At 40.4% G+C, this 125161-nt stretch overlaps 1 protein-coding gene and 1 long non-coding RNA gene across 7 annotated transcripts; one reads left to right on the forward strand and one right to left on the reverse strand.

The window, feature by feature from the left end:
* Positions 1-29275: 29275 nt before the first annotated feature.
* Positions 29276-117598, forward strand: LOC123962509 (A disintegrin and metalloproteinase with thrombospondin motifs 20). Of its 4 annotated transcripts, none has more exons than XM_046038678.1 (39): positions 29276-29712; positions 29909-30270; positions 36478-36643; positions 47347-47543; positions 50387-50470; positions 51940-52064; positions 52170-52210; positions 52541-52646; positions 56327-56473; positions 59589-59730; positions 60269-60373; positions 70792-70937; positions 71230-71411; positions 72254-72390; positions 72710-72827; positions 76565-76660; positions 79127-79293; positions 79528-79657; positions 80358-80484; positions 80592-80802; positions 80915-81079; positions 81583-81753; positions 82720-82839; positions 85184-85291; positions 87789-87953; positions 88754-89023; positions 91188-91349; positions 91625-91801; positions 103277-103444; positions 108590-108763; positions 109661-109831; positions 110612-110818; positions 111022-111151; positions 112037-112131; positions 112231-112325; positions 112430-112563; positions 113935-114026; positions 114210-114314; positions 114650-117598. In XM_046038678.1, exons 1-39 carry the CDS (start codon positions 29622-29624, stop codon positions 114737-114739), a joined length of 5679 nt encoding a protein of 1892 aa, XP_045894634.1. In that variant the 5' UTR covers positions 29276-29621; the 3' UTR covers positions 114740-117598. The 4 variants fall into 4 exon arrangements, with proteins under 4 accessions (XP_045894634.1, XP_045894633.1, XP_045894636.1 ...); XM_046038677.1 differs by having other exon boundaries at positions 29277-29712; positions 47347-47597; XM_046038680.1 differs by lacking the exons at positions 29276-29712; positions 29909-30270; positions 47347-47543 and having other exon boundaries at positions 36508-36643.
* LOC123962510 lies at positions 94805-101762 on the reverse strand. Of its 3 annotated transcripts, none has more exons than XR_006822961.1 (3): positions 101490-101762; positions 100568-100621; positions 94805-99922 (listed from the first exon to the last, which is right to left on the reverse strand). It is a non-coding gene; the product is annotated as an uncharacterized LOC123962510 (long non-coding RNA). The 3 variants fall into 3 exon arrangements; XR_006822962.1 differs by having other exon boundaries at positions 94805-99549; positions 99815-100621; XR_006822960.1 differs by having other exon boundaries at positions 94805-100621.
* Positions 117599-125161: the final 7563 nt, after the last annotated feature.

Raw genomic sequence — 125161 nt, forward strand, 5'->3', positions numbered from 1 at the left:
TTGCTACATGGTGTAATTGAAGAGTAGATCAAAAGCTGTTCACTGAATACGAGTATCAGGCCGCGGAGTGAGCTGAAAGTACAGACTGTGGTACTATTGGGAAACTGAGTCTTACAGATTACAGGTCTGGGATTATCATTACGATAGTCGCTGGGTGAGAAGCAAATGCTGCCCAGAGTGGACTGATCTGCAAGTGATTTTAACTAAACACAAACTGGACATCAATTACATTTGCATGACTCTTTTTTCAGTTTTTTAATTAATTGCTGTGCACATTACTGTCATACGCGTGTGACGTAACTCCATGTGGTCTCCTATTTGGCAACTTCTGGTAACCTCTTTTATTTTTCATAGTGTTATTATTAATTTACTTTTTTTTTCTTTCTAAAAAAAAGTCCCCTTAATCCAGTCTGACTAAAATTTAATTGAACTTATAGGCATCTTAAATTTGAAATTCTGGAGAAGCTGTATACATCCAATATCATTTTCAATAAAATAATTATAATATGTACAATCTATAAATGTTCTATTATATGTTGTAACAACAAGACGTAAACATGCTATGAAAGTGTCCTCCAATGCTTGTAACACACTTGAAATTCTTAAAAGCAGTGTTATGGGGTTTTGCAGTTCCTTGTAGAAGTTGTTTCAATACATGCTCAGAGAGCAACACTGGTTCCATTCACAAAAACTATAGGTGAACTAAGGTTATGTCTGATAATTTCCATTCCATTCCCGACAGATCACCTTGAGTATTTGTCCAGCAGGCCCTCTTACATCTCACCACCTCCACATCCATCAATATATACACACGTACACACACTCCCAAACCCTTGAATCTGCTGTGCCACACCCTGTCTGTCATTGATTGAGTACAGATGCTATCAGGGACGCATGCCGCCAGGTCTGGAGGAGGCTGGATAACACAGTTTGCTTTCTGTAGTGCATCGGTCACCTACTTTTCTCTGCCTCTATTACAGCCAGAAGAGGGGCAAGAGAGGGAGGGAGAGTCACATCGGACTCCAGATAACTCTATGTTTCAAGTAGACCTCCTGGACCTCCAGGACAATTGACCATCCGTTAAGCCCTGTCCACCTTAGTTATTGTTCAGTAATAACAGTGACAGATTAATCACTTAAAATTTTTTGTAATTTAAAGGGGTTTATGATTTCACACAGACAAGACAAAAGCCGGCTTCTCGTTTCTAATGGTTAGGTTAACTGTCGGTTTTGCTGTCAGAAATAAGAACTGTAACTTTCCGATTTTACCAGCTGTAGCTAACTAGCTAATTATGGCTAACCGCATTGAAACAGTTGTCTCTGGCAGACTCATTTCGAATCAAGTTCAATGTAAAAAAAGTCTTAATACGCACTTGATGGCTGCATGTCGAGCCCAACTGATTTTATCGACTGATATGGTCCTGACATGGGCCTATCATAGATATATTGGTATCGCATATGTTTTCTGATTTGCACTGATATGAAAACTTTTTTCACAAAACATATAATGCAGAAAACGATGCTTGGAGTGATTCAGAAATAGTGTCCTCAAGTAGTTTGTCCAGCAGAGCACAGTCCAACGCCATTGTTTACAATACCTTCGTTCAGCACAGTCTGCAGCACATGTAGCTGAGTGCATCACAGCTGAGCAGACTGTGTTGCGGACAGACTCAGGTGGAATCTTCACAGTAAGTTGCTAAATACTTTGTGAAATAAATTGGAAAGCTAATATTAGGTTATCCCTGTCCTTGACAACGCAATGTCAGGCATGGTGATCACATCTGCCACGTTAGCCAGCTATAGTTTGCTGCTCAGCAGACTACAATGCAGGGGTGAGACTGTTGAGTGTGATTTCACGCTACAATGTTATTTAGTTGGTGAGACACAATGCTGGAAAGTAAATAAACAAAGTCCCCATCTTTTACTCTCTGTGACAATGAGCTTCTCATACTTATAATGTTATTTATATAACAGTGAAATATTGTTAAAGATGACATGTTTTGATATGCAAGAAAGAAAGCATTTCTGATTGAAGTTCAATCCATTGAAATAATGGTTCGGAATCTGAACAAAGCTGAAGCATGAATCTCATAACTAGCTTGATAAGGGAGATTACATGGTTTAATAGAGAGCAGTGGTGGAATGTAACTAAGTATATTTACTCAGAGTATTTCCATGGCATTTTCTGCTACTATACTTCCACTCCACTACATTTCAGAGGGAAATATTGTAATTTTTACTCCACTACATTTATTATTTCACAGCTATAGTTACTTTTCAGAATATTTTATACGTAAAATATATGATCAATTAAAATGAACTGTTATCTTCACATTCAAAAAATGCAGATCTTAAAAATATCTGGTATAAATCTAATTGTTTATCATGTAAAAGAATATTTAACCTAAATATTTATAAATGAAGTTACTTGTTATGTATTTGTTTATGAAAGTAGGCTTTCGAGTACCTTTGCATAGTCATATTGGGGCACAATCCACACAGAAATGGTCTATTTTCATTCCAGCTCAAAAATTCACTGTATCGGCAGTAACATCTGTTCGGGCTCTAGCTGCATGCATGAAATAAAGCTAAAAGAGCAAGGGTAATACATATCCCCATAAAAAAGTCAGCATCGTCACCAGTTAATGAGCCATTTTGAAGTCATATAAATAAAGGAGCAGAATTGCTCTTGCATTGCAGTGTAGAGTTAGTTAGCCATTGTATTGTATGTGAGAAGGTCCGTATGATAAGTAAAATTTAAGATCCAACTTTGTAACATATTCCCTGTTTGGATGCTTAATTCACTACAGAAAAAAATACTTGGACAAGCAACAGTGTTAGATTTATGCACCATTGTTTGTATTTTTACTTTTTCAAGCAAAAGGGTGTTGAGCATAAGGACTAAATAATACGTTAAGCAAGCACATAGTAGCATTCAGGACTTGTTCCCACACAATGAAGGAATACTACACAGTGAATATGTCATTCTTGAACAGTGCTTTGGGGGATGAAACGGACAGGCTACATAGTATACTCACCTACCTGGACAACACTACCACTAAGACACTTCCACTGTTTTATCCATTCTTTACATTTTCAACTCTCCAGACTCTTTAGACACAGAGTATTACTCGTACTACAGACCAATGCACAACACTTCAACACGTGTAGAAATCCAAATCTTGACAGGCCTGCCGTGCCGAGTTATGGTTTGAGAAGTTGTGATATTTAGAGGAGGGGTTTTGTGAGCTGTCAGTTTAGAAAAGAACATGCAATGCTGTGGTGGAACAAAGTATATCTCATTAGAAGCTGCAGCTATGTCAGAATACAGTAGCAGCTTCACACCACACATTTTGCAAAGTGATTGATGAGCATCACTAAACCCAGGAATGCTCACTGGCAGTTGTAAAGCCATATTCTCTCCATAAACACATAATCACAACACAGTTCCTCAGGGATAAGGAAGACAAATTGAGGTGGTTCAGACAGATGCCAAAAGAGAGAGATACTCACCGGGGCTTTTATGGGTCATATATTTTAAGTGTGATGGAAGAGGGCATTAGCAAGTTTGCTTACTCCGTGATTCTGTAGGTAGGATGGTGGGGGGGGGGGTTTGACGACTGCTTGGTATGTGAGGAATAATGTCTGCGAGTAGCAGAGCAGGGATTTTTTGTGATGTCTGAAGTGGTGTCATTACCTTGAATGTCCTTTCAGACAGTAAGCACCAAGTCAGAGGGCAGGGCTTTGTCTCCCTCTGCGTCAGACTGGAGGTACATGGTGATCTATTGCTGCAGGAGACAAATAAAAGTTTGGACATTCTAAGCAGAAAAGGACAGGAAAAAAATGATGTTTGAAAGAAGGAGTGACCCTTTGCTTTGAGTTGTTTGAGAATCCCCCATTAACTTCACATTTATAGTACTTGTTGATCTGTATTTGTGTCATCCTGACCTAGAGGTAATTTTATAGGAACGCTAGAAAGGAAAGCTCCACCTCTGGATACTCGGCTCATTGTGAAACAGAGTACTGGCCAACAGTAGGTTAAAATGCAAAGTCAAACACATTGCGGACTGCTTGGACTAGGAGAGTAATTCACACAATTTCCAGAGCTCTCTGTATGCAGTCTGTGCATCTGCATGTTCAAACCCAGAGTTTGATTTAATAGAATTTGTATTTGTCTCCACCTGCATCTGGAAAAAAAGATCAGTGCCTCCCAGGTCATGATTACATGTTTCATTTTGCTGTAGCATTTCTAATTAGAGAACACACAGATGCAGAGGATGTGGAACAAGTTGAGTCACAGTTGGTTTAGTGTCAGGAACAGAGCATTTCACGGCTGCATATTTATTTACTTGAAATACATCAGTTTACTAACGAACATTTTTTTTACTTTTTACTTTAGACTTTTATTAATTTAATTTAATTGAAAAAAATAACAAAGTACAGAATTCTACCATTTTCCTGCACAGTAAAATCCTTCTGCCCTGATGCTGACCTGCATGGAGGCTATAAGGCTCTACAGCACTGTACCAACATGCATTTTTCCATTGTTCCATGTGTGATTACATCCATGATGTAATGTGAGTGAGCTACACCCTCCCTGAGGCTACAGTGGGACTTCTGCTGTTGGTGGAATAATTTGCAATCTCCTGTTTTGTTTGTTTTACCTCATATCGGATGGAATTCCCCTCTTATCTAAATCCAATAATTACTTAAACCTGGATGTCAAAACACTTTCCATTATTATCCAAGTCCCCTTTCCCCCCATTTTCCTTTGATGCCTGTTGTTACTGTGCAGGAACACAGTCCTCAGGTCTTTTTTAGCTCAACTGAGTTGTCAGGATCCGTAACCACAGGAGTTAAGTCTGTCCCAGGGGACAAAACAAATGTGTGTCTGATCTCAGGATATAGTGCTGACTTGTCAGGATTAAGACAACACAATACTGTATCAAACTTTAATTTATGACCAGTCTTAAGATGTTTTCCCTGTTTACACAAAACAGGTCAGGCTTTTCATATTAACAAAACAAGTTATAATTATGTTTAAAGATACCTAGGATATGGCATTTTCTTATTAACGACTAAGAGTAAATATAGTAGAAGAGCCTTACAGCATCAGAATGTAAAAAGCCACTTTATATGCATATGCTTTAAGAAAATAGATTGTTGCTTTGAACATCATTTATAGGGTATTTATATCAATATATAACTGTCTTTGTAAATGCTGGAAATGGGATTGGAAAATAAGTTACTCACTTTGTACTTTCTTGTATGTCTCATTAATGCAATCTCTGATGCACAGGGCTGCAATAATAGCATTTACAAATGGAGCACTTGCACGTTCTAAAGGGAAAGTACTTTTTTAAACTACAATGACTCCATAGGTAAATGGATTTCCACCAAATATAATGACCTATTTAGCACTCTGAGCATAATCCTTCTCATTATGCCAGTGCAGAGATGCTTTGTTAAACTTTTGGGTGTGTGGTTGGTTTGAGCTGCAGTTGATTAGGTTTAAATTTTTGGGTTGTTCCTGTTGGTGGAGGCAGGGGGGATGAATGTTTTGGGATAATTAAAGTGGGTTTAGGTGTAGCTAAAAGCACCCATGAAAACAAGTAAAGGGTTAAAGGGCATCAGTGGCTCTGCTCCAAAAGGCTTTGCAGATTCTACATGTTCTGCTGACATGAACCTTTCTGTTGTAGGAAAGAATGTATTTTGAATTTAATGATGCATTATTAACTGCAGCCTGTTTTTTTTTTTTTTTGATAGTTTGTAAACAACCCAACAGTCTAGTAAGATTATGTAAACCAGGAGCAAAACCAGGAAGTTCCAGATAAACCCAGGGATTTGTATACTAACTTTGTAACTAATGATCTGACTTTTAGTATTTTGTGTGCTGGTGAACTTGTTGGAATGGTGATAAAAAAAACAGTTAATGACCCACAGACCCAAGTTTATGAAACCAGTACTTCCCTTCATTCCTTCTCATACAAAGGTTGAATACTGCACTCACAGCATAGCACAGTAATGCAATTACATTTTTTACTGCTCTAAAGATGGACCAGATGGGGATGTGGAAAAGAAAAAATGAGGCAGGTGCAGGAAAAACCAAGCAGAAGACTACATCACCTACTCAAGGGCTTGCACTGCATGTCTCCAGATTTTGTGCTGTAAATAGCCTCACTAAAGTCATTACTTTCTTAATTGGACCAGTTCAACATGTTTCCTCAAAGTCTTAAGTAGTTTATGATTCAGAGACATAAACACTAAGACTGTCGTTTCCCCCTGGCCTTAGGGCGACAGGTCTGTTTGCCATGTGAGTAAGCAGGAAGATCTCTGTTCCCAAGATCTCTGTATACCGCAGACAGCAGCGTGCCTGCTCTAATGACCAAATTGTAGACAGCTTATTGTATCCTGGGGGTCCAATCTAAGACGAAAGTATAATGGACAGCCATGTTGTTTTCAAATCTCTCCAAAGACACCACAGGGTTTAGCGGGGAGATGGGGATGATAATTAGAGGGTGCACCAGGAGGATACTGAAAGTCACCTGAAAGAGAGTTCATTCCTCCTCACTGATTCCTATAACATTCGTGTGATTTGAAATTGCATGTGAATGAGCAAACTGGGTTGCAAACAGCTGGAGTTTTCTGTGCCTCAATAGCCTCTATGCATGAAACTTGCTGTACATTGTAATGCTATGCTTTAGACACTTTGAAGGGAGTTGGAGGCAATCTAGTTTCACTCAATAGAAACAGAGGTCCCATCTGGGGATCCATTCTTTTGATTTACTGGGACAAGAAATTCCATGTAAGTACAATGAAAAGCTTTCACTCATATAAATGCATTTCAATCCCCTCACTTGTCTTGACAAAGATGAATGGTTGGCGATAGTGGACTTTTAATCAAGGCTTAAGGATACAGAACGTATCACAGGGCGTGCCAGCAGACCACTTTGGAATATCAACATGAGGTTTGGATATTTTAATTAATGAAATTCCATCGCTTGATTTTATCACTTCACTTGAAGTTCACTGCTTTATGCACACACACACACACACAAACACACATCCTTAAATTTCCTGTAAAAGTATGTGAGATGTCTACCCAGTCCAAATAGACTATGACACTGCCTTCCAGGAACTCATCTTCTGAGGAAATTTTAATCAGAATGGACAGAGTTCCTCTGAGTCGCAGTCCCTTGGAGGAGTCCTCCTGCACACTAGGCTTGACTTTGTCACCTGCATGAGGAGAAGAAGAAGGGAGCAGATGTGTGGAAATGTGAATGTGTGACGCATTGGTATTTTTGGCAAGACCTTTCCATGCCTCTCTCTTTTTCTTTGGCAGGACCAGGAGCCTCTGCGTGGGGGCCACCCCCTCTGACATCAGCGGGGCCCTGCAACCCTGGGAAGTTGAGCATGTGAGCTTCCCCAGGTCATTAGGGAGAGGCTTGAAAAGACTGTCACCAGGAAGGAGATAAGCCGCGAGGGGCGCAGTAATAAGGCCCTGAATAATAGCCCCTCTGTAGAGAGCCACTGAGGACACAGACCCAGGGATTAAAAGGAGACTGAAAAGGAGAAAGTCAATGGACCTCCACAAAAATATGAACCAGAGGGCCAGTGAATGGGGGGGGGTAGTTATCAGCATTCTGGGGGCTCCTTCTCTGGGCCCCATCAAGCTCAAGGAGAAGGGAGGTGTTCTGTGTTGCGGGTGTCCTCTGGGATAAGATTGGCTATTTTAAAAAAGGTATTTCTGCTGTGTTGGCATCTAGCATTAAAGACACCACATATAACCTAATTTCACATGCACTCACTGACCCAGTTCATGTAAGTCATGCTCAAATCTATAAGTTGCTGTGCAGCATCTTATATATATATGTATATATATATATATATATTGCATTTCTACTGTACAAGAATGTATTGTAAGAATGTAAGAAGAATGTATTGTATAGACTATGCATGTGTGTGTAAGAATTTTAGTTTAAAACATAAAGGTAATCAATGTGTTGCAAGTGGCGATAGTCTGATAGTATAGCTCAGGCCTCCCCCTGTAGTTTGTAAGATTTGTGCATGCAGCAAGTTCGCTACACAAGCTCTTTTAGCTTTGTTAGTCTAATATCAATATATATAATAAATGAACAAAATAAATTCCCAAGTTATGAAGAAAGGAAATCACACCTCTTTTCCATATCAAACAGAAAAATACAACTGTACACCTTCTGAACTGAAGTTTCTCTTCACCAATGTAACTGCCCTGTTAACTCATTGTAAAACACATTTCATTTAAACTCATCACAAACAAAATAAAACTCGCCAAAACCATTGGTCTTTCCAAAGTTATATTCTGGCTTTATGCGCTGTCTCTGCCTCTCTTGAACCCATAAGATTCCAAGTCAGAGCCACTTTAAATCATCTTAGTATTGTATTCCTTGCTGTCAAACTGGCCTCTGTTGTGTCTCTAAGGTGTTCGGTCTGATAGTGATCACTTGGGGGCTACTGAGCCCGGTTCCATTGCCCACTTGCAACAGCTCTGGTTCTGGTGCCTATTCCTGACTAAGTTAGCTGCGCGACTAGCTGAAATAATTACCTACTGGCAGTTAGCAGCAGTTATAGATATGATATGTCATATGCTGCCTTGGAGTATGGATTCGACAGATGGCAAGTTCTTACACATTGTACCTTTAATCTTATGGAAAATGTCATCGCCATCCACAGGGGTTTGTTCCCTCTTGTTGGTTAGTCCCCCTAAAATCTCTGTCACCCTTCTTGTCCACATTCTGTCCACATACTGTGAAAGGAGAAATGTTTCTTTCTAGCATAGGACATTAAAACAGCTAATCGATATTAGCAACAGTAACAGTCCTGGAAACTTGACCTTTATCTACATGTTTATAGTGCACCATATTGTAGAACATGCAAAGCTCTAGAAAAGTATGTCTACCTGCAGAGTGTAATATAAATAAAAGGAAAAAAGGGATTCGCTATTGGACTACCTCTGTCAGACACAATTATAACCCAGCTATATATACTGCCTGTCTCCAAGGTTTCCTGGAGAGTTGTTGCAGGTGCAAGGCAATATAAATCCACACTTCTACATGTCTTTTTAAGATGAAAATTGCTTTACTACCTTGGGACCTGATTCTAGTGCCGCATTGATCACCATACAGTTTGGCCTACTGCAGCTGCATGGGTTGTAACACAAACCTACAGGGTAATTCAGCTTCATGGCAGGTTGTGAAGGGAAGAAAACCTCACAAAGCTCGCTAATCTGTCGAAGGGAATTAAATTTTTGGGGACACCCAATAAAATGTACTAAAACAGTCGGGGGATCTATTTGTGAGTCGCTGTCGGGGAGGTTGCTGCAACAGATGAATTGCCAAGTAATTAGGTCATTCCCTTCAATGCACACTATCTGAATCAATTTCCGATCTCGCCACAGTGTTGTGCAGCTTCCCATAATGTGAGCCACATTGTCAGATGCTGGGAACAGTAATATGAAGCAGACACGTGAGACTGAACTCAGGTGGCTTTGTGATTCCTGCGTCATACACACTATGTTCCACAGCCTACAAACACAAACAGAGCTTAAACCCTACAAATACCCCAGAATTTCAACACACAATTTCTATGGTTACACAAGTGAAGGTTGGCCCACAAATGAAGCCTGCCTCTTTCACTTCAACACTCCAATCCAAGAAGTCTGCTAGCAGAGCCCCTCGATACTCAACCTCTCACCTTACTGTCACCTCCCACACAGCTGCTTGCCGCCACATTGTCCCCCCATCATTGTCAAAGTCACTGTCACCACCATGCACAACATGCACCCACCCTACTGCTAACCTTTCCTCTCACCAAGCCTGGCCCCTGGGGTTTTAGCTGTCAGTTGTTCTGGGACACGGCTGTGTAGCTGAGTGGCGAATCAAAGGCCTGCTCTCCTGCAGCAGAAGACACCCCTTGACTCTGGCTTGCTCTAGCCCATTCGGCAGCCCACGGCAACTAGACTTCAGTCCCCAGATCTCTGCTTTTAGGAACCCTGCCACTCCCCCACTCCCAAGCCACAATCCCTGGCCAGTAGCAAGCCCAGAGAGACAGGCAGGTCTGTGAATAGGTGCCGAGACTGAATGGGCATTTCTTCAGGCAAGGCTAATGGGTGGTCCCTTTACCTCGGGATTGGACTGCATGGAAGCAGCCTAGCCAAAAGAGCTCTCATGCAATGTCACCTCGAACAATAATCAGCAAAAATGCTCCAGAGTTTGGACTTCCTGCAAAGACATTTACTTTGCCCCGTTTCTTTTTTGTGAAAGGGATTTTCAAAGGCAGCTCTTGCTGAGCAGGGAAGCTGTCTTTAACTCAACCCCCACAGCTTTTCTCTCTTTCACCCTTCCGCTTTCTTTTCTCCCTTTCTTTGTTTGCTCAAGAGGTGTCGAGGATAATGGTCTCTTTAACTCACAAAGCTTTTACCTGTGAATTTGTCCATCACTCACATGCCACTTGTTCAGTTAGCTGAAGCAGAGTAATTTGTCTATTCTCTGTCCCTATTGATTTGTTTCAAGTGTTTATTTAAAATGTCAGCATTAGGTAAGTTTTTTTTACACTTATTTGAGCATGTATGGCGGCCTCAGTCCGACTTTAGGAGTCCACGTGAGATATTGTGTGAGCTTTGGTGCAGGTGAGCATGTTTTCCACGGCTTGTGTTGTGCAAACAGAGGCTGTCGAAATGCAACAGAGCCTCTGAAGGAACCACACCAGACAGATCTATGTCTGTCATCTCATTGTGGGACATAAACACACACAAATGCACAGCACTGACACCGGCTGCATGTAAAGGTGCCTTTGATCAGAGTTTCTCTCAGATCTCCAGCAGCTTCCCTACCATTTACACCTGTTTACACAACTTCAAACTCTAACTAGCAGAGGGACAATACCTGTAACACCTATTTAAGGAGTTGGGGAAGATGGATAGTGGAGGACATATTTGGATATGTTTGACCTGAGTTTGTCCAGTTGTCAGTTCATCATTATCATAGCTGTCATTACAATTAGATAGATAGGTAGGTACATTTATTTATCACAATATAACAAGTTCTATAGTGAAATTGAGTTTTGTATCTCCTTTCTGCTACATAGCAGACAATATACATTAAAACAGAAGCAATTATAAAAATGGTAAACATAAATAAACTATAATCAGTGGAGCAGTGCTGAGGATGAATTTGAGCTTAAAAATTTGAAAGCTTGGGGGGAGGAGCTGCTCTGCAGTCTGGTGGTGCGGCAGCTGAAACTTCTATATCTCTTCTCAGAAGGCAGCAGGGTGAACAGACTGTGCCTGGGGTGGGTATTGTCCTTTAGTATCCTTTGGGCTCTGCGTAGGCACCTCACCTCACCGATATCACTGATCGGTGATCACTCGGGAGATGGGTATCAATGACCCATCTACCAATGTGTCCCTGATCAAGATACTCAACTCCTAGATGCTCCAGAGGTGTGTGACTTCTGACATGTATAGCAATTGTAAGTTGCTTTTGATAAAAGTGTCAGCTAAAATTAAATGAGCACTTTTAATCACCCACTGCAAAGCCCTCCGGTCCAGTTGTCATGTTCTTCTTTTCCTTCCTTGACATTTCCTTTTCCATCTTCTTATTACTCTTTTTTTCCCGACATGCTCTTTATTTCTACATACCACTCTTGTTAGCTCTGGAACACCTGATTGTAGTAGCCTCCAACAACAGATGCAAGCATGTCAGTTTACATGGCAAGTAACTGTACTATGTGTGCCTCCACTTCTGCTTTGCTTTTATACATCAATCATCATAATTTTGCAAAATAATCTTTTTCCACTGCTGCAAAACAGATGCAACATGAGGAGAGATGCAATCCATCATGGACCCTATCATGCTTAATAGAGATACAACAGTGTTGCATAGCTCAGATGGATTCGACTGAAATGTGCATAAGAAACATAGCCTAGGTGGATGGATGGGAGATCGGAACCGGGTGGAAACTGTGATGACCGCGTGCTGAGCTCTTACAGCAGCTCACAGCCCCCTGATGGGGGTAGGGGGCTAAATGAAGACCACCTGGACTGGGGCTAATCCCCCTAACACTATCCTCCTCCCCAGGAACGCTTCATGGACTCATGCCACAGGATTTACACTATTTTGGATTTGAAACAGGCCTATGAGTTTTTTTTCTTTTGGTTGAAGAGTGGATGCGCCCGTTGTCAGCTGGGATTGGCTCCAGCCCCCCCGCGACCCTGTACGCAGGATAAGCGGTTGACGATGGATGGATGGATGGATGGATGGATGGATGGTTGAAGAGTGGATTGGAGGATGAAGAGAAGACACTGAACCTTTTCTTGTGAGTCTGATGCCATGAACCTGCTCAAGGTCATAAACCTCATGTACACTGCAGAACAATGTGTCCTATTGGAGGTTGTTATAAGTGAAGGATTTCTCATAATAAAATGTTTTCATTTTCAAACTTTCAATTCCCAGTGTCTGTTATGGATTAAGTATTTGTGATCTGGAAAGTTTGTTCAATAAACGTGACAAATGGTTCTTATTATAAAACTGTGCATCTACTTTCTTTCGCACATTTGCACAAGTTTCATGTTTATATCTGTGTGTTTTTTGCCTAATCATGTGTTATCAAAACACAGGACTACTTGATACAGTTTTGACTCTAACTGTAGTGCTGTTTAATCAAGATTAGACCCTGGATACGGGATCTTTTGAAGTTGTGTAGATAGTAGCATCAAAAAATTATCTGGCGTCAGATTTGACTTAAATCCCTGCACTGAGACAGCACAGATACACAGATACAACACACACACACACACACGTTTGCACATACAGAGACAAACAAACACACACAGATAACATGATTAAATAAGCTATGGAGACTGGTTGTCTACATATATCTCAAGATAAGGTGAAAGTGGACCGCTGATTACCATGTGTTGCACCCTTTTCTTCTTGGCTGCAGTTAGTATCAGTATTGAGGAGAGGAAATAAAAAAGTAAAAAAGACCCCAATTGATCATGTTGGCTCACTGTCACACTGCCATGGTTTATTGGGACACTTGGATAGAACAAAGCCATTATTATTAGTTCCACCTGTGCTTTTCCTTTTACAAAGACAAGTGCTGCTGTATGAGAGTCCTACCTAAAGAGACGCTATTATATGTAGTCTTCATGTTGCCGAGAACCACATACAACATTATTTATGAAATTGGGTCAGACTTGATGAATTTAGCGCGAGGATATACATGTAACGTCCAGTTTCCAAAATAAGGTGTCTATACAGAATGGAAATAAGATTAATTGCATTATATTCACAGAAAGTATAAAACATTACATGTGTCCATTAAAAGTAAATGGACACATGTAATTTACTTTACCTGACCCTCATGGGCCTGGGGCCCACCTCCCATAGTCTCTCCAAATCCTATGGGAAACACTGAGTAAAAACCACACTTTCACTATTTAATTTATGCAATGGTTAAAAAAGGCAAAATAAATTGGAATGGAGTGGAAAACTGTACTTGATTGGTATTCGGCAAATTTTTTCATTATATTCGGCTTCGGACAAGAATTTTCATTTCGATGCATCCCATGTCTCCTATTTAGTAGCATTACAAGGCACCATTAGTGACACATCCATTTACAATAGATACAAAGTGAAATTTGTTCAGCCTTGCAAAATAGCTGCTGCCCGAAGGTAGGTGATGTAGTGACTACTCACAGGGCTAGTTGGTAGACTGCTGTAGCAAGTGAGCTAGCCCAGCCAGGCAGGCTACTTTCTCTCTTCGTGCTATTGTCCCCAGGCACGTAGCTTAGCTCGGTTGCTAAAGGGACAATACGTTCACAATTTATGCAAAAGGCGTATTGGTGCCATCTACTCCTGTCTCATTACTGTCTGCAAACCACTGGTCTGCAGTTTTAACTCACTAAAAGATGGGGTCCAAGTCTCATGGAATCTGATTTTTTCAGTTGAGATATGGGACACTTTCATATGTGGTCAAAATCAGATACAGGTCAGATTTTTTGAAAAGACCGCAATTATAATTCTGCGCTAGCGGGAGCCATGATGAACACAAACATGGAGGACCAGCGGAGGAACAGTGATGGGGGTAAAAAGAATTTGCTGTCTTTTCCTTGTACTCATAATCATTTGCTTACGAATTCCCTTTCTTCCACCTGAAATCCACTTAAAAACATAACTGTAGACGTTAACCACAGTGGCCTCTATGTTTACATTGTTTACTTTAAAAATTTCATTATAATGCCTTTTTTCCAAAATGGTGGAATCGTGCAGTAGAGTATTTTTTATTTTTCCAGTCTTGTAAGGATTTTGATTGTGTGAGTCTGGTGTGTTTAATAGTGTCTGTAAAAGGCTCCATTGGCATGTGCATGTTTTTATTGGTGTGTATGCAAGTGTGAGTGCTTTATTGATGCTTCTTTGTTGTTCCTCAAATGTAAGTTGCTTTGGATAAAAGTGCCAAATGAGACATTGTAAATGTAAAAGTTCTATATGAACCCTCATCCTTATAGAGCACCCTGCTTGTTTACAAATTCAGCCTCATGTGCACAGTTACCCTGGTTTATACATGCTATAGAAAAAAAACAGCAACACACACATACACATAGAGACACACACACATAAGTAATCTTGCTCTCAATTAATTTGCCGTATTCTGTTCTCTCTATCCTGCTCACTCACAGACACGCACACTGTCCTCGGAGCAGCAGGAGGACTTGAACATAGTGACGGCCAATGTGCAGTGTGAAATCTCAAGCTTTCTTATCATGGAGCATTCTGACAACACTAATTTTAGATGTCCTAGTATCTCTGAAGTCAGGTTATTTGTGGCTGAAAGTTCCCTGGGCCCTCTGAGAGCTACCATCTTTCAGTACGGGAGAACCAGGTCTTCATCAAGGGACACCTTGGCACACTGAACCCCTCCTTTGACAGAGTCAGTTCAAGCAGAGATTGAACACAGTGCGATTATGTGTGGGCTTTTGTGTGTGTGTATTTTTGTAAGGACCAAAATACTCACAACAAAAGTGGGAGGAGCAGTTAGATATCAGAAATGGAGAGGACAGCAAAAATGTTGCTCTAAACTTTGACAAGTTGATGCTGAATTTCTTCTAGGTCATTTTTATGCCAAGGATTTTAATTGGGATAATGATTGTGGTTTAATATTAGGGTTAGGCTCCGAGTTAGGGAATGGAGGTACTGTTAGGCTTAATGTTACGGGAATAGTTCCAACTTACTTGGTTTTTGCACGAACAAAACAAACATGTAACAGCAATTATTGAGCTGAGAGGGGGGCTGGTAGGCTTTTGTTACTTTTGGACAGAGCCAAGCTAGCTGTCTCTAGCAGTATTTATGCTAAGATAAGATAATCGACTGATGGCTATTGCTTCATATTTGACAGATAAATGAATAGTACATATCAATCTTCTCATCTAACTCTCGGAAAGAAAGCGAATAAGTATTTTTCCCAAAATGTCTAACTATTGCTTTATGGCCTTAGGTTATAGAAACAGTATGTGATTCTAAAATACAGTTTTGGTCTTTGTGTGTGTGTGCACAACACCTTTGTGCTACAAGGTGCTAATCCTGCTGTGAGGGAATGAAATGAGGCGAAAAGCAAAGGAATCCTCTGTGAGAGTGTGGAACTGGAGTGAGCTCAGTGGGTGTGTAAAAGGATGAGCACTGCTTTAGACAGACTGACACTGTTAAAGCCTACAAATGATCTGCTATGCTTTATACAGTACAGCTGGTGGTCTCAGTTAATCCTGATCATTATACATTTTGAAAAGCTACACTATTTCTGAAATTGATGACTGCAGTCATCAACAATACAATACAATTTTTAAAATGAGAATATTATTTCATTTTTCATGATAGTAATCATAGGAGATGCTATATGTTGTAATTCATCCATATGTTATTTTGTTGTAGAAAATAAAAGCTACCTGTCTCTACCTGGGGTTCAGTTTACAAATGAAAAACTAAAACAATTCATTCAGTTAATCTCAGTTAGGGAGGATTTTAATTTTGGCTGTAGTGACTGTGTAGCCATTTTTTTTTTTTTTTTTTTACTGCACCTCAAACCTTTTGTGCATATCCCTGGTGCCATCATGTGATCTGACAGGAAGTTATTCATTGTTAAATTTCACATGTCTAAAAAACTGATTCACCCATTATTTTTACACTATCTAGAACTGTCTTTTAATTATTTCTTTGCACAAAACTACCTCTAAAGTTGAATGCAAAAACCACCCTAGTGACTTCACTACCTGGGCAATGTCAAAGTAATGTACAGGTATACTCTTATGTATTTCACACTAGACACTTGTGTTTGTGACGAATCAGACAATAAAGACTGCTCTTTGTTAATATGATGGGGGTTTTTTGCCTCATATTACAATGCAATATTTATTTACTGTGTTCCTCCCTTCATACATGCTACTTGAAAACCCAATGCAATATTCAAACTGTCCAGAATTTTAATAACATACACAGACTGAATTTGCAGGGGATAAAAACAAATACATAAATATACTTTCATATCTTTAATCTTAAGTTTTCTGATTTACTATAGAGCTCAAAATGCTTCCAACTAAAAATATGTCTAATGTGTAATGGCTGACCCTGTCCAAAAAATAATGCATTTATAAAAAATGTACTGGTTACTCAAATGTTTTATAATACAAAATCTGAATTTTAAGACACACTTCTAATAAGTGAAAGGGTAACCAAAGTATGACATGCATTATTCATCTGGGTTGTGGAAAAACATTATATTCTTGCTCAACATCAGCCTTGTTCAGCATGCATCTTCATCTCTTCACAAATTTTCTTCCTTTTCTTCTGCAAATTCAGAAAAAAACCTTAATTGAAAGAGCTTTTGGAATATAATATAATTGTCCTTTTTCAGATTATAAACTTGTTCTGACAATTCGTGTTTGATATATTTATTTGTTTGGTTAGTTGTTGATTAGGGTTCACATTCAGGGTACTTTTACGTTATTACCATTTGTAAGTGCAGATGATCAAGGTGGTGAGGAGGACCAAGTTCAGACTGAAAGACACAGCTGTTATGTAGGGAAGGGCTGCATCAAACATCTGCCTCCCATTCGACCAGTCAATGGGAATTGATTCCTGTTTAAAACATTTTTCAACCCACTGAACCTATCCAGAATCAATCCAGATTCAAAACAAGATAATGTTTAAGGCTACAAGATAAAGATAAGGCTGACATGCACTGATGTCAGCCTTAAGTTCTCAGCCAAGTTGACAGCATTTGACTGCTGTTCTGGTAGTCAGCTGCAGGCATGGTGATGGTGCTGTTCACTGTCTGGATGAGAAGTTTGTGAAAGAGGCAAAAAGTTAGGTGAGCGGTGGCAGGGGATTTCCCCGACTGATGCAGCCAAAGACCAGGAGCTTTCCTTCAACCATGCACAGTGAACCATTTAGGTTTTTAGCTGGAACTGAAAGAAAGAAACATTAAAATGAATTAATGAAAATAACTGAGCAAAAATGTGGCTGTCAATGTGACAGTGGAATGTAAGCACTGTTGTCTTGACAACACTGTAACCATAATCTGCCACACGTGATTTTTTTGTTGTGGTCATCTGCTGTAGGGCGGCGCGGTGGTGCAGTGGTCAGCACTGATTGGTGACCCTAAATTGTCCTTAGGTGTGAATGTGAGTGTGACTGGTCGTTTGTCTATGTGTGGCACTGCGATGGACTGGCGACCTGTCCAGGGTGTACCCCGCCTTTCACCCTATGTCAGCTGGGATTGGCTCCAGCCCCCTGTGACCCTGTACGCAGGATAAGCGGTTGATGATGGATCGATGGTTGGATGGTCATCTGCTGCATCACTACATTTTCAAATATCTTAACAAAGCACCATATACTGTCCATCGTGCTTTGCCTATTCCCAGTGGACATTCGGATCAAAGCAGAATGATACACTGTGTTAGCACATAGCAAAAGATAGATATTTTTACCCCCTATTGAAGAGATATTTTTCTCTCTGCCACCAAAATCTTTATGTTATCTGTATTTACTGTATGGGTGCGCAAAAACAATCTGGCTATGACAGTAAATCTCATATGAAATACTAATATAAATGAAATAGTATATATATATATATGTACTGTCAATTGAACAACAACAAATCTTAAATTATTGTCCTGGTTTAATGTTTCTGGAGGGTCTTTTACGTGTTTGCACATTCATAATGAATTGTTCCTGTCTATGAGATAATTTTTACATTCGTGGAATATAATTGAATTGCCTAGTTTCTGTTTCTGTCCTGCATGTTAAAATGTACATTAGCCAACCAGTACTTGCTCCCTCCTCATTTCTGAGTCACAGGATGGGGTAATGTGGCATCATACACAGAGAGATTACCAGAGTGAACTGACTTTTAAATGGAGAATCACCATTTAAAATTCTGTGTAATGCAAAACTAAAATGTAATCTGTGTCCTGAAAACTAGATTGAGATAGTTTAAATGTACCCCGATGTTCCGAGTGATTTTCTCCAGCTGATTTTGTCTACTGGTCATCCATGATGGAAGTAGAACCCCCTCACGCCAAACTCTCATTGGGTGGTGTTATCTATTTCCACCCCATGTGACCTCACTGTTATATTTGGTTGTTGGTCACAAATAGTGCAGCAGTTGTCCTGCCTGTGGCCTGTGGGGATTTATTACTTTATCCTGTAATTTCTCCTCCTCTTTTCAAACACATGGGAATCACAAGTCAATTATTAAATCATATGATCTGTCTGAGCACTTAAGGATAAAAGCTTGTTTATATGCAAAAAGTGTGCACATGAAAACTAAATTTAGTGCTGGTTTGAAAACTGACCTTCTCCATAGTTGATGCCAAACCTCATGAGAGCACTAATAAAGCCAGGGGAACAGGATATTTAAGGATGTGTATGTGTGTGTGTGTGTGTGTGGAGGGGGGGCGGTGTTTGTAAACAAGATGAATGTCATCTAGAAGCATGAAGCCATCAAATTAGCAGCTAATGGGGAAGTAATTTCCCCCCTGAGCTCTGTGATATGTAAACATCACCTGTTAACCCTAACCTATGCAAAGTAATTGAAATGAGAGGTTGGTGGGGTGGGAGAAAGAACTAGTATGTTTGTATATCTCTGTGTATGCGAGATCTCGAGAGGGAGAAAAGAGAGAGAACATATGGCATTGTATGTATTTGCTGTCTTTCCAAGAGTTATATGCAAAGATCAATACTACTCTAATGCCTGTGTGTTAAGTACAGAGCCAGGAGGCGATTGGCTAACTTGGCAAAAATACAACATGTTGTGTCTCTTTTGTTTAATCCGTACACAAACAGTAATGTACAAACATCAATTTGTGAATTAAGGCAGAGTTATGGGCTGTAACTTTTTTTTTCTGCCAACAATTGCCGGGTAAAGTGACTGCACAGAAAAGCTGGGTGGATGAATATACTGTTGTTCATCAAGAAATTGTTACACAGAGTCACTCCCCTTTAATCTACAAATTGTATTTATTACATTTGTCTCAAATATCTCTAGCAAAGATAATAGTTCTAGATTTCTTGGTAGCTAATGGGTTTCCATTTATTTGTGAAAAACCAATGAGCCGACATAACTTTCTTGAGTTGTGTAGTCCACCACAGTGAACAAATTTTGTTACCATTGTGTATTAAAAGTAACTTTTGTAAAAGTCTACGAATACATTTTCATATTGTATAGGAATGAATGGAAGCCAACGGATGCCTAGAATGCTAAAAAAAATACATACAATTTTACAAATACAAACTGTATAAATACAAAAACTGTAGAAATGGTAGCATGGTTCGCATAACAAGTTTATTTGCTTTGGTAGTATGTACATGCCCACTGGTGTGGTGTGTCATGGGCATTTATGTTTAAGTAACATAACAAGTAATAAGTAACATCCACCATGCATTTCGGAGGTCATACCAGTTTTAGCTCCTTGACTACTCAACAGCAATGCACAAGTTACTTAAAATGTGCAATCAGTTACTAATTACATGCTAACTGAAAAAGTAATTTTGTTACTTACTAATTACTGAACTCCAAAGTGTATTACTAATTACTTATTTATAAATTACTAATTTTGTTAGATTACCTTTGTTACTCAACAAAGTTGTCAAAGGTGTCTCTAAACAGCTCCAAATCCTCAACATCCAGGTTTAACAAGCAACCAGCCAACAGTGTGGAGGTTCAGTATTTACTGATCGTCAAAAGCCAGCTCAGCCCTGGTGAGCGCACGCAGCAATCCTGAATCCTGACGTATTAACAGTGAAGCTGCGTGGTTCACACACTCTCAAACTCTGAACAAAGCAAGCTGACTCCTGAATGTAGCCAGTTAAGGAGATGCAACATGTATATAAGAGTCTGGAGTTACCGGGACACACATTTCTTCTCCTTTAGTAGACGTTTAGTAGAAGAAGCAGCACCAAGCTAACACGTCTCAACCAGTCTGTTCACCGAGCGAAGAGGGACAAAACAAATATCAACCGCCTATTAAAGTCCACCAAGTCAACCCCAAATTCTCGAAAAAACAAAGTACTGGTAGTAACTGTAATGTAATTAGTGTATTTCAAATTGTAATCCCTTAGACTCCTCTTACAAAAGCAATCACATATGTAACACATTATTAAGTAATGTGTTATGCCATTTATAAAACAAACAGAGAAAATGAGCTCAGACCAAGGCCATCTTTACCCATGACTTCACATAAATGGCTCAGCCTCCAGGATGTGTGTACTACACTATAAGTGGACCAGAAGAAAGATCCAAGGACCCCCTATTGAATTGTCACCAAATCTCATGAGTCACTGTCCATTTAAAGTTCACAGCTGTTAATATCTCAAATACTGGTCAGCTGTCTCTGGCAAGGCTTATGCCACTTATCGCTACTGGATTAGTCCACTATGTGACACAAGAACACGCAAAGCCCTGCAAAGTGAAATGGTCAGCATTTTGCCTTCTGGTCATGCTATGAGTAAACCAGACTCAGTGCTGGTGAGTTGAGTGGCGTTGTGTCACGGTGTGGAAACATATTAGGTGGCAGAGTAGTCTGTTGCATAGGATGTTCTGGCATTTGATGTCAAAATGTTTCATCTTGTCAACTGGACCAAGCAAAGTGAAAAGCTGAACCTGCTGGAGAAAAGAAAGACATTTGTCAGGAAAAGATATCAACACCTGCTGGTGAGGAATGTGAGAAAAACGTCAGAAGAAATCAGCACCCACTATTTCCATCATGGCAATGGATGCATGGATTTCCTGCAGACAACTGCAGATCGGGAATACATCTCTCAGTGAAACCTAATCACTCAGCTCAGACAGTCACGACTTGTGTAGCAGGCGTCATGTTGTGAGGGGAGTCATGGTGGGTACATCCTGGGTGTGAAACGCTTGCATAGCTTCTGTTTAGATCATCGTCCACTCTGCGTAACATTTATGAGTGTGATGTCTTATTACAGTTTATGACTCCCCTCCTGGTGATCTTTTTAAAGTCAATTTCAGCATTAAACATGATCTCACTGCACTTACATCACATCTCACATATGTCTCCCCATTTTAGAGTAACTGATACAATCATGTGATGCATTAAATTTGGTCTTTATGTCACCAGACATTTCCCCTTCACACTCTTCCTCTAACCCAAATATATGCAGTCCAAGCCCCACTTTTCCTCTCACCTCTGTGTCCCTATGGTCCCTATTAGCAATGGAAATGTATACAGTTCCTGGTATGGAAAACGGAGCCAAGCAAGTTTGTGGCCCTCGAAGGGATCAGCTGAGAAGTCACAAATTCTAGATGAGGGAGTTTGTAACTGTGCATATTTGGAATCAGGCTGTTGCTTTCAAGGTTAAACCTATTTACTGACTGGCGAGCTCACATATGGCGCAAAGCTGGCCTGGAAAAAGACAGACAGAACAGAAAGGGGAAGAAAGCAGGATATATGAGATAATATTTTCCAATTGTAGAAAACACAACAAAGATGACTTAACATTACGGTATACAAAATGTTGAGTACAGGAACAAATTGATAATTAACAAAAAAGTAGCTCCTCAGTAACTCTGAATAATGACTACATAGATGATTACTTCAGAACAAACTTCTTCAACACACTATGTAAATGAAACATAATAATTTGTGCCTAGATATCTAACTATATTTTCTTTTAATGAGTCATTCCTGATTAAACCTGAAACAGCTGCTCAGTGACACAGAAGTAATAATAACTATTAGTGCAACCTCAATTCCTTACCATTTTTGTGTAATGTGAAATTAGTCAGTCATTGTGACTGTAGTTTCCTTGTAGCATTTCTTTTCTTTGTGTACTTTGTGTCTCAGTTTTTTATGGTTTTGCGGGTCCAACTTTACTATTTCAGGCTTTCATTACTCTCACAGTGTTGTTTTCAGCTGTTTTAACAAATAAATAGGCTCTGATAAACTGACTGTGCACAACCTGCCCAGCACCAAACAGCAGAGAGACAAAGTTAGCATTTAGCTGCTAAAGAGCCTGATATTTATGTCAGGAAACTGTGAAGACCAGAAATAGCTAAAAGAAAGTGAATATTGCAATTACATTTGCTAAGTGGCCAGAAATTCTTTTTTTTGTACATTCGGCAGACTGACAATGTTATCAACTAGCTGGTGAATATAGTAAAGAAGCATCTAGCAAAGACCCAGATGTATTTCTCAGAAAATGGTGACCACCAAAACACAATTAAAGAGGCGTGAATATTGGACTCGTGTTTGTCAGGTGGCCAGAAACAGGCCTTCAAATGAATACTAATGTCGGTACGTGTCTGCTGGATCTATAAATGAGCAATCACTTTCTAACATGTAAGCAACAACAACTTTAAAAGTGTCAAAACTGTGTGTGGTGTTCTGCTTATGGAGTTCTGCCCTTAAGTGCAAAACCCCCCAAATGATTAATGATGCCTCAGCTCAGAATAATTACAGAATAAATAGCAGCTATAAGGAGTAACTAAAATGTAAGTAATTACAATTACAATTAATAAATGAATGAGTTTGTGCCTCTCAGCATCGGATTCAGAATCAGTCAGGAACAACTCATAAAGAAAGTGTTTATTTAGATACACAGATATCTAAGATGTAACAATTTGTTTCATTAACATAGTATTTTAAGTCTGTTCTCATGTAACGTGCAATACAGTACTCAAGTTCAGAATTATTTAGTTACTTGGTGATGCATTAATTATCATTTAGTTCACAGTTTGTTCTTCACTTATTCAGACTTCTGTGTTCTATATTGTACAATGTAACTGATAATTGCTTTGAACAATCCTTCCTACTTAGATCACTCAGCAGGCTTTTGCTTGTGGTGAAATGACCTCAGCAGTACGATAATAAACATTGACTCTGCCATGAAAAGAGGATGTCAAAATACAAGATCCGTATTTGTGAAAGACCTCATCATTTATTTACACAACCGTCTTTACTACAGTCATCACAATGTAAAATTCTATTTTTTTTGTCTCTTTCGACAACAGGAGCTTTTTTTGTTATGTTGCTATAATATGATGATTCATCAATGAGACAGTACTCGGTAGAGTGGTGAGAGAGTGCTGCTTTGACTTTGTTTTACAGCTGTCTGCAGGGCTAAAACAGACAATGCCTCACTCAATGGGAGCAGGAAAGAGGTTGACAGACCACTGTGTTTAAAGGGCACTAGGAATTCAGCGGCTTATGAAGCTTCGTAGCGGCAATGGGGGGGCGGAAGCCTCTTGAGGGGTGGGGTGGGGGGGGGGCTTAATCTGCAGTACAAGCCAACACAAGTCTCAGGTGGCCAAGCTCCTTGATCACTACACCATGAGAACCACCTGAACGGTCAGAGAAGGGGGAGGGTGAGAGCAGAGATAGGATAGAAAGGGGAGTGACCAGTATGTTATGGTAATTTCTTTAGTGACACAGTGACCTGACTTTTTAATTTATCTCAGATGATTCAGTCAGGGCACCATGCAGCTTATACAACAAGGAGAGTTCAACACAAGTATTTATCTTGTTGCAACACAATATCTGCTATGTACAGCTATAGAGTATTTCTCTAAACTCTGTGGATTTTGGTTATCCTCTGTGGTCATGTTACAATCTCTGCACAGGATACAGCTTACACATGTAAATATGAGTCAAAGAAAGAAGAAGTTGCAACACTGCAAGGAGTGGCTGGTAAATGCAAGGCCCTGGTGTGTATGTGGAGGTATAGATCACTGTTATGACTGGGGAGTTCAAACCCACTGAACCATGAGAGGGAGAGTGGCTCTGGAGCTGTTTGAGCTGTCAGGCCTGCGCTTTGCTCAAGTTTGGGGAAAATCAGAAGGGGGGGGGGATCAAATGCTGGATGATAAATCACCTGACATGTCAGTGAAAGAGCAACTACTGCTGCCTTTAGTTAGAGTGTACAGTAGGAGTAATTGTACAGTGATTCTTGGAGGGCTATAAATGTATCTGGCAGGAATCTCTGGTGTTAATGTAATGATGTCATGTTTTGATTCAGTTGTAATCATATCAGTCACCTTTTTTCCAATCCTCTGTCAAGTTCCAATGCATCTCCCTGAATTAAAATAACAAAGAAAGAAAATTGTATGCAGAAATGGGATAACACCACCGCATTGCTCTCGAAGCATACATCAATGTGAAAAAAAGTTAGTAGAGTAAATGACTGACCAAGTACAGAAAGGTCAAACAACAAAGTTAGAAGGAAAATAACAAAAAAAAATGCTTTATTGTACGGATGTCATCCAAACAGAATGCCAAAGAAATGAGCCACATGGGACATAATAAAAAATATTAATAGAGAAAATGGTTACACGTCATTAAATGTTTTGTGTTCAGCATCACAAACCATCAAAAGCCATACAATCAAATGTACCATACTTGATACATGATTTCTAATGATGTGTGGTGGTTCACCACAATTGATCCCATAAGGAGATAAACACGTGGCCACATCTTTCACATGCACACATCGCTCTAGTGTTCTTCCAGTACAGGTCTTTCCCTTAGCTAGTTGTCAGTCTAAAAAACAACATGTGCATGCAGATAAAATGCATTTACATCAAAACATATACTGTAGTGGATTCTTTAATCTAGAATGTTGGCAATGAGGTGCAATATTATGCTAAACTACAAAATACAACGCAAGGATTCTAAATAATCTGAAGCCAGATAAGAATTGCTAGTAACAATGAAAGCAAAAAATCGTTTTCATGTTCTTCTATTTCAGAACCTTTGAAATAGCCGTCGGGAAATGTGTGACTGGATTTCCCTGAATCTCTTCATAATAACTTTGTTGAAGAGAATGATTAAAAACACAAAGAAGAATAAAGAAGAATAAAAACTTTTCTGAGAGCAGGATTCGAACCTGCAGTCCTTGGGATGCAAGGTACCATGAAATTATCATAAAGAAAGGAACCAGCCAACCCCTGTATTCAGTTATGGTTCATTATCTTGAGAACACGAGATAATTATCCCGTTATCACGGGAAAACTCCAAATTTCCACGATCATCTTCCACGATATACTGAGGCCCAAGGCAGAAAATGGCTCGTGCAGAGACCTGACTCTGTACATCTGGGAGAAATTGGGGATGTTTCTTCCATTCTTCAACTCTGGCATCTGTGGAGAATTAATGAGTATGTGGGTAGCTGCACTAACCCTAAATAAGCTATCCAGTTCAGTCATTTGGCTTTAAAATGTGCCATAGGTTATAAAAACTAGTTAGTGGCTTGGTGGGTGAAGTGAAGTGAAGTGAAGCTAAAGCGATAACTAGCCTTGGCCCCTGTGTGCCATGTAGTACAGGATGCAAACATTTGTTACAGTATGAGAAAGTTGCACATCTGGGGCTTATCATTATTTTCACCGTAAAAATGTACTAGCTTTGTAGGGCCCTTTTAACCCAACCCTTTTTTAGATAAAGGAAAACATAGCTTTGAGATCATCCTTTTTTTAAAGATATAATGGAAATGTCACTTGAGGTTTAGTGGTGAAATCAAACACACTGAAACCAAGTATACGACCTCATCTAGGATTGACAACAATATACTTATAATAAGGGTAATATAAGTAATAATAACCAGAAACTATCTTGGAACAGTACTTGTTTTTTACACAAAACTTTTTCCCTTCCACTATTTCTATGAGTCCCACACAAATATGGCTTTTTGTCACAACTGGTTTCTGTTTTTCATATTCAACATTTTTTGCACATTCTCACTTGGCCTTTTATGATGAAATAACAGTGACAGTAGTTTAGTTGAATGAATAGCCTCACAGGAGGCTTTGAGAGTGGATGAATAACACACCAGGGAGGCATCAGAAGAGTTACAGTGGAGAGATTTTGCTCAAAATAACAATAACTTCCACTCTGGAGCTTTGTTATCCAGATGCAGCTTAGCCAGCCTGACTTGAACACTGAGTCTTACAGTACATTTGAATGGACTCTATCCATTCTTTAATGAAAGCGTACTTACTTGTCTTAAAGTGGATGTGTGAATCTTGTTTGTTTATTAGCAAGTCTGAACTGTTTCCAGATGTGCTTTTCCTTAATTCTTTTTTTTTTGTTTCAGTGTGAGTTCACTTCATAGGGGCTTATTATAGCAGATGTTTTCACATTTAAAATTGATTGTAATGAGGAAACTCTGAAATGCATAGATCTCACTACATAATAATTAACCCATGTTATAAAATGCTGCATGAAATATTAAAAGAAACAAAATATTAGTCAGTTTTATAGTTTGTCTCATATTGTGGCTATAACAGCCATACCAACAGGTCCACTTTTGATATTCAACAAAAACACAATAAAAAAGTTAATGTGGCAAACCAGTGTTCGGTCTACCACTGACCACTCTGTGAATTTAGCTGAAATGTTACCATGAAACCACTGAAGAGAGAGAGAGAAAGAGAGAAAAGAGATAAGCGAGAGACTTTTAAAAAGTAATAGCCATGACTTGGAGACTAGATGTTTTGTGTAAGAAAGAGCTTACAGGATCCAAAAGTGTTTCCGGTGAGCCAACCGAGTCTAATTACTCACAATGCTGTGACATTAGTCTTCAAAGGACATGAAAAACAAGACTCCTTTCACACGTCCATCAACTTTGTGTAAGACTTTATGTGCCCAAATGATTAACGAGAAAGCTGACCACATCATGACCAAAGAAGTCTACTTCCTCCAATGGGTGACAGTGAAGAATGGCTCATAATGCGCTCTGTGCTAATTATTTTGTGCTTTGATTGCCTAATATTTTCCCACGAGTTGTGGATACATCTATAGCAGCCAAAATAATACATTAAATTGACTTTTGATTAAATTATTGTTTAATTTATTAAATTGAATTGATCTGGTAAGTGTACATTATATAAACGCAATTAAATTCAGGCCTGCAATCACAGACTTGCACTGATGATATTGCCGGAACAAAATGTACATAGTGTACAATTACACTTGCATCATAGTATTGTCTGTGTGGCCAATATTGAGGATATCACACCACTGGAGATGAGGATCTAAGAGGCTGCAACACAGTTTGTTAGGTTCTCCTACAAAGCTGCATGCAGTGCAATTCAATACATTAACCCTCCAATAAATCTTTCCTTTATTCTACCCTTCCAGATTTCTTTTACACAAACAGTACCAACAATAACACAGTCACTAAACCCATGCTGTAATCTGAAAGATGTTTATTTATCCACCCACTGACTGGACAAGTTTCTTTTTGAGATATTTTGTTCTGTCCATGGACAAAATTATCATCCCCCTTAAATAAATACTTCTCTTGCAGTTTCAACAAAACCTGATCATGGTGAAAACGTCAGTCTCAAAAAAAAAAGAAGAAGTTGTAATATACCGTCTATAGTAGCCCGACTGATACTAGAATTGTGAACTGATCCTGATAGTAATGTTTGAGAGTTAGCTGATAGGAAATGGAAAGCCCTGAGTGTTTCATTGAAAAATACACTTGTCAGCAACAGTGTTCAGCAAGTTGTGTGATCATTTAGGCTACATATTACTAATTGAAAAAGTAATCACATTACTTTACAAATTACTCATTAGCAAAAGTAATTTGTTACATTACTTGTTACTTTTGTTGCTCAACCCAGCTCAGTCAAAGGTGCCAAGTCAAAATCCTCCATATCCACGTGTCACATCTGTATGTAACCCTTCTAGAAATAGAAAAGACATTTACGGTTTAACAAGCATTCTAGCCTACATCCTTGGTATTTAGTGATCATCAACAGCTAGCTTAATGTTAACCCCAGTAAAGTGAAGTCAGACTGAAGCCGCAGGGTTCACACATTCTCGGACTCAGAACAAAATTCTTGAAGATATATTAACTAATCAGCTTGTTAAAGTTTAAAAACTAGCTAAGAAAACACTTACCGGACTTACCAGAGTTGTATTTCTCTGCCTCCCCACACCTCCAGTCCCTGTACCAATCTTCTCAACCAGTCCTTCCACTGAACAAAGAGTGACAAAACTGATATCCCTCAGGCAAACTCCAGCAGCAAACAAACTGACCCCCAAAATGTCGAAGTAACATCACTGGGATTAGTTAATGTAATATAATTATTAAATCTCTTAAACTACACTACTTGATACTGAAAAACGTAATTACATAATTGTAACGCGTTGCTAAATAATGTGCTCAATGCTGCTTGTCAGTGCTCTCTAGTGGACAAATTATAGCCTATAATGGAGACACTATTTCTTAATGTATGACCGTAACCATAACATTCAGCATTTCTGTGCTGCAATTTCTTGTTACTTCCCTGCTGCCATTTAGTCCATACAGATATTATTAATGACAAGCTAATATCGGCCAATATATCAGGCTAGCTCTACAGTGTAAATCAAACTCACTATTTACCGCACATCACAAGTCTCTATCTTAGTATACCAATGTGATTATTTTTACCATAGAAATAAAATAAGGTCAATTTAGTATTGCAGAATGGATAGTTTATTTAAAGGTTTGTGTGTCTTTCACTTTTTTTATTAGCAATAATAAATACTGAGGACAGACCTAAGAAAAAACTGAATTCAAGATGATTTTGTTGTTTTGGTTAATTTTGACACAATGAGTGGTACATTTAATTTCCAGGATTTCTAACAATGCAGCACTCAATCCTGCCCCATGTGTAGTGGTCGAGGCGCACTCACCATTGGCTCGGGAGCCCGTAGGGGCGTTGCTTCGTGGTTGGTGAGCGCTCAGGGTGCACGGGGTGTTTTAGGGATGGCTAAGGGAAAGCGTACTTGGCACTGATCCCTCCTTTCAGTATAGACTGCAGTTTACATTAGGCAGCAATTTTTTTTTGTCAGGGGGATGAATGTGTCATAAATAGTTGTCGTTTATATAGGGGTAGTGGATGCATGTTTAGCAATGCGATGAGGCCAGTGCACTTTGCAAGACTTGCGCTGCAGAGAGCCTCCGCGGACCCCACGACCTGTTGCTGACAAGCCGCGGAAAAGGAGAGGGAGAGGGGGAACCGCTCGGGAGAGACATAGGGTACTGCCTTGGAGACGACAGCCCGAGTTTCTTCGCGGAGGAAATCATGCAGTTTGCAATCTGGCTGGTTGGACTAATGTGTCATCTGTCAGCACTTGTCCGTGACACTTTGCAACAACGATTGCATCCGAAACAAGGTAGTGTTTTGATTTGATTTATGAGTACGGTTACGTGATACTGCTGAAGGTGTTTTAACGGTAAATCTGTGGTGATTGAGAATGGTAGGCTACTGTAAGGTTGTCAGGCTGCAGATCCTTATTACACTGGCACATTGCTCAGTACTTTGTCTCTGAATTACAACTTTATGTGAAAACTTTTTTGTTGTTGTTGCAGAAAGCTTCATCAAGCAGCTGTCATCGTATGAAATCATCACCCCGCTCCGTGTGAATGACTTCGGAGAATCATTCCCTCACAAATTGCACTACAGAAGGAGACGGAGAAGTTTAAATGATGACCTGTCGGGCTTACGGGTTCACTACAGGATTGATGCATTCGGGGAACGCTTTCATCTCAATTTGACCGCACACTCCGACTTCATCGCCCCGTCTTACACAGTGACACACTTGGGAGCGGAACATAGCAACGCCACGGACTCCAACTTCTATGACCCGAGCGACATGCGCCACTGCTTTTTCCGCGGACACGTCAACGCCAAGAGCGAGTACCCTGCTATCTTCAGCGTGTGCACTGGCCTTGTGAGTATTGACTTTTTTTAGACGCTTTAATCAAGCGACGCTGACAGGCCTCCACACTTTCTCCCATTTCAACGGTTTTCATCCATGCATGTCCCCCATAACCCGCAGCTCAAGTGAAGTGTGTAGGAGTGTAACAAGAGCAAGTGTTACTGGACTAATGTCTCTGAGGTGGAGAGCATGCAGACTTGCATCTCAGTGCCTGTGCCTGGTGATGCTGTGATTGCATAGTGCAGTCTGGGCACCAGGGTGGTGTATGGTGCCTCTGCCTAAGTGCTCTTGAGCAAGACACATTGTAACCTCTGATCAGCTCTAGCTGAGGTTGGTGCTCTTTGGCTGACCCTGCTGTGCAACCTAAAAAGGCAAATTATCCCTACAAAGATCAACAAGGTATCAGTGCAATTTATACAGGGTAAGGCATGTGCAGCGTGCCTGTGCTTTTACTTTATTATACACTACTTTGCTACAAGTCTTTGCAAAACAAAGTGTAATAACAGCAGACTTGCTAAAACTAGTGGTAAGTTAATTGGTAAATAATTTAAGTAATTTATCAATCACAAATGCCAAACATTTGCTCCTTCCAGCTACTCAAATGTGCTGACTTGTTGAAATCATTGTAAATTGAATACTACTGTATGTGGGACTGCTGGTTGGACAAAACAAGCCATTTGAAGATATCTCCTTAGGGTTCTGGGAACTCATGGTCGCAGCCCCAAACAAAAGATATTATCTTTCAGGTTAAAGCAGCGGTTTGCGTTTTGATTGCCCGTAAGAATTGTTAGATCTTATGGGGCTGTAATGGAGATACTGGGTAATAATGAGTTTACAGCCCTTTTATACGTTTATATGGGGATCCTGATGACCTAGTTCTTTTGTTTGCTGACTCCTGTGTGAGAGAATCTGATAACTGTTAAAGGGAATGACTTCATGGGTCACATAAGGTTACCCGTCTGGGGGCAGGGGGTTGACCTCAGTCGCGTCAGCCGGATTCAGGCATGGACTCTGCGTAGTGGGGGTGTTTGGCTGGCCACAGCAACACAGACAGAAGGACCATAGCCTTGGAGTCTACCTCCCCATCCCAACCCCTACCAGTGACATAATCCTTATTTTAGATAGGTGCACTGTGTACAGTACCAGGATAGTGTGTCACAGAATAGGTATCAGCAGCATTTTGAGGCTTTTTGAACAAGTACATTCACAATGATTGTAGTCCTATTGAATCCTGACATAATGATTAAAAATCATTGTGTATTAACGCTTTGTGGGGATTAACTTCCCTTCTAAGAGACCACGTAATAAAGTGTTTTTTCATGTTTGTATAGCAATTTAAGTAAGATATGATGAATGCTGGAATTACCAGAGTAATAAGCCTTTAATTGCCCCTCTGCCCAACTTTGATGTATGACTTGCTTATCCAAACATGTTTGCATCCTTTTTCAAGCAATCTTTGTTGCTTATCCGCATCATCACTCATTGAGAATGACAGAACAATGGAAACAGCACCACACGCTATTGGGTCATAAATGTGTCCGCATCCGATCACTGGGGCTTAATGGCCAGGCACATTTTGTTGGGATGAGGTCATTAAGGAATAGTTAAGCCCTAAAACAAAGGGGTCATTCTACAAAAAGCAGGTTCCCCTTTCGTCCAGAGTTGCTCAAAGCCGTCCCCAGGGGGGAATTGGGGGGGTGGGGTTGAGGAGCTTTTGGCCTTTTCAAAGTGAGCTGTGATGGGCAGAAAAGAAGAGAAATGCTGTGAAGAGACAACTGCCAATGAAGTTTGTGTGGAACTTAAGGATTGCTCACACCGTGGGAAATCTTAGTTCCTGATCGAACTTGCTCTTTCACTTCACTCACATAATAGAAGTGTGTGGTGAGTCAGCCTGGCCTGAGAAATGAGGCTAGCACCAAGTGATGTACCTCTGTGTAAAGATCAGGCTCATGACACCTTTATGTCCTATTTAACTTTAGAGCTTGACTGCAACTGTACGTCACTTTCAGATGACTCAGCACCCCACAGGGTTTGAAACTGTCTTTGTAGGATTTAATAATACAGATGTGTGCCAACAGTCATTCCTTCCATGTCATGAGTGTGACCTCGCTTCAAATAGGAGTGCCTCAGTGGTCAGGTCCAGTTCAGCACCCACTTCTGAACAGCAACCATTGTGTCAGTCCAAACGGTTGCCAGATTTGCTGCTGAGCTAATGCTGGGAAACCCTGAAACTCTGCACCCTCCATTGACTAAACAGAGCATTTGTCTGTTCAGCCTTCCCTTAACACCAGAACTTTAGAAAGGCTCTACCATAATCATCTAATTAAAGTTAAATCACCATAGATAGTGATTTACAAGATACAGGTAAACATCTACCAGTTGTTATATTGCATAAATCATTCATTACATTTAGATCACTACAACAGCAGTTGTAGTAAGGCTGCAACATTCTCATATTTAGGACACCTATATCATTGTGCAGGGATAATTAGACAAATGTTTTAAGTTATGGGAGTTCTCCACAAAAAATCTCTATGACAACTAGGCAATCTCCATCCGCTGAAGTTAAGGTGATATTAGAAGATCAGAACAGTTACTAAAGGAACCTTGTGGTGAAATTATTATGAGATTATTCAACTGCTGTTTCCAAGGTCAAGAATTAGCTTTTAAACTCAAACCAAAATGTTGTTTTTACAAATAAGATGGTTCATATTACTACATTTATGCTGCCAAGTCACTGTCAGTGATTGATTATTAACTTCTTTTACTTCTCCCCTCCCTACCTTAGACCCATCTTTCTGTTATTTAAGGGCTGGACAGTGGATCTTTAGGGAGAGATCACCAGGTTACCATAGAAGTGGTATACATCTAAAAGCTGGGAACCATAAATCTGTCATAAACATGAATTGGTTAGGCGCCTATTCACATTTTGAAAGAGTGTATAAAGACTTAAAACATTCTAATGGAAGTATATGATTGCCATTCCCGCGATCAATTATGTCTCATAAGTAGTTGTTAGCAATTTTTTGGGTTGACACCATTTGGTACACAGATTTGGTGCAAAATGTAACTATTTTTAACCTCACCAAAATTGATAAAAAAGGTCAAAAGTCCCTCTAAAATACCACATTGAGACACTTAGTCGTTGATGAACACCATAGAAAAATTTATGCTGTGATTTGGTATCAAAGACTTCACATGTTGAGAAAATTGTATTTTTAGGCGATTGAATGGCGAGCACTTGTGGTAAAGAAATGACTCAGAAACCCTCTTATTGTCAATACGCCTAGAAAAGCCATACCTCCTCTGAATGGGGATCTAGTTTGTGGTTGTAAAGTTTCATGAGGATGTGATTGTTCTACAGGTTACATAGGTCATTTTATACAATGAGGTCAAGTTTCAAAAAATGGTCTCACTAAATGAAATGGCTGCTATGAGGACTAACATCATCACACATAAATACAGTTGGGCTCAATGAAGCCACAATAGTCTCAGCTTTCCAGTCACAGTTTATGCAATTGACCCTTCGCTAAGCCACGCCCCGAATACACAGCTGGCCAATCACAGCGCAGTATAGGACTCGCTCTAACTGAAGTCTGACACTTTCATGGATGCGCTCCATTGACTCTAATGTAAAAAGAGTCATTTTCTAGCTTTTTTTGGCTTTATTTTTCTAAGATATGGTCAAACACTGTTCCTGGGGCACTTGTAATAATTATAGTCACTGCCCAGAGAGGCTGATAGGAGAAGTACGATTTATTCTCTTTCCAAAACCTAAAATAAATCCAGAAAAATGTCGGCTGTGGATCGTTCCTAATGTAATGTTAGTTAGCTAACGCTAGCTAACTTCGTACTCAATGGAACGTAATAAAGCCCTACTCTTCTGCTTTTTAACGATTGTAATAATGAATAGAGGCTTACCTAGCTTTACAGGAACAGTGTTGATCGTTCATATCGTTGTCTTTTGTCTCAATCATCGTGGGATGCGGTGGTTCACTTGTATTGTGTGATCGGTAGGCTTTAGCTTCTATCTTTCATTTTTTTCACGTCTGTTTGAGTCAGTTTGACAGCCTGAATACAACTTTCAAATCTATAATGCAACTGCAAAACTGTCTGCTTTTTCCAACTAATTTGACAATATTTCTCCGGAGTGTGCAGTAATAGACAGTGGCAGCGCCGACAGTTTGTCGGACTTAGCGACAGTAATTAAGGGGGGCGGGGCTTAGTGAAGGGTCAATTCCAATGCTGTTTAAGGACCCCAGTATGTAGAAATATTTAAATACACCATTTTTAGAATTGGCGAAAATAACATTTATACTGCATGCTGCATCTACCAGTTCTTTATTCGATTAGTCGATTAATCTAATGACAAATTTATCAATTATTCTAGATAATTTTTTTACTTGATTAATATAACAATGAAATTATCCAACATAATAAAAAAAAAAACTTGTCTCATTAGCATTTAAATATTTTATTCAATCATCATCCAATACATGGCCGTTAAATTAAACAAAATATAGAACAGTCGAACGTTAACGTTAACACGTTCCTAATATATCATGCTTGGGTGGGGACAAAAAGTAAACAGGATTTGTGGTACTGTCTGGCTTCTGCTGCTGCTGCTGCTGCTGCCGTCTTGACGATGCACTTGGAAGTCTTCATGTATAGCAGTTGTACTGCTGAGAGAAGCCCCCTTCCCGACAAGCTTGCACGACATGGTTGGTAGCAATGGATGCCTTAAGTTGTCTAGTTTCATATGATACCAGTAACTTCACTCTAACTTTGACCTCCATACAGCCTTTGAACACTCTCTTTGGGAATGTGAGAATTTTGACGAGCCAAACTCATTTGTAGTTTCATTTTGGTGTTTTTGTCCTAACATATAGAATTTGAGGCAGTCTCTGTTACTCATAGAACATTAGTGTAAATGTATATTTCAGTGAAACTTCAATCTCCTTTTTGATCTGTGCTGGGATGGCCTACATAATAGGATCATAAACAGGAAAATAAAGTAATGAAAGAATGAATTTCAGTTTCTACTGAAGAGATAGTTTAGTGAACATTTCCATTTCAGTTTAAGCTTTGCCAGGAAATCATTTGTCACAGCATGCTTTGTGTCTGTGAACTGAGACTGAGTCCGATACTAAGGTGTAGGATGTACAACGTTGTCACTGCATATAATGCTGCATTTTTGTCTTTGGTAGAAGACACATCTTGATGGGTTTGCACAAAAACTCCATGCCTCACAGCTCCACACTGTGACCAGATTCTGTCAATACTTTGGGTAATTCCTTGCAGAAGCAGTTTAACAATAGGGGGAGATGACAATGAGAAACATTGAGGCTCTTTTACAGTGATGTGTTTTTTTTTCTATTCTTTGTCATGTTTTCACAAGCTCATTACACTGCTGCACTGAACATACATAGGACTCAATGCCTGTACCACTTTCGAGGAAGTATGATGCATACGTGCAAGCCAGCTAATCCTTCATCCTTTGAAAGGTGGAGAGGAAAGGTACACATACAGTTGGTACGCATTTTCCATATCCGATTTGTATGTTTTCCATTGGCAAATGTCCATCACCTGTGGGGATGGTTATGGAATAATGCTGCCTTAAAGATAACATTCCAGTGTCCAATATCCTGTTTAAGTGTGCGCATGAAATTACCATACAAACACCATTGTGCCTCATAGCTGAGTGAGCTAAGAAGTTTTGTGAGGGACTGAGCTGCCAAATCAATATTGGCATTCCTCTGTCAGCAGCTCTGTCCATGTATGATGATGTCACTCCTCCCAATGTCAGGTTTTGAGGGGAAATGCATTTTCACAGTCAGAACAGCATGAACATAAAGGAGTGAAACGGTTTATCGAATCATGATGAATTGTGCATCAATAAATGTATAAAAGGCTCAAATTGAAATTATATGTTCTCAATTCTCAAGTTCAACGGTGACTGACAGTGTGTTTTCTCTGACCTTTCTAATTCAGCATGTCCTTTCCATGGGCACCTAAAAACTGAGCTTGTTCAAATGCATGGAAATAATGCGCACAGTGGTGCCCATGGCAACACAGAATGACTGCAATTAGATCACCTCTTTAAATGAAACTGTGCCCTAATCTGTAAATTAAACCTACTGACATGCAGTAGAGTATGAACACATGCAAGTGCATGCTTCATACCAAAGCCATCAATGACATCTCTTTTTTCTGCTCTAGATTGGAACTTTTACAACACAACATGGCGAATACTTCTTGGAGCCTCTTTTAAATGCTGCGGGGGAGGAATATGAGGATGAGCACAACAAACCTCATCTTGTATATCGACATGAGAGGAATATGAACATCTCGAATACTGACAACACAGAGCCCTGTGCTGCCTCAGGTAACAGACTACAGACTGCCTAACTATACTGCCTGGAACCACTGTCTGACTCTTGCTCACAAACACTTACTGTCTGATGGCCTGCATTCACTTTCTGAGCCATGGCAATAAACACTGTTCTAAAATGTAAATTATGCTCAGTCACGATCTTTGGCTTGCAGGATACCCAAAATATTTCAACCTTGATTAAGGGGTGTTACTGAAAACTCCTCAACGTAATTAAGCAAAAAGCGCGCTCCAGCATAGCCTGGTGTTTTCACTCATGTTCGGCTGGAGCATTCAATCTCAGGTTAGTGGCAGGAGCTCAGAGTGAAGGAATAATTACTTTTTAGTTTTCAGTTGCAATGAAAAGGACTGGTGAGGTTTTCCGCTTGGGAGGTTGCTTGAAAGTTCCCTCACTATCATTTGATTTTTATGGTTGAGGCATTTGGGTGGTGGAGAGGCCCTCAAAAGAAAGCGGGGTAACTGAGTGGAGTTCACCAAGATGGAAGGCCTTAAAGTCGTCCCCACAGGGAGCTCCGTGGGCGGCCTTTGTTTAGTGATGCAATAAATCTTTTATGTGCAGACCACTGATTTGCTTGTTGTCCGAACCCGGCCATTGTCCACTCGTAGTGGCCATTGTGTGCGGTGGTGGTTTAAAGAACTTGGACTGACTGACCTGGGCCAGGCCAATACCTCCTTAATATGCTTTGCCCTCTCACTCTCTCAGTCTGTGTGTGGCAAAGAGAGACTGAGAACTCTGGAGGATCTCTTAGCCCCCACTCTGAGGCAATTTTAAATATACTCTCCTTTAAAAACCGGGTGCGTGAAAGCTAAGTGAATGACCCCTGACTTCTGATGTCCCAGGAACGTCCATTGTCATCATTCTGTTATCCATTATGTCTTAACCAGTTATCCTTTCATATCTACTTAACTCTAAATGAGATACATCTTAACTTTTCATCTCATGACCTCAATTATGAACCGACATTCTTCTAGTAGAAATTAAGCAGGAGATAGTAGGAAGGAAGATGTGTAAATGGATGAGAAACCTGAAGGGCTTCATCAAAGGGCAGCAGGTAAACAATGAGCAGCAGGATTAAAAGAGGCAGTGGGGCTGGTTAGGACTGTGAGGTGTCCCAGGCTGTGTCTCCTCAGCTTTATCAGATAGGCCCCACTCCAGATGCTGCGATAAATGGGCTCTTTGAAGGCCTTACTGAGCCAAGACTAACAGGCCTGCCGTGACTTTTATGGGAAGGAGTGTAGTACACGCTGTTACTCGCAGGTTAGATATAAACATTGGCTTGGCGCGTGTTGTTCTGCTTGCAAAACACTCGTAGTAGCTGCTCCTGGTCTTGGGTTTGGACATATGCCTCTTGGCTTTGAACTTTTAAATGTGTTCTTTGAGGAAACACACATCCAGCTCTGTGTACCATGGTCTTGTCCCTGCAGCTTTTCCCTTGTCTTTACCTCACTCTGCACCGTGTCTGTCTTTCTTTTCTCTTTCTATGTTCCTCATCAGACGAAATCTAAATATGGGGCTCCTAACAACAGCCTAATTGCTGAGAGAGAAAAGACGTTTTGAGAAACAGTGGAGCATTGAATAGAATGGTTATTAGCTGGGGAATTAAGAGCTGGATCTCTTAGCAGCAGTATTTTTTGGACTGTGTCCTTAAAACTGATTTTGTACTTTTCTGTATGCTGTAGCAAAGTTGTAATGCGTTTTATTTTATTATTGGATTGCAGTAAAAATCTAACCGGCTACCCAAAGCTGATCAATTTTTCTCTGAGATTATTAACAGTGGCTATAACCCAGCAAATGTACTGTTTGGATACATATATACAAGTGTTTAAACATTTGGTCCAAATGCACTACATGATAACTCAATACATTTACACAGCACCATAAGCTACAGCCTACAAAATGACCACTGAAGCTGAATCACTACCTCTCAGACATAGTCTGTGCAAAAACCAAACATTGTAACCTTCCTAAAGATATAATCCATTGTGGGGCTGTTATATTGGATTGCATTTGATTTTGCTGTACCTAATAAACTGGTAATACAGGGGTTAACAGATTATTTAATTTGATCAGTTTAGTACATTTTTGTATTCAGGATAACCCTACAAAGCAACTGATTCATAGCAAGTTAATAAAGGGTTTTTGATTTATCTCATCACATAAATGATGGACTGGAAAACCTGCGGTGTCAACAGGGGGGCAGATACCTTTCCCAGTATTTGCTCTTTTTTAAGAGCTATAAAAGCACTCTTTGTCAGGTCAGTCATCTTATGGCCCTCTTTTGTCTTAAATTATAATTGGGAGCCAGAGTTTGAGCGTTGAGGGGTTTGGCAGGTTTGGGACTTTGAAGAGGTTTGAAGCTTGCCAACTATCTCAAACACATGGAAAAGCCAAATGGCCAACAATGCCTCCAGTCTGCTAGCCAGGCAGCCCTCTTCCCTCTGTCAACACATTGCTTTTGCAAGACCTACAGTATTTACCGCTGTGGTGATTATTAATATTATTATTCATCTGCCTTTCTCCTTGCTGTGCAAGAAAACATCTTTTTGAAAATCACAAAGATGAAACAAGCTGCAGACCTCCAGGAAACAAAATGTGTATCAGCAGACTGATACCTCTGGTGAGATAAGATTTGTCCTCAGATATGATGTCTCAGTTCTGCTTTAGTGCGCCAGAGACAGTGCCAGAACAACAACTGGGACTTCTGACTCCAACGTGGCAGTAATAGTTTCCATAGTCCATGCACACTTCTGCAAAAATGTGTTGAAAGGAGAGGAAGGCTTTGTTTTCCTCATGGATTTAACAAAGATGATCTTTTGTTTTTAACTTTGCGCTTGTCATCACTGACATGTACAAACACTTTTTGTACATGTCTACAAACACTGACTTTTTCATACATGTGCCGTCACTACCTGTGAAGTGTTCGAAATAAAAGGGCATTTGTAAGGGCTTTTAAAGTGATACCTTGATGGAAAATTACATTTTGTTTTTTCAGCAGTCATGAAATGGCTATATACCTGTCTTCAGCTGCATTTTTTCACTGTGTGTGTACATGTGCTGTTGATAAAGCACCACAGCATCATTCTACAGTATGTGCTGTTGAATGGAGGTGCTTTAAAAAGTGCAAGGTTTCCGAAGAGTGACTACACTAGAAACTGCAACAGAGATGTAAGAGTGAATTAAAGAATCTAATCAACATGACCATGAATTATGGTCACACTGACTGACATTTTTAGCAAGTGTATCAGTCTTCTGTCTCTGTCAGCCAACCTGGGTGGCTTCCCTGTTGTTTAGAATACCTCTAGTGTAGGTAGCTGTTGAGTGGGTGATTAATGTTTTAAAGTCACAGAGTGCCTTGTTGTGCCTGGTTCTGGCTTTTAAAAGCCTCTGGGGAAGAAGCTTACTGGGCTCAAATCACAACACTGCTCCGGCCTGTAATGACACATGTACGAGGGTCTACGGGGTATCTGTCTCTGAGCTTGCATGTGAATCCCAGCATCGTCCTTCAATAGAGATAGCCACAAGGATGAGGGTGGCTACAGATAGGGGCAGACTGTTCTTTCCTTCTCTTCCATTTTCTCTCTAAAATCCATATGAAAATAAGCCGGAGACAGAGGGAAGAGGAGCTGTGCAGTATCTCTTTCTCACAGTTGTCGGCTGTATTTCTAAAGCTGTGGGGTGTCATATTTTGTCTGAATTAGAATCAGTGAATTGAAAACAGACAGCTTGACAGCAAACATTACCAGCTGTAAACCCAAACACCAACGTTCTAGTGTTGGCTCCCCAGCGTTTCACCCGTTTTTTTGACGGCTAACTGGGGGCAGCTGGGACAGCCAAGTGACTGGCTTTGATGTGGCAATACTTGGCACACATAGCATCTGTGCCCCCTGACCCTCAACACAATCATTGTATAGGATTCCCCTCTCGGTGCCCACTGTGTATACATGGTAGTTCAAATGCTAGCATCAGGTTTTTGGTCAATGGGTTCATTTACATGGAAAAATGCCCTCCCCTGCCTGGAGTTTGAACTAGCCGACTTGAATCGCTGCCTGCTCTCCCTTTGCGCTTTCATGTATGTGAATGAAGCACTTGTTGATTGTGACCTCACTTCCTTCTTTGTTTGGAGTCACTCACTGGACGGGTGGATCTGACCTTGAGTTTTTCCTCTCCTAGAGGTGCGTGGCTACTGGAATTGCTGGCTTGTTTGCTGGGTCTCAGTTGGAACTATGTATAGATTAAGTTCAGTGTTTCCCTTTTAACTCAGAGGTTGACAGGGGTCAGGAAAAGTGGCCAGCCAGGGTGTGATGCACGTTCACTGATCACTCAGACCCTAAAGGTGAGAGAGGTTCACCTTAGGGTATGGCTTTATGTAGTGTGGAGCTTCGGAATGTCAGATGGCTCCAAAACGCTTACTTACTTAGGCTTGCTCTGTGCCCTCATGCCCCCGGAACGGACTGAATCTCCCCATTCCAGGAAATACCTATTGTTGCTAGGCAAAAAAGTTTGTTTTGGCTTTTTGTGTGCATGCATAGATGGTGGTTTGATTTTGAGTGTGTGTTTGTATCCATCACGATTGCTTGTCCCCTCCCCGGACTGTCACTGTCCGGCTGAGTATTTAGAATTGCTGAGCAAGCAGTGCTGGGGAATGGAGAAAAGAGCTTCTTTCTTCATGTGTTTGAGCAGTCCTGGCCTACGCTGCATGTGCCTCTGTCAGTTTTGCTCCAGAGCTTGGCAGAGGCCCCAGCCTTTTCCCAAGCTCCAACTGCCTTCCTTTCTTCTTTAACACCTGCTTCTCTAAAGTAGCTTTCTCACCCACTGCCTTGCTATTGTTCTATGTAGAAAAAGAATCAGAATTTCTTTTGCGTTTTGATTTTCCTTTCGAATGGACATCGAGATATTTTCTTTGGAACGCCAAGATGATAATGGTAGTCTTAATTGTCAAATGAGTTGACAAATGTGTTTTGCCATGCACTGACTGCGAGTCTTGAGCCAACATGTATATTAGATTTGCATAAAGTTTTCCCTTCAAGTTTTCCCTTGAGGCTTGATGCTTTGTCCCATCTTTGCCTCAAATTTCACAACTCTGCATGACAGATAACAAGGTCAATTGCAGTCACTGTTATATGATTTTAAGATAACAGATACTCTGCTGGGCCGAACAGGGCTGGGCAGCTACAGACAGTCTATAACTTTAATAGCTACCATGTGTCTGCCAGCCCTGAGGCCTCGCCTATTGAACCCAATGTGTTGTGTTTTCCCGGGAGTTCCCGTGACAGATTCCAGCTGGGGCTATTTTCTACCACTGTCTACTGTCTGGGCATTCTTAACAGATGGGGGCTGATTGGAATGGTTAGAGCAACTTGAATGACAGTGACTGACTGCATGGTGGCATGGATGATAGTCAGAGGTGAGAGGGGGTGACAGGTGAGCGACAGTTTCCACTGAGGTGGGCTGCTGAGAGCTGGCCAGTGAAACATCAGTGTCATCGCCTGCGGCTCTGGCTGTTTATCAACTAGGAGGCCATACGTCTTTCCAAACTGCAGACCTACTTTGTTTATGTCAAGGCAAAACAATTTGTTTTAGGATCTTAAAGAGTTTTTTTTATGTTTGAAAATATGGGAGCTGTAATGACTTCATCGATACTGTGCGTGTGCATTACTTCTATTAAGTTATTGACCTCTACAGATTTATTTAAAAAGTTGTTTACTGAACTATAGTCACGTTTGGTTTCCTTTTTGTGTTTGTTTACAAAATGCATTCACAATTGTGGTATTCGTGAGTTCTTCATGTACAGTATGGATTCTGCTTTACTGGTATTTTTGAGTCTTATTTTTGAAGTGTTGTCCATCCATTCTATGACAGCACACTAACCAAAGTCATTTCTGAAATTTGGTAGCATGTCGATATTGTTACAGTACCACAAAGTGTAAAAACTAGTTACGTTGTTTGAATAAAATTTGATGGAAAGTATAGCCATGATCCAAGAAGGTCCTGATTATTTATTGATGTGAGTCTGGACACCTAATGGCACTTCTACAGGCCAAAAAGATTTTATATATAGCTGGTATTCTACAAAAATTGCCAATTACCCATTAAGATAATGTCCAATTACGTGTATTTTGATAAAGACCCAGATACAGTTGTGAACATTTGCTATTATTGAAACAACAAATGTTTTGCTTTCTAGTTTAAATAGCTTAGTTATCCATCTATAATTTACATTATATATTAATCTGCATTCTTTAAATCTGATAATTAGAAACTCTCAGTTTGATTGTGACAAAAGAAAACAATCCAGGCCTCTGTCAATCATTAGGGGTCCAGGTCCATAATTAGTGTTTTTTTTCTCCTCAGAGGAGGTCTGCTACTCCAAACACATTCTTCAGCTGACCACCACGCTGTCTTTAGCATGCGTCTCAAATGAAAATAACAACTGAACTCTGGGAGCACTGTAAGTGTACAAAGCACAGTCTTCCAGTGAGGTCAAAAGCCATGCCACTTCACTTTTAAAAGCTTTCTGCAGCAGCAACAATTAGCTGTCTTTGCTTCTCTCTGTCTAGCCACAGAATTGCACTTAATTGTGCCTCTGTCTGCAGGAGTTTCAACATTTTTCCCCTCTTGAGTTGTACTGTCACTTAAACTGCAGTAATCAGAGTGTCTGACCTCGTATAGAACCAAGGCACTACCTATTCTCAATGTAAAGTATACTGTCTATTTAATTGGCACCCAGGGAATAGGGTGCATTAACTCTCAGCAGGCCGTTGTAAAAGAATGTTGATTAGTTCAACAATGAAATGTGTGTTCCCCATGACAAAGAACTGAAGGAGAGTCAGAACAACTCTTTAATCTATATTGAGATCTCAGTGAGATCCTTTTGAACAGGCTGGATAAACATGAATGGGCTCAAAAAGAAAGTGCATGTACAAATAGAGGTGTAAATCTTCATTGGCCTCAAGATTCGATTTTGATTCACCTGTCAATGATTTGAATGCACGATGATTTAAGATTTATTAATCCCGCGAGTGGAAATAGAATGTTTTCACTCTGTTATTATTATGTTAGTATTTTACACACAAGTCCAAAAGGTTTGTGCACATGCACAAACCGGACCCATGGAGAGATGTCAGAGTGAGGGGGCTGCCCCTCAGTGCGGTGCCCCGAGCAGTTGGGGGTTCAGTGGCTCAAGGCCTCCTTCGGCAGTGGCCAGGAGGTAAACCGGCACCTCTCCAGCCACCAGTCCACACTCCGCAACTCTGTTCCGAGCTGGATTCAAACCGGCGACCCTCCAGTTCCCAGCCTAATCCTGAGTAGCAGCCCATCCCATTTAGGAGCAGTGGGCTGCCAAGTCCGAAAAGACTGAGCTAATGCCGGCCATTTTTGGTGCATCTCAATGTATAACATCTTCAATTTTCTAGATTACTGCACAAGGCCATTTTTATATCAATTAATACAAACAGTCAGATAAATCTGAACTCCCTTTTTATTTATAAAGTGTGTTCAAAAATCAGACTACAACAGGCTATAATATAAAAAGCTGCATCTGTATAATGTCACTATTTGCGTGACCCACCTCAGAGGCAGCAAAGACCATCCACAATTCTTGACTGATTAGCTTATAAAAGTAACACTCACTGTTGATTTCTACCTCCCTCCTACAGTTAGCCTAATGTTCACCGATTATTCAATGCAAGAGGAAAGTTGCAACGTAACAATGTAACTTAACATCTTCATTGTCCAGTTATTGTTTTTATGAATGATTCACGGTTATATTCTGTCACTGCATCAACGCAGAGTTTTCTACATCTGCATTGCCATGCTTTTTATAACTGAGAAATTTCCACACCTCCATATACAAGCATCTTCTATACTTTAATCTATATGAATAAATGTAAACAAATGCTGAAATGCTAACATGTTCACATTCAGACCCAATTTTAATCTTGAATGATGTTAAGTCATAATGTGTGTGGGATACTTGGTATGAAATTAAACATGTTATTGAGTGAAAAGAAAAACATTATTTATTGTGTTTGATTATCTTTTGGCGCAGTGATAAAAAAGATTTTTGCAAGTTTACAAGTCAAGATGGCGTTAGAGCAGAAAAGTGGTCTGTATCAACTATGTGCATACTGGAGCCAAACAAACTTATAAATATAAAAAATTATAACATTTACAGATGCTCATGCCGTGCAGGGCTCATTTTATTGTTCTCTGTCATGACGAACCGCTGGAGGTCGTTTTTTTTAGGCTCAAGGTCATGAAATTTATGCTAGCATAAAAAATGTTAAATCCAGAGATGCAGATGTGAAGGCTGACTTGATGCCCAATGCCCAGAGGGTGATATCATGTCTCTGTGTGTCCGGCGGGTCAGGAAAGTCACGCCTGTCTTGTCATGGTGTGAGCAGCAGCTCAATACCTAGTGAGAGGGGGATTTGAACCTAGGGAGATTTGTGAAATGGTTTGTGTGGTTAATCTGCACTGATTCAAAGGCTGTTACAACAGATACCATATTTTCACCTCCTTCTCCTCTTCTTCTCTTTCTCTTCTCCTCACACTCGCTTGCACTGAGACTTAACACCAATTTCTGTATATGAACTGTAGATCCTCTTCTGTGCTTTGATAATCCCTTTGATGTCAGACTGTCTGCAGTGATGAGTCTGTTTAAGGGGTTTAGTGTAGTGGCTTTGGCCTCGGAGAGATTTTTCCTGGAAAATACAAAGCACTGTTCTGGCTCAGCTGCCCGGGCTGTGTGTGCGGGCACAGATGGGCTTGGTGCTGATTTGGATGGAGGCGCTGGCATGGGGCTGGGCATCACGGCGGCAAGAGCTATTGTGCCAGCAAGTCACGTTCCACGTCGCGTGCCCGCTGGGGGCATCGCTTGAATAATCTTGGAGGGCTCATTGAGTTTTCTTTCCTGTTTTTTTTTTGCTTTTCTCTGACCTAACAGTTAGACACAATCTCTCTCTGTTTGACTGTCTGGAAAGATTGAGTGTTTAGAAGACAATGGAACTCTTCACTATAATCATGTAATCCAAAGTTGAGGAGGTTGCATAGGATGACGGACTCCAAACTATGCTTGGCTCATAAACTAATGTTCATTGAATGTCATTTCATGTTTAATTTATGTCACTAGATCTGGTTCATTTTTTTGTTCATTTGTGCCTATGTCCTTAAAAGCTGCAGAAAACATGACATAAAAAGGTGCATTTTAATTCCTAAATATTATCTTTCATACAAGTATTGAGACCACATGGATAACATAAAAAATAAAAGGTTTTGCTTTGCATTGAGTTATGTCATTTGGCATGTTTGCAAACAGTGGAGCAAAATGCTTTAGAGTTATGATTGTATAAGAAATTTCAGATTGTGTATTTGCATGATTTACGTTTCTCTCTTGCTACATTTCTGTGGCACTTTGTGGCTCTTGTCCTAGCTGAGAGATTGCAGAAACTACTGCAAGCAATCTTTCTTAAAAGGCATCACGTGTGGCTATGCATCACATACAGCATAATGGCCTGTGCACATATACTTTGTCCTCAGACCGCCTGTTTCAATAGAAAAGAAATCCATCCAATGCTGATAGATTCTTCATCATGGCTGAAACATTTTGACATTAAGACTATACAGACAATGTTTGATGTGTTCATCATTAACTTGATTGATGGGGTTGAATAGATTTCTCTTGACAAAGATCCATCACTTAGCTTTAAGTACAGTGGTTTGCTGGTCAGCAACAGGAATATACTTCAGCTGTGTGTCCCAAACTTGAAAGCTTCCCCCCCCCCGGTTACCTTCTCTACCTTTGGCTCTTCCCAACTCTCTTTCCAAAGTCTGCAGGCAAGTCTTAGGAAACATATCTGTGGACATGGACATGGTCATGTATGTATGTGTAACCGTTGCAGACTTTTCTTTTCCTTTCCTACAATGAAACACGCTTTTTTCTGTGTCTCTGCCTCTGTCTCCCTCCTTTAACCCCACTGTCATGGTGAAAGAATCTATCGCTCATAGCCAGTTCAACACGTGCAGTTCAGCTGAGAGAATGCCAGTATGCACCGTATATGGCTCCTGCCCTGGTTCTTTATTTCTCATCTGAGACTGCTGTTGAAAGCGTTAGCCTATAAATGGAATTGTTTCAGTCTGGCATGTATATTTGATTTGTTGCTTTTCAGCATGATTGTCAATATCTTACTTAATGTTCAGAATAGTGGCCAGGAGCAGAGAGGTGAGATAATTTGAGGACTTTTATATCCCCTTGCAGATTGCATACTGATGCTAGTCTGCCTGTGAGTCGGTAAAATGTTGTCATGGGATTTTCTCTTTTTGTGTGGCTTACACTCATGCAGAGGGAGTGCCATTTCCTCCACATTTATTGTCAAAGCTCACCAGTGACCCAGTGTCTCTTGGTACAACTGTTTTCCCTGGCACTAGAATTTATGGTGGGTTTTTGCAATAGAAGTCCAGCTACCTTCTGTTATGTCATTGGAATTCAGCTAAGCTGAAACCCTTGGCTCTTAACTGTAGATGTATCATGCTCTCTTATGAAATGCCTATATGACATAAAGCGGTGGATGTCGAGTGTGGAAGAATTTGAATGTTTGATAGTCCAGTTCTCCCATATGATCAGGATTTTAAATCCAATGAATAAGTTCCAGTTTTTCCTCTCCACGTCATCACTTATCATTTTTCTCTCTTAAAACAGAGGACTCCAAGAGGCCCGTTGCTTTTGAGAGCAGAGGGAATATGGGAGAGGAGCTGGACTCTCTCAGAGCCACGATAGATGATCAACACATTTATGACAACTCCACCAGCACACACCACAGATCCCCCCGCAGACACAAGCGTTTCCTTTCCTACCCTCGCTACGTTGAGCTGATGGTGACAGCAGATGCCAAAATGGTGCGTCACCATGGACGCAACCTAGAGCACTATATCCTAACAATCATGTCAGTAGTAAGTAAAATAATGTTCCTAAAAATTATTATTTTGTCTCTATGTTTTTGTCGTGATTTAAAAAAAATGTTGTTTGTGCAGTATTATTAAATCATTTGGTGTGAGTTTGACGATGTGTTATCATTTTAGGTGAATAAATACATGTGTACGCATACAGTTCATCATTTTTTTTTTAAACAGTTGATTCACCCAAATTACAAAATTAAACATGTTTTTCTATCTACATGTACTGGTATGTAGCCATGCAGATAGTCTGGTTTCAAAGTATCTGTCCAGGTTTTGAGATCCATCTCTGAGATTTCTGCCCCCACCTCAGTACTAACAGAAAGTGACACTTTCTAACGCTAGCCTGTCACGATAGCTTTCTGAGCTAGTTAGCTTGCTAACTATCAGTTAACTTCCAGTTGGAGAAAGCTTTGATGCTAATAGGAAAATATGGTCACATTCCCCGTAGTTCAGCACTGTCAGCACCACAAATTCCAATTTCAAAGCTCACCAATTTTAGCCTGGCGTAAAATATTTGCTGGACTCTTGCCACGAAATTTAGTGCAACAGAGGCTAAATACAATGGAAGTGAAAATAATTTTGGAGTTCACACAGAATTTGAAAAATTGGAATTTACTAATTGTCCTATTACTTTACATAATCAAACCCTGTTGTGAGCAGTTTTCATTAGACTGTGAGGACTGAATTTTAAGAAATGCTGTGAACAGCATCACATACAAAATCCAGAAATCTTTGATTGTATTTGGTTAGTAGCAGAAATCTCAGAAATTGACACCTCAAAACTTGGGGCAAATAAAACCCAAATCTCCATGAAATAAAGGAGGCAAGAAAGGTTGTTTTGTAATTTGGTGAACCAAGCCTTTTAAAATGTAAACCAAAACCCCCCAGTCCAGGTCTATGTGTTTCTAGCCTCAGATGTTACTGTTTGACATTTTGGTTGTAAACCCTGGTGTGACCCTAGCATGCTGCTGCTTCAACGAAAGTGGGCCAGTTAATTGGTAAAATCCTGACTCAGCACCTTGACCTCTTTATGAGTCCCATATCTGACTGCGAGAGCTCGCCGGTAATAAAGTCAGTTACACTGTGATTGACTGCCTGTCCGGACTGTTAGAGTTAAAGTGTTGGGGGAGTCTGTGTGTCAAAGCAGGATAGGTTATCAATTGTACTGAGCTGTGTGTACCTTGTGCTGGCTCCTCCCAGTATGGCAGACACAATGTTCAAAACACTCTAATGATTGTCAGTGATGTGTCATCCTTGAGCAAGACTGAGAGGGTACAGTCAATGTTAAATGTGCCAGGCCACCTTTTTTACCAGGTTTGAAGACAAAACATTAGTTCTGCCATGCTTGTGTCTACAGACCAGGGGAGCAGACACACTCAAAGCTGTTCCTTTCCTCTTTCACAGTCTCCCAGCCACAATTTAGCCAAACCAGCCAAAATATAAGTTTGTATTTACCAGCTAGTAGCTGGTAGTTTTTCACATGTTTAAACTGGACATGTACATTTGTGGTCCCTGACAAATACATTTGATAAAATGCAAATGAGCCCAAATTCCCCCTGAAAGACACCACCCCCACGTAAGACGTGTTTGATGAACCACCAAATTTTTTTAAAATTTCAAAAAATTCCTTATTATTTAGTGTTTTATGTTTTTTTTGCCTAACATCATTCAATTTTAAGATATTTTGTGTAGAAAATATCAGAATCTGTCTTACATAAACAATGAGTGAATGAGGTAGACCTTTCTCTGAGCGTAATTTTTTATATAAGTAATATTCATTTTAGTTTAAATAAACAATTTGAGTAACGTATTTCCGGGGAAAGGAATTGAAGGCCTGTCCCATATAGACACCTGTTCCAAATATAGGCAGGTTGACTTTTGACTTTTTTGATTAAAGCAAATAAAAACCCTGGCTATTAATTGAAGTTTTACAGTATGTGGGTAATCAAACATTGTAAACCCTTCTTTATGTCATTTAACACCAGAGATTTCCAGAACTATGACAGAGAATATGACCTCAGTGTCTTCAGTGGTAGCTATGACCCTGCTGATATTTCTTTAGTACCCTCAGATCTTGTTTTTAGTTAACTGACCGTGTGGGATACTGCAGTGATGGTCCAGTGTAGGCTGAAATCCCCTTCACTTCTGATTCTGCCACTAATCATACAACAACATACATTGGGGCGAGAGCATACAGAACAAGGGCATGTGTTACAGTTGGACTTAGAGCATTTAAAGACAGGCTCCCATTGCTCATTTTGGACAGGCCTGGGCCATGGCTGCCTCCCCCCAGGCTCAGACAAGCTAAATGTTTATAGTGGACTAATGAGTTCCTGTCAGGAGGCCGTACACGGCCCCAGGAGACTGCTGGCCGACCGTGACAGGGGTGCACGAGAAAAGCAAGAGAAGCGGAGACGAAATACTAGAGAGGGAATGTTTTGTTGTCCTCACAGAGTGGCTCTGAGCTTCAGCTTTGTTAAAGTTTCACATTTGTTGCCGGGTCCAGGTTTTCTTTGCCATGGTCTGTGGGGGGAATTGTAATTGGTTTTAATACCCTGTTGATTAAACTTACCCTGAAAAAGACATTTTTTATTTCTTTTGACTTCAATAAACTGTTACTACTTTCATTAAACCCCATGAAGCTTAACTAGAAAAAAAGCAAGAGCTATATTTTCTAATTCCAAGTAAGAAGTATACTAGCCTGTTTACTTTCCCTATCTGTGCTCTGGTTCAGGTTAGTGGAGGTTTGCATTTTTTGTCTGTGTGTTTTGTCTTTGTTACAGGTAGCAGCAGTGTACAGGGACCCCAGCGTAGGAAACCTCATCAACATCATGATTGTCAAGCTAGTCGTCGTCCACAATGAACAGGTGAGTGCGGGGGTCTTAAATGCAACCTGTATCCAGCTCTCCAATATGGCTGATGTCAGTGCAGGTGTCCTTGGCCTGGCCTTTTCTCTGTGGGCCTGTTTGAAAGGACACTGCCTGCCTTGTCAGACTCAAGTCTCAAGAGAGGTTGCCATGGAAAACAAACTATACTATAGTGAGGCAGCTAGCCACCTGCAAATGAAAGGTGGCTAAAGTGACTCGCTGTGCTTTGACATAGTAACTGATAGTTGAATTCATTTATATAGTATTTGTCAACCTGGGTATAATTCACATTGTTGTCCATTATGACTATTGGTCATAATACACCTGTTATGGAACCGTTGGTCCCAATGCATTTTTCCAAAAAACACATTAAACAGGAACCTTAAACTAAAAAAAACAATCAAATCAAATCTCAAAATACAGAAAGATATCACCTGGAAACCCCTTTAGCTGTTAGCTGTAGTGAACTTAATAGTACAGCTGATCCATTTCTGGGTCAACAGGCAGGCCAACTTAATGGCATTAATGTGATCATTGCATGCTAGATGCAGTAGTCATAGCTGTTTCTGTCAGTTTTAACAAAGTGGACTGAAATGTAGGACTCTGACTCAGAATGATAACGATAAGGTTTTTATTAAGAACAAGGAAATGGTGATGGAATGAAAGCCTGGGTTGGAAATCCAGAGCTGGCTGGGAGTGATGGCATGGCAAGTGGAGAATGAAGGGAGGCTGGCAGGACGCAAACGGGAAGCAGGCGAGGCATAAAGAACACAGACTAATGCAAAGCAAAACACACAAAGAGCAAAGTCGGACAAAAAAAATTAAGAATCACTGAGTTTTGGCTGAGAATAACCACCACAGAGGTGGAAATAACAATCTGCCGATGAGTGGTGAAAGAGCCGGTGCACATACACTGCGGGCTGATGGTGTGATGGTAGGCAGGTGAGTAGACTGGGTGGGATGATTAATTGATAGAGACCAGGTGTGAAGCTTCAGCGGAGACAGGAGAGAGAGAGAGAGACAAGAATCCAATGGACTCACAGGCAGACAAACACACAGGGAAAACAGGAAACACTGAAGGAAGGAACATCTGGGGACAATGGGAAACACGGACATACTGTCACATCTGTAACAGGAATACTGTATAGCAGACTTTGTTGAATGTAGCAAATGTTTCAAAATGGATGACTACCTGCACCTCAGATCAAAAAGACTACCTGACATATACAGCTGTTCCTAGAAGTTGGGGATTCTGGGCAAGAGGGATGCTATGCATTTCCCTTGGATTTCTAGGGGTCTATTTTCTGTTTTTACTTTCAGTCTAACTAAAACACAAGTATTTGACATGATTTGTTTGGAAAACAGTAGGGGGCTCCTGATCTTTGCCCCAGTCTGTCATACTACTTACTACACTGCAATACCTACCCAGTTTCATGGTCACATCCCCAATGATGTTTCCTCCAAAACAGGAAGGGCCCACAGTAAGCTTCAATGCTGCCACGACTCTGCACAACTTCTGTGTGTGGCAGCAGGGCCAAAACGTCCAGGATGACAGCCATCCTTCTCACCATGACACAGCACTTCTCATCACCAGGTACATATTCCTCTCCCATCCTCACTTTGAAAGCAAAGCCAATTTGCGTTTCAAAAAGAGGTTTTGTTTAATTTTGTATGCATTGTATGTTTTTTTTTTTTGCAGGGAAGACATCTGCCGTGCGAAAGATAAATGTGACACGTTAGGTAAACTTTTGCATCTCTCTTTGCAAAAATATCCCCACCTCAAGTCCGTTTCAGTTAACTTTCCACTCTGTTAACTACAGCTCATAAACTGTGAAGTAATGAGTTTAGGGCAAGCTGTCAGCTAATAATATTATAGTGACAGAACAGAGTGGTAGAAAGGGGAGGAGGGAGGGAGTCGGTGGCGGTGCTAATCTGTCTTACGGAGCAGAAGTTTTGATGGTTTAATCGCCTTTAACACTCAAGCAGCAGGGCTTTTTTTCAAATAACTGTGTGTCTGTATGTGTTTAAATGCATCTGTGTGGTTTTCTGTGTGTGTACGTGACCCTGTAGGGCTCGCAGAGCTGGGGACCATGTGCGACCAGTACCGGAGCTGCTCCATCAGTGAGGAAAATGGAATTAGTGCCTCCTTCACCATCGCTCATGAGCTGGGCCATGTGTAAGTTCAGAAACAGAATAAAACACACACACACACACACACACACACACACACACACACACACACACACACACACACACACACACACACCCACACACACACACACATGCTTTACACGCATACACCCTATCTCACCCCTCACAGCCAGCTTTGACCAACAAAAGCCCCTCTTATCAAGAGACATAGGGCGCAGCAGACACAGGTGCAAAACATAATAAAGTGAAAAACTTGACTTTTAATAACATGGCAGACTATAATACCTTACTATACAGCTCAAGAAATTAACCCTGTAAGTGTCAGAGCTTAGTTTTGTGAGGACAACAAGCTCAGATTAAATTCAGTATAGACAATGTGGAAATCATAGTGTTCTCTGTTCTTTAAATAGTTTTAAAGATTTTTTGAAAGTGCAAGGCTGAATAGTCTGCTTAGCATTTGGGAGCTCGCTTGTTCCCTCGCCACCTATCAGCCCCAGACTGATTGATCAGCCTGAAGATGTGACAGTGGCGTCATATTTAACTCTTCTGTTAGCAAATAATGGCAGTGTTACAACACGCCTGTCTGCCAGAGAATGTTATCACAACAAGAAAATATTGCCACATGTGTAAAATGAAAAAACAAAACAAAACAAAAACTCAAGTCAAAAAATGTGACTTAATCTTTCACATCGGGGCTGGGTTATTCCAAACATCTGTCAGGCAAAATTATGGTAAGTCACTCATTACTGCCTCTTTTTTTGAAACCAGGTTCAGTTAATTGAAATGTGGCGCAATTTAAGAAGCACGATCAGCTAAGCTGTGATGTTTAACACATCACAAGCTCACTTTTGGGCCTCCCTGGCAGAGTATAAAAGTAAAACGAGTGAGAGATTTTCTTTTCGGTCTGCCTGTCCATGTGCATAAGATAGTAGAAAGCACCAGTGTCGTGTGAGCCATTGTTTAAGAATGGAAGATATTCTTCTGCCTTCTCTGTCCCGCTCATACATTCTTCCAGTGGAGAGATCGGACCATAGCAGCTAGATGGACAAGTCTGCGGGCCCCCCCTCTTCCCCTTTGCATCTTGTGTAGATCTGTTTATGCTAAAGTTCAAGCAGCTGGAGGCCCAGTTGGCTCTGCCTCTTGGCGTGGTTAATCGCCGCGTTCACAGGCGTGAGCTCTCAAGAGTGTTTAGCGCTCTGGGAAAGCCAGTGTCAGTAGTGGGAGCCACTCAAGAGCATTGCAGATTAAAGAAAGATTTAGACTAATGGATAGGAAGCCTTTCTCAGATGACTGCAAGGACGTGTGATTACTAATAGCCATCATGGGGGATTTTCAGGGGAGGCACTGTCACTCGATAGCCATTCAAAGGTGACACACATAATCGAGTTTGTCATGAGACACTGCCAAGGCTTCACATGTCTCAGATCACAAATACATCTTTGACGTTTTGATATGACTATTAAAGTCATTAGAGTTTCTTTTTTCTTGAAAAATATGAAAGGCTACAGCACAAAACTTCACTGGCATTATCCTGATCACACATGACCTTAGCAAGCTGGCTAAGTGGATAAAATTACTGGTGTTGCCAAAGGTTTATTGCCAAAGGTTTATTTTGTGGAGCACAACATTTTGAGGAGCTAAAATTTGTAATCCACTGAGAATGTAGCAATCCATTTTTCCCTCTGGTGTCACTGAGCTCTGTCTCAGTTGAAGTGCTGATAAAGGCTGTTCCTGCAGACTGTGCTGTTTGCTGTGCCAATCTGCAGGAATTCCCAACCAAGTCGTGATCACTCCGGCGGTATGTCTTACACTCACAGTTATTTATGGGCATTTCAACACAGAAATCAGTTTTTGTCTTGCTGGAAATGGCGGCAAGAGCAAAGCAGTTTGTTTTGTTGAGAGCTCTGACTTAAAGTGAGTGGAAATAATCACATTTTAGTCTAGATGCTATTAATTAAGTGCTGGGGTTGGTTCTCTCCCACTGGAATTGACTTCTCTATAATTGATCTGTCCCTCAAGGTTGCCAAACAGAGAGCCACAAAACTTCCTGATTTACGACCTAATTACGCTAAAAGGCTCACGTCTCAAGATTTCAAGCCAGTATCCTCATTTTTGCCCTTCAGATCTGGGTCATCTAAATCATCATAATGTGTTAACAGTGCAAATTGTTTGGAGCTTGCCACAAATCCCAAACAATAAGAAAGTGTACATGGTCGCGGGCAAAGTATTGAACATATTTCAAACTTGCATCACCCAGACGCACCTGTGCACAATTATAAGTGACAAAAGACTAGTTGGCAAATACGATTTGAGCCAGATTTGATGTTGTCTGCATCAGCCACTGCTTGGTTTGTGTGTGGGGAGCTCATTACTGTGCCAGAGGCTTAATTATTCCCTGGACGTTTGCCCTTAGCCCCTGTAGGGTGGGCCTCATGCCAGCCATGCTATGTCTTGTTTTTGTGGAGGTATGTATTGACCCTCAGCCACAGTCCAGAGCTCAGCACTGGCCCACATTGAAAACATCAAGACATCATACAGCTGTATGGTTTTCTGTGTGTGTGTGTGTGTGTGTGTGTGTGTGTGTGTGTGTGCGCACGCATGTGTGCACGCACTACATGTATATTGGACATCCATATTGGACTACATTATTTCGGACATGATCAAGAGCTTTATGAGACTGCAGACAGCTTGGATGAATTTATTAATTTGCAGACGCCATGAAATGTGTACTTCACTTTGTCCGTTTTCCTGTGAAGACCAGTGTTTGATTTATTATTATGACTGATGCTGAAAAAATTAGTCGATTTAATGGATCAACAGAAAATTTATTACCAACTATTTTGATAATCTTTTAAGCTTTTAAGTCATTTACTTACAAAAATACCAAACATTTACTGGTTCCAGCTTCACAAATGTGAGGATTTGTCACTGTTCTCTATTTTACATGCACTTTGTATGCACATTGAATGTCTTTTCAGTTTCACACTACTGGTCAAACAAGGGATTTGAAGATGTCACATTGTGCACTGGGAACTTGTGATGGGCATTTTTCACAATTTTGTGACACAAAAGACATCAAAAATCAAAATGGTCAGATGAAGAGATCATGAATATAATCATTACTCTGGTAAGAATAAATCTATACTCTTACATGTTAACACAGGAGCAACCTACACATGTGTGCTGATGTGCTTGCATGTTACTGCCCTTACCTTTTCCTCTGCATTAAGCCCTTTGAGAATGTGAGATGGTGACCTTTGACTTTTTCTCAGGGGTGAGCTGGAGGTGGTTCTCACTAGCATGTTGGCCATGGGAAGGGATAGATACAAATAGATAAAAAATTATGTTTTGCAGAAAATGTCACACCACCTACTGGCCATTTTGAAGTTTTATGGATGGGATTTAACTGTATAATCATATGGTACCTAATGCAAAGAGAGAGGTGTATGTAAAAAGAGACACAAACAAGAAACAGACTAGGTAGGAGAAAGGTGCAGAGTGTGTGGTATTACTCATACTCTGGCTGGCTGCATCTGTGTGTGGTGGCGTGGGGGTGTTCCCCTGTCAAAAATGACTGAATGTAAATTTTGTGACATTTATCCTCCTTGCTACGACTGAGCCATTAAGCAGCTCATAATAACTTTGTGTGTGTTCCTTATATCCCTCACTCCATCTCTAACCCACCCCACCCCCTCTTTGCACCAGGTTCAACATGCCTCATGATGACAATCCAAAGTGTCGGGAGGCAGGCATGAAGCACCAGTATCATGTCATGGCTCCCACGCTCAACTATGACACCAATCCCTGGTCGTGGTCCAAGTGCAGCCGCAAGTACATCACAGAGTTTCTAGAGTAGGTACCAGCTCTCCTTTCCAGTTTTAAACAGATTTATTATCACAACAAATCTCAAGAAAGAGACAATTATGCAATTTTTTTCCCCAATCTGATATTATCACATCCACATTTTAAGTGTGCCATTAACTTTTACTTGTTGTGACGTGGCCAGCTAAACAAACTGCTTCTACGTCTCTCACAGTGCTCTGTAGACAGGTCGGAGCAATGTAAACTGTGCGGAATTGTTATTGCCTGGTGTTGAAAGAGTATTTCCTGTTTGAATCTGGGGGTCTTCCTCGGCTGACCTGAGCAATGGATATTCTGCAACCCCTAAGCTGTCTCTCCACTCAGTCAGTCCTGCTCTCAAGATGCTGTGCAAACAGTAATCTTGTCACTAGCCTGCTTTCCACGCCAAAACCTGTAACGTGGGGCAACGGCTCATTCGGCAACTCCTACCCGCACCGTGGTCCCTGATCCTGGTGAAAGGCTTCCCTTTAAGATGGGAAATGTCAGTTATAATTAGATCTTCCCTGGACATGACCCTTTAATCCTTGCCTCCTTTCCTCTGTTAATTGTAGAGGTCTTCACAAAGGACGGCCTTGTTGACCAGATGCATCTCGAGAGCTCAGTGTTAAGCGACGCCTTGTATGGAGTTTTAAGGTTGTGCCTCACATAGTTTCCAGCCAGCGATGACCACAACATGGAGTGATCGGAACGTCCAGCTAAAGATGAGGAGAATCTCCATGAATCTCTTTATTATTTGTCCTTTTGTGTTGGTTTTCTGTGAGTGCACAAAAACCATGGGGAGTTTGATGCATTTGGAGAAACTTTCGTTAACCATATGGTATATATAACAAACAACGCAGGTATGAAGAGAGTAAAGCAGCATTTCAGTGTGGGAGCCGCAGCGGTGGGAAAGGTCCTTGAGAATGAAGTCCAAGTGCTTTTGAAATTCGTCTCCAGCCAACAATGAGGAGCATTGATTCAATCTAGCACTTCTACAGTACCTCTTCTACTCACTCGGCTGATCTGGTCAAGTACGTCAGTGTTTTGACTGCCCGTTCTCCCTGAAGAGCAAATTCAATCTGCACCACTCTCGTACCAGTTTAAAAAACGAAAGGCCGCGCCACCTCTCAAACATCGCTCTTCAAAAGGAAAATGATTCCCCTCCTTCTCCCCCTTATCTCACTGCTGCGGTAATAATGTGCACTGAACTCCTGCACCTGAAAGCTGATGAAAAGCGCCCTGCTGTTGGGCAGTGTTATTATGTGTCAGCCGCTACATAAAGCAACCATTCATTCCTTTTCTGGCACTGTGCCGTTTGATTTAAGCCTCAAAATCCAAATATAAAAGTAAAATGCTAATTTTTAACGGTTGCCACCCCCTAATTGTTGCGTTCACTGGGTGTTTAAACCACATTGTCGTTATTAGTGGGTAAGCCCTATCATTTACATTTATACACCTCAAAAATTTGCCTAACCCCTCAAACAGCAACCCCTCCCGTGTGAAATCATTTACTTTAGTACTTTTTAGTACTGTCATTTTCTTAATAAAATCAAGATGGATATTTATGTTCCGTATGTTGCTCTAAATTCAAGTAAACCTCTGTCATTATCTTGTTCTATATCTCCATATACAATAATCGGTACATGCTTTCAAAGACAAAACTCTGACATGACAGAAATGCTGCAGTTTACTTGGCACTGTTTGATCAAACGTTGTACAGTGATGCTCTGTGTTGTTCAACCCTCTACAAAGACCATCAATCTGACATATGAGTAGACTATTTGCTGAGGGACACCCAGTATGGTGAACATGGAAACTATTATTGTTTAGTCTCTTATGACAAGCACACAACAGTCAGCTAAGTCATCAGTTGTTGCAGTTGTAGAATCCCCTCTGGTGCCAGAGGAGGAATTGTCTCACTGTCTCAAATCCACACTGCTGATATTCTTTAAAAAATGTAAAAAAAAGTAGGCGTTGCATTTAAAAAACGACCACACTGACCCCTGTACCCTCTGTCTGTCTGTCTTGGTCTTAAATAATAATCATCTGATTAGACAGATGACCAACTGCTGAAAGATGCTGTAATATGGGACTGTTTGTATGATTCCTTGACAGGCTGCTCTATAGTTTTCACTCACAGTGTGTTCCACTGCTCCTTATGCAATCATTCCCCTGCCAACCAGCGCTGTTTGCTGCATTTTCTGACATTATGGAAATGAAAGGGGAAAGAAACAAAGTGACGGTAACTCAGGATAATCCTGTGTTATTATTGGCCTGTCACATCAGCTGGTGCTGTATGGAGCAGGTGTTTAAGCAGCTCAATTCCGGATTAAATTTGTCAGTGCGATGCAGACATGTTGTGTAATTACACATCTGTACATGTCTCGTCCGCCGGTTTCCTTTTTCAAAAGTAAACAAAAAAAAGAAGAGATCCTTTGAGGCTTGGCTTACTCTGCTAACATGTTTGACTTGTGCTTTTTCATAACCGTAAAGACTGATTTTATATGCAGGCTGTTGGTGCATACATTCAGTCCAGCTGGGCTTTTGTTGTCTCTGTTACCGTATCATGGCTCAGGGTGTGGCTGATATACAGCACAATCTGTCATTTTACTTTAATGCCGGTGTTGGCATTGATTTATGTAACTTAATCGTGGTGCTTTATGATTCAAAATTCTCTTGTTTTCAACAGCACATTGCAATACACCTCAGATAAAAATGTGGTCAGGATGCAGATCCTTTTCAGGCCTGTATCAGAATGCTGTTTTATTCAGTCTGTGGCGCCTGACTCCAGTTTCATAATGACAGCATTTACTAACAGGCCATTGAGTGGAAGTGGTATCAGTCTCTTCGTTAGGTAACTTTACAGACCACCCACAGGGGAAAACACATCTAAGGATGATCACAGACAATGACATAGTAATGTTTACTTTACTTTTATGAAATATGATGATACATGTTGATGCATGTTGGTCAGAAAATACTGGACTATCCTGAAAGTGTTCATAACATAAAGGTTTGTCTTGAGCATATGTCTGGTTGTGTACGCACTTGTATGGGTTTGTTCTTTTCTTTGCATTTACAGTACACACATTCTTACTCTATTTTTTTTCTCTTTTTGTTTTTTAAGCACTGGCTATGGGGAGTGCCTTCTTGATGAGCCTGTAGGCAGGACATATGAGCTGCCCACCCTCCTCCCTGGTCAAATCTACAATGCCAACCGGCAGTGTGAACTGATGTTTGGACCCGGTTCCCAAATTTGCCCATACATGGTAAATTAGCTTGATATCAAAGCAAGCAAGCCAAACTGCACTGAAAAAGTGAAGAAATAAGACTTCAGGTGGAAACCTTAAACGTTTTAAGCAGATCAGATATTCATATAGGCCAACAGATATGAAACTGTAGTCAGTTAATTATGTGTAGTCATTCTGATTCTTTTGTTTTTATTTACAGTGGAATACATTTAATCTGTCACTTCCGATGCAGAATATATAACGTGCATTTTACCAAAATATAAAGCCCCATTTCTGAATGCTCATCCACCAAGTAAAATCTGATGCTGTGCCGCTTAAAATGCATCTTGCACATATCACACACTCATCCTCCCAAAAGAAGTAAGGAGATATGGGAGGAAATAGCTGTTAGATTGTGCTTCAGCTCTACAAGTTAAAATGTCATTAAATAAATTAAACATTTCTAGTCATAAGTGTATTTTGCATGTGTCTGAAAATTATCTATAATGTTCTCACATTCAGCTGTTTTATTGAGCCAAAATGATTAATTGCTAGTGCTCAATTTTTTCTGCCACAGAAACAGTGCAAGAGGCTGTGGTGTACAAGTGCAGAGGGGGACCATAAAGGATGTCGCACACAGCACATGCCACTGGCTGATGGGACTGACTGTGGACATGGAATGGTAAGTCAGTCCACGTGTGGATCTGTGTTGCTTTATGAAAAGAACATCAGAGTTGGCTTCTCTTTAATAAAAATGCATATACTTTTTAAGTTACTCACAGATGTTTTAGTAAGTAGTGTTACACTTTTTGAGCTACAGTCATAGGCTACAGTTCATGTTCAAGGCCTGTCGATTTAGGGTGTATATGTGTAGGTCGCAATACAGCCGTAGTCAAGTTGTTGGAATCAGTATTGTAGCGCTGTGTAACAACACCTATGATGAATGAGGATGTGAATTTTATTGAATGATATACAGTTGATTCCTTTTGCGAGGTGAAAAGTGCAACAGAAAGAGACAAACCTTCTGTATATTATATTATGTTTAGGTCAGTCACTGTATTGTTAGTTAATCAGTCACTTTATTGTACAACGTACAGAATTCCTTAACTCTACTGTCTCCTGAAATCATACCAAAATGTTTTCTTCACTGCGTGTGGTGGGATAAAATGCATCTGTATCTCACAAGAAATGCCTTATCCTCTTTTTATGGGGTAGTTTGCCAATGCATTGTTGTTAAAGCTGGCCTCATTGCATTTTAGACAAAATACATTACTGACACCAAGCCAAAACTCCCATGCAGTGCCGCTTTCAATCCTGAATCATTTCCCTTCTAGTTCACTTCCTCTACCAAGGAAAAGGAATAATTTATCATCCATTACTGTCCTGCCTGCTTTCTGGTTACACAAACCCATGTAAATGTGGTCAGGTGATGGCCCTAGTAGAAACTTGAAGCTTTACCCTCAGTGTTGTTACGGGGCCCCAACCCCCATTAGCCTTCATGTTCTCCTCACTCTGGGATGCTATGCTAATTAGGGCTGAGACGGCGGGTCAGTCACTGAGGATACATGGAAAGGAGGGCTGCAGGGGAGGGGGGCAGAAAGAGAAAGAAAGAATAAGGAAAGAAAAGAGACAGAGTGGGGCGAAAAAGAGGGAGAGAGAGTCTTGAGAGGGAAAGGTGAAGACGTGGGCCCTTTGAAAGAGGATGCTGCCCGCCGTTCACAGTTGAGTCACCTTGTTGTGAACCCATGACCCTAAAACCTCTTTAAAAGGCGGGTGAGTGGGTCAGTGGTCAGGCCGTAACAGAGCCCAGGCTGAGGCCAGCCAGTGTTTTCACAAAAGATCTCACATCAGTGATTCTGCAGACCAGGAGGCGGGAGGAGAACAGGGAAAGAGAGTGAGGAGGAGGTGAGGGGGGGATGAGGATGTGGTCGGCTGGTGTTTAGCATTCGTAACACGCATGTGAGGGAGAAAGAGAGGGAGAGAGAGAAGGAGGGTTCTCTTCACTCCTTAACCTTCTGCCCTCCAGGAGTCTTTTGCAGTGTGGGCCCATGTAAGTCTCATATCCCTTATATCCTTTCATTTGGCACCATCTCCCTCTTTGCCATGTTAGGTCGTGGATCAGCCCTGTCTAGTGAGGAGAGGTTAACAGGGAATAGCTAACATCTTAATCCAACTACAACAACCGGACTAAACAGTAATGGTCCTGGGATAGCAACTCCCATACTGCTCTCAGCCTGTATGTGGGAGAAACAGTTGAGGACTCATGGTGTTAATCAAGTGGTTTGCTTTAATAAGCTACAAACCCTAAACCCAATTTGAGCTGACTTAGCTAGATAACAATAGATGTCTGGTCTTCATTGAAACCCTATAAATGTGGCAATTTGCAGGTCCAAGATGCCTAGATATCAGGGTTAAAACCAGGTTAAATTAGTTTGAAAGGTGAACTTTTTTGAGACATGTAAGTTACATATAATCATTTGTAGTTAAGACCTACTTCACACTGAAATATAGTCAGATAAACGCTGCTAGCTGCTTTTGGTCACTGCATGTTGAGATGAAAAGTTAAGACAAATTCATCCTGAGGGGAACACGAATGTCTGTACCATATTTTATGGAAATCCATCCAACAGTTGTCGAAAGATTTCACTAAAGAACCAAAGATCTTTATCTCATGGTGGTGCTTGATGAAAGATGAGGGGATCACCAAAGCCACTAGGATACATCCTCTGGGGACAATCAATGTCTGTACAAAAAATTTCATGTCGGTCCATCCAATAGTTGTTGAGATATTTCAGTTTTAACCAAAGTGGTGGACCAACTGACAGACCAACAGTGTCATTTGAGTTTGAGTAGAGGCACCACCTTTGTTTGTAGTGCAGAGGGCCCAGTTTCATCTTCATGCAGGGTGCTTTTTGAAGTAGCGTGAGTTGAAAGGGGGGAGGGCTGTACCAACACTCACCTGCCCACACAAGAGCTCTTTTATGTGGTATTTTGGAATGTGTGTTTGTGTGTGCACGAGTATGTTTGTGTTCATCCTTAGGCCAGCCTCAAAAGTCTGATAAGCTGCTAACCCAGGTGATTCTTTATGATTCTCTTGCGTCAGTATTGTATTGTTCTATCTTTGTATCTCTTTTTGCCTCTCTTGCATCCGTCCACTGCGTGTCTCTCTTTTCCTAGATATCCTTAATGTACGCCATTTATCACACCTTCTCATCTCTTCCCCAGACTCATTTCTCATTCTTTCTACAAAGAAGTCATGAGGATCAGGTCTAAAGCTTTACAGGGTCTTAGGTCGAGCTGGGAGGTGGGGGAGGACTAGAGGATTACAGCTATGGCCTCAATGGGGGTAGACTATCAGCAGGCATTGTCTTAGCAACCATAGCTCCCCTTTGAACATCTCTTTTGTAGCATCATTAGACCAAATCCTGCTGTCATTCTATACGATTACACAGGAAATGTCATCTCTCGTGAAAACTAGATTTTCTGAGTGGCTAGCTGTCACTGCTTGTGCCTGTGTTGTCTGGGGAGAGTTTTTGTTCTATCAGGTTACGAAACAGAGTAGTGACCGCATCGGGTAATTCAGGTCAATGCCCAAAAAGTGGGAGGCACGTAAATACAGGGTAAAAAAAAACGTTTGTTTGTATACAGCTTAGTTGAAATAGGGCAGTGGGCGCTACAGGGTTCATGGGTAGTTTTCTCCCCCTCTGTTCCCTTCTCCTCTGACTTTCTCTGTTTCTTCTCTTCTGTCTCTTTCCCTTCCCTCCTCCCTTGCTCCCTCTCTGTTATAACGGGCCCTCTTACAGGGCACCGGAGTGAGTAATGTGGTCACATGACCTCTTGGCGGCGCGTCTGTCATCTGGCTCAGTGGGCCATGCACTAACGAGGGCATCCCATCACTTGTTGTCTATAAATACTGCCACCACCCTCCCTCTTCTCCATCCACTAGTCTCTTGCTCTTTCTCCCTTTTCGGCCCCTCTCACGCAAAAGGATCCTGCCTGTGTGTCTGTTTGTGTATGAGTTTTGATTATGTGTGTGCATATATGCATGTGTGTTGTATTTATAGAATGATCTACATTTAATGTAAGTGTAAGCGTGTGTGTGTGTGTGTGTGTGTGTGTGTGTGTGTGTGTGTGTAGATTAGGGGCCAGCCAGCATGGTCAATAAGCGACTATCAAGCCACAGCCAGGGGCCGCTTGGTCCTGTATGCACATCACCACCGTTTGAAGATGCCTGCGCTGCCTCTCACCATGTCGTCGCTCAGTGGGTGGCAGAGGGAAAAAAAAGTGGTGACGGAGCTTGAATAAACTGTGGCGTTTTGTTGCTAAACTTCGTATTGTTCTCGTGTTTTTCTCATTTTATTGTCGACTGAAAGCTCCAAATTTTGGGGGGTTGAATTTCTTGCAAAATGAACAAAATACTTCAGTGTTTTTGAGTTCATTCAATACAATGACTACTTGCTGAGCTTTTCTTGAAGTTAGTGTAAAACCCAAAATGCTTTCCCAGCTACTCTTAATAGGGGCTTAATTGAGTGGTTAGTGTAAGTGAATAAATGGGAAGTTGTTTTTGATTTCCAGAACATTCCTCAGAAAAGAATGACGACCTGCTCTGGTTTCAGCCAATTAGACTGAGATAGTGAGGTCCTGAAAAGTGAAGCCAGGGCAGAATGGAGCCTGTTGGCGGAGGCGGTGAGTGTTGGCTGGAGCTTCCTGGCAGTCTGACAGACTTGTCGTACGATGCACGGACACAGGGTGGGTGGGTGTGTGTGTGTGTGTGTGTGTGTGCCTGTGCTTGTACTGGAGCTTGGGATTGTGAGACTGGTATCAGTGTCACTCTCAGCTAATCTCTGGATATTGCAGGATGTTGCCACTTTGATTTGCCATCAACACAGACATATCTGTGGATTTGGACTAACAGGGGGATTGTTGTTTTAGCATTCATGAAGTTTGCTGATGGAATTATTGTGTCCGGTAGCCAGTGAGTGGAGCTTTCATTGCTGGCTGTGTAGAAGGAAGAAGATGTACTGTATTTGCATGATTATAGTGTGGTGTGTTAAATGTGGCAAAAATGAATGCCCTAATACATAGTTATTAAAATCAGATGACTGTGTGAAGTGATATATTCATCGTAAATTGGCAAAAGTTGTAAATAATGACAAAATGACAGGAAGTCCACAAGAAGCTAAATAAAGAAAACTTCTGACATTACCAAATCTAGCCATGGGTACAAATAAAGTAACCTGAACCTACCTTATAAAGTTGTTAGCAAATAATTGCTTATTTACACATCTAGCAGCCGTAGAGCAAGATTAGCATTTATTTTGAATCTGACACTTGACAAATGTAACCCCAGTATTTCTAAGCTTATAGCGCTATTGTTCGGGTTTTAGGGACCACAGGTTTACTGTTTTTATTCACTCTCATTGCAAAGCCTACTATGTACTACCAGCCCAGCATAAACATGGTTAGCGATTAGCAGGTGAACATAGGTGAACATTTAGCAGAGCTAAAAGGAGAGTGAATATTAGACATACATTCATCAGGTGGAGATATACAAAACCCCAAATAAATGCCAATGTTGCTGTGTGTCTGCTTGTTGTGTAAAAAAGCCACGCTAACATGTCTTCATATCAACTTTATACGGTGACCTACTGTATGTCAAAGTGCTGTTTACAGGTTATTGTGCTGCCCCCAAGTGAACCAAAAAATCAATGCTGGTTTAAAAACAAAACAAATGAGCCAAAAGAGGCTAAAATCTCTAGAGAGCTGTTGAGTTGGATGATAACTCTGTGGGTTTATCACTACTAAGGGACACTTTTCACATTACACACAATCTTTTAGTCCATTGTTTTTACAAAACATATTGATTAAGGCAGGTTTTAGAAGACGTATGTCTTATCATCATCTCTGTACAACTGCTAAGTGAGAAAGACCAACAGTAAAAGTGCATGTGCAATGAACAGCTGATAGGGCCAAACTACTTATTCACTTTAATGACAACCTTTACACTTCTTGGAAAGATGTGCAGGAAGGAGGGATCACAGAGAGTGGACAAACAGTATAGGAAACAGGTTGGTTGGGTTTAGTTGCATCTTGCTGTCTCTCTTGCTGTCTCTTGTTGCCCTTCCCCTGCTTCTCGTTATTTCTCTTCCTCCTGTCCTGTTTTTATGCCCTTTCAACACAAAGGAAAGAGGAAATATGGAACTAACAGGGTAAAAATGTAAAGTAAATCCAGTCTATAATAACAACTGTCATTTTATTTATTTACAGTCCTCTGCCACCCAAAGAGAGCTCACTAATGTATAGCTTCATTGTCTCTCTGACGGCTCTCATCTCAAAGTCAAATTATTAGACATGTAATATTGAATGATGCCTTATTGAAAATAAACAGCAGTGGTCTGTGCCATTTTGACCAGTGACTCTAGATGTTTATTTGTTTTCGGATTGCAGTCTGTCTTAATTCATTGCATTGGAAAGGACTGAGGGCTCATAAGAGACAAAGACACAAACCCTCAACAGGCCAAGGCCAAAGTGAACTCTGAGCCAAGTGTGAGACATGTAAAAGACACCCCAACATGAAAGATGTGCCTTTTGGAAATGGCCGCGTTAAAATGAAAGAGCTGAGGGCTTTTTAAATCTCTGCCTTCTCATTCCTGCAGTGATGTATGGCTTGGGTTCAGAAATGAGGTGCTCTCTGCAGTTTCCTGGCAATTACAGGGCGCTAACTTCCAAACCAGCCAGCTGAGGAGCTCAGAGCAGATGCCTTAGATACTATTCCCACTGTGAGGTTATCATGCTGTTGGTGACTCTCTGTGGCTGTGTGGCTGAGTTGGTTAAACTTTTTTTTGTTTTTGGTGTGTTATTTGGGAGCATAGATGTAAAGGTATTGTGTGTGTCTCCCTGTGTATACATTATTGGCAAAATGCATGGATGTGATATATGTGTATGAGTTGGTGAGTCAGCGTGTGTCTTTGTGAAATTCCTAATTTGAAACACATGTTAGTCACAGCTGGACAGGTTTCTCAGTTTCTCTCACAAGACCTTCAAATGTCTCACCACATTCCCAATTGTGGGCAAATTTTGAAATACTTTCTAGGAAAGGGTCTGCCAGTGTCCTTAATGCTTGTTGAGCTTTGCCAAGCACTGCCTTTCACCTATGCGTTTTCCAAGGGTGTGTGTTTGTGCACTTCGGAAAGAGAGGCTAATTAGAATTGAGCGTGGCCCCCAGATGCCTCCAGACTCTGAGCAATCACTCTCACCACATATGTGCGCACGCACACACACAGACACAGTCGTGTGCATGCTTGCATTTGCAGACGTATACACACATACATCATCTCGCACAGATGTATTTTCCCTTCCACTACCCCCTTTCCGTCTTTCTTCTTTTTACCCACATCACCTTTTCAAGCCAAACAAAACGGTTGTAAACACACAGTGGGGGGAGTGGAATGCCTCAGAGGCTTACACAAGCTTTGGTCCTCCTGACAGACAGTCCGCCTTGTATTTGACAGTTCCTTGGGTCCTGCTGCCTGGTTGCACTGTGGTGATCCCTGCATTGCCCTTGCAGTTTCTCATAAGGGGATAAGGGGGATGGGTGTTTGTGGAGAGGAGGTATAGAGGGGATGCTCACGTCCGGGTTAGGGGTCTCTAAGCCTAGGTGGGGGAAGGGGATGTGAGGGAAGGGAAACTATTTGTTGTGACAAAGGAAAACTCTTAAAAAAATATCTTTGACAATTCTATGAACTCCAATTGTTTAGCTCTTGTTATTCTTAAAGACGTTGCTCAACCAACAAATACCAGCACCTGTTTGCCTTTTTGTAGTGTGGAAACCAATTCCACTCGTGGATGTTTTATCACATTCCTTTCAGTGCATTTTATTTTAATTGTTCTCTAAATCTGTTGTTTGTGCTCCAACAACATTATCAGTGCCTTCAGTTTACATTACAGTGGAGTCAGACAGGAAGAAGGCCCTGGTCATTACTCAAATCAGGTCTGGATTATGGAAATGTTTGTGGCTTGTTTAGTCCATACCCTGCAGCTGTTAACACCTGTATGTCATTGTGCACAGACTTTACACTCCATCATTAAACCCGCAAGTGCGTAAAACACACATGCAAACTAGGCCAGGAGAGTAGAGGCAGCTGTGCCAAATTCTCTGTATGTTTACATGTGTTTGTATGTATGACTTTTCACTTTTGTAGGTGTTCCCCTAAGGTGAATTTTAAAGCAGAAACTGGCCAGAATAGCCGGTATCCAGGGGATGACTTTTTGATTGATATCCTCCCTGGTTTATAAGCGTGATTATGAAAATCCACTGAAGCGGATCTCACATGGTTCTATTCTCACTTTTTAAAAGTATTCAGAACAGGCGGTCTTAGTTTATTATCAGGAGTAGGGGATTGAATGTCTTTTAGTGGAATGGGCATGTGGCCAGTTGAAATGATAGTAGTTGCATTTCTAATCTGGAAATAGCTAGCAATGGAAGTAACAACTTGTGCATCAACCTCACAGACCAAACAGTGAAAAGTAACAAACTTAAGTGTCTGCAAAGAGCATCCTTCTTTTCACGTTACAGGTTAAAAGCTGTGTACCCGAGTAGTTAAACAGCTAAACAAGAGAAGAGAGTTTCTGATGTCAAGCCAGTAATGAACTTTGTTCCTCTTGTTATCACAACTCTAGAGTTTCCTTATCATGGTGCCACTGCTCCCCGTGCTTGTGTGCCTGGACGGCAGGCTACGTACCCAGACAGACGCCGTCTTGTCCTGCATTCTTTCAGTGAACAGGACCCTTCGATATCTTAGTCACTGAGAAGGGGATTTGGTTGCATACAAAGGGGAATAGGCCTGCCGTGCTATGCTTATGAAAGCAATGTTAGCACTTCTTGGCAAAGGTTGGTTAGTGGGCACATACTGATACCAGGCGCCTTATTTTCCACGTCAAAGTGGATCTACTGTATGAAAGATCTGTATTATGTAATGTATTGTGTGTGTGTGTGTGTGTGTGTGTGTATTTATATATATATATATATATATATATATATATATATATATATATGTATGTATATAGTTATCTATTTACAACCCAAGCTAAAAATGATAAACAATTATACTTTTTTTACTGCATTTTCTCCATTGTCTGTGCCATTGCCAATGGTTTTCCTTTCACTGTGTTTTTGTAGCTAAATTAATGTTGTGTTTAATAATGCCATTTCTATTGATGAGTTGCATCCGACAGTCAGAAATGTACCCTTTATGGAAAACAGGAAGACCAAAACTGTGATGTTGTGCAAAGCGGCTGTGAAACAGTAATTTTTTAATGTTGCGAGTCTCGAACTGCCATTGTTTGCATTAAATGGTCTATCTTTGTGATAAGGACAGAGCACGAACTGAACTGTTATACATATATATTTTATTGTTTATAAATTACCTTTTTTACCTATGTATTTTAATCTATGTGAAGTGTCTTTTAGTACCGCAGTGTTTCCTCTATATGCATTCAGCAGCGGCGGAATCACGACCGCCACTACTAAAATTTCCCAGGATCATTAAACTATGCGCTACAAATGTTTTCCAATCGCCCGCACTCAATGCTCGGCTCGCTTCCTCTCCTCGTTCTATGCAGAACATACGTGACAGATGGTTTTATAAGAGCAGAATCGGGAGGTGCTAGCGAGTGTTTGATTGTCCGAGCGGCAGAAAGTGACGGTGAACGCGAGCGGAGGAAAATATTCTGGCAATAAATGTACGGTGTCTGCAACAGTGTGTTAGCTTCTCAAGACCAAGAAAAGTCTGTTGTTTTCCACTTGCTGGAAAAGTGAAGCCGGTTAGCGCTAACTTTGCTAACATCTCCCCTCCTCTTCAGACTGCGCAGCTGAGCAGGAAAGCTTCAACAGCAGCTACATAGCTGCTATGTAAACCTTAACATTAGCTTTATAGAAAGTAACTGGAAGCTGTATTTTATTACTGCCTACTGCAAATAAAATGCATCTTAGAAGGGAGGTTTCTCATGTTGCCTATTTTTTATAGTAATGTCTACAGATAAATGTCAGAAGCTGTAAAATGAAGACACAAAAGGCAAACATGAACTGTCGTATCTATAATGATTCTGAGGTCATATTAACAGTGTTTTCCTACCGTTAAGGCTTAGGGGTGATGCACAAAACATGCTGTGCCATCACTGTAAAATCACTGTGGAGCAACAGAACCAACCAAATTGCTTTCTCTAGATCTAAAGGTTGTAGTTCCTCCATTAGACTGATCTTTAGGTGTTGTTTCTTTATTATCTGTTCTAGCTTTTCCAACTATTTGTTCAGAGATATGGTGAAAATAATGTCCCAGTATGTTGTGAATTTACATATTTGTCATTGGAAAACATAAAATTTCTTGGGGGAGGACCCCCAAACCCCCCGACCATTACCGAAACATTCATCTAAAGCTCACATTAAACTGAGGAAATACTGCAGTTTTAAGCTATTCTAAGGTGCATCGCATGCTCATGGACACAAGAGCAACGTTGCTGAGACATGTTGTGTTGGGGTTTTATATTCAGACAAAAATTTTGCTTCACCTCCGCTGCTACAACTCCATCCTAGGGGAAACACTGTACCGTTATTATTATTATTATTATTGTGCATCAGGAACAGTTAGGCAGCCAGGTTTGGGTGACAGAAGCACTACAGTAACATAGCAGCTAGGACAAACTGACAAAGGAATAAAGGATCTGGACTGGTATACGTAGTGGTTGACACGAAAACGTGCATGTGGTGGACAGGTAGGGAATGGCCACAAAATGGAGTGAAAGTACAGAGTATCTGGTGGATGGATGGAAAATGACAATGTAGCTGGGCTTGGAGAATAGGGAATGTGGCTAGAGTGAGGGACTGGGAGACAGAGTGTGACAGCGAGTTCGATGCCATTGCCTTTAGTGAGGGTAAACAATAGCTGAATTACGATTTATTTTAAGAAATACCTTGTAAACGATGAAGATGGTAAAAAAGAATACTACTCCAAGCTCCAACACTACTGGTTCTGCAATGTGATGAGTTGCAGTCATTGTGTTTTAACAGGATCTATATGTGTGTTTGTGTCTATTCACACGCAGTACTGCAGACACGGGATGTGTGTAAACAAGGAGTTGGACCTGCAACCTGTTCACGGGGAGTGGGGACCCTGGGGGCCCTACAGTGTTTGCTCCAGGTCCTGTGGTGGAGGAACCCGGAGCACCAGCAGAGACTGCAACAAGCCTGAGTAAGAAATAATCTGACAGTTATGACAGTCAAAGCCATTACATACTATAAATATGTGTAAGACTGAACCAATAAGAAAAGTAGTTTAAAAGAGAGCAGTCATGCCTGAAAAAGAGTTGTATACAAGCTAAAGTGAGAAACAAACCTGCATGTCAGATTCAGTAGGTCTCAGCCTAATTTTAAGCAGTCCTGTTTCCTTTGTGTGGATTGAAATGTAAACTGCTTTATGTGTGTCACAAAGCACCAGTCAAATAAGTGTAGTGCTCCTTATCATCCGTCTTGACTTACTCTAGACCCAGAAATGGCGGGAAGTTCTGTGTGGGTCGCAGGATGAAGTTTCGCTCTTGCAACACTGAGCCATGCCCACGAGGATGGAGAGATTTCCGTGAAGAGCAGTGCTCTCAGTTTGATGGCAAGCACTTCAACATCAATGGTCTACCTCCCACCGTCCGCTGGATCCCCAAGTACAGTGGCAGTGAGTATGCCAATGTAATCCTAAAGCATGTAATTTAAATATCTTGTGGTAACTTCAGCTGCAACATCAAAGATGGATACTATTTACATCCAGCTATATAATGTAGTCTGAAGCCAGTGATACATACATTGCATAGCTTGGTGCATTTAACTTAAATACTGCATGTCTCCAGTTTTTGCCTGAACTCAGTTAGTCACTATGTGAATGATAACTTGGGCTTGTGTAAACTTCTCAAGCAAGTCCACATTGTGTGTAGGAGGGATGTGGAGGCCAAGACATGCAACTCTGTGATCTCTATGTGTCTACTGCATTTGTATCTAACGCACTGCATGATAAAAGCTGCCTGGCGTAAACCTTTCGTTGACACAAAGCAACAGCAGCATTATAGCACACAGCCCTTCCATATGAACCACCTGGCAGCTTTCTCTCTTGCAGCCGCATCTCATTCCTTGCCAAGATGGACTGCCCAGCTACATGAGATTACCATCTGGCGAAGACCACCATGTCTAAGTTACTGCAAGTGATTCATTCATTTAATTGATGCTGTACAAGCAAACAGGCCAAGCCCCGGAGCCAGCACGCTGTCAGTCACAAAGTGATTTTCCCAAACAACTGATAAAAATTTGGCAGTTTCAGCGAGAGTCTGCTGAACTTTTCAAAAAATGTAACTGGGTATGAAATTAAAAATGTGAAGTGTTAATGTTTTGTTTTATTTCATCAGGATGGGCAAGTCATTTCTAGGCTTTTTCTGTTATTGTCCAGGATTTTTATTTTATTAGTCTCATTAAATTAATGAGCTATAGTTCAACTTTTTCCATTATTTGTTTTCTTTCTCCATCCAGTACTCATGAAGGATCGCTGTAAGCTCTTCTGCCGGGCTGCTGGTACTACGGTGTACTATCAGCTGAAGGATCGCGTCATCGACGGCACGCCATGTGGGATGGATACTTTCGACATCTGTGTTCAAGGCCTCTGCAGGGTATATCTGTCTGTTAATAATAATGAGCTTATGCATACTCACACACACACACATGCACGCGCGCACACACACACACATCAAAGTCAATTTAACTTATTCTCATGATGATTTATCTGTGCCAAAGTTACATTTTGGCTTTTGCAGAAAAACAAACTTAACACGCTCAGCCTACTCATACTTTTACATGATTCACGTTTTGTAATTACTGGAAAGCAAATGTGTAGTTCAAAACATTCAAACTAATAATTTTAAGTACAGCATAATATTACATCGCTCTAAATCACAACATTCTATCTTCTCTTAATCTGTGCCTCCTCAGCAAGCAGGCTGTGACCATGTTCTTAACTCGAAGGCCAGGAATGACAAGTGCGGAGTATGTGGCGGGGACAACTCGTCGTGTAAAACCCTGGCAGGGACCTTCAATGATGCTCAGTATGGTAAGTCCGGCTGCTTATATTACATGTAAGGTACACTAATAACTGACTGTTAACAAAAAAGGTGTTGCTATTACACATACTGTGTGTCAGCAGCTCTTGCAGATGATCTATGATATATCTGATATGCTGTAAGAAAGACTTAATTTCCATGTGGCTGCCACAACTGCTGTACGCTCATATTAGGTGCTGATGTCATGTCTGGTTATGTTTAAACATATTAAGCTTGATTTTCAGCAACAATGCGTGCTTCTGCCAAATTTGGATAAATGCAGAACACCAGTCTTCTCTAAAGCTTCAGAAACTGATTTACACAGAGATCTCACTCTTTCAGGTCTTTCGATTGCAAACACAAACCTGACATCACCCCTTTGAACTGTCCTCCTTAATGCGGCGCTTCACCGTGGGCCAACTGCTGATTGCATCCAATTCTTTTTAGGTCTGGGCAGCAAAACGGCAGAGACATTAGCATAAAAGCTCTGGGTGTGGCCTCTGTCATGTTTACTTCGCATTAGTTTGGCGCTGAACTTTAGCATCTCTATCCATCTGCTTTCTCTCTGTACTTTGTTGGCTGGGGGTAGAGGGTTTTAGGACTGGATTGAACCAATCCAGGCACTGTGCTCAGCCCTGGAAATTTGGCTTGACCTTAACAAAGAGAACATGAGTGGGAGTGCAGCCCAGGCAGGAAATCTCTCTGCTCCTGAGTCTAGGCTTGTCTTTCTGTCTTTCACCCTTTTGTCCTTTCCTGTTTGATGTCTCTCTATTTCTTATTTGCTACTGTTGTCTCTTTCCTTTGCTTTCTCTGTGGCAATCTTTGTCTTTCTTCACCTTTTTTTTGTCTTTTGGGGAAGGTCCAAATTAAGTTACATCTTCATAAGCAAGGAAAAACAAATTGCGAGGCAAGATGTGAGATGAATTGGCGCATCAATTTATTTTTTTATAGTTTAATTCTGCAGATGTGTAAGACCTGACTGTTGCTGTGTATTTTTTTAATTTTCCAGTATTACAACAGATAGAAACTTGACACTTGGATGTTTTTGCTGGTCTCGATCCAAGTCTTTAGATTGTAAAGTTTAAAGTAAGTTAAGTGTAACCCATCAAACAAATGTTGAAATTATTACCAAGCACTTGGATTTGTAAACGTTGGGGCCAGATGGTGGTGCATATATGAAAGAAATCCTTAAAATCCTTGGTATTACAATTCATTGTTCAGAAAAAATCTCCCCTTACTCATGCGGCTCCGTTACTCCAACTCTCCGACAGTTCAAAAGAATCCCCAGGCTGGTAGATGATGCAGAAGAATGATGAGGTGCAGTAAGTAGATGTCTGTGCGGCGATGCAATGCATGGGTGGGGTCCCTCAGCAGGCTAGCTCCCACGGTTCCACGTTCTCTCGAGTCCCTCAGGAAAAACGCCGCTCGGGAAAAACGGCTGACCGAGCTACACTTATCACTTTCACTGGAAAAAAACAAACGACTGAGCCCGCAACGACGCAGAAATTAACTGCAAGGTAATATTTGTGGCCACACATGTGCTTAAGTCTACAAATATTTATTCTCTCCGAGTTCAACTTAAAGTTTTCCACAAATCGATACACAACCGTTTTCCCCACATTGGCTAAGTTATCATGACACTGGCAATCACAAAGAGCAAAGTTTTTCCCATTAGGATCTCACATGTAAAGAAACAGTCTTTTCATTTAACCATGTTGACTTAAAACAGTCCGGTCTAATGCCTAATTCAGACTACACTATATATGAAAGTGTAATGAGACCTTTGGCCTCTACAATTGCTTGTTTTATTTCATTTAGTGTGTCATAGTGAAAGTTAACTGACGCAGCATCTGGGCTCTCACAATGTCTCAAAAAAAGTTAGAATGTATGGTTCCAAGTTCACATTGAATCATAAACTTGTGATTGCATATATCAACATTTGTTTTTAGTGTCGGGTCCGCCACCAGACTTTTTGGCAAAGTCACAGAAAGAATTTATGATTCTATGACAACGAGCTCAGTGATTTCAAGAAGACAAAAATATTGTATTATCATCTCATCTTGACACTAGTCTCAAGAATACCATTCTGAATAAAGATAGAAAGTTAACTTTTCAATTAAACTGCTTTACAAGACCCAAGACATTGTACCTGAGATTTATGAGTATACTTGATACTGGCTTAGTTTTTCTATGTTTTCTGGTTTCTTGGAGGTTAAATGCCAGAATGGAAAAATAATCCAATCTCAGTAACAACAAAAGAAATGTTTGTCATCAGCTCAGTCAGTATCCTCATCCATCAGGGTGAACTTGTGACACCCTCTAATTTTCCTCTGCAGGCTATTAATACATCGTCTTCTTTCTTACTAGTGGCTGAGAGAAGCATGTTTGTGGTAAACTCTAGCGTTCCCTAAGTGCAGCATGGTTGTGTTTTTTTTCCGCTAGGGTGGTGTATTTACTGTTCATCCCTGTGTCACTTTGTGGTGGCGGATGATTGTGTGTGTGGTCAGTTGCTAAGCTGGGGGATCTCGATGGCCTCAGATGGCTTGTGATACCATTTTTCCTCAGAGGGGGGCCACGTTGGTGTTTTCTGAAGTTCATATGTCCTGTCTTTTTATGAGCTTATCCTGTCCCCAGTGTTTAGGGAGGGAATTTGACATTACACAGTGAACTCCAAGGGAGACTGTATAACTATATATTGTTTTTTGTGTTGTGGTGACAATATTTGGGTTTTATTGTGAAGGATTTTTTAAAAGTAAGTTTCTATATATCTTCTAATAGTGGTGCTTATGAAAGTAAAGTAGCTTCCTGTGCAGTGTGTGGCATCAAGTGAAAACATTTTTCAATCATGATGACTTTATAGCTTATGATGATGTTCTACATGGCTGATGAGAGTAAGATATGTAAACCAAGTGCTGCCCCCGAGTGGCTCAAGGTGTCAGGCTAACCATCAGATAACACCACACCTCTTCAGTTTAGTTCTGTTCAGGGGTTTTTTAAGGCAGCAGTAAGTAGTTGAAAGGCCAGATAGCACCTGACCAAAAGGGTTCAAATTCTCAAGCTGAAATGCTGACCTGAAAATATTGTGAATATTGGCTAGTCTTCTACAGTATGGAACAGCCACATTTAGCCTTTATTACATGATTTTACTCTGTAATCCTTAAATTGTTGCTATAAACAATAATATGTCGTTGAATGCTGTCCAAACACGAGCAGCTGCACAAAAGCCTTGCCTAGAGAAAGTACAGTATTTTTCTTTATATTTTGCTTATTTCATACCGTGCTCCCTATTCAGTCTCCATCCCTACATTTGTTGTTGCATCTTGGCTTTGACATGCTCTGTCTCCCTCATGCACACTTGTTTTATGTGTTAGTTTATCATGGGACAACAGGGCTGGTGTTGTAATTACAGGCCAAAAGTAGGTCCAGGGAATAATTACATATCATTTCACGGTCGGGCCTCTGAGACTAAAACAAGGCCTCCTGCAGGTTATTTGAGAGGACTAGACCTTTTTCTTGTATTTTTTCAAGTGTAACATTCAAATCCCTGGTGGTTAGAAGCGGACTTCCCTGACTGGGGTTGGGTGTAGCATAGTGAAGCTATTATGAAAATCAAGGTGGGACCGCTCATTGCTGTTATGGCTGCTTTGCTCCCTTTAGAGACTTATTTCAAAATTGTGTAACTTTCTGTGCTCTCTGTCTCACTCTCTTGTTCTGTCTGTCTGTCTCTCCTTCTTTTCTTCTGCTTCAGGTTACAACACAGTGGTGAGGATCCCAGCCGGAGCCACCAACATTGATATCAAACAGGTCAGCTACTCTGGAAAGCCAGAAGACGACAGCTACCTCGGTGAGTGTGTGTGTGTGTGTGTCAGTGCCACAATGTGGTTTTAAACAACACTTTATCAAATTGTGTTTTTTCTTGGGAGAATCAACCAAAAATGGAAGCAGTCCAGCCTAAAAAGATGTGTATATATTACATCCTTTCAGTTCTCGTCTCATAAATACCATTATCCCCTAACCATAAACCACCTAGACTTGGTGAGCCAGAGCTGTAAAGGCAAGCTTTTAGTGAATGAGGGCAAGGAGACATGGGCAAAACTGTTGTCTAACCATTTATATGAAGGAAAGGAAACTGTCATTTATACTAAGTGTATATGGAGAAAACATGAAGGGGCGTTGGTCCATCTGGTCATGGCAAAGAGGGTTGGTTGGGAAAGCAAATGGAGTGTCAGTCCCTGAGAAAGATAAATGAGGCAGCAATAGGTGCTAATTAGAGGCATGTGGAGCCCAGGCCGCATGAAAGTAGATATAGGGGTATAGGGTTAGATGGACCCACCAGGCTCTGTGTGTGTGTGTGTGTGTGAGAGAGAGAGCGAGACAACAGAGTTTTGCCTATGTTGTAAGGACGGGTGCCTATTTTCAGATGGTTCAAGTCAGGTTCAAGATGTTTTAAGTGAAATTGTCAGAGAACACATCTGGCAGGGATTTGTTGCCATGCTGAGGTGAAAAGCTTGACTCCCGCTGTTGCTGAGTGCATCAACTGCACATTGAGTGAGTGGTGTCTGTATTAAACGTGGTTAGTATTTGCTACACCCTGTCAATTTTGCCACTCCGGCTGGTACTGTATGTAGAAAAATGGCATGACATATAAAGGAGACATGCATTTGAAGTTGTGGCTCCTCAACTTTAAAACTTTCTCCCGTCGGACTTGGACACCTGTTGACACAATTAGAAAGCAGCTTTTAGATTTGCTTAGTTTTATATTATTTTTTTTAATCTCTATTTTATATTACTTATGTATTGTGTCGCTATTTCATGTCTTTCTTCTGTTTTTCATTGCAAAACACTTTGTGAGGTCTGATGTAGAAAGGTGCCGTATGAATATATTTTACTCAATTTTACAATGCTATGGGGCAAAAAGTGTGTGCACACTTTGGGTCCAGTGCAAGTATTTGATGATCAAGGTAAGTTTTCGCTCAGTAGACCTTCATCAAGGAAAATGGTTCACAAAGGGGAGTCCTTGAGCTTACAGTGACATCAAAGGAAGCCCAGCTGTGCTTCGTCTAGTACACACGAGAAATGCAGTTCACAACTGCTGTTCCCAAAGTTAATGTAAAACAACAACAACGAAAAAGTGACCGTAATGTGTTCACAGTACCTTAGCACTGTGTCATGAGTGTGGTGACCTTCTCCTAAACAGCCTCCCCAGGCCATGAGTGTGCTCTGATGCTATTGTTAATTTAGTAAATAAACAGAATTGCATTCTCATTTGAACACTGTTATGTGCATTATCTGTCCCTCTCTCTCTCTTTTTTAACTGATCCATCAAATTGAATAGAGCTCACGGTAGCTCAGCACCTTTTTAAGTTGATGTTGGTTTCTCCTTTTATTTTTGGTATTTAGAACAGCTTGTGTACCTGAAAACAATATTTGAGGTGTAAATTTTTCTGGAGAACAGGCTTCAGAAGAAGCATCTTCTGGTCAGCGTCATGCACAAGAAAACTTTAAGATGTGTGTATATTGTTAAGTGTGTGTGTGTGTGTGTGGCTGTAGGTCTGCACATTCTAAGATTTGTTGTTTGTTTTATTTTTATTTTTCTATTTCTGCAATCATCATTGACGCTTTTTGTAATGGCAACAAAAGTCTGTAGATCATTGCCAAAACCCCACAGACCTCACAGTCGTCTTTGGGCTAAAGATGACTAGCTGGCATTCAACAATGTGCAGAATGATATGTAAACACTGTGGCATCTAGAGACTTAATCACATACATTGTTTCGGCATGCACTCTCAGATTGTAATTAACTGCATGTTTCTTGGAAGTGTTGGAGGTAGAGAAAGAGGTGGTTGGTGTTCATTATGGCATTATGTGGTTGTTTGCCAAGTGTGAGTGTCTATCCATGTGTTCCTGTGTGTTATTTGTGTGCATATGTGTATTTGTTTGTATTTGCAGTCAGGGGAGATCCTTTGTTTGCATTGCAATGTCATTCATTAAGAAGAGTCACGCAGTCTAACTCCAAATAACTGCAATTTAGTGCCACCAGTGTTTCAACATACCTCCCCTGTAACAATGGCGTTGTAGAACAAAAGTTTGGCAACTCAAGAGACTTTAGAGAGAGGAAAGAGTTTCCTTAACATATAGCCTGAAATGATAAATGCCATGTCTCGTAAACATTCCCAAAACCAAGAGCAAAACTTATTTTAGGAACCAAACATTCCTTCACTTACACTGAACTCTTTCACATTTGGATTTCCGTGTTGTTTATGGTTCGTGGTCAGATTTGTTATTCTTATCTGCCCTTTTCTTATTCCAGCATTGTCTGATAGCCAGTCCAACTCCCTCCTGAATGGGAACTTTGTGGTGGCCATGTTCAAAAGGGAAATCACCTTCAAGGGAACCATCATTGACTACAGCGGCTCGGACACAAAAGTGGAGCGCATCAACTGCACTGAGCGCATTGAGGAGGAGCTCATTCTGCAGGTATTAGGAGGACGCTTTCTCCTCTTTGTTTTTCATTACTGTGTTTTCTTTGTCAGTCACTCCTACATTAGTTATACTGTATTTCCCTCAGCCTCCCCTCACTCTCCTTTAGTCTCGATCTCTACATCTCCTCCTGTAAACGTTTGCTTCCTTCTCACCCACCGACATATGGAGCCAGCTAGAAAATCAGTGTTAAGTCTTTCGACCTTGTCTTCCCCACCATCGTTTCCACAGGTCTTGTGTGTGGGAAACCTCCACAACCCAGACGTCCGCTACTCCTTCAACATACCCATCGAGGAACACAGGGAGCAGTTTGTGTGGGATCCCTCAGGCTCCTGGCTCGAGTGCACCCGCATCTGTCAGGGTAAGATCTCAGCTTGGCTTCCAAATCTCCACACATGAATAACAGGATCAATTCTCTTATAATACACGCATAAGTACATATTTAATATAAATTTAGGCCCATAGTTATTTCAAAAATTGTGAGTGATTGTGAACAAAAGTGTATTGCTGAAGAGGCTTGTGATCCAACTGACATGCACATTTCACAGCTACTCTTAATGTAAACCGAAAATATATACCACCAACAAATCTGTAAAAAGTGTGAAATTTATAGGCACCATAATGTGTCTTTATTACATGAAATCATATTACATGGACATGGATCTTTGCATCACTTACACACCTCTGGATACACCTCTGGACTCATCCCCTCTTTCGATAAACCCCCCTCCCGGCAACCCCAGTGTGACCCCGGCCAATCACATCGCCTGACACCTTCCCCTTAGCTTGGCCCTTAACCCGTCTTAGCCCCTCAAATTTTTGTTTTAGAAAAAGTCTAGTCAGGCTCCCAGTGGGTCAAAGTGCACAGCGGATCCAGTAAATAGATGTATTTGTGGGGTCTGAGACCGACATGGACCCATAAGGCTGTATGATGAAGGACTGGATGTCAGAAAGCTGGTCAGACTTGTTAAAGATGAAGAAATGTGATATTTTGGCAAGTGACCTGTCTGCCAGATGTTGTCTGATTTGAACCCTGCTTTTCGTCTTGCGTGTGTGTGCAGGTGAGCGAAGACGAAAGGCGGTATGTGTGCGTAAGAGTGATCACCTTGAGGTATCGGACCAACGCTGTGAACATTTACCTCGTCCTGTTGCTGTTACTGAGCCCTGCAACACTGACTGTGAAGTCAGGTGTGCATTAATGCACAAAAACACACACATACACCCACCAAAAACAAACAAGAAAAATCTACCGAGTACACACAGGCAACCATTTGTCTACCTCCCCTCTCACACAGGTGGCATGTTGCTGGAAAGAGCGAATGTTCTGCTAAATGTGGGCCAGGCTACCGCAGCCTGGATGTTCAGTGTATGAAGTACAGCCTGATGAAGAGACAGAGTGAGAGGATGGAGGCCAGCGCCTGTGGAGACACTGCCAAACCTCAGACCAGAGAGCCCTGCCACGGGGACTGTCTGCTTAAGAGCTGGCAGTACAGCGCATGGTCACAGGTACAATTTCACTAATAATAATTTCATAATCATTTCATTATTGGAGAAATTACAGCATAGATTAACACATGTGTAAGTGGGCTGAACATGTTTAAACTATTCTTGTAAACAGTGCTCTAAGACATGTGGACGTGGAAGCCGTAGCAGAGAGTCTTACTGTATAAACAACCTGGGTAGACGGCTGGTGGACAGAGAGTGCAACGATTACCAGAGGGTGGTCACTGAAACCTGCAACGACCAGCCTTGTCCGAAGTGGACTGTTAGCGAGTGGAGTGAGGTGGGGACATCTCACACGCATGCGCACACACACAGCAACACTTTCAAAAGCAGCAAGAAGGTTGAAAAACATATTTGTTAAGCCCGAGAAGGGGACTAGAAAGCATAAATCTACAAACTTTGATACAATTACTGTCAGAAAACCATCCTTCAGCACAGCTCACCACTGACATAGGTTAATAGTAAAGCCTGGGGTGTGTAATTTTATACAGGAGGTGGACCAGATTGCCATGAAATAATAATGACATAATACAGTTATTAAGTTATACCTAGCCACATCCAGTGCAACACAACAAGACAGTCCTTCCTATAAATCCTACCTTGAAAGGTCAAATGATGATTTTAAAGTTTGTATTAAAGGTTGTAAATGTATTTTCTAACAGGTGAATGTCTGATTTTGAATGCCCAAATGTACACACTCACACACAATTTCTTGTTGATTACATTTTCTCTACCTTTTCCACCATCATCTCACACCCTGCCACACTCACCATCCTCACCCAGTGCCTGGTGACTTGTGGGAAGGGAATGAGGCACAGACAAGTGTCCTGCAGCATGGGAGCTGGGGAGGAGAAGCTGAGCGAGCACTTCTGCGACCCATCTAGCAAACCTCCTGCTGTGGGGAGCTGCAAGCTGCCTGAGTGTGCGTCCTGGCAGGTCGGCGTCTGGGGAGCGGTGAGTCCTGCAGACACACACTTGCACACACACACATTCACACAGCTACGACATAGACACAAGGGCGAGGTGACTTGACGCAGTGTTTGACTGTGGAAATGGCTTTCACGTGTGGCTTGCCGTCTAACAGTGTGACTCGTATCTGTTACACTGTGTGTGTGTGTGTGTGTGTGTGTGTGTGTGTGTATGTGTGTGTGGTCACAGAGAGAGAATGTAATGTGTAGGAGTGATGGTGTATATTTCAAGTTAGTGTGTGTGTGTGTGTCTGTGTTTGTGTGTAACCTGATATAACGGCAAGTTACGATGGAGTGCGCTCTGACTCCAGCTGCCATTTCCTCCACGGTGCTTTCACTTTGCCCTCATATCCTGTCAGACTAAACCTGACCCACAGTACACACACACACACACATACACATGTTCCTATACATTAAAATGTCTTTCCAACTGTTTCTGTATAGTCGTAGCCCTGTTAGGATAAAGCACAAATTGAATGAAACATGTATGAATGGGTGTCTTTGGCCATTCATAGTCTAGTTTATACATGTAGATCTAATACCGCCACACGTGTTTGTTTGAAGTCAGATAGTGGTATTTACAGAGCTGGAATATATTGGCTGGTTAATGCCTATGTAATTATAATTTGCTGGTCAAATAAACCTATCCTGTGGCACTACCTCTGCACTCTTGTTGTACATGAATGTGGTCGAATCACCTCGTATGTGAGTTAAGAATTGGGTAAAGGGTCGAGTTGAGACTGTGGGTATGTGTGTGAACGCATGTGTCCAAATGTGTGCGTGCATGTCAGAGTCTTACCCAGGCTCTGCTGAGCTGAACCTTGACGGAAGCCCCATCTAAGATTACAACCTTGACATACTTAGATAGAGATTGAGATAACTTGTGGTTGACTGGGATTCTCTCTTCTTGTGTTTGTGTGTGTGTATGTGTCTGTGTGATTTTGTCTTTCAGTGTGCGGTGACCTGTGGCCATGGCTACCAGATGAGAGCCGTTAGGTGTGTTTCGGGGGACTATGGGGACACAGTAGATGACAGAGAGTGCAATGCTGCGGCGAGGCCGAGAGACAGTCAGGTAAAAAAAAAATAATTACACACTCATAACCAAAAGTTCAACAGTCAAATTTCAGTCTTAGTTCCCAGAGTCACTGGTTTTCTCTTGGGGAAATAAATAAAATGCAAGTCAAAAAAGACCTACAGCATTAAATCGTGCATACGTGATTGAATGAAGATGCCATATATTATGCATATCTGAGGTCAGGACACAAACAAGGCACAAAGCTCAATTGTTTTTTGGAAATTTCACTTCCAGGATTTTTTACAAGTACGAGTATGTTGGCTAACATTTATTTTCACCCTGATTTTATGTTTACAATAAGTTTGAAAGTTTAGTAGGGCCCTCTTGGACAATTCAGAATATGCTTCCGCTAACATAAAATAACTGCTGATTACTGTAAATTAGGGGTACACAATATATTGACTCAATATCTTTATTGCAATATCATGTTGCAATACGATATGTTGCAGATACTATGCATGCTTTTGTGGAGAGATGCGTCCATAGCTGTGTGGCTTAGTTGTGTTAGATTAAGAGCCCGCTTTAAAACGGATGGGTCCACTACACAAAACATACAGAGAGAGAGAGAGAGAGGGGAAAAAAAGAAAAGTGAAGCGAGTCAGAGGTGTGAAAGAAAAAGAAATGACAAAAGTAAGATGTGTGGCTCAGGGAGACAACAAAACAACAGAGATTAAAGGTGAAACGTATCAGAAACAGGGCCCATCAACTTGCTTTCCCCCCCCCCCCTATGTTTAAGACTATCAAAATCAATATCATTATCGCAATATTCATGACCAACATTGCAATATCACATTTTGGTAATATTGCGCAACTTTACTGTGAATCTTGCAACCAGACATTCCAGATTTAGATCACTGTTGAGCCAAGGAATAGGTTACCTGGCTACCTGGGTTGTTTTAACCTTTAATCCTACAAGATAGTATCACTACTAAGCCAATTTACCACAGGATTAAGTGATTTTTGTGGGCCACTTTGGAAGCTACAGGGCAAGCTGTAAACACAACATTGGCCTGTTATCACTTTGGCAAACAATTATCTATTTAAACATCCAGCAGAGAACATGAGTATTTATTTGGATTCATTTTTCTATCCACAACTACAACTGATTGCCATACTGGCTGGAAGTCCAAAACTCACATTCCTTTTAGCTAGAAATATATTTTAGATAGAAATATCTGGCACTTACTCTGCAAAGTATACCTTATGTTTACTAGCTAGTTTCTAAGTTTGCCAGTCTGCCGTTGCCGTGCTGGGCAGGGAGATTATAGTAGGTTGATAAGAACCTTTTCAGTGAAAACAGCAGCAGGTTAATGAGAGCGGTAGTAATGAACCAAACACTAAAGTTATGGGCCGGAAAACCAAAACATCAAACAAACAAAAATCCTTCGTAGAGCTAACTGTAGAGTGAAGTGATAATAATTCGCAGTTTGTCACTGTGAATGATCCCTTCTACATTACTCATAGTTATTTGATCCATTGTTACTATAAAAAAATTAAATAGTGCAGCTTTAAATCTCACTGGCTTAATTTGTACAGTAAGATTTGAACCTAAAAATATCTACTGATGTTCTCTGATTCTGATTCCAGCTCAGTGAGTGACCACGTTCATTCAGTTATTTTGATGTTGTAGCCAGGCAGAGCTCTTGTCAATCTTTTTTTTTTTAGTTAAGAGCATCTCCACTCACCTGCAAAGTATCCTTGATCACCACTCTTCGACGATGCTGTTAAATCAAGCGTATGACCTATGAACTACAAACTTCAGTGAAGCAAACATTGCAACCTAGTTAACGTCTGCAGTCTCTTTAAATGTTGGCTTGTCCTGCTTTGCTTTGACCAAAAGTCCAAGCCAGTGTCAATGTGGACAAAGACTACAAGGCTGCAGCACACTTTACCTGAGTGGTTCAAGTATATACCATAAGGGCTCTTAGACGCTGATGGACAGAGAGTGTTGAACTGATGACCTTTCAGTCTCTGGATGGGTGATCTGTCTCAGATCAGGTCACTACAATATGGACAGACATTGTATTAGGTGGATATACAAGCTTTGAAATGGTACTAAACTAACAGCTTGAGACATCCTTAACCACAATAATGTACATAAATAACCTTATGTTTCAAGCATTTTTTATTTTGTGTGGTTATTTGTCTATAACCGTTAACCCTGTTCCTTTTGGACAATTTTAGTCATTAGAGCACATGTTCTAGATCTTTGCATCCAACGGAGTCTCTGAAATGTATTTAGAAATATTCTTGGCATATTTACTCCCGCCACTGCAATGTAGTGATATATGACTCTCGATAATTACTAATTTTACTCTATTTGCATGATTGTTTTTTGTAGGACTGTGAGATGCATGCGTGCCCATGGTCCTCTCTGCCACAGAGCACACCACTTCCTGACAACTCTGCTCAGCTCCTGACTCAGTGGAGATACGGCTCCTGGACTGCGGTAAGGAACAAGTAGGGTTTATTAAGTCTTTCAGAACACGTTACAGTCGGTAGGTTAACCTTATACAGTCCAAAAGAATATACAAAAGCAATGCGGTTTTTGTTGAATGATATACAAACCTGTGTGCTGTTTCATTCATCTTTCTGTGTGTGTATAGCTTGAGGGGCATGATCTACTGGGCTTTGGAATCAGACCCTGTCTTAAACAAAGAATTAAAAATGAGAAAACTGATGAAAAAGGTTGTTTATCTGTGTGTACGTGTGTTTCTGTGTATTTAATAGAGGAAAACCACACTAGTAATGATGAGTCTCATGCATGTGTGTTTTCAAATATAAGGTTGACATAATCAACTTTATTGTAAATCCCAACATTCTTTCAGTACGTACTGTACAGGACCACGATCCTGTTTGGCATTGACTCTTTTACCCCCTGCTGCATCTACACACACACATACACACACACACAGGCTCCACTGTCTGGGCTGAGAGGCCCCTCTGTCTCTGTGATACTTTGCATTGTTACTCGTCGCAAATGAAAACCAGATTTCATCTAAACACAAGTCTATGGTTTCTAAGATTGAACCCCGTCTGTCAATCTGAAAGTTGGTGTGAGCTCACATGTCAAAGAGGCCAGCGCCAGTGTGGTCTAACAGACACACACAATATATGCACAGATACACATTCCCCCAAACAGCGGACCTGCCATCCTATTTGGAGTGTCACTGATATGAGAGGAATAATAACATGCCTATTTGAGCTGGAGCCATTTGATTGCATTAGGTATTCATCCCCTGAAAAATGTTGACCGTGATGTCCCATTGAGATGGCAGGGGTACAGCTTTAAATTATAAGCAGGTGAAAATTGATTAGGGAGTCATTTCAGGACACAAGTAATAGTAGAGAAAATCATTAACACATTTTTTTGTGACACCAGGTAAAGAATCCACAATATGATTTTCATCCAAAAATGTTGCTGTTACATTTAGAAATGTCTGTTACTTCTTATAACATGGACACATGATGATCGGAGATGTTACTGAACTGCAAAAAATCCTTCTCTAGACAACAACAAAATATTGTACAAGTCTTGAAAAACCTACTAGCATCAAAAAAAACAACAACAAAACAAACGTGAATGCAGGTTTGTTTGTCAGCTCCGGTAAAAAAAACAGGAGCAGAAAAGACAGATCAAGACTATTTATGCTGAAACAAATTTAAAGAGGTGGTATTATGCTTTTTGGCACTTCCCCTCTCCTTTATTGAGTTATATATCTTTTTTGTGCATGTAATAGGTTTGCAAAGTGAAAAAGCCCAAAGTCCAGCCCAAAGGGAGTTTCCACCTCCCACAGAAAACTCTGCTCTGAACTGCTGGAAAACAGCTCGTTTATAGTCCAGCCGTTTCCCTTAAGCAAAATGCGCATCATATAACGCTCGCCAAGCGGCTTGTCCGACACGCCCTCAAAAACACCAGTGGAAAAACACTGAGCTGCAGCACACACCTCTCCTCTCCCTTCCAAACACTAGCTACCCTCCAGTCAGTGGACATAAAGTTGTTACTGTGATGTAGAGACAGAGCTCAGTTAAAACTTTATGGATGAAAGATACATTTGTTACAGATTAATAACTCACCACTCTGAAACTCTTTCTCCAGTCTATGTTGCCAAGCTGGTCGTCAACATATACAGCTGAATCGAAGCTGTGTTTACCGGCTTCTCACTGACCCGCCCTTCTCTGCTTCTCATTGGCTAGTAGTCCTTAACTAGGAACGGCGCATGTGGAACTCCCAACAAAGATCATGTAGAGGCAAGATGTATCACTCTATAGCTAAAACGAAGAGTTCAAAGAGTACAGGGTGAAAAGAGGAGCTGCAGCAATGTGCAGTATGACAAAAATATGGTGTGTTTTGAAAATTAAACCATGTAAACCTGTTCTGGTACAACCCCTAAATAAGATTTTGAACCTGAAAATGAGCATAATACCACTTCTTTAATAACCGAATGCAAATTGTGCTCAACAACATAACATATATGATATAAATCATCCTCAAACAAGATATTACAACTTTTTTGAAGTGTGCTATTTGCATTGTGGTGGGAATCTTCTCAAGGAAGTGATCAAAAATGTATTTTTTAAGAAACAAGGGGGCGCTGGGTAACTTTCAGGGAAATATTGTTGCAGCTCACCAATGTCACTTACTATAAAATATCGAGTATATGTCTTCTACAGATACTATAAACCTATAGATACATGATATATATTACATACAGTATATATCTCATTACCATTTTGGTCTGCCACTTTGCAAAAATAGTATGGCACAGCTTACATGGCAACATTGTGGTGCATTTTCTAAACTGTCGCACTCTACCTTGTAATAATTTTGAAAACTAGAATGCATTTAATGGCATCACTTAAAAACCGCATGATACAAACATTTTTAAAATTCCACATAAGACAAATATTTATCTCCGATCTGCTTGTATCCGCATGTTCTCCAGTGCTCGGTGTCCTGTGGCAGGGGAAAACAGGCACGTTATGTCAGCTGCAGAGATGCCCAGGGAGGAGTGGCTGACGAATCACACTGTGCCCACCTGCCCCGCCCCCCGGAGTCCTCCGCCTGCTTCAGCCCCTGTGGCCAATGGCGTGCCGGGGAGTGGTCTCCTGTGAGTTAAACATCCAACACTGTGTCCAGTCAATGCAGATGTTTTCCACTCTGGAGACTTTCAGTAATCACTCACAGTTCATTTTTCCAACAATGTGAAAATCACCCTGAAACAAGATGGCCATTTGGTTCTGTCGTGATCTTGGACAGTTAAGTATTGATTTGTGAATGTCGACATGGCAAGAGAGCCAAATCTTTTGATGATGTCTCTAAAAGACCAGGGCTGGGGATTGTCTAACTGGCAGTTAAATAGCCAGGGATGATTTACAGTGATACTGTCGCAATCTTTTAATCATGTGTTCGTGTGAAATTAAGTCCTCTTTAAATCTAAGAGCCTAAATGAAATATGTGAGGTCTTAAGTTCGTGAAATTCATGCCATGTTAAGCTAATTTCTACTGCTGTTGAATTCCCATTCACGGGATGTGGTGTATCACATCACATCAGGAAGCAATATATGGGACAATACATGTATATGGGAGCAATCAATGAAAACAACACTCCCAAAACTTAGGGCTGTTTTAGAACCTGGAAAATCTTCCATAAAAATCTCATTCAAGAAATGAATGGAAGAGGCCTTGGGAAAAGGAATGCAGAGATTAAATGTCAAGATACTGTCACATTTAGAAAGTATAGAATAAATACATCACATCATCACGTCAGACCACATCAGTCTAGAACACAATTCTTATGGCATTGCAGACCATGTAGCTGAGTCTGAATTAATTCAAGATAAAATTACTGTTTAGTTTTTTACATTATTGGACCTCCATGTTTAACACCTCTCTCCTCCATGTCCGAAGTGTTCAGTGACTTGTGGCATAGGAAGGAACAGCAGGCAGGTGGTCTGCTCTAACTACCACCAGCCAGTGGACGAGTCTTTCTGTGATCCGGATGATAAGCCTGCAACAGAACAGGATTGTACGGCGGCGCCCTGCTCCTCTATCTACCACCGTCAGCGCATCAATGACCAACCCTACGGATATCCCCAGGACCCGGGACGCCATCCTGGCCACAGCAGCTGGAATGTGCCGTCAGCAGACAACCAGTGGAGGACTGGACCCTGGGGCGCAGTATGTTCAGCATGTGATTTTGGAGAAATTGCACTGAGCAGAAGTATTTTGTCTTGTGGTAGATTCACTTTTGAAATTTCAGTCATAATTTGCATCATTTACTTCTCCATTAGTTACGTTTCTCAAGAGCTTCTCATGGAGCCTGATTAATATTCGTTATTGGCACACAAAATGTAAATTTCGTAAGAAAGCCCATGAAGAATTAAATGTTTTTTTATGCATGGTCAGCATGGTACATGCTGTAGTATGCATAATGTTTTGTCCTGAGGGCCTGTGCGTGTCCGTAAACACATTCTTGTGAACACATTAACACATTGGCAGATGTTTTCATTTCCTCAGGCAGAGGGCCATACATGGTAAAGAACTTGACAAACAGCACCAGGGGACAGTTTTCAATGCATGTTTGGGACTTTAGAGTGTATATATGATGTGTCAGTGTATGTATAGACATTTAGGGCTCTATAGCTGTGTAACCAAGAAAAACTCTCGGTTACTTCAAGGTTCATTGGACATGTACAAACCCAAATGGTTCAGGGCTGTTCCTGGTCCTAATTCTCTTAATGTCCTTGGCCTTGAATCAAATTGTCAAAAAAGCAGGTACAATGTTTTCTTTGTTTGTTTTTTGGTCAGGCTCAATTTAATTTTTAACATTTTTTGCATTTACCGAATCTGCTATTTTCACATCTGCAAGAAGACAGATGAGCCTTATTGCAAGCACAAGCCCCTTGAGCTGTATTTTGGCTTTACATGGTGGTGGTGCAATGTAGACCTTTACTGCAGTTCTTAGGTACTGTATGTGCTACACATGAGTAATGGGTGATTCTTAATAATAGTATAATCTTCCACCAATTGTAGGATGCATGATGGCCTTAACTTTTAGTTGATTAAATCCCTGCAGCCATTATATGTTATGTGCTCTTTCACCCCAAATTTGTGCTTTCACTTGAGCGTAAGCCTAGTCTCATGAATACAGAGCCCAGTGTGTTGTTTTAAAGAGAGGACCTGCTCCCTGCCAAAGGATAATTGACAGAAGTGAAAGGCTAAGATTTAACACCTAATTTCCATTTCTAATAAGCACAAGTCAGTTAACAGATGGCTGTTACTCCATCAAAAGACCTGGTTATTTTACTATGAAACTCTATTTGAGAGATCAATTTAATGTTTGTTAGGAGTTAAATGTTTTGTGGGGTTTTATCTTCTTTTCCCTTTTTCTGAAAGGCATGAGAAGAACATTGTTCTATTCCACCACCACCCCATCCCCCAGCAGAGGCATTCATCCTTGCACACTTTTCAGTCTCACATGATGAACTTGACTGTAATCACTGCTGTTCAGGCTCACTCTGTGCTGTCCTCCCTCACATATATATAAAGAGCACTGAATGTACTCACTCCCATTGACAGTGGGGATGTGTAATTTTAATTGGATGCAGAGTGTACCTACTGCTCTGTTCAAGGCTGTGTTGTTCAGTGTTTGAGGCTGTCATTCATGGACTGATGTTTTTCATCTTTGGAAAAACATTTTGAACATTGCAGCTGGGTTTGGTCTTGGTTGCACTCATGTTTCATCAAACAGGTTGTGTATTGTGTATGTATTTGGGTGTGTCTGTACATGAGTGCCTGTATTTTTCTGGTTTCTAAAAACTAAAAAGACCAATTTCAGTGGAATCTATGAAATCCGCTACATTATGTTTTGTAATGTATGTTTTTTTTAAGTGTAAAAAAGAAGGGCTAAATGCTTTTAATATGTTTAAACTTAGCAGGTGTGTAAAAAATGTTGCATAAGAGCTTGAGTTGTTGAAACAAACCATAGCATGAGCTTGTTTTTGTTATTTATGTACGAAAATTAAACAGCAGTGAAGTGTAGAATTAGGTACAAATGTATCTACTGGTGCTAGTATAGTATAATAATATATAAATGGAAAAACTTAAAGACATGTATGTATCCCACCTATCCCAATCATCTAACTAAGAAATGTACACATCATGCTAGGCCTTACAGTATGAGTACATACAAGTACTTAAAAAAGCTTCCTTTAAATACATAAATCAACAGTTAAATCAACAGCCAGTAAGATCAGCTAAACCCAACCAATTATGGCTTGTGAGGCATATTTGTGTGTGCATTTGTCATAGTCCTCATTGACACACTTTGTTTGCTCTGCAGTGTTCCAGTACCTGTGCAGGAGGCTTCCAGAGGCGAGTGGTGGTCTGTCAGGATGCTGATGGACGCAGCAACAGCTACTGTGATGAGAGGGTCAAACCTACAGAGTCTAAGAGCTGTGATTCTGGGCCCTGCCCTCTGTGGAACTACGGTGTCTGGGGAGAGGTGAGGTTATGTTGGGTTTTTGTCCATACTCTTACACTTACACCACTTGCTCATTGTGAACTTTGTTACATTTCCCACACACCTTTGTTTTTCACAATTATCATCTGTTTTGTCTAAATTGTCTGTATGTCTGTCTCTCTCTTATCACTTTTTATACAAAAAACAGTATTTGTCCAATCTCAGTCTGAAAGAGTCCAGAGATGCCCCACTGAAGCACATTATAAGACACATTCTTATATAATAGTGTAACATGAATTTCTGTTTGTTAATTTCAGTGCACCCAGACCTGTGGTGGAGGAAGGAGGACTCGCCTGGTGGTTTGTCAAAGGCCCAACGGCCAGAGGCTCAATGACTACAACTGTGATGTCCTTGACAAGCCGACCGACATGGAGCAATGCAACCTGCAGGCCTGCCCAGGCTCTGCCTCCTGGCACCGCCGACCATGGAAGCCGGTACGATAGTACTATTCGTTTTCCTCCATCACTTATCTTCCTCTCTGAGGGCGCGTCACTGTGAGTAGACATAGTTTGTGCTAAAATGACTTCAGGCCTGTGCACTGAGTGTGTTTTTAGCCTTAAACTGTAGGAGTTTCTAACGTGAGCGCTGGGTTTCTTGCGCCAGTATTGGCTAACCAGCGCCAGCCCACCCATATGGGCCCTGCAGTGGCATGGTGCTGATTAGAATCATGAAAAAAAGAAACAATAAACAAAAACACAATGCTGCTCCACTTAGGGATCATTAAAAACACATGGATCCCATTTTGCACCAAGGCTCCAAATTAAAACCTATAAATCAGGACATTGTTGTCCAACAATGCCATATATTTGTAGAGGCTTAACTCTAGAAAATATTTATTTCATATATGAGGCGTGAAGTAAATGTTCTTTGTTGTTATTGCTGTCTTCACCATGTATACGATGTACACAAGTGTATATTTGTGTATAAGAGTTAATATTATGATCTTTATTGAACAGCAACAAATGACTGTCAGTGTATTTTGTATATGTATCTCTGTACAGTATGATTTTTGTTTTTCAAGTAGCTAGTTTCGTTACCGAATATTATATTTAATATTTTTGCTGTTATTCTTGGTAAGGCCTCTCATATCTCTCTATGAGTAAATACAATTTGTACAGAGGAAAATATTTTCAAAACATGTTTCATTTGTATTTTTGATAATGTGTTTTTTTTACTTACGTTGAAATGCAATTCGGAATGGCTTCATATTCATACAAATTAACCTTAAACAATATTCAAAAACTAAATTAAAAGTGCCTTGAAATCATTGAAATTAGGCATAATAATAATATTATTTCTAAAAATATGAATAGTTTTTTATATTTCAATAAAGTATATTGTCCAATATATGATGTATTCTATATCACAGAGGAAAACGGGCGGAAGCGCTGATAAAGTACACTGTAATTACCATTCAAACATATTTCTTTACCTGCTTCTTACTTTACATACAGTCCATTGGGCACAAGATTTTGTGCTATGTCACAAAAAACAATGGCTTGTCAAAATGAATCATTTTAAGTGTTAATGGAAATGGTGGACACTTTGGACTTAATCCTAATGTCATATCTGTGAAAGGATGTCAGTCTGAGGTTTAATCCAGTTTCTTTGTTATGGTAAGGTGCTATTAAATTTTACATTATATAATGGTGCATTGTCGGTATCATGAAGATAAAGTTTTTATCATATTTCCAGGCTTAGAATGAATTTATTTATTCTGTTAATGGTAGGCATCATCAGTGCAGCTTATTGAACATAAACGTGTCACTGCAGTACATCGAGGAGATCATTGAGCCGTTCTTTTTCAGCTTTCATCAATGTCTATAATACAAACTAAAGCACACAGATACCTCTCTTATAAAGTTATAGTCATTTGTTGCTGTGTCTGTTTAGTCCTTTGGCCAGTTTTTGTATTTCTGAAGGATTTTGTTTTTCAAATGAAACTTATTTATTTGTTTACAATAGCTTATTAATTGTTGCAGCTTTAATGTTTTGTTCCAGTTAAGATTGATGTAACACTTTACTTGAATTATTTGTCATTAGACACAGGTCACCTAAACACTACTGGTTGGGGCCTTTTACAGTAAGGAGAAGCAATGCCACTTCAGTCAGTGTCTGCAGTCACATGACATGGTCAGTGATGTAAATATATAGGCTTATGGGTAACAATCCCGCATGGCTTTGGCCCTGTTGTCTTGAAAAGCAAAAATGTCCACTTGAAATGAGTCACATAGATTTTCAGAGTCTAGGGCTGACTTTGTTTCAAATCCATACTTAAAACATGATGTTACTGGGAGCAGGTAGAAACTATTCATTCTTGGCAAGTTACAGCATCACAACATCACATTCATCTGAATCTCTCTGGCTGATTAGCCAGTACAAAGCAGGAAGAGCAGGTTTTTGCTTAACAATGTGGCCAAATGAAGCTGCTCTTATTGCTTTTACTTGTTGTAGCCTTAAAGAGCAACTAATCACCAGGTTTAACCCTTCACTTTGCTGCAGTCCTGTAGAGGTGTACTCAAGATTGTGTCAATACACCATGACATCACTGATAGGTATGGTTACAGGTGCAACTAGGCACACTTCTGAACACCAAACCTTAAAAGTGTTTGAAGAACCTAGAGCGGGAAGTGAAATGCTGCTTTTCAGCCTAGTATTAAGTTACTCTTTAAGGACAGTTTTACGTATCCAGCCAGACTCTCACTCAGTGCAGGATCCACAGTGCTTTTGCCTTTTACAGTCTGATTATATGTCTCTCAGGTGCTCTTTGACACTGGTTGTGTAGCTTTAGAGACTCAGGCAATTTGTGACCATTTTAACAATGTGACATGTAAGCACCATGAATAACATTTTGGTTAAGGCTACATAAAATGATTATGACACATATTTCAGGTGAAGTGTTGCAGTTGGGTCTATATTCATGTCCGTGTCCTCTCAGTGAGGATGTCTGCAGTCTTCTTCTTTGTTTTTTTGCTTCTCTCACTCTGTGTCATTCTCAACCAAGACTTCCACTACAAACAGGACTCCACAGCCATGGCAGTTTTCATTCCTAATCTATTTTTTTTTAACCTTGTGTTTGCCAAACTCAAGGGAGCAACTCTTCTTTATTTTGCATATTTTGGTTCGTTGTTGTTCTTTTTGCTATTTATTTCATTCACGTGCAAAAATACATAAACATGTTGAATTAGCTTTTCCCATTGTACAGATTATTAAAGAAACATACCTGTGAAATTTGTGTTGTTTCTCAATGCAATATTTTACTGACAAACAAATTACAGGGCTGTTTAACAACTTTAGCAGTTACTTTGTACTCTAAAGGAAGAGCGTAATGTACAGTCTACGTGTTATGTAGGTTATTAACACATATAAATCCTACAGACATGTCTCTAGGGAACCACATCACAAGATCAGAAAATAAGACACAATACACTAAATAGTAAAACTTGGGATAAATAGTTTATTGGTTTAATAGGGGAAGAGTTTTTGTTTAGATACATTGGGTATTCTTTCATATACAGCACCTTCGTAGTACACTAATTTGCTCAGATAAACCATGTGTATGCAATACTTTTACATAATGTTCATGTACTATGTAGTGTTACTGTAACCAGCTCAAAGGAAAGACTTAAGTTATAGGTCATTATGTGGTATTTTGGCATTTGACCCTCATTTGACTTTGACTCATTTCAGGGCATTCTGTGTAGTGGCCTTTTTCAGTAATCCTTATAATAATTAAGTCAGTGGGGGTTTCTATACTTCACGTACCTCTGCAGAATGTAGTGTAAAAACACTACAGCTCTTTTCCTTTTATGCGTTTTAACATTTTATTTTGTAATCTCCCTGGGGAAAACATACACAGTCCAAATCAAAGGCGCTGTGTGGCACATCTGTTTACCATTGCAATAATGGAACTCTCTGTAATGCATTTGGCAGGAGCCGGACAGAGTATTATTTTTTCTACAACAATAATTGATATTAATTCATGCTGGCAAGGTTTTTTTAGTTCATGAGATTTTTGGATCTGCCCTAGAAAGCCATTTACAGAAAACTTTAATTGAATTATGTATTTTTTAAATTAAAATAGTGTTTCAAAGCACATGTGTGAGAAGTAATATCAGGCACTCATTCAATGAATTTAGTAATTCAAGTAAATATAGGGGTATCATTATATTAATACATTTACAATAAGAAACCTCTAATTTACCAACTGCAGTAAAGCATTCATTTAATGTAGCTCTTTATGATGCAACACGGTCGCCTACATGCAGCATCCAGTGTTGATCAAAATGATTAAACGTAAATCTTAAGTTTCGATAACATCAGTTATCAAATTACCTTCACACAATCTTAGACTCAGACTTCTATCATGTACACAAGGAAGCGTTCAGACGGTCTTTAAATTTTTTTATCATTTCATAGAACCAAAATTGTAATATTGTCCTAGTGATCAAGCAAATGTTTAGGAGCTGATTCTCTTTTAAATGTCAGAGGAGGATAAAATGGTCTAGGATATCTTGTATTACATAATATTGTCAAAATATTTCTTATGTCTTGTCATGGCCTCTTTGGTTGGTAGCATCCCCAAAATATTTTTTTATGCTAAATAAAAACACTTTTGCGCCACAAACATCAGTCACATCAATTTGCAACAAGACTAAAATGCTTTTTTTGTAAATATATTTCACACATGCTCTATATTCTCCCAAAAGGTATTATATTATTGTATACTGTTTAATCCGTTCTTGGGAATGTAATTCATACATTGATTATTCCACAGATAGTATTACTTGTAAGGGATTTTAGCCAAGCCACTTCTTCAATATTTTTTTTTCTTATGTTTAAAATGTAGGCTACATTCCTAGAAATAAACCTAAAGACCTGGGAAATGGCTTTATTAATGATGATGTAGTACCATCTTAACAATATTATTGAGTAATATGTTATTCAATTACTCAGTAATATAATATTGAGTAATCTTTTATGTTGGCATTCAATTATAGAAGGACAATAATGCCCAAAAGCAAGTTTACAAATTTAATTAAATCTTTTCTTAAATTTGTCTCCAAAATAATCTGCCTCCATTTTTCTCCCTGGACCCTTAATCATTTTTAATCTTGTACATGTGACAGCTTCAGAAACTCTAAAAAACACCTTCATTTTCCAAATACAGGCTATCAAAACACATTTGTGATATATACAAACAAAAAGACACGAAGCAATTATCACATTTATTGCACAAATATAGGATTGCAGACACAGTTCAACATAAACTCATCAGCAATGTAAATATCATTATCTAATGGAAATTACCCTAAAAACAATGTTGATGTCAAATGTGTGCAAGCAGCATCTATGTGATAAAAAAACCAAGGCACCATTTTAGTAATTTATGCCTGTTTGTTGCTAAGAAAAACATACTGTTTCCTGTCAAGAGTGGGTTTCCCATGGTAGGGGATCGCAGCTGTGCGTCTGTGAACTAATCATGCTGCTTTAAATGAAATCCACATGCACAACATTGACATACTTTGGCCTGAGGGCAGTGGGCAAGTACATTCTCCAAACCTGTCACCCTTGGGTCAGTTGGTTGTGACATCATTGGGCTTGTGTTTCCTGATCCTGCCCATATGCCAGTTGAGTGTAAGCAATTGAAGCAGCGGCTGGAAGAATCCGCCCTGGTCCTCACAAGCATGGTTCTTGTCATGGCTTTAATTTAAATCTGAGTCGGGATATAATGTTTCATTTTGGCCTTTGAGAGAAAGCAAAATAGTTCAGTTGATGATTTGCTGGTTAAAAGTCAAGCACTATGGCCTACAGATTTTGGCAAACCATTAAGACTTGGGAGGCAGAAAACCAGATGCTGTGAGATGTTATCTGAAGATTCAAAATATTTGGATTACAGCAAGGCCTTCACATTAGGAATGGAAGTCTTTTATAGGTCAATCAGTTGGATAGCTTGAAGATAAGTTGTAACATATTGCACAAAATAGATTTACTTTGCATAAACATCACCACAATTTAATGTAGCTTAGAGCGCAGTTAAAAGATTATCCTAATGTAGACGCAAAACCCAATCTGAAGGAATAAGAGTTGAGTCCAAACCACAATGAGTTTGTGCAGGGCATTGGAAAAAAATGAAGAGAGGAGCCCATCTAGTAAGGATAGAAGTTATTTTGTGGGTGATCCAAGTTGGGAGCAGATGCAATGAGATGAAATAAGAGGAAACAGGGCGTGAAAGTCTGGAAGCATTTAGGTTGGCCTCCCTTTGACACAGGTAGAGAGCGCCCGCTTTTCCTCAACCTGTCGGTCAAGTATTATAAAGTGGTTTTAAGCCGCTAGGAGTTACTTCTTAGACACCACTTAAATGTATATTCTTCTCACATGAGGCTACCACGTCAGACTTGGTGGGGCCTGGCCCTGTTTGGGCCTGTCTATGCTGTCAAGTTGATAGAGTGAAATGGAGTTTGAGGGACTCGACATCTCTGTCAAAGAGCTTTTTCCCCACTTAGCGGAGAGACCGTGAGAGATGGGTGTTCTAGCCCACTTTCAGGGCACTGATAGTACTTCATTTCAACTCTAATGTAAAAGGCTGATGTTTTAGCTACACCTTAGAGGGTTAGAGATTTAGCTGTACTGTTTAGCCTGAACCTATTATTTAAGTGCGTGTGCTGTACCACGCGAGTTACCTACCTGTTTCTAATGGTTCATTGTTCTATGTTAGCAGAGCCACTGGTCCACAGATGTGAGGAAATTCCAATATGTCAGTCAGTGCCTGATGCTCTATTCATTGAAGTTATTTCTTCGGTCCCTTCTCCTCTTGCTGCTAAAAGACACCAACATTCAAAGGAAAAACAACTGCAACCAACAATTATTTTCATCAACAAATAATTATTATTTCCCTGATTAATCGATAAATTGATGGGTCAATATAACATTGGAAAATAGTGAAAAATGTCCCCTCCAGTTCCCCCAAGTCCAAGGTAAAATCTTATTTTGTCCAACAGTTCAAGAATTTACTATGATATAAGACAAAGACAAGCAGGACATCCTTACCTTTGAGAAAATTTAAACAATCAGTAGATTCATTTCCTGTTGATCGACTAAATGATTTATTGACTGAGACAAACTCCCTGTTGAGAATTTCCGCTGTACTGGAAAAAATTCTTCTAATGGAGGCATTAGTGTTATGTCAAGACCTGAAATAAAATAACAATTTTGATAAACACTAAGATTTGCACTTAAATAAAAAAGGAATATTGTCAATTCAGTTCTGCCTGTGGATGTGGTTATGAGACACACGCCTAGCAGGTGTCCTGTGTCAAAGGTCACAACTTTAAAACTTCATGGCTGGTCTGCTTTTTGTATTTTTCATGTTCTGTCATCAAGAATTTGAATTTTTTGTATTTGTATCTTTTCATATAGTTATTCCTCATTTTCCCCATCTTCAGTACTGATTCGAGCAGTGCTAGATGTTTCAGTATAACGTAGTAATGGAAAAAGCTCTCAGAGGAATGTTTGGACAGATGGAAAAACTGTTTTGTCATTTCGTTTTGACTTATGGTTGCTTGGTGTATCTTTGCTGAGTGGTGTTGACTTAAAAAGGAAGCCGTTTTGAAGAAACTATATATGCCTACTCAACTGGTTGTTTATTTAAAGCTTTAAAGATGACAAAGTCATACATTGGCATGGAGTGCAAATATGCTGTTTAGTTTTAGGGCAGTCAGAAGTACGCTGCAGCTCCTGCAGCTGAACGTCTGTCAGGAACTGCACTGACAGAGACAGAAAATTATTTCCGCATCTTACAATTAGTCCCATTTTGGGATTAATAATGTGGCAAAATCATTGTACTTTACGTTAGCAAAACATATCTATATTTTTCATGTGGATATGTGTGTGTCTACTTTGTTTGACTTCATCACTCATGATTTCTCTAGTTTGAAGCATCTTGTGAGATTGGTCACCAGAAAGGCGTTGGTAAAGGTTAGCATGAGGTGAGTTGGATATGTACATGTTAGGATTTCACACTGCTCCTGTGCGTGGTTTCAAGCATGTCCGGGTAACTATTTTGGCCTGATGGATAAAAGATCTATGACTCTTGACATTCCTCTGCCCCATGACGCCGCTCTTACCAGCTGTTACCATGTTGACAACATGTGTTGTTTTGACTTCTGTCTTTGAAACCCCCCTGCAAAACAAGAGCATGAACAGAAAAGCAGCCTGAAGTTTCCGTGACCTTTTATCTTCCACCCTCTTGTCTCCTTCTTTCTGTGATTTGCAGTTTTATCTATGCACCAGAGAACATAGTTATACTGAAGAAGCTCTAACAAAAGACATGATGCTATCTTAAAGTGCATTAAGTTCACAACTATTACTACTTGGTCATTGCTTGATTTGGTGTACAGAAAAATTAAGATTTTGCATGAGCATGGTTAAGCATATAGAGCAGTTACCTTCTCCATCTCGCAAACTTGACAACACGTAGCCCAGGGTATAATTCTGCACTGCCTTCACAGTCTACTCTTGCATGTTTGTTCTTGATCCAGGTCAGCACTGAGCTCCTTTGAAGAGTCCATGTAACTATAGTTACCATATGCTTGGTATTACCATCCTCTTGCATTGTGAACGTGCTGCAATGTGATAGGAATTTGACTTTGGCTCTCAATTTTTAAGATATGGTCTCACTTATAACTAATAAATATAGGAAACATATAACAAAAAACTCTCATTTGTAGCCTAAATTGCCTTTAAGTAGCCTTTAATAGTGCATAATTTCTTCTAAATCTTTAAGGTATATTAGTAACTAGTTGTAATCCTATTAGCAGAAATTGTTAGTTGGCATGGTGGAAGACCAGCTGAAATGTAGGAATAAACCAACATGTCAAACATAACGCAGATATCATTATCACTGATCTGACAAAATCTGACATTTGGCAAAACTTGCATTATGATGTTTGTGAGGGTCTTTTTGATTTCTAAGCCCCAACATAAATCATTGTTTACCAAACAAAAATAATTTTATGGCGTAATTACAGTTCAAATAAATTCACATTCACACACAAAGAAGTTTTGATCTGTTTTGATCTTTCGTGGAATTTACCTTCTCTTGGTGGAATACTGTACAGTATTTGATTGCCATATTGGCTGAGTGGCAGATATTTAATCTCTTGGATACCTAACAGTTTCCATGTGTCCTTTCGGCTCACCTGCTCACAGCGAGGCAGTGGGTGGGGTCATCTTCAAGTTGCTGCCTGCCAGTCCTAGACAAAGACATTAATGCTCAAAAAGTATCTGATATCAGGCCGCTTATACTGTTAGAATGTATCTGTAAGAAATCTGTTTGTATGAAATAATATTTTGTTCATTTAACCAAAATCAGACATCTTTGTTCAGAACTCACAATGCTGTTTCATGGTTTTATTGTACGGAGAAAAGGCACGAATTAGCTGGGTCTGGTTTAGCACTCAATTATGTGATTTGTTCCAGAACTGTGAAACACTATCAAGTCAAGAATGCTGCTTTGGAGCCACAAGGTGGAATGCTTAAGAGCTGCCTCTTCGTTACTTGTGGCTTTAAATATCAATTATGTCTTTTTTCTGTTCTGCTTAGAAAACAACTTGTTTCCCAAAAGCTTTTTGACTTGACTGACTTTCAACTTTGTGCCAAATCTAGAGTGAGTCATTCCATTTTATAGTAATCCACATTATACCTGGATCAACATCACCGGATTATACTAGATTTAACCCACCTAATCATGTGAAATTAATTGCTGGGACAACGTGGGAGGGTAAATCTGTCTCGAGTGTTTCATTTCCCATGAGACCCATTGCTCTCTGTTTTTCTCAAGGGGTACTTTTAGAAAGGGTACCTCTTCATGTTGAAGTTACCTTGAGAATTTTTCCATATATTCAAAACACACCTTAGCAATTAACACTAGAGCACCAACATGACCTGTTTGTAATGATTATGACATACATAGAAGTTCAGATAAAGTACATGTAATGTTTCATCAGTGCAAACCACCAAATGCTATAATTTTACAAAGAATGCTTTTCAATAATCAGGCACCAATTTTCAAAAGACATGCAAACATCCATTTAAAGTTTGACACTTGTGGATTAGTCGTACCTGAGTGGGTGCTGGTGAGTGAAGCAGCCCAGCTATAGATTGGTAAAGCAGAGGTCCCTGAGTCCTTGCCCTCTTTTTGCTCTCAGAGGTGAAGCTGTCCTCTGGTCCCACGAGCTGTGCCAGCTCTCTGTGCTCTGTGTTACCAGCCCTGATTAACTAATGGCTGACAGATGAGGTTGGCAGGGTAGAAGGAGGAGCACATTGCCATATAGCGTCTTTTCTCCCACCGTTAAAATGCAGATATAGTTCAGCTGGGGGAGCATATCCCGTATGGCTGCGATTTCCTTTCTTCCTCCCTTTTTATTTTTTTTCTCTCTCTTTTTTCCTCCTGCTTTTACAGCAATAAGGAGGGGCTAGCCCTCCTCCTCATCCCCCCCACCCGACCCAACATGTTTGCCTGTCTCTGCTCTTGTCTGAGGTAGAGGGAGTTCTGTTATCATTTTTGAATGAGTGTGCAGCGGCTACGTGAATCTGCTACACTCAGGACTAGTCACTCAGCTTTGGCCTCGGCTTTGATGTTCTCCGTCAGCTGAGCCAGCCCTATGTTTAAAATGCCTCTGTAATTACGACGTGTATGATGCATGTGTGTGCAGGGTTAACCACAGCCTGCACCACGCTTAGGAAGAAAACCCTGGAGGTGGCTTTATTTAAGGGTTCAAATGGACACTCAAACCTTTATCAGTAGATTCTTTAACAGGGAAAAATGTCTTTTAGCTCTTAGGAACTTGAGCAAGGAAAGAAAATTAGCAAATTTAGGTTATTTTTTTTCATGGTCCATCATCTGTAGTATGATCAGCAGTATGAGCACACAGGGAAAAAAATCATGTGTTTGGTGTTATGCAACATTTTGAGATCATAATTAGAGGACAATGCAATATTATGTTTATTATCTGGACTGGAAAATATGCTAAGACAAAATGTATCTCTCCTTGTCTTATGTATTCGATTCCAGCACCCCATTTTTAGAATGGCTTTGTATGGGAGCGCTCACTCGTCAAGCAGAAATAGCAGGCACGCTAATTGCTGTCTGGCCTCACAGGGACTGAAGACTAGAATATTTTCATCTACAATCTCAAGCCTTTTTCAGAGCTTTCATCGGGGTGTCTGGCTTTTATTCATGTTTTTTTTTTCTCCTTCGTCATCGTCTCGCTAGCTTTTCTGAAGTATTTCTGAGTTCCTTATTCATACCAGATGAATGTCTCACCATGCGCATGCATTCGTGTTTCGCTCTGCATCTTTTCTTCTGCTTGGCTCGGCCTCTGCCTTTCACGGCCGCTCTAAAAGTAATTCCTCTGTTTACAGGGTCAACAGTTGGCTGCATTCCATCAATGTGTGAGTGTTTGAAAAAAGGTTTTGGCAAAATCCATTTAAGTTGTTTGGTCAAACGTGTTTGTAGTGCGTTCACCTGGCCATGAAATGGCAACCAGTAAGCTGTTGGATGCACTGAGTGCTCTTGTGATGAGGTCTAAATGCTGTATATGTAGTACTGAGAGAAACATTTTGTTAAACACCAATGTTTACATTGTTGACTCTGTTGATTTCTTTGGGTCTACATTCTCAACCTTCTATTCACTTAACTCAAATAATTACGCTGAAAAATACTTCACTGTGAAAATACATTACAGCATTATACAACTTTACAGTGTTTATACTTTTGTAATATCTTTTTGATTATGATCACTGTCAGTACAGATTGAGAAATATCCAACAGGACCTTGCTAATATACTCTTTTTTTTCTCATTCTCCACCCTACACCCATCCCCCTTCTTTCCCTTTCCCTCTCTAGTGTTCGGTGAGTTGTGGTCGGGGCACCAAGCAGCGAGAGATAGCCTGTGTTGTTCAGAACCAAACAAAAATAGTGGAGGAGCACTGCAGTCATCTGCCTCGGCCACGGACACAGAAGGCCTGTCGGGTGCGAGGATGCCCCAGTTGGAAGGCCAACAGATGGAGGGAGGTATGTTTGCTCTTCTCGCCATCTCCTCTGACTCACAGAACAGCCCAGGCCTCACACGGATCATACTAACGGTAACTGTTGCTAGCAGCTAATACACAAGCACAAACATAGCCGAAGGCTTCCCAGAGGCTGCAGATGTAGGACAATTACACACAGAGCACCTGGCCAATCACCACTCAGTTTATTCTTGTTTACTGTAAAATGTTTACGTAGTGTACTTCACATTTAGATGTCAGGTTTAAAATCAGACAAAATGTTGAAACAGTTGTGTAGTGTTATCTATCTAACAGCCTGATGCCAAATGAGTTCTTCTTTAGAAACTTCTTGTCAGACAACACACTGACTTGCGTGTCTGAAGATGTTGCATGACACACAAAAGCATGTTCATGCAAAAACACATTCCATTTACTAAATCTATCGAGAATTTTTGGTTGCATTAGACATCCAGTGGCGATCCAGTGTTGCGGCTGATGCAGCTGAGCTTGGCCTCACATAGGGATGAAAGCTTGATGTTAAGAATGACGTATGTCCTGAAGCACAGCAGGTTTCTGTACTGTTGTACACTAGTGTCAATTGCAGGGCAAAGTCCGTGCATAGAGGAGTCACTAGGGGAGTGATGTCACAGTCATTGCGGAGCCCACTACAAATTTATCACAAGTTGCAGAGCAGACTGAAAGGAGGAATGCTCAGTCATGCTCTAACAGATTACCCTATAACTAGGGTAACAACATACTGTGTGCTCAAAAACAATAAAAACAAACAGCTTGCATCGGTTGTCTTTTAAAACTTCAAATTCAGATTTTTTTGATTTTGTCTCTTGGGAGCATGGGAAACATCTGCCCAACACTGACATATTTATCGGCTTTTAAGTTGAGATTGCTAAGTGAGAGTGAACCAAAACAATAAAGTTGTGTGCTGGAAAACCAAAACAATGAGTAAAAACATGCCATAAAGCTCTGAAGAGGGGAGGGGAAAAGTCGGATGATGATTATTTGTGGGTTCATCACTATGAGCAACCCCTTTCACATACAGTAGTCATGTGAGCCATTCTTAAGATAAAAATATTGATTATAGCTGCTTTGTGTATTTATTTTCTTGTACCACACATTTTCTGTCACCCCTGCGATGAACAATGTTCTCAAAAATCGTTCCAGCTCCTCTCTGAAAATCTAACATACCTCCTCATTTCCAAGTGACCGTTAAATCCCCAAAGGTCCATAAAGACCCATGCCTGCCTCCCGCCACTCCCCACTCTTTGAGGGTGTCCTCCTCCCCCCTCTCACTCTCTCTCGCTGGTGTCTGGAAGCAATCATCTTCCTCCACATACCACTAGCAACCATGAAATCCTCAACTAGAGCATAAAGACATGTTTTATATCTTAATATCCATGCATGTGACAACTTTGAAACCTCAGCACCCACTGTTTGAGTTATTCCACAGCTACCCGGCCCTCTCAGTCACCTCTGACTGGTGTAATGGGCAACATGTAGGAATTTTACTCTTTTCACTGGTTCTTTGTAATGCTGTGCACCTACATTTTCAGTGTAATATTTTAAACTGCTGTTAGAGAGTTGGTTCATTGAAATTTAAGTAAAATATATTTTCTCATTTTAGAAGTTTAGATTTTGTTTCATTTGCATGTTTTTAATCAGATATCCATATCTGAAATGTCTGCATCCAGCCTAATACAATGGAGCTGTTTGTAGGGCATGCAGCATTGAAAATACACCCCATAATTCACCAGCAAAAGCTGTTTCCAGAAACAGTGTTCCTGTTTCACTGGATAATCCTCAGATCAGTCTGTCAACAGTTTTTATGGGGACTATATCTTCGGTACAAAGAAAACAGTTTATTGTGTGTTTTGTGGGTGCACTGTAAAAATTATCTAGGTGGTTCAACTTAAAAACTCAAGTTCAATTGCTGCCTTAAAAATGTGAGTAAACTCAACTTTAAGAAAAGCTTTGTTTCAACTCATGATGTTACGTTATACAATTTGTTTAATTAATGATAATTTGTTGTTTGAACTTAATACTGTGAGTTAAATCAACTATCTATATTACATTGTCTATTCAAGGAAATTTGCTTTCACTTGTCTAACAAACATACAATTCTACACCCCTTCAACTCACATTTTTAAGTTCAGATAACTCAACTTGAAGATTGCCTTTGTTTCAACTCATAAATTTAGGTTCATAAAGTGGATATAACTACAGTGTTCTAGTTGTCCCAATGTTAGTTAAATGAACAAGTTTGAGTCATTCTAACTCATAGTTTCAAGTTAAAGCAACTTAACCAAATTAATACTACTTTCCTTTCAAGTTAAGGGATTTAAATTCCAAATTTGTTTTAGTTTACATCTATAAAGGACCACAACAACAGCACCACTGTGCTATTATCTTCAATGACTTGTGACGGGGCAGGGTAGGTTGCTGGTGCGCCTGTGCACGCCGCAGTCAAAGTTCAAAATAGCAGCAGATGTCACCTCCTTTCAGAAAGGGCCTTAAGGCCGTTGTCTGGAACCCTTTCCACTGGTGGCACTAGTCTTGTTTACCACAGATATTTTATTGATATTCTATATAGTCTATATTTCGGTTGGAATTTGAATATATGACTTATCTGCAGTGTATAATTAGCAGGGGTGAGCAAGAGCACCAAATTTTCTGTATCTGTACTCAGAATTTGCGGGGCTTAATCTATAAATGGATGGTATTAACTGGAAGTTCAGAACTTGCTATATTTATTAGAAAACCATTTACAGAACAGCCTCAGAATTGAGCTTCAGAAAATAGTAATTGATTTTTTTATATTCATATATTTATAGTTTATAACAAAACAGATATTGACACGTTTTACTCTGATGATACTCATAAAAAGTATCTGTACCGGATACTCGTTTTAACCAAGTACTTGCTAAACCCTAATAATTAGTCGATTATGTATATGTTTTTCTTATTCCCAAAAGACGCAGCACCTAGGCAATCCTCATACTCTCGCCTTTTTTTTCAACTGATAACTTACATACGTAAGTTCAATCAACACGACAAAAGTGTCAAATAGTCAACACAATGAATTAATGCAAGTTTAACTTTCTAAAACTCATACAGTTGAGTTCAAAATCCAAAACTTGTCAGAGCTATTTGAGTTAAAAAGAAGAAGTAAGTTGACATGACTAAATGGGTCTATGATTCTTTTCAGTGTTATCCAGAATACAAGGGACAGGACAGTGTTTTTGAAAAAACATGTTGTATTTGTTGGAGTTGTCAAATTTCATCTTTGAGCAGCACAGATAAATTCAATTACTTTAATTCAATTATATCCATTGTATTGAGGTGGCAGCAGAAATCTAAAAGGTGGATGCCTCACTAACTGGGTGAAACCAAAGTTATTTGCATGGCTAGATAAATGAGAAAAAGTTTTTGTAATTTGGGAGAACTGACCCTTTAAAGTCTGGCAAGGCTCTGATAAAAGCACTACACGTCTTTTGCAGGAGTATAGAATCAGGTTTATTGTAGCTGTAGCAGTTAACAGTGACTATAACCACTTTAACGGCTGGCTCTATTTTCATTCTTTGTAAGATAAAAAGAAAAAAAACTTTTTTTGATTGGAAGGTCAGATTTCCTATGGTGCTTTTTGTTCTCTTTCCAAACTCAAGGACTTGACCCTTCACATTCAACCACACACTCTGCATTGATAACTCACAACTGCAGAGAGAAACTAACAACACAAATACATGTGTATTTGTCTGTATCTGTGTGAAATCGCTGAGGCCTGACCCTGTTCTTTGAGGTCTGTAGGAGAGTTAAAGAGAAATCAGGCTGATCAGCTCGAGCCTTAGTGCCTTCTCAGTATGCAGGTATGTTTCTCAAAGCACATAAAAGAGATGTTTGAGATAGAACCTTTTGTGACCCCAGATATACGTCTCACAAAGAAATGACAAACTGGCTTTGGGTTTATTAAGTACAGTGTTGGGGAGCATCAAAGCAGAAACTCTGACACTGCACACCAAATTAACATTTTAAAACATTGTCACATTAAAGTGAGTCTGTAAAAGTTTTCAAAGAATAAATAACACAATCCTTCTCTTGCAGTTGGCAACTTGAGTTCGTGAGCAATAAAACACACCCTTACTTCATTAAATACACTCACAGCCCTTCTTTGTGCGTTATGACCAGTAGCCTATGGTGGCACATAAACAGTAACCAATATTATTGAGTCAATTCACTGACTTCATTACCCGACTTCTTGTGGCATAATGTTTCAGTGTATCACCAATAAACATTTCAAAGATTCACCAGAAGACATGTTTGTTGTTTTCTGCATGCTGTCTCATTTCCCCATGAATATACAGAGAGAGCTTATACCAGATGTGTTAAGATGTCGCCCATTCATTGCAATAAATGTTGCTCAACCATAGAATATGACAAAAACATTTTCTCTCTTGGTTTGCTTCCACATTGTGCAGTCCAGCTGAAATTGATTGATTCATGTCTCTTTCCCTGAGCCCTTAAAACCGTGTCATAGACTTTACATTGAGAAGACAACTAACTATAGCTTTACTCGCCTTAAGGAAAGTTTAGGAAAATTTAAACCATCATGGGATGGAAATTTAAAATACAAAAAAGTCATATTTGAACTTGTTAGCTGTTCAAGGTGCCCTGCGTTCCACTCTCTCTCTGCCAGGTCCTCTAATACTGATGTCTTAAAAGAAACTGATTCAAGAGAATCTTGGGAAATGAAGGGGAATTCAACGTGCAAAGTCTCACTTTAAAGGAGTACTCCAGTGTTTAGTATTGCACTTCCATAAACGTGGGAACTCAAAATGGTCTGATAAATGACTGATGATGTCACCAGGGTTAATTGTTCAATCTTCGGAACACTCCCTCCAAAGCCACAAAAGACATTCTACAACTGTTTGCACAGGCTGAGTAGCCTCCTCCTAACAAGGAAACTGGACTTGTGAAAAATCAGTGGAGTGCTCCTTTTTAGATCAGCTCTAGTGACGCTGGAGTGGCATGAAAATATTATATTACTGGCAATATACTCTTCAGTATGAAAAACACAAGAACACATGTTTTTGCCATAAATTAAGTTTCCATTTTCTGCCCTTTTCTCAATCAGATGTGTGTTCTGTGTCTGTTTTACTAGTGTTCTGTCACCTGTGGAGCTGGAGTTCAGAACCGTGAGGTTTACTGCAGACTAAAAGGCACTGGACGTGTCAGACAGGATCTATGTGATGCTCACCAGCGTCCTGCCATGGTCCGGCCATGCCAAACTGCAGAATGCACACATTACACTTGGGTTGCTGGCGAGTGGGAAGAAGTAAGTACAGACTCATTCTTTCGCTCTCTTCCTACGTACACCCCCACCCCCACCACTCTCAGTCTCCCATGAGAAAGATGAACAGATGGTTTACCATCTTATTAAGGTTTTTATTGGCTGAGATCTCTGCTCTTCCTCTCTTTCTCTGCACCATTAAATGGACGACCTGCAGGTACCCTTGCACTCTTGTCAATCGTGAGGGCTTTGGTGATTACCATCAGTCGGTAAATTATAACAAACTTTGAAGTACCGATGGCCATCATCCGTTTTGTCCTGCTGAATATCGCTGTTCCGTGTCACGCTAGCGGACTGTTTTTTTTCTTTGCTCATCTTTCTTTAATGTCCCGCTCATTGTCCTCAAAAGTGAGGCATAAAAGAGGGGCACCATGTAGGGACAATGCGCTGTATCTTCCTGCTGCAGGAATGTTTGCAGTGTTCAGATTCCTGGCTGTGTTGCCTCGAGAACTTACAGCCTCATTTCTTTCACAGTTTGGCCTTGAAACCTTTTCTGTTCTCATGAAAAACAAAAACAACAAATATTGTCATAAAATCCACACACAGCAGACTTTTTTACACAAATTAATTTTAAGATTCTGGTTCATATCATTACTTTAAAATGATCCTATAAACCATTACTGGGTCTGAGGGAAACCAGCTTAACCTTTTTAATCTTTTATGGTAAATTATTTGCCAGAGCACATGTTTGGAATTGTATTTCTTGAGATCTAATGTTGCCACACAGCACTCAATTTTCTCTACTTTACCTGTACATAATAAGGAGGCAAGCATGAGTCTGCGACGTCAGTGATGTTGTTGCTGAAAGTACAACACTGCCCCCCCTCTGCCAACTCTTCTTCACTCTTACGGATTTCTTCCCATGTTACATTTTCCTTGTAGTGCAATGCAACTTGTGGAGAGGGCATGAGACTCCGGAAGGTGGGGTGCATAAACCCCAGGATGACACCTGTCCAGGATGATTACTGTGAGCCGTCATCCCAGCCACCATCATACCAACCTTGCAAAGGAGCTCCCTGCCACTACATGTGGATTACAGGCGAATGGTCACAGGTAGGAATAGGAAGAAATAAAGACTGAGCTTTGTTTTACTGTAAGAATACAACAGTTCAAAACCCCAAAACATAAAATGTAAAAGTATGTTAAACAAAGAATCAGAATCAACTTTGTTTGCCAGGTATGTGTTCATGATGTGCTTACTCATACAATGATACAATAACACAATCATAAAATCAGACACAGGCTACAGTATAGAGAACACAAATATATACACTATAACAAGAACAAAACAATATAGACAGACTGACAATAGTGCAGTGAGCAGGGTGCAAAGGATGCGGGAGTAAAATTATTATCATTATGTACATATCGCAGGTGGATGTGATATACAGAAAAGTAACAAATCCTCACATTTGTTTGAATTTTTCAGATAAATTTGAAGAAGATTTTTTCTAATAAACTTGAAGAATTAAGTGTTACTTTTTAAGTAGAGAAAATTCTCCAACTTTTTAATCTAAATTAGCTAAAAAAAAATACAACATTGCGAAGCTGAAAACAGGGCTCTCGTGAAAAGACATTTTGGAGAAATGTGTTTTAAAGGACAGTGATAAGAATTTTTGTTACATACATACATTTTCTCAAAGTTTGTCATCTAACTACCACTAATTTACTTAATCAACTTGTCAAAGGGAAGGTGTGGTCAATGAGTCAGACAGTAGATTCTCATTAATAGAACATTAGCCACTTCTGTATTTGATATTACTGCTCTGAGCAAACATTTAGTCATGCCAGTATTTGTAACTATCAGTGTATGTGTATCTGTGTGTGGCTCAGTGCTCTGCCAGCTGCGGTGTGGGCTATCAGCAGCGTATAGTCTCCTGCTCCGTGACGCCCTCCTCTCAGGCTCTGAGCCCATATGCTGCTGCCCAGTCCTTCTCTGCCAGCACCCAATGCCCTGAGCCCCACCCTCCTGGCACCCGGCCGTGCCTCCTCAGGCACTGCCCGCACACAACCTACTGGAAAGTTGGCCCATGGAGCAAGGTGAAACAGAAAAGGCTTGTTAGGCATTGAGAAATCCTCTCTAGCTAATCACCATTTTCACAAAACATTTTGATGACTCGTGCATTTTACGGTTCTGCTGATAAATCTCATTTGTGGATTTGGATCTGGTTGCAGCTTATTTGTTAATTGTTGTGTGTAGCTGTGTAGATGACTGCCATTGTGTGTGTTTGTTTGTACACCAGTGCTCGCAGACCTGCGGGGCAGGAGTGATGGAGCGCAGAGTGGAGTGTGTGACCTCCAAAGGCCAACCGTCCAAACACTGCCGTCCTTCAGAAAGACCTGAGTCTCAAGCTGCATGTCAAGACAGAGAATGTAAGTCAAACTCCTTCTCTTCTCTTCTCTTCTCTTAGTTCCAATACCCAGAGGTGTTTGGCTGTAAAGTACATATCTCAAAAAGCCTACCACCTTGTGCAACTCATCTGATCCATGTAGTGCTTATTGCCAACCAGGAATGTGTAGAGTGATGGTATTAAATTGACTGTGCTGTATATGTAGCCAACACCGTATCTGATTGTGTTTATAGAAGCTCAACTTTTTGCTTTGGTTTAACACATTAGGCAGAACAGCGACCTCCCCTTAGAGTGATTACTTTGTGGAACAATAAATAGACAATCAGCAGTTTTCCACAAATTATGAAATGGACAGTCTGTCAGAACGCCTCAGGGGTGTCTGCTGGGGCTGAGGCAGCCATTATTGTGAACTTGCAGGCGCTGTAAAATTCGGCTGCGAGCCAAAGTTTGTAGGTTCGCTCCTCCACATTTCAGATGTTTCAGTACTGGCGCATTGCGCTGTTCATTCCCGACTTCTGCCAAGTCAGGCACTGCCGAAATTAAAATGACATGCTCGGGTGACAGCCAGTTCTGTGGTGAAGTATTAATGCTAATCTGCTAATCAGCTAATCAGCGTCATATGAGCCCTGCAGCGCTCTGGGAAAACAGGGGAGACAACACAAATAATGAGACATTTACAACAGCTCTCATTTAAGAAGACTAGAGCCAGGTTTCAACCCTTTTAATTTATTAGCTTTTGTAATGTTTCTGGCATTTGCTGATGGCAGATTTACTGTATTAACTGGCTTACACAAGTAGAGTGACTAAAGATCATGGCTTTCAAAGGTGGTGGCAGGCATCAGTGTCAGAGTTTCCTTGCTGGTGCACTAAAACATCTCCTTCCCCCCGTTGACATTTCTTCTCCCAGGTCGGTTGTTCACGTCCTGCCGAGAGGTCCAGATGACACAGGGTGTGAAGACAGATGGGGAATACTATCTCAAAGTCAAATCCCGGATACTACAGGTGTGTTTGTCCTGTCAGAATTGCTTCCACACACATCATGACTCAACCTGCAGCTTCCCTACAGGCTTTAATCTGTTTTCTCAATGTGTTTGGCCTCAGATTTACTGTGCTGAGATGCACACTGATTTCCCCAAGGAGTATTTGACCTTGCGCAGCGGTCAGACAGACAACTACTCAGAAGTGTATGGGCACAGGTGTGAATAACATCATGTGTATTAAAGACAGTGTTTTCAAGGATTGTTAAGATTCCTGTGTTTGTCTTAAATAAATCCTAATACTCATTGTTCTTAACACAAAGGTTGCTGAACCCCTTTGAATGTCCGTATAATGGCAGCCGAAGACAGGACTGTGACTGTAGGAACGACTACTCCGCAGCAGGATACACACTCTTCCACAAAGTTCGTCTGGACCTGAGCTCCCTGAGGATAACGAGTGTGTAATTACTGTGCAATTGCCTTACACTATCTGCAGTAATGAGACCACACATTAGTGTTGTTTTAACCCTCAGATGTCTGTCCCGTAGTGCTTAATACTGCCTTGTCCAAAAAGCCCAGGCTGTCCGACTGATGTGTTTCTTTCCCCACACACTCTCCTCTGAAATCAAAATAATGACCTTTCAGCACTCCGTGTTCACATCACTAGGCGAGGACTTGAAACCTTGACTCTCAGCGCAATAAAGGAATGCGTGCGTGCACGTGCAGACACGCGTGCCTGCTCGCAAGCGCAGACAGACAATGTGTGACCTGAAGACACAAGCGCGCACACCCATGCGTGCAGCCGCATCAATATCAAACACTCATATACACTCATGCGAGCAATCACATTCACAGACATACATACACTAATACACACACACATCTTCAGGCCATATTCCTCCGCTCATTATTAGAGTCAGCTCCACCTTCCCTGTTGTGTCCAAGTGTGCCTTTGATTAGAGTATGTGTGTGTACAGTGTTTGTGTGTGTGTGTGTGTGTGTGTGTGTGTGTGTGTCTGTGTGTGCGCGCGTGCGTGCGTGCTGAGGGGTAGTTGGATTACGCAGACATCCTCCCATCCTTTTCATCTGGTCTGGGCCGTGACAGCACATGTTCCTACCCCTCTGCATGGTACTAATTTGGCTTTTAGGCGGCTTCAGGAGGGCTGAGGGGGGGATAATGAGTTCAAGATGAAGGGAAGCATCGCATGAACTTTATCATCAGTTTATACAGGCAAAGTGAAGGGAGGGCAGGAAAAGGTACTGGTCATGGTCATCATGTGTGACAATGCAGGGTAAATGGGAATGAACAGGAGAGTCAGGGAAGCAAGGTACAGTCACTGACTTCAACAAGTATTTGATTTACACCAGGATACTCACAAATCTATTGTAATTGGGGTGGTAAACTGTATGTACGGGTGGTTCCACTTTGGTAAAATCCCGGGATTCATAAGCTCCAAGTAAAATAAATCTCTTATCAAATCTTGTATGTTCTCTTTTTGTAAGAACAATGAAAGTCATTCTTTGATTGTAACCCTTAGAATTTTAAGATATTCATAACTTTTTTAGGTAAATAATTAAATCAATTTGATTGGGGATTTTAAAGGTTTAGAGAAGAGCTTGCATGAACTTTTTTTGTTGAAACGTCTTTTAGAAATCGTAAAAAAACAGCTGGTGACATTGAAGTAACCCTACAATGAAATGTAATTGCACAAACTGTAGTTGACGATGCTCTGTGTGGTTATTTGCCTTAGAGCAGCTGTCTTCAGTCTATGTTTACTTCTGCTGTTACACATTGTGACTTTAGATTGGTATCTTTGCTGTTTACCAGTAACAGACCTCCAGTTTTCCCAGACTCTTCTTGGTCGACCTGTGCCTTTTGCTACAGCGGGAGATTGTTATAGTGCAGCCAAGTGTCCACAGGTTGGTGAAATACTGTACTGTACAAGTCAGACTATTGCTCCATACTCAAGTGCTCACCACATTGTAGTATAAGCCCCTCCTTCTGCGGTTATTGCCACAGACCTTTTCTACAAATATGAATGAGCTTGACCTTCCTGGTTAAATAACTGCCCAGAAATGACTTAATCTGATGTATGTTTTCAGGGCCAGTTCAGTATTAATCTGATTGGCACTGGCCTCAAAGTGGCTGAGGCAACCAAGTGGACATCTCAAGGCAACTATGTTTCTGTCAAAGTCCACAGATCTGAGGTAAGAAAAAAACAGTAGATTTATAAAACGGTTATCTTTTGTTTGACCAATGTGATTTGGTTCCTAAGGAATGTAGTATGTTGTAAATGTATAGATGTCAATTTGCTGGGATGTAATTGTGCTTCATGTTGGGTCTTGACTCTTGTTGTTGACTTGTCTGTGTTGAGTATTTGAAGGAGTTTGTTGCTCTGAAATGTCATCTGAATTGCCATGTTGTGTTTCTGTCTGATTCACTGAAGAGGAATCCCTAGTGACATTTATGAAGCTTTCATTCTCTGCGTAAAAAGCTGCCCTTTGCCCACTCTTTCCTCTTTCTCATTGGTCTTTGTCTGTAGGACGGAACAAGAATCTACGGTCGCTGTGGTGGTTTCTGTGGGAAGTGCATTCCCCAAGCTCACAACGGCCTACTCCTTCAAGTCCACTGAGGGCCATGTAGAGACCAAACCTTTAAATCTATCCTGAAGACAGTAGCCCAGGAATATGCAATAATAATGATTTGTTGGACCCCGTAGTCATCTGTGAGTGTGGTGGAGGAGCATTTAACAGTAATCATCCAACAGTAACATCCCCAGTTCCCAAATGGCAGCTAAAACATACACTACATACGCAGTGCTACAGGGCCGCTGTCAGGTCCAAACTGCTAACTTAAGAAGAGACAGCTATATTTGCTTGCCAACAGTGTTGTAATGGCATGTCTTCGCTTTGGAACCTGAAACGCTTTTTCTCTGACCCTGTTATGCATTCTCAGCATCATACAAAGGGATACAATACTTCAAAGTACTTCAAAGCAACTACATAAACAGTAGAAAAAAATCTTCAAGAAAGAAATTCTCATCTTTGAAACACAACGTTTTCTAATGGTGCTCTGTGAAGTGAAGGGTATTCTGAATTTTCTGGGGGGGGGGGATCCATAATTTAAAGTACTTGGAACTATTCTTGTTATATGTCACCTTCCACAGTACATATATATTTATATTTAAAGCTCCGCTTTTCTGACTGACTTGCAGTCAATGAGACTGTATAATAGTCAATATACTGTATGTATGTAATCATCATGTCATCATGTAATGCAATTCTCTGGTGACAAAGAAGTGCTATAGACAGACATTGAAATAGTATGTTGAGTATGTTAATGTTTTATAGTATGGCAGCCATTAGCATGATATCAAAAAGAAGTAATAACAACACTAAAAAAGTATTATTTTTGCAACTACTAAATGAGTAAGGGAATGGTTTGATATTTATGCTTATTTCTTGTTGAGAGTCAGATGAGTAGGTCGAGTAAATATGAAGCTACCACCAGCAACTGTTTAGCTTAGCTTAGCACAAAGACTGAAAACAGGGGAAACGTCTTGCCTGGCTCTGTCTGATGGTAGCAAAATTCACCTACAAGCAGCTCTAAAGCTCCCTAATTAACATGTTGTACCCCATTTGTTTAATCTGCACAAAAAAGTATAAAACAAACAAACATGGTTTTATGGGAGCTAGGTGTGAGACTATTTTTCTGTACGGGCGCAGTAACTTCCTGGAGTCTTGACATCACTTGTGAGGCTAACAGTGGAGACTCCAGGAAATGACTGCAACATTAGTCTGGTATCTTTATCTCTGGACAGAGCCAGACTACCTGGCTGCTGGCTGACTATCATCATATTTATCATACAGACATGAAAGTGGTATCAAATTTCTCATCTGACACTACAAGAAAGTGAATAATTGTATTTCCCAAAATGTCAAACTATTCCTTTGGGGCTCAAGACTTATAGAAAGAGTAAGCTAGCAACTAACTACTGATATCCTTCCAGACCTGCCTTATGTCAGAGGTCAAATGTTAGGAGAATGTGAGGAGCCTTTAGAACAACGACACACAAGATTTTAGTTTTCATCGCTTTGTATTTCTAAAGTCTGTCTGCTCTCACCTGCTGCCAGGTATTTCACAAAACTGCTCAAACCTGCATAGATAGTACACTGACTGACGTAGAGACATAATAAACAGTAGCGCTGTGAGGAAATAGCAGAAATGTTTCAATGTTTCCTAGTGTTTCAGTACAGTTTAAACGTTTTCTGCAGCTTTTTTTAAACCATGAGGATTCATTTATTTTTAAATTTTTATAGGTATTTAATTACGTCACACAGACAAGTTCTCATCTGTTACACTGTGACACAGTATCAGGTGATTTCTCACCTCACACCCTCCATTGGGCCTACTGTAGGTACCTGCAACCCCTACCTCTCACAACCATCCATACTCTACTGAGATATGTGTTGTAATATATTTATGTTTGACCATATTTATTCTGTAATGACTGTAGAAATGTTCTGTGTTTTACAGTACTACTACCAATGGATAAGCCATTGTCTGATGTTTTTTGTCCTTTGTCTGCTTTGCTGAAAAAGGTATTAGCCTACTATTATTTGTAGTGTATAACCACTAACCTTAAATGAGGATCTTTTGAATGGTGCTTTTGAACTACTGGAATTACCTCTCTTGAGAAGGAAAACACAGGCTTTTGGCTCTTTAGCAAATCTAGGATCTGCTTATAATGCACGTAATGGTCCTCTCAATAATGTAGCCGAAGATCTAGCTGCAAGGTTGCCAGATCTATCAGATATGTAAGCGATAAAACACTGCATGAGGAAATCTGCCCTTGAGTAGTACTTAACTCATCATAAATTACATTGGCCATGATGCAACTATCAAGCAGCCTAACATGCTGGTACTCTTGTTAAGCTTTAACCAAAGTTAGAATATAGATGCAGCTTTTTTTTTTCTTCTCAGACAACGCAGCTTCTTTTGATTTAAAGAACGGCTGAAAAATAAATATAAAAAACATCAATGAGCAGCTAGAAAATATTTGGCCATCATTCATGTTTATGATGGTCAATTGTTCTATGAGGTCTGTATCAGAAAGTTAAAGAATACTTGATGCACTATGTGCCATACATTTTGTAGAAATGTAATCCTGTTTGGGGTTTTTTGTAATAACCGTTAAGATTTGTAACTTATGATATATGTGTATTTTTAATATTCATACTTGAATTGTAAACAGTGTGCTAAATATTGAATGGGCATTGGTACTGAATAGAGAATCAGTGTGCTTGTTTGCCATGCTTTATCCAAAGAAGTTTTTAAGAATCATATGTACCTACAGTATGTATGTAGCCTGTATGAGAAATGAATGATTGATTCTGGTGCTACGATAACTAATCAAACCAATACTGTATGTCTTGCTACTATACTAACACTGTAAAGTCATAATAATAAATGGTTTTCAGCTGACTCATAAGTTGATTCATGTTTTTTTTATTTGCATAATACATTTACCAAAACATGTTATTAACATTTTTAAATCCCCAGAGGATGAATCATAATCAGAAATCAGAAATACTTTATTGATCCCTGAGGGGAAATTCTTGATTCAGCCATGATTTTTCCTCTTGCGCCAGCATGAGGTTGACATTTTAGTATTTTGTGAAATCTCTTAACTTCTGGCTGGATTGCATTTAAATTTGGTATAAACACTAATGTTCCCCATCAGGGTAATTTATTAACACTTTGGTGACCGCCTGACATCTCAGCTAGCGCCATCATCAGGTCAAACTTTTAATTTGTCCCATACTTAAGTCTCAGATCTATTGTGTTTTACACTAATTAGCGAATGTTAGCATTTAACATGCTAACTAAGATGGTAAACATTAAACCTGCTAAATAAACATCAGCATGTTAGCATTTTCATTTTGAGCGTGTTAGCATGCTGTTGTTAGCGTTAAGCTCTAATCACCGCTTTGTCTAAGTACTCCCTTACAGAACCGCTAGTATAGCTGTAGACTTAGTCTTGTCCCAATTAAAGATCCCCTCAAGACATGTTTTAAAAATTATCTGCTTTGAATTTATAATTTGTGGCTGATATAGTTTTTCATATATTTTTAATTTCCTTAAAAATTCTTAAAATGACATCTCCTCCTCTTCTCTCATTTAAAAACAAAATCCAGAATCTATGAACATGCAAATATTGTTTTTTTCAAAAATTTAACTACTTGTATACAAGATTTCTCCTACTTCACAGAAAAGACCATTCTCACTGTCTCACTGGAGGCTTCAAGTCTCCACATCACACTTGTTTATGATGCATATTGGACCACATCTGGCTTCCAAACTAGCTGTGATGTCATAAAATCATACTTGTACGTATAAGTCTTAAACTATAAGCATACTCTTAGGACAACCACCAAGAAAGTTTCTCCCTTCAGCAGATGAAAAAAGTAGCCTTCTAGTGTCAAAGTCAGCATACATATTTCTGCCCAGTCAAGTTGAAACATCCAAGTTACAGAACAAAAAGGAGGGGGACATATTACACAAGAGACAAGTCTTACTCAAGTCTTTGTTATCGCCAGGTTTCTCTGCACTACAGGGAGGCCAATTGGTTAATAAAAAAGGGCAGCAGGTCAGCGCTGGCTGGGTGCTTGCGAATGCCAGATTGTGGCTTCATGTGGATTCACTTAGTGTTGCAGGTTGCATTTCCACAACAAGACTTTCTAGAGTTCAGCTTCACTTAAGAGACACATAAACAGAGCAAATATCTTTAAGTCCATTTCTCACTGAAGTGCACATATCCTTGAGTCCTGGAAACAGCTAAAGCTGTCAACTGTCTGATGACTCATCAAATTGTTAAGTCAAATCAAAGAATAAGCTACGTTCCCTATAAGCTTTGAAAAGAGGAATTATGTCAGAAAAATGAGTCAGTAATAAAGGTGCAAGTACTTCAGCAAAAGGCAAACTGTTTATGTACAAGCCGCTTTCCTAGGGCTCATTGCACAGAGATGGCTTTGCACATTAAATGAAAACAGATACTGTGGTCCCTCAAGAACTGCTTTGATTTATTGCCAGAAGCCTGCCTTGGTTCCTAAAAGCTAATCTAAGGATTTGGAAGAGTCCTGGAGTACGACAACAACTCCCCTCAAAAGCAGTTTTCCACTGAAACCAAGCTGTGTTGAGGCTCTTTCAGACTCTCCAGGCTATGCACACGTTAGGAAAAAGCTTCCCTGGCCTGCTTGCTTTGAGCATAAACCAGACATGTTTAATGACGGAGCCACAAAAATACAAACCTGCACCGAGAATCCTCATAAAAGACGCTAATGATTGATGTTTACCATGAGGCACAGTCTGCTTTGAGGTAAAAGCATAGACTTTCTAGTGCAAGATGCAGCTGCCACCTGCTCTAAAGACCATGTATCCAGAAACCACCATTCAACTGGTTTGCACTGACACACCAAAGTGACACAGTGAATCTCTCAGGCAAATAACTGTGGCCTTACATTTTATGAAATGTTTAAGTTTAATGTGTTTTTTCAAAATTTAACTGAACTACATTCAGACATCTGTGTTTTAAAGGTACAATAAGAAGTACTTCTGCAACAAAAGTCAACCTGCCCCTTAAACAGGTATATAAGGTTAACTGATCTGCACATGTCATAACACACCATTACATTTAAGTAACATTTCTGGTTAATTATATTCTAAAATGTATCCAACTAGTCACCCAAAGGAGACATTTATTTTCTTAAACTGAGCAAACAGTGACCCCTATTGTATCAAACAAGCTCTTACATCCCCTGTCCCTGTTGGAGATGTTATGCTATGCTATCTGTGTGATTCATAAGAGCAAAACTGACAATGTGAAATGTCCACAGAAAGCTAGCATATACTTGATAAAATTACAATATACTGCAAGATTATTACTAGTATTTATTGCTGCACTTACTACTTTCACTTGTAGATCTCTTACTATATTGGTGCTTGTATGTTGTTCCTCAAATGTAAGTCGCTTTAGATAAGAGCGCCTGCCAAATTAATAAATTTAATAATGAAGTGTAAATGTCATGAACGTTGTGAGAAATTGAGAAATTTAGAATGTCATGGAAAAGTAAATTTTTTCCTGTAATTTAAGTCAAAAGGCTAAACTGTCATATATTCTAGATTCATTATACATAAAGTGAAATATTTCAGGCCTTTTTTGTTTATATCGTGATGATTACTGCTTGCAGCGCATGGAAATCATAAATCCATATCTAAAAATATTAGAATATTAGAATAAAGAATATATAATACAGAAATGTTGGCCTTCTGAAAAGTTGAAAAGTTCTGAAAAAGGTTCATTTATACACTCAGTACTTAATTGGCGCTCCTTTTTCATGAACTACTGCATCAGTGTGGCGTGGCATGGAGGCAATCGGCCTGTGGCACTGCTGAGGTGTTAAGGAAGCCCAGGTCACTTGAGTTGACTGGCCAATCATTGCTAAGTAAGTTACTTGTCGTTTTGGCACTGTGGGCAGGTGCCAAGTGCTGCAGGAAAAGGAAATCAGTATCTCCATGAATCTTGTCATCAGATTGAAGCATGAAGTGCTCTAAAATCTCCTAGTTGACAACTGTATTGACTCTTGACTGGAGCCAACACAGTGGACCAACACCAGCAGATGACATTGCACCCCAAATCATCACTGACTGTGGAACCTTCACACTGGACTTCAAGCACATAGGATTCGGTGCCTCTCCACTCGTCCTCCAGACTCTGGGACTTTGATTTCCAAATTAAATGCAACATATACTTTAATCTGAAAAGAGGACTTTAGACCACTGAGCAATGGTCCAGTTCTGTTTCTCCTTAGCCCAAGGCTGCGGTCATCACTGTTGCTTGTGCACCTACCACACTTCCAGTCAACTTTCCATGAATATGCTTTGATAAAGCACTCTGCGAACAGCCAGCTCTTTGAGCAATGACCTTCTGTGGCTTACCCTTGTGGAGGGTGTCAATGAGTGTCTTCTGGTCAACTGTCAAGTCAGAAGTCTTCCCCATGACTGTGGCTGTGTGTGCTGAACCAGACGGAGAGATTAAAGGCTCTTCTCAGGAAGATATTTCTGTATTATGCATTCTTTATTCTAATATTCTAATATTTTGATATTTTTGATTTCCATGAGCTGTAATCCCTAATCATCAAGATTAAAAAAGGTCTTAAATCTTTCACTTCATGTGTAATGAATGTAGAATATATGAAACTTTCACTTTTTGACTTGAGTTACCGAAAAATAACTTTTCCATGACATTCTAATTTTCTGAGATGCACCTGTATATGGTTTTCTGTAAACATTGTAATGCATCTTTGCTGCTGACCAGTAGATGGTAGTAGAGCCTCAGACAACCACTGGCTGGCTAACCATGGTGTTCTGTAGAGGCTCATGCAACATCAACTGTGACCAAAGACACAGGCCATTTAATGCTTGTGTTTAGGATGATAAGTAATTGGTTGAAGTGGTTTGATGATGATTGTGATTTGGGTACTAGTAATATGTGGAAGATTTTTCGTGTTTTTATACTCTGGCCTTCTCTGTATCTTCCCCACAGGGCTTTATGCTTTTTCACAGTGAAAGTTGTTGCAGTAGGATAAGGTTGTTTAAGCAAGCTCAATTCCTTGTATACCTCACACATACAAACATCTTCAACTCACTCCCACCCCTCACTAACATGCTGACACACATCCATCCATCCTATAGTGGATATAGTGAGTTTCATCCCTTGATGCACCATGTCTTCTTCAGAATCCATGAAAACCACACATGATTAAACATCTCCCATGCCAACTGGGCTATCAGTAGTTTGGGGGTGCAAGCTGTTGGCACTTTTCCTCACAGGCATAATAGACTATACTGTCAGTCTGGCTGCATGCACTTTTGAAGGAAATCATGTCAGTTTTGACTTTAACTAGCTGAGACTGAATGAGGTCATTTTTAAGTATTGTGTTACATGTCTAGAATGTCCATTTTGTAACAGCTGCATGTGATGTGTGGCAGACTGCAGCCTTAGTCCAAAGCTGACCACCTATTCACTGCACATGGTATGCTGTCAGAGACAGGCATGGTCCAACTGGAGAAGGTATGAAGGGGGTGGGTGGTTGGTGTTGGGCCCCTGGGGTCTGCATGTATGTGCCAACAGCCCATATGCACATGTGTTCTAGTGAAAAATCGACTTGCATTGTTTGATCCATGAATGTGAGACTCTGGCGTGAATCACACATTAAAGCGGTGTAGCGAAGATATTCACTAAAGGATTTTCATATCTGCTCAGCAGCAATAAGGCAAGATATCTTTTCACAAGTCATATTTTGTAGCCATTTTTGAGGTTAAAGTACTACTGTTGCACGGACAGAGCTGTAATTCTCACAGTGAACAAAGGAAAACAGTCATAAAAGCCTGAAGACAGTCATTAAGGAAATGCGTACATTATGACCAGTGGCAGTATTTTTGTTGCGGAAAATACTTTCCAATTGTAAAACTTTAGGCTAGATAAGCAGCCTGGAACATGTTGCTCAATGTAAGCATAGCAAGAATGAATGGGGCAAAGGCCAGACTGAGCTATAGCTGTGAGCTGCGGCCCATCTTTTGTGTGAAACTAGCAGGCAAGACACTGGACAACATAAGGGGTGTGGGGGGTTGGAGTGGGGCTAATTATTTTTAACAGCTTAACACTCCGATCAAATGAGCTTTCTGGAGATTTTTACACACTGTTGTTTCTCACGCCAGCAGGGTACATTAAACCTCTTAACAGAATGTCGCCTTTGTTCGCCTGCATTTCACACTAACAAGAGGCCTATGGGGCATATACAGTACAATCCAGTTACTCTCACACACACCCTGTCATGTCTTCACATGTGTACAACTGACCATACAGGCAACTGAAATCCCCCCCCAAAATCCCACATTTTCTTTCTTGTGCCTTTAGCATTATGGGGGTCTTATAATAAATAATGAAAATGCTGAAAGTGTTGCAAAACTTGTGATAAAGATGTCAGTGGTCATGAGGGAATTCTTGTCAAGGTAGCTCAAAATAGATTATGTCCATTTTCCATACCCAATTGTTTTCCTACTGCAGAAACTTCAAACACATCAAAACATCGAAAACACATCTTATTCAAAGATGGAGAAATCACCTTTGAAAAACTCAGATTGTTGTCAACAGCATTATCCTGACCTCTTGAAAAGCTACAAAACTATGACATGAAGGGCAAAACGTCTTCAGGTATCTTCAACCAAGTCCAGTTGCCCTTGATTTAACCTTCCTTGGATAACTATAGCCTGGATGACTGAGAGTCATCACAGACATCCCCAAAATAATACTTTAAATTGTTTATTACCTTGATAATAATGACTTTTTTAATTTTCTGAGAATTGCTTATAAACATGAATTTGCACTGATGCCATGCTCTAGAAGTCAGAAAATGACACATTATAATAACGCGTTATTATCGCGTTAACGCATTAATTAATTAACGCCGACAATTTTTTTTTATCGCACGTTAATGCATTTTTTTTTTATTATTATTTTGAAAGTCCGTTGCTCACTGGCTCTGAATACACAAATGCCTACAGTCAAACCATGGGTCACAGGAGAGGTGGGATGTTGATCAGCCTGCAAATAACCCTCCCAAACAAGCAGCGGAGAGAGGCTTTGGCAGGTTCTCTCAGGTGAACAGAAAGGGAGACAGCGCTGCGCGAGGGAACGGCAGGCGCTCTATGGATAGTAACCATGGCAACGGCTTCTGTGGGCTACACAGCCGTAGCCTTTTTAACTTAGATTAAAATAATAATAATCCAGTATTTGACAGGGTTAACTCACATCAGTCACTTCTCTGAAGGTCCATTGCTCTCAGCAGTCACTTTTCTGTTGTTCTGTTGTCTTAGATCCAAGAAACAGCAGACTAGCCCTCCTCTGTCAAAGGAAGATACAATCTCTGGACAAGAGAAAAATGGGAAATTCCTAGACACTTTAATATTTGGTTGCACACCATCACTGAGACTCAATGAAAATAACTTCTGTGGTCATTATCAATAATTCTTTCCTTGAATGAGGGAGTGATCACATTCAACCCACCAAAAAGGACCACTATTGTCCAGCTATTCATCCTTCAAATGGCCCTCAAAACCCCAACAACTTCCCCCCCCCCCCCCACACCACCCCCACACACACACACATCTCCACCCCTCTGTCTACCGGCTCTAATTAAGAGCCAGTCTAAGCGAAGCGGTGTAGTCTTCTGTTGAGCATGTCTTCCTGCACGGTCTCTCAGATCAACTGAACTTGGTTTATTGTCCATCCCTCGTTTCCGGTTGTCTACAGTAGGTGGAAGGTCATTTAGTGTTAATGCTCCAAAATTATGGAATTCACTGCCCCTTTCACTTTGAAATATTTCATCTGTGGCTATATTCAAGACACAGTTAAAAACATATCTATTTAACATGTACTTCGTTTAAATGTGACTTTATGTATCCTATGTGATTGTAAGTTGTGTGTTAGTGTGTAAATGTACCATGTAAAGCGACCTTGAGCTCTGGAAAGGTGCTATATAAATAAAACTTCTTCTTCTTCTTCTGTCTGGGCTACAGTCAGTGTGCGTGTCTGGGTTTCTCTTTGTATAAGTACAGTGGGGGAAATAAGTATTTGACCCCTTGCTGATTTTGCAGGTTTGCCCACTTACAAAGAATGCAACAATCTACAATTTTAATCATATGTACATTCTAACAGTGAAAGACAGAATCCCAAAGAAAATTCCAGAAAATCACATCATATGAATTTATAAAAATTGATGACCATCTGATGAGGAAAAACAAGTATATGACCCCCTACCAAACAGCAAGTATTCTGGCTCCTACAAGCCAGTTAGTCTTTCTTTAAGACACAGCCCCAATCCCAACAAATTATCTACATCAAATACACCTGCCTCACCTCATTACCTGTATAAAAGACACCTGTCAACACCCAAACAACCAGCATCCAACATCACCACCATGGGCAAGACCA

Source organism: Micropterus dolomieu, linkage group LG22, assembly GCF_021292245.1.
Source record: "Micropterus dolomieu isolate WLL.071019.BEF.003 ecotype Adirondacks linkage group LG22, ASM2129224v1, whole genome shotgun sequence".
Lineage (NCBI taxonomy): Eukaryota > Metazoa > Chordata > Actinopteri > Centrarchiformes > Centrarchidae > Micropterus > Micropterus dolomieu.

Excerpts from the sequence above, each read along its gene's own strand:
- LOC123962509 (XM_046038677.1), top strand. The coding sequence starts at position 29,622 with ATGCAGTTTGCAATCTGGCTGGTTGGACTAATGTGTCATCTGTCAGCA. Across the intron at positions 30,271-36,477 it reads TCAGCGTGTGCACTGGCCTT|ATTGGAACTTTTACAACACA; the intron begins GTGAGTATTGAC and ends TTTCTGCTCTAG. Across the intron at positions 109,832-110,611 it reads TTACAGGCGAATGGTCACAG|TGCTCTGCCAGCTGCGGTGT; the intron begins GTAGGAATAGGA and ends TGTGTGGCTCAG.